The sequence below is a fragment of the Pelodiscus sinensis genome, chromosome 15, assembly GCF_052426305.1.
Source record: "Pelodiscus sinensis isolate ZL-2025 chromosome 15, ASM5242630v1, whole genome shotgun sequence".
NCBI classification, from domain to species: Eukaryota; Metazoa; Chordata; order Testudines; family Trionychidae; genus Pelodiscus; species Pelodiscus sinensis.
In genome coordinates this window covers 6,503,260-6,628,223 of record NC_143066.1, presented here as the reverse complement: position 1 = coordinate 6,628,223, position 124,964 = coordinate 6,503,260, and the positions used below count along the sequence as shown (strand labels likewise).

At 44.3% G+C, this 124,964-nt stretch overlaps 2 protein-coding genes across 14 annotated transcripts; one reads left to right on the top strand and one right to left on the bottom strand.

Moving 5' to 3' along the window:
* The first annotated feature begins 5,011 nt into the window (after positions 1-5,011).
* MPG (N-methylpurine DNA glycosylase) lies at positions 5,012-36,885 on the top strand. 4 transcript variants are annotated; one of them, XM_089782241.1, is made up of 5 exons: positions 5,039-5,161; positions 10,322-10,460; positions 12,038-12,271; positions 15,714-15,918; positions 36,382-36,885. In XM_089782241.1, the coding sequence occupies exons 2-5, from the start codon at positions 10,395-10,397 to the stop codon at positions 36,756-36,758; spliced, it is 882 nt and encodes a 293-aa protein (XP_089638367.1). In that variant the 5' UTR covers positions 5,039-5,161; positions 10,322-10,394; the 3' UTR covers positions 36,759-36,885. The 4 variants fall into 4 exon arrangements, with proteins under 4 accessions (XP_075755309.1, XP_089638367.1, XP_014429784.2 ...); XM_089782242.1 differs by lacking the exon at positions 5,039-5,161 and adding an exon at positions 5,643-6,072; XM_075899194.2 differs by lacking the exon at positions 10,322-10,460 and having other exon boundaries at positions 5,012-5,161.
* Positions 21,710-118,058, bottom strand: NPRL3 (NPR3 like, GATOR1 complex subunit). Of its 10 annotated transcripts, none has more exons than XM_089782233.1 (16): positions 117,475-118,056; positions 113,840-113,909; positions 106,457-106,495; positions 101,922-102,051; positions 99,318-99,392; positions 94,522-94,675; positions 91,916-91,994; positions 83,106-83,243; positions 81,993-82,149; positions 71,668-71,774; positions 70,272-70,401; positions 53,537-53,726; positions 49,706-49,898; positions 38,056-38,217; positions 28,152-28,339; positions 21,710-21,971 (listed from the first exon to the last, which is right to left on the bottom strand). In XM_089782233.1, exons 1-15 carry the CDS (start codon positions 117,590-117,592, stop codon positions 28,177-28,179), a joined length of 1,905 nt encoding a protein of 634 aa, XP_089638359.1. In that variant the 5' UTR covers positions 117,593-118,056; the 3' UTR covers positions 21,710-21,971; positions 28,152-28,176. The 10 variants fall into 10 exon arrangements, with proteins under 10 accessions (XP_089638359.1, XP_089638358.1, XP_089638366.1 ...); XM_089782232.1 differs by having other exon boundaries at positions 91,916-91,997; positions 117,475-118,054; XM_089782240.1 differs by lacking the exon at positions 117,475-118,056 and adding an exon at positions 114,776-114,876 and having other exon boundaries at positions 91,916-91,997.
* Between the last annotated feature and the right edge of the window lie 6,906 nt (positions 118,059-124,964).

Here is a 124,964-nt window from a genome sequence, read left to right as displayed (position 1 = left end):
GCAATCAATTAGAAAATTTCAGAGTTAAGGTTGCCTGTATAATTGTAGTCCTGCCCAATCTCTCTCTCTCTCTCTCACTCTCTCTCTCTCTCTCTCTCATGGAGCTGTATACAAGGATCAGGCCTGTCAAGCCATATTGAACTAGTTCATGTTCAGATAACACTGGTCTCTCAAGATCTACATACTGTTTCTAGTACATATGGAAAACAACTGAATGACAGCAAGGAGAGTGTGTTACTAAAAGACAGCTATTCAAAAGGCGCTTGTTTTAATCAGGTTTTCCATTTCTTCATGTCACTTGATGGATTCACCTCTTCATTCCAAGTAGCATCCTAAAATGCTTATTTTTATGGCAAAATCCTTATTCCATTGATGTCCTTACATTTCCTCAGGTTCTTATATGGCTTCCATTTCTGTAGTGTTTAGCACCCAGTGGAATTTTGCCATTTACTTCAAGGATTACGGGATTTGGTCCAGTGTATGAATTAAATCCATCTGTGAATTATTACATACAGATTCAGAAAGTGGCTACATGAATCTGTGTGGTTAGAAGAAACCATTAGACTATCTAGATTTGAAACACTTACAACATTCACTATTCTGGCATATAATAGTCCCTTTCATGGATACAAGGTAAGAGAAGAAGTCTTTGATTCCTGACCATGATTCCTGATTGCTTGTCAGAGATTCTTGCGTCCAAGGAAGCCAGCCCTTTTGAGATCCTGGCTTCTAACTAGCTCCATCACAAGATGGGCCTCATCTTCCAGGCCATCCAAGAATTCCAGTCAACTCAGAAAAATGAAAAATCACTAGCAAAAGCTGACTAGCTGTAGATTTTTACAGAAGAGGACTCTGGCTCAGATTAATTGAAAAGCCTATAACAGTCTGTATAGAAAATAAGATAGGTTTTTACTACTAAACAAACTTCTTTTCACAACTACTAGGCTGGAGAAATACAGCTACATGTAGTCCTAGCACACATACTTCCTTCCAACACCCAGACCATCTCTTTCCCTGGATTCTGTTAGTCCCTCTCAATTTTGGCCCTGTAGCCAGATGAATACAGTTTTCCTCTTCTGGGGTATCAAAGTACAAATGTGTCAGGCAGTCTTCTGTTACACCACCTAGACTGTGCCACTTTTCTGGTAGCTGGTAGAAGCATCCAGGCTTACCTTTCACTCCAAGTTCCAGCCCCAAAACCACATGCTATCCAATATTAGACCCTGTTGTTTTTTCCCCATCTACTGTGTCCCTCTGCTGGCCCAATAGTTACCAATAGAACATCCTCTGTTCCATTTGGCTGTGATGTTACACCCCATGTTTTTATGCAAAATATGCTTTTGAATATGAATATGCATAACTAAAATATGCTTTATGCAGAATGGGGCAAGTAACCTATCCTTCAAGAACGTGTGATTCCCTGCATGTGTAGATTCTGTTTGTGTGCATATATCTTTCTTGCATGTGAAGTTATAAATAAGAAGTGTAAACCTCCTTATTAAACTAAGTCTTCTAGTAAAAGCCAATAGTGGTAATTAAGGAACTTAATGGCCCAGTGCTTGAGGCAACAATCTGTAATTTGTTTTGTTTTTCCTGTAAGCCTAAACTGTAGGGCTATGTCTAGACTGGCATGATTTTCCGGAAATGCTTTTAACGGAAAAGTTTTCCGTTAAAAGCATTTTCGGAAAAGAGCGTCTAGATTGGCACGGACACTTTTCCGCAAAAGCACTTTTTGCGGAAAAGCGTCCATACCAATCTAGACGCACTTTTCCGCAAAAAAGCCCCGATCGCCATTTTCGCGATTGGGGCTTTTTTGCAGAAAACAAATCTGAGCTGTCTACACTGGCCCTTTTACGCAAAAGTTTTGCGCAAAAGGACTTTTGCCTGAACGGAAGCAGCATAGTATTTCCGCAAGAACACTGACAATCTTACATGAGTTCGTCAGTGCTTTTGCGGAAATTCAAGCGGCCAGTGTAGACAGCTGGCAAGTTTTTCCAGAAAAGCGGCTGATTTTCCGGAAAAACTGGCCAGTCTAGACACAGCCTAGTTGTTCCTACAAAGACCGGTGACCATGCTGCCTGAATCTGTTTTTTTTCCTTTGGGATGGGGAGGATGAAACAAAGACTTCCCACACTGGGAAAATTGTATTTAAGGGAACAGAATCAATATATGATTGTCTTTAACTAGCTTCACAAACTGCTCCCCTCCACAAGAGGACACATGAAGGCTATGTCTACACTGGTGGCTTCTTGCACAAGAACATCTTGTGCAAGGGTTCTTGTGCAAGAAGTCTTGCGCAAGAAAACGTCCACACTGCCATGTGCAACCTGTGCTTTTGCACAAGAGCGCCCATGGCAGTGTGGATGCTCTCTTGCGCAAGAAAGCTCTGATGGCCATTTTAGCCATAGGGCTTTCTTGCGCAAAAAATCCCTGCCGAGCGTCCACACTGCCCTCTTGCACAAGAGAGCCTGCGAAGAGGGCTTACACCTGTTAAAAAAGAGCATAGCTCTTGCGCAAGAAGCCCTCTCTTACCACACCGTACTGTAAATCTTCTTGCGCAAGAGCGGGCGGGCCGTGTGGACGCTCTGCGGATTCTTGTGCAAGAACAGCCATACTTGCACAAGAAGTCGCGAGTGTAGACATAGCCGAAGAGACCGAGAAACAACCCTAACAACGGGAGCAGCTGTTAGGCCCAGGTCAGAGAAAAGATGAACTCTGACTTGAAGAATTTTACCTGAAGTAAGAACTACGGGGAGGAATTATGTTATGTAACAATTTCTCTCAGGCTACGTCTACACTGGCCCCTTTTCCGGAAGGGGCATGTAAATTTCACGAGTCGTCGTAGGGAAATCCCCGGGGGATTTAAATATCCCCCGCGGCATTTAAATAAAAATGTCCGCCGCTTTTTTCCGGCTTTTAAAAAAGCCGGAAAAGAGCGTCTAGACTGGCCCCGATCCTCCGGAAAAAGTGCCCTTTTCCGGAGGCTCTTATTCTTACTTCAAAGAATAAGAAGTAAGAATAAGAAGTAAGAATAAGAGCCTCCGGAAAAGGGCACTTTTTCCGGAGGATCGGGGCCAGTCTAGACGCTCTTTTCCGGCTTTTTTAAAAGCCGGAAAAAAGCGGCGGACATTTTTATTTAAATGCCGCGGGGGATATTTAAATCCCCCGCGGATTTCCCTACGATGACTCGTGAAATTTACATGCCCCTTCCGGAAAAGGGGCCAGTGTAGACGTAGCCTCAGTGTATTAGGCTTAGCTGGCATATTTTGTTTATTTTAGCTTATTAACTTACTTTGCTCTGTCACCACTTGCAATCATTATAATCCTACCTTTTATACTTAATAAAATCACTTTTGTTTATTATCAACCCAGTGTAAATAACTGTTACTTGGGGGACAGGGACAACAGATGTGTACATCTATTTCATTGATAAAGAGAACAAATTTTATGAGCTTTCTCTGTGTAAAACTTTTATTCAGAGTAAGACAGATTTACTGGGGGGACTGGTCCCTATTTGAGGCTGTACTCCTAAGTGTTGTCAAGTCCCTGTTATTGAGCCCTCAGAGAGATGAGCTATTATCAGTGTCTGTGTTACTGTGCTGAGGGTCTGTTATCCCAACTCTGTGCCTTTGCTGGGGGAGACCAGAGCTTCTGGCCCAGCAGGACAGGGTAGGCGAGCTCAGTGGTATGATCAGCACATCAGTGACATTCTGAAGGGGATGTCTGTGATCCAACCCATCACAGTGGTTACTTCATCCTCCCTCTAGTTCTGGCCAGCATCTCTATTCCCAGGTAAGACTCCCAAGGATTATTTTTGTCTCTTACTTAACACCCCCTTTTTTCCCCATAGCCCCTATCTTGCACCATCCTCCTTCTTGCGTTTTATATAAGCTCTGCATGCCTCTGCCCCACTGTGATTAATCACTTAAGAGGTTAGCAGCTCTGACTATATTCCAGGGATAGCCTGTTATAGGGTTAATAGGCCCTTTCTATCTATTCAGGACTGTGATGAGATATATACCCCATCATGGTCCTCTCCTGCAGATTAGAAACAGGGGTTAAAAATAGCAATGAGATTCAGCTGGGAAAACTGCAGCTAACACATCTGGTGGAAAATGATCTGTGGTGTGGGAGGCTGGTCCCAAGAGCAAGGGATACAAGAATTGCTTTGCCTGGGGATGGTGTAGGGGTGGGCAAGCACCTTGGATTTTATATAATAAGGTAATTAACGTGCCTGAGATGTGGAGGTAGGTAGGTTAGATATCGTGTAATTGAATCGTCATGTAATCACATGACACTTTAGTGGTTACACCACTATTTGATAGTCCCAGGGGAGCCCCCCTGCACTGTTACCTCTGTATCAGGGACAGCAGCATGGAATGGCAGGCGGAGCTGGTCCGTTTAGGGAGCCAGTTAAAAAACCATCTCCCCAGGCCGACTGGTTGCCTGCTGCCCCACTATGACACATTAATACAACCTGAGCAGTTGGTGGATACTGACACGCTCCCTCTCAGGAGTGTCCTCTTTTTCGAAAGTTCAAAAATGGTAACCCTAGGGAACCAGCATTTAAGCTGGCTCCCCCAGCACCCTCCGCGCTGCCTCTGGGGAGGGAGGGGGCCCACAGAGCTGCTCCTGGTGCATATTGGCTCCAGCCTACTCCCTCTCTCCATCAGTGGCAGCAGCATGGGGGGAGGTGGAGCTGGTGCTTGGGGGGGGGGGGGGAGAAGTGTGTGTGGGAGACCAGCTCACCCCCATGAGCCCAGGTTAACCCTGTGGGTACAGGATCGCTTCCCCAGGCGGCGGCGGGCACGCGGGGGCAGTGGAAGCGGATCACAGGATTTCACAGAAGGCTCCTGACGGGCGAACCATGGCAGGGTCTGAGTGCGCTCTGCCAGCTCCCCCTTACCTGCGCTCTCCGGGCAGCCCCGCAGCCAGGCCCATAGTAACAAGGGGGGGCGGAGGAGGGTCTCCTCTGAGGAGAGCGCGGGGCCGTGGGCTTTGACCGCAGGTGCGGGGGGGGGGGGAGTTTCGCGCCGGGGCGGGGCTGCGGAGCCGGCAGCGCGCGGTCCTTCCGGTGGAGCTCGGCGCGCCTCCTCCCGAGCTTGGCCTCGCCGCCCCCCCCCCCCCGCTCGCAGCGCCGGCTGGAGGCGCGCGGGGCCAGGTGAGCCGCCCGCACTGACTCCCCCCTCCTCCGCCTCCGGGGTCTCTGGCAGTTGGGAGGGGCATTGGGCGCAGCCCTCCCCCCGGCCTCTTCGGCAATTGAGGGGCACTGGCTGCAGCCCCACCCCCTCCGCGGCGGCAGTTGGGGGAGGCGGGGCACGGGGTACAGCCCCACCCCCTCCGCGGCGGCAGTTGGGGGAGGCGGGGCACGGGGTACAGGCCCACCCCCTCCCCGGCGGCAGTTGGGGGAGGCGGGGCACGGGGTACAGGCCCACCCCCTCCCCGGCGGCAGTTGGGGGAGGCGGGGCACGGGGTACAGGCCCACCCCCTCCCCGGCGGCAGTTGGGGGAGGCGGGGCACGGGGTACAGGCCCACCCCCTCCCCGGCGGCAGTTGGGGGAGGCGGGGTACAGGCCCACCCCCTCCCTGGCGGCAGTTGGGGCAGGCGGGGCACGGGGTACAGGCCCACCCCCTCCGCGGCGGCAGTTGGGGGAGGCGGGGCACGGGGTACAGGCCCACCCCCTCCCCGGCGGCAGTTGGGGGAGGCGGGGCACGGGGTACAGGCCAACTGTAGCTTCCCTCCAGCTTGGTTTGGTTGTGGCCCTGAGACAGGCCCTGGTGTGTACATGGGCTGTATGTGCCACGCCAGGAGTCGCCTGTCCCTGTGTGCACAGCCCGAAGTCAGGGGCAGGGCTGCCGTCCTCTGAAGGCAGCTGAGGTCTCAGCCTGGGAAGTGTGCACTGGGCATTGCAAAGTTCTGTCTGTGCTCCGGGAAAGGGCTGCTCTCCCAGCAGCTTAGGGTGCAGATGCTCCAGCAAGAACTTAAAGCCGGGTTTCCATTTTTCACTGCTGTGGAGTGTGTGCTGTGCACATGGAATGCGGCTACTGCCCAACAGCAGCCTTGCACAAACAGGTTAGGACTGTAAGGGAAGATTAGCTGTATTAGTCTGAAACCACCTGAGAAGTTCCATCCCAAGTCCTGCAAAAACAGACATGTTGATTCCTTGGGACTATTTGAGTGTTTACACTATTCATGTAGTATGACTTAGTTCCACTTTGCCCCCTAGTGTAGACCTGGCCTAAATTTTCACAAGTTTCAGGTCTATGTCAGGGCTGAGTTTAATAGTGCTTGAAGACACGGAGGTAAACATAGGTAAATAGCATTGTGTGTTAGTGTCTTCAGTGGTTACCACAGTGATACTCAGACTATGGTTCACAAGCTGTATGTATATGGTTCACAATCACTGTCGTGATTTAATTGTTCACTAATCAGGATGCTTTTACTATGTCAGTTAATTGTTATCCAGTTGCATCAAGTTATTGACTTTTTTGTTGTGAGAATTATATATGTAAAAACAAAATATTTCCTGTCATGTTGCTTAAATATGAACAGTACCATGTAGGGATGTAATAGTGTAGTTGATTAACCGATAAGCAAACGTTTATAGGCTACATACATTCCCTCCACCCCCAGTACATTTTTTAGCAGACTGGCCAGCAGCCTGGCTCAGTCCTAGCTCATGCCAGACCCAGCACCTACCCCCACTGCAGCTCTGCATTTAAAGCTTGTTAGGAGCCAGGTGGACAGGCAGCCTTGGCTTAGTTCTGGCTTGAACTCGGTCTGGGAACTCAGACCCACCCCCTATATAGGGTCTGTTGCCACCGGGCACTTTTGCCTCTATCAGAGGCAGCAGTGTGGGGTGCATCCGGTCTGTAAGGGGAGCTGGTTTTTAAACTGGCACCTGGTGCTTCCACCTGGCACCCGAGAAGGGGGCTCCTCAGGAGTGGGGCCCAGAGCGCACTGGCTGCTGGCCCCCACCCCCGGGGACTATAGAATAGTCAAGTAACCAATAAGAATTCATGAGGTTAACCGACTATTCAATTAACCGTTACTTAATATTCCTAGTACCATGGGGAATGAAACCATGAATTCACACTACTGTGGGTCTTCTGGGTAATGCTGATTAGTAATTTGGTTCTTGAACCACAGAGGTCTGAGTATCATTTGGTTCTAAGTAATCAGTGCCTCCCTTTTATGTCTCATGTAAAAGAAGGGGTCCCCATCAGCAAAATGCCTCATAACACCTTGCTGGGGCATTGAGTTAGAATTGTGTCATAGAGCATAGTGACAGAACCACTGGCTGCTTTCTTAGGGAAACTTATTAATGCAATGTCCACTTGGCCTGGGGCTGCTAACTTGTGAATGAATTTTGACATCCAGACTTTAAAGAATCTGCAAAAGTAATAAAAGGGTTGCTGTTTTGTTCAGTTCTTTATGTAAAGGTGTGCTGGCAAAAAAAACTTAAAAGTATATTAGAAATTCAGGTATTGTCTACTTTAAAGACTATGTGGATGACTGAAGAACTAGTAGGAAAATGACATTGTAGGCACCAAGGAAATGGAACTTGTGTGAAGAAGTGTTTATTCTGTTTATAATCGTGGTGGTTTGTTTATTTGTTAATGCCTACCTAACTCAAATGCTTGACAGTTTTGGAGGAAAAAATCAGTAAGGAAGAGTAACAATCCCATTCCTTCAGTTAAGCATTGCCATAGTTACCACTGGTGTTCTTGGCTCCTCCAAAGAATCCTCAGCAAAAACAGGAAATTCAATACTTATAAAGTCATAAATGTTAAAAATAGAAGAGACCATTATGATCACTAGTCTCATCTTCTGTGTCACGCAGGCCAGATAATTTCACCCTGCACATTCCTCATCAAGCCCAATAAATAACTAGAGCAGAGAGATAGTATTTCAGTAATGATCTCACCTGTGTCAAATACAGAGGTATTACAACCCAATCTCTTGTCATCTGCGACATTTAAATAATTGGATTTTATATTGTCTTCCAGATGATTGCAAATATATTGAACATCTTTATCAATGAGAACTGATTCTTGTGGCTCCCCACCAGAAGCCCAGCATCTTGAGGATGAGTCTCTTTTAGCACTGACATTTTGAAATCTGACAAGTTTCTAATCCATTGAATATGTGCTATGTGGATTTCTGAATGATACCGCTTTACTCAGCATGTCATGAGATACAGAATCTTGCAGAAGTCAAAACATTTTGCTTCTTGTTGGGAATTAATTCTACCATCCTTTAATTCTGTATTAGTTGGGTCTTGTATTAGCCATTCCATTATTTTACCCAGGATCACTGTCAGTCTGTTTGGCCTATAATTATCCCAATGATCCCAACTTTTCCTTCCAGTCCCCTGGAATTTCCCAAGTATTATGAGATTTATTAACTACTAGCAGACTTACATGGCATTGCCCAAGTCTTTCAGGGCAGGGCCTTCAGGATGTGGGTGTGTGCTGGGCCAGGAGTGTGTTCTCTCCCCCCAGCCCACCCGGGGCCTGTTCTCTCACTCTCGCCTCCTTGATGCTGCAGCCAAGGGCTGGGAAGGGGGAAAGGGTTTGGAGCGGGGGGGGCTACTTACTCAGTGTGGTCTGTACTGGCAGGCAAGATGGCATAGCCTCAGCCCTGCTGCCCCTGGGGAACAGTCTTTAATATAGCTCTTTAATATCGCTGCCTGTAGAGGCTACTCTCCTTTTGCGAGCTTCGGAACAGCAGCCCCTCCCTTTGCATGTTATGGAAAGCTGTCCTTTGCCCGGGCTTCTGTTGTCTTGCCACAACCAAACCCTGACCTTGCTTTAAGTTAGGAGAGGAGGAAGCTGCATACCGAATTTGAAGGCCCTAGCTTTTACCATTTAGGAGGCGTTCTTGAACAAACAGGCTTGCAGACAGGCACACAGACAAACTCTAATCTCTCTCTCTGTGTATATATTGAGTAATATCAGTGCTCCAGATATGTTCTTGGCCTACTCTTTTAAAATAGATAGGTGCCAATGAATGTTCCCTGTAAGCTGAGCGCTTGGGTGGCCACACGAGAGATTCATGTGCTGCCCAGGTGATTAGCAGAGCACCAATATGCAGCAGCATGTGTTTCTACTGATGGTGCATGTCTGTACATGGCTTACTGCACACAACAAAATTTTCCAAACATTGGAAAAATTAGAGGGAATACTGGTACCAATTATTCTGACCTGCCATTCTAAAAATATCTTTTGTTGAGTCTGATTAATGCCCTTCTTAGTTACTGTTGGCACAGAAAGGATTTCACTATCATGTGATACCAATATACCATCCAGCTTCTTTCCAAATTAAGAAATGTTGATGAACACACTTGTCAAGTCTGCATCAATTACCATCATGCATTGTGGATCCATAGATTGTTAGGATTTCTTTTGTTCCTAATACTTTTATTAAAAATATTTTTGATTGGTCTTAACATTATTGGTGATAGATGGTGTGAAATAAATATGGGAGACCATATATTAAATGTTCAGGATAGAAATAAATCCTCATTCCCAGAGCACCGTCCAGCCCATGCATTGAGTATGGCTGTCTAGTGAGGAAAATAGTGTGTGACTATGTAAATAAAGAACATAGAATGCATATGTACAACAGGGGCACATTAAGATTGCAAAGATACTTGCATTCTGCCATTTCCTAATGTTTGAATTGACTTTTAAATCGAAATAACCTTCATGAAATGGTTATTTCTGAATATAATAACATAAATAGATTAGCCAGGGATTCAGTTATTTAGATAGGATATTGAAAGCCATACAGTCTCTGGGGTAGACAATGTAACTATACAGCTAATGCCTGGAGAAGCAACTGCTGCAGAGAAATGCAGTTTACGTGAGCTCTCCTAGAAATAGTACATGCTCTGTCTATGGGGAGAGAAAGGAAGAAGCCTGGTCCAAGGTCTATCAGAAACATTCTGCAAATTTGTTTTGGAAAATAGAGGCTTCTCGCAAGGAGAGACTAGTGGAAACTAAGCCACCCTGCTATAGAAGAGACTATCTTTTGATGGAATGTCAGCAGTGCCTCACACACAGTGAAACTTTCTATGTGCCCACATGGGTCAGAATCCCAGGATGTTTAGCTGGCTGACATTTGCTGTCAGTATTAATCTTAACTCCTGTTTGTTTTTCACATTTAATATATAATTTTGGCATTTCAGGTTTATGCTATGTTGTTGAATGTTGAAAAGAGCCTGAAATGGCTTCAGCAGAAAAAAAGTGTAGATTCTGAAGCTGTAAATTTTCATAATTTCTCTTCTTTCCTTTTAAACTTCCCATGTTCTTCACAGCACGATAAATGATTTATTCCAAAACAATTAAGATATCTAGTCAGATGTTACATCACATGTGGCAGCCAGATGGATGAGATTGGGAATGTACTTGGAGTTCTTTCTTACAGAAAACAAATATCCCTCGCAGTCACTAAGGGTGGGTGTAACCTTCATTCATTTTGCCAGACTTTTACATATTGTTAGGAATAAACCCACAATCAAGGTCTTTATTTACAAAAAAAGTTTAAATAGTTCACTTAGGGCACAGCTACACAGCAGAGCAAAAGTGGAATTAAGCTATGTAACTTGAGCTATGTCAATTTACGTAGCTCAAGTCAAAATAGCTTAATTTGGCTTCTGGTGCTTTCCGCACAACAGGAAGTTGAAAGAAGAGCACTCTTCCTTCGACTTCCCTTACTCCTCATAAAATGAGTGAGAAGCCCATTATTTCAAAATTATTTCAAAATAATGGAGTTGCTGTGTAGACACGCTCTTTGTTATTTCGGAATAACATCAGTTATTCCAAAATAATGCTGCTGTGTAGATATACCCTTACTGATTACAGTTAACTAGCCCGTTTCCACTCCCTACTTGGGAGCTGGGGTTAAGTTAATCTCTGAGGATAGGAGAGAGCAGACAGTATCCCAATTGCTATGCTGGAATTCTGTACAAGGTTGGGATGTCACAGGGTGTGGTGAGGGCTGGGTGCTACACTTCACCAAAATTCTGGGCTATGACTCATCTGAGAGGAAGGACATGATAGCTGACAGGCCTGGCATCTAATTGTGGAGAGCCACACAAAAAGGATAGATCTGCCTTACTTTCCTATTTCTGCAGCACTCAAGTGCCCCTTTGCTTGAATGATTCATCTGTCTGTTTCACCTTCTTATGGTGGAGCAGAGATTGGTTGAGACAGGGGAGGAAGATGAGGAGAATTTATCTTTATCTGATGCAACGTTCCAGCTTAGCAATTGTCACTCTGTTCTGTCCTGTCCAGATGTCATTACAGTTCAATTCAGCCAGCCAGCCTCCTGCTACATCCAGCTTTCTGTGTGCCTACTAGCTAGAATTGTTGCTTTAAATTTTCTGTACCTCCTGGCTGCTATAGCATTGGCAAAAGTACTAATGGAAACTAGGGCTGTAAAATCCTGTTTAATTGGATTAACCAATTAAAGCCAGGGCCACAGATGTTGCCAGACCAGAAAGTTCCAGATTTGTGAGGTTGAACCTGTACTTCAAAGGTGCTCTCCGTCATTAATGACACGAACAGCATTTCGGGACAGTCCAAGTACCTTCAAAAGCCTGTTTCTATTGAGTGTGTCTGTGGATCCCCACTCAGGCCGGCAGCAGAGGGGCCAGCGGCTGGGGATCCCCAGCAGGGCAACCCCCTCTGCTGCTGGCCTGGTCAGGGATCCCCAGGGCCAGAGTCTTCCTTGACTGATCTATACTCTGTGTATGTTCAGAGCCTTTCTGCTCACTTTGCTCTCTGAACTGTTTGTTTCTCTTTGGTGCTGAGAGTCCTGCTGAACCAGTACAGGAGAGGCCAATTTTGCATTGCCTGTCTTAGCTGCCTATAAGTGTGTAACCTAGTTGTAGACTATATCTAGTTTGTCCTGTAAATTAGTACTTTTATATTTGTTTGAACAGAAGAGTCTATGTAAAAGCTCACCATCATGGAAATTAGTTCCTGTAAATACATGGAAAGAGTTTACTTTGTTTTTTTTTAAATGACAGTTTTCCAGAATGATGCCAAGAAAAAGAAGGCAGTTAATTCCATTACATGCTGTCCAGAGTAAACCTGACTTCTCTCCAGCTGACACCTCTGGGAGCCTGACAGTTGTTCTTGATGGGAATTCCTCTCCAATAAGCAGCAAATACTTCTGTGAAGAGAAGAGGACATCTTCTCGGCTAGGAACAGACTTTTTCAACCAACCCTGCATCAGCCTGGCTAAGTCATTTCTAGGACAGGTAATTGACACCAGGAGTCATGTCCATGCCAACAGGCTTATTTTGTGGTACAGCACACACCAACCAACAACATCAATTGTTGGACCATAATTGCATCCTTTCGCTAGGTTTTAATTCCAAAGCTGTCTGATGTTCCAGGAAATTTGGGTTCACACCTGCTCTTTGTGAACTCATTGAGACTTTTGGGAATAGAGTCGGCCCCATTTTGGTTGCATAAACAGAATCAGTTTCTTATCAGATCAATTTTCTGTTGCATTTTGCATTAAGCTTATTCTGAAACTTATTATTTTTAATCTGGTTTATTCACTGAAATGGAATTTGTGACTGGTCCAGGACTATTCTTCTTGTAACGGGTATTCATATAGGTTGGCTTTATATTTTTTTTTGCTAGGTAGCATAATGGACAGTCACTGGCCTGGGACTCAGTCCTGGGTTATATTTCTAGCTCTGGCCTGCTGTGTCATCTTGGGCTGGAAATAGCACTATGTAAGGGTTAAGGATTATTATTATTCTATAATATGTAAGAATAGTTACTTCTCTCTGGAAACCCACTCTAAACTCTATGCCTTCTTTCCTGCTGCCTTGTATGCTAAGAACAGCCTCTCACTTAATATAATCAAGCTCTATCCTCTTAAGAGGCAAATATTGCCTCTTTCTTTGCAGACGTGAAGGGTCTTGACTGCAGCTAAATCAGCATGGGTTGATCCTACTAAAAAGACAAGGTACATGATTTTACCCTTCCTTGTGTACCACTTAATTGTGTCCATTGGGGGTCCCTTTACATTAGTACACAGTGTGTTTTGCCGTGCAGGCCATGGGTGTCACAGGAGAGGGGCTGTGGGATATTTAACTATGCACATCCATTAGATATTCTCCACCTGTAGGCAGTGGGGGGAGCACATGAGCACAGAGACTGTGATCGCATCTGCATAGTATTTTCATGGCCTTCCCCTGAGGGACAAGAAATCCCTGTCACATGGCTCAATTAAATTAGTTGTATTCTTTAGCTAGGAATTAGCCCTTAAATTTCTAAAACTCCACACACACATCTTAAAGCATTCCAAAGGTCTCAGCTTGTGTGTGCTCTGTATTGCGCCTGCTGTTCCTCTTGAATTTTTTTTAAAGTCATAGAAACATTTCTGTCAATCTTAGATTTGGTAAACATTTTGAAGTTTGTCTTACCAAATCTAAACTTTAGGCCATACTTTGCCTGACAGTAATTCTTTAAAGTGCATTTGGACATACTAGTATGTCCTGTCAATAGGACACACAAATCTAAACAGAACAGAATACACCCAGGGATATTTTTCATATACACCATAGGTTGAATCTCCCTGGTCCAGAATTCTCAGAACCTGACCGGTCCTGAATGATGGATTTTGCCAGACCATTGGAGGTCAATTCCAGTACCTCTGCTGATGGAATCCAGGCTCCACACCCCCATTTGGCTCCTCTGCTGGCCAATCTGGCTCCTGTCCTGGCCACTGGCCTGGCTGCTGGGCTTCCTGCTCGTGCCCTCAGCTGGGCTGCGATGCTGGCTCTGACTCCCCCCCGGGTGGGCTCTGCTACTAGGTCTGGACCTGGCCATCAGGCTCCCCTCTGCTGGCTCTCTGCCTCGGGGCTGACTCTGCTGCCAGCCCCAGTGCTAGGCTCCAGGCTCCTCTTCTCATGGTTCTCTGGTCCTACAAAGCCCTGGTCCACAGAGGGTCAACCTGCAGTGAATGAGGAAATTTCAGGAGGCTAGTTAAGGGCATTTGCTTATTTTTCCACCAGGAGAATCTCTTGTCTTGATTCCAGTTCAGTGAATTGTTTTTGGTGTCATGGAGGACAAAATGCAGACTGTGTTTAACAATCACCGGTGGAAAAGGGATGTGTGTCTTGAGTGACTTTCTTTGTGCACATTTGGGGTTGCTGAGCAATCAAGGAAATGACTGTGTGAATCTTAAAACCACAACTCAATTCTCAGCATTTAATTTGTTTAAAAGAGAAAGTCAGCCATGTGTGCCTCATGCGTCTGGAGGTTTTAAAGCTGTCCCTATTCTGTATGACTGTGTTCACAGATCATGACTTCAGATTGGCCAAACAATTCTGAAGCCTTCCTGTGCATATTTCATGATTGAAAAATGGTAATCTCACTAATTGATAACGTGGGAGTTGTTAAAAACAGATTCCAAAATGCAATAGTTGTGATGTTTGATGCAGATTTCTGGCAAATCTATTCTTGGATCAGGCCAACAATTGCTTTAAAAATTCAGCAGAAACATCTGGCAGGAATTAAGCTTTCTGCTTCATGAGAATCATTCCAAAATAACTTGTTTTTAAATATGGGAGTGCAGAATGTAGTATAATTAAACAGAGTTTGTGTCCAAACGAGGCTACACTGAAGTATTTCATAAACACACTAAATAAAACAAGATGTCTGGAAACAACATTAGCTCAAAGCACAAAAAACAGTGTGTGTATAGATTTTGCTTATGTTCTTCTGTCATTTTACAATTATTTTCACCATTCTCTACTTCTTCACCTACATTGTGTTATTTCCTAAGTGCCAGCAGCAGGGAGCCTATTTCAATAGTGAAGTTTTGTCAGGTTGTTGCCCAGCATCTCCTTGCTGTATGTTGTGTACTGTGGAAACTGTACAAATATCATTCATACCCTGATTGATTGTGTCCAGCTGGGGACCAGGCCTTGGTACTAGTCTTGGTAAGACTGTGTCTAATGAGGAAGTTATTTAATCATATTTGTTGTCATATTTTCCTCTGAATTCAATAGTTCACATGTAACGATGTGCTGAAGTTGTGAGTTAGTCAGTGTCAGTGACTTGACAGGTGGCACTCTTTGCTTCAGCCAATAAACATGTTGGATGGAACAAAAACAAGTGGGCAGCCTGGAAAGAATGACCTTATTTTATGACTATTTATTTACGATAAATGTGTACTGCATGATACAGTCACATTGAGAAAAATGGAACATTTGTTCCCTCCAGCATTTTGATAGGTAAATGACCAAGTGACTCGATCCTTGGACTAAAGTGTGATGCAGAATGAGAACTGGAAGAGCTCACCTTGGTTTTTAGAGCGAATACAAAGCACCCATTATGTCATGACTCTGTATTTCTTACTTCTCATGCTTTTTCCAGTGACCCAGGCTGTGTCTACACTACAGGGAGTATTTTGGCATAGTTATATTGGTGTAGTTGTGCCAGAAAAGCCTTGTAATGTAAGTTTAGCCCACCCCAATGGAGGGGATTTTTCAGTGCTTGTAGGAACACCAGCTCCCAAAATAAAGTTAACTTCTGTCAGTATAGCTGCACCTACATTGAGGCATAGCTTTGTCGGTCAGGGAGGTGTGTTTTCTTCAGACCCCTAATGTAGCTATGTTGACCTAATGAAAAGGTTCCTTACTTAGGGACTCTCTAACACACTTTTGACCTGTCTTTCAGATTTTAGTTCATAAACTTCCAGATGGCAGAGAACTCCGGGGAAGGATTGTGGAAACAGAGGCGTATCTGGGTGGGGAAGATGAAGCTTCCCATTCAAAGGGAGGGAAGCAAACTGCAAGAAATGCAGCCATGTTCATGAAGCCTGGAACCCTGTATGTGTACCAGATCTATGGGATTTATTTCTGCATGAATGTTTCCAGCCAGGGTAAGTGAGGACTTAACAGTTACAATGATTATGGCATAAGGTGCTTCCATAGTGCGGATATTCATTCTTGCCCTGACTCAGCTAGTTCTGAGCTTCATATAGACGCTTAGTTTGCAAAGCCAGTTTCTATTGCCACCTTTGACTTGATGCTTCTGTCCATGCCGTAAAGTTAAAAACAACCCTGGAAGACAAGGCCTCTTTAAAGTTAGTGTTGCCATCAGCAACTAGTTATTACACAGATTGTGCACAATGCCTGTCTCTTATTACACTGTATGGATAGGATCTAGCACAATGGGGACCCAATCTCAGTTGAGGCCTCTAGGCAGCACTGCTATAAATACAACAACATTTGAGTCTCTAAGATAGAAGTGTGTTTGCCGAACTTTTACTTGGATGAATTTAGAAAACTCTTAGTGTAAATATCCTGAGATGCTACTTCATATTTGCAACCTTAGTGCTAGACAACACTGAAGGTGATTTTTGGTAAATCTGTTTACACACTATGAGGCTACAATGTAGCGTGTAGGTTCCTTGCAGTTACTGCTGAAAATATAAAAAAGCAGAATATAATGAAGGCATGGCAGTGATTATAATAAAGGCAAGCTATCCCTATGGGCTATAACAAGATCTCATGTCTGGTGAAATGATGGGAAATTTGTGCCCAAATCATGAGGAGTTTCTGCTGTAGGGAAAAGACTGAAATGTCTGAGTCCGTGCCTTGATTTTTCTTAAAAGAAAACTCCATTATTTTTTTTTAAAAACTTCAAACTTGTTTCATTGTTTTAAAGATAATTAAACTCTTGGTCTTATAAACAATGTATGTATACCCAACAAAATTAATCAGCCATCTGAAAGCTGCTCATTTAGGAAGAATCACTGCAGAGTGACTGAAATTAAGGCCTTACACTGTGGTGATATTAGGAAGCTCGGAGCTCAAACTGCAGTTGGTGTGAAGGACTTCAAATTATATTGACGCTTATCTGAAAATATCCTCCAAGGCTCCCACTGTCTTATTTGTTGATGTGTAGAAAGATTTTCCTTCAGTCCTACTTTCTCACTTCCTGCCAGAATGGTAATTTGCTTGAAATAAAGTTATGGGTTACTAAAGACATCCTAAAATTGTAATAGGCAATTCTTAGAGGAACTGTTTATTTTCTTTTGAAACTTTCAGATGATATTTTTAAATGTTTTTACTTCTGTGCAAAGGAGCTTTAAAAAAATTGCTTGGCATTTTCCAAAGTAGGAAGCAAATGTTCATAGTACAAGTGACCATGAATCTCCAAATGTCAGTCTTTGGAGCCCAGCCAGACAGAAAGACAGTGTCAGATTAAAACCATAGGGAAGAACTAGTGTATCTCCCATGACTGTTCCAGGAGGAATCTTGTGTTTCTGAATGGAGGAGTTTTGGATTGAGTAGGACCAGCACATGTGAATTTCATTAAGATGTCTCTGTCGAGTCTGTCCAGATAATAAAAGGCAGAGCTCTTCCTCAGCCAGAAGGGGATTTATACAACTTGCGATATTGTAAATCATCTTCTGTTTAAAAAAAACAACAATCTTTGGTGCTTAAATTGATTCTCTGAAATGGAAAAAAAAAAGGGGGGGGGGGGCGGGGGTTCTGTCCGCAGCTTTTCCTCCATACCTGTATTCAGGCTCATTAGAAGGGCTGATCTCTGTGTGTGTGGTCTGTTTTTAAATATTCACTGACTTGTTTTTGTTTTAAGATTAAAAACTTGTCCTTGTCAGTAGCCTTATGGGGGATTTGCAAAAACAAATTTTCCCCTTGTGAGCTGCTCTTCCATTGGAGCTGAGAGCATCAGGAGATGGGTGTGCGAAGCATCTGATAGTTACCTGTCAGGGCATGTAAAGAACAGGTAATAGTCTGTAGATACAGGTTGCCTTACCTATGTAGCAGCTTCCATGAACCTATCTACATGTAGGAACTCTGTCCCCGTGAAACTGCGCACACATCAGTGTGCTGCAGCAGACATCTAGCATGAGTGCAGAAGCTGCTGTGAATCTATCTTGGCATGCCTAGAATCGTGAGTCACTGTTAACCCCCATCAGTGTGAGAAACTTGCTTGTGCAAATATGGTGTCAGCTTTCTGACACCCTCAGTCTGTTAGCCACCCAAAAAAATTCCTCAGGGCTCTGCTAGCCCCTGCTTTGCCTTGCATGTTAACACTGGGTATACCCCAGTCCCTGAGCTGCTCTGAGTGTTCCCTGGTAGTGCCCAGCCTGTCACTGGATGCTCTTAGTAATTACCAGAGTTGCTATTCCCAACGGTATATACACACACGGCTTCATTGCAACAGCTCAGGATCAGGTTTTGTATGACACCATAGCCCAGAGATGAATTTATAGTGAAGCAGTTGTAAGTTTATCATCAAAGATCAAGATTTAAGAGTAATCAAGAAAAGAGAATGAAAACAAATGGTTACATGGTCCTTAGAACCCTGTTTACCTTTGACAGGCTAAAATCCTTGTCTAAAGCATTGTCTCATCTGAGCTTTCTACCTAGTGTCCCCAACCTACGTGACTGGGATCCACCATTTATGAATGTAAAAGGCACTGTCCTTTTTGCTCTGTTGGTGAGGGGACAACCAAAATATTTGTCTTGTCTCCTAGTTATAGGCCAGTAAAGGTTTGAAATGCTGTCTGTCTGTTCTTCAGCATGCTGCCCCTCAAGGTGATTTCTCAGCTGCATGTTGAATTGGAATGCAACTTAGCTCCTATGTGTTTGGCTTGCCATACGTAGTTTACATCAGAGGCAGGGATAGGTGAATGAATATAGCTTTGCAGAAAACCTGTTTGCTAACTTTGCCTTTTTACATAATTTAAAACATTTTAATAAGTACGCATAACTACTTATACCCCATCTGTACGTAGAGCTTTCATCACTTACAGTCAGTGTGTCACCAGCTTTCATTTGATATCTTACAGGTCAATATTTATGGATTAATAGTAAAGATATTAACATGCATTTTGGGGGTAAACGTGTAACTGCTGAAATTTTCAGCAGTTACACATTTATATGGGGGGGAAGGAGGAGGAAGGCAGCTCTATTGGAGCCAGTGTGTGCGGGGAGCTGTCTGCCCCCTTCTGTGCTACTGCTTTACTAGACCCACTAAATCAAATGCTAGAAGATAGATTTCTGGCATGGCAAGTGGAGATGTGGCTCAGGTTGTTTTCAGGAGCCCTTTTGTGTCAGGAGTGAAGAACAACAGATGATGTCACCTCTTCCCTTATATAGCTTTAACATGTTGCAGGAACCCTTTGTCCCAAACTCAGTTTGTGGAGAAACACTCTGACATTCCAAGATGGAGTTCAGAATCATGTGGCCTGGTCACATGTCCTTGTGTACTTTGTTGAGTCATAGCAGCCATTATTTACAGACTGTGTGGGACATTCACAAGAAGATTAAGGTCTTCTAGAGTCCATTATCTTTGTTGATGGTCTGTCAGCGCTGTTTGACTCCTTCATTGTTGTGCTAGAAAGTCTAGTTATGCATATCTCAAAGAATAAGCATGACTGAAATACAGATGGTCAATATTCGTAACTTGAAATACAAAAATGATACATACAAAGAGGATGCACAAGATCTGTCTCTCTAGTTGCATACTGTGGACTCTAGGACAAACTGAAATTTGCACCTTGCCAGAAAGTATTTTCATCTTAGTCTCCTCTTCTTTTTTGTCTGACCAGAGACATTGTGACATTGAAAAAGAAACTACCTAGAAAAAAGGGAAAAGTTCCTTTCTTCATTCCATATGCTGAAACTTTCAGCTATTGGTACTGATGGAACCAGCTGGAACCAACTTTCCCTATGGAGCATTCAAGGTTTCCCCCAAAAGTTCCCCCCCTACGTAGGTGGTGACTCCAGAGAGGGATGCAAGAATATCAGGAATCTGTCTTCCACCTACAAATGACTGTTCGAGGTAGGGATGTTAAATATCATTTAATTGAATAGTTGATTAACCTCATGAATTCCTATTGGTTAGTCAACCATTCTGTAGTCCCCAGGGGATGAAGCTGGCAGATATTGCACTCTGGTCTCACTCCCAAGGAGCCCTCTGCCACTCCACACTACTGTCTCTGTATCAGAGGAAGCAGTGCAGGGTGCTAGGCGGGAGCTGGTCCGCAAGGGGAGTTGGTTTAAAAAACAGCTTCTCTTGCAGACTGGCTGCCTGTCGCCTGGCTTGTGCTGCTGCCTCTGATATAGAAGCAGCAGTGCAGAGTGGTAATAGCCCCTGTCTAGAGAGTATCTGAGCTCCTGGACTTGGTGTGAGACAGCTGAGCTGGGCTGCCTACCCATCTGGCTCCTAATAAACTTTAAATGCAGAGCTGCAGCAAGGGTAGGTCCCAGACCCGTCACAAGCCAGGACTGAGACAGTCTGCTGGCCAGCCTGCTAAAAAAATTGACTGGTGGGGTCAGGGCAGGGAAATGCATGTAGTCTGTAGCTTATAGGTTAATGTTTTTGCTTATTGGTTAATCAGTTAGTCGGCTACACTATTACATCCCTAATTCAAGGGATTGAAGGTTCCCCTCAACCATTTGACCCTTCAAATTGGCCCTAATAGGATGGTTGGGCTCCATATGGCAGACATCCGAGTTCCATCTATCAGTCCCATCTAACCTCGCCAATGCAACACCTGTTAGCACCATAAAAGTATGAGGGAGAAAATACTGAAGGTACTGTAGACAGAGATGGGTGTTTCTTCGTTCTCAGCAGATGGGGCAATTGCCCCATCTTTGCTTCTGTATAGGGGCAAATGTCCTTTAGATTCCACTAGAAGAGGTGCCTTGTACCCCACGCTGAGAAGTGCCATTTTGCACCAGCCAAAAGAGCAGAGTTCTTCACACACTGAGCACAAACTCCCTGGTAGAACAAGCAAGGTCTAGACTACAGCATCCCAAGGCAGACAAGGGCTCTAAACAACTTACCTTCCTTCCTAGGAGGGCATTTTCTTCTTCAGGTCCATATTAACTACCAAGCCTTTTTAGCAAAATATGAGTTCAACAATTATTTGAAGAGCTTGGACTTCAAGGACAAAAGCCTTAAAGGGACAGGGCCCAATTCCAGGCCATGATTGATTAAAGCAAATTGGTGGCTAAAACATTCCATCAAGCAGCAATGGATGCAGCTGACACTGCATGGAATGGGGGTAGCCACGGTCATAATCAAGAGGTGTGAGTCTTCGCTGCACACTTTGGGGTTCCCCAGGAAGGTTCAGAGACTTCTGACTTAATCTGATTTATTTAACAAGAAAACTGACTAGTCTCTATGCTCATTGAAAGAGTCTAGAACAGTTCTCTGCTGCCTGCATTTACATCCTAGCCCTGAACAGCAAATACCATAAACAAGCATACAAGTCAAGATTGCTCCTTCTACTATTCTGCCCTCATGCTCACTCAGCACACACAACAAATATCAGAGGGTGCAGAGGCCTAGATCCACAGCTCCTTCTATCAGAACTGCAACTACTCAACCCCATCCACCATCTAGAGTTATTTTTGATGAGATGAGCAAGCACTGCCTATGCCTATTGGTGTAATGCACTATTGTCCCCCCATCTTTGGTAACTACCTCACAATCTTCAGACGCAACTGGAGGGCAGTTACAACAGACAAGTAGTACTAGAAATCATCCACTGTAGACACCCTTTGCTCCTCTTCACAAGAAGATTCTCCAGCAGGAGACAGATTCCTTCTCTACCGAGGGGCCACAGCACTAGGGGAAGCTTTTTTCCCTATGCTTCCTAGTCCCCACAAAAAACAGAAGCTGGAAACTTTGGCATTTAAACATTTTTATTTGCAAACCCAGATTCTGAATGGTTACTATGGTCCGGGAGTGAACTGAGAGCACTCATGGCTGATTGTCTTACGCTTTTTATAGGGAGGTTTCTTTTCACCTGAAATTCATGCTAAACATAACTTCTGTCTTGCACATAAATTAGTCTGTTAACTTGCCTGTATTTATCCAACACGTCCTGCTTTCAGTGAGGAGAGGAGACTTCACTATCTGGATGTCAAATGAGCTCTGACATTCTACCTGCAAAAGACAAAATGGATAGAAAATCAATGGAGTTAATTGTTGCTATAGTGGAGTGGTTGCAATGACCAGGTCTCTGCTGTGCTCTGAGATTCTCTATGTAGATCTCCAGCTGCATCGTTTTGTGTTACCAGTTAGTGCATATTCTTCCCCTGGCTAAAGTGAAAGCCCATTCCTGTAGAGCACAAGCCACTTCAACAGCATTTCTCTGAGATATTATGAACACAGGCACCAACTTTCTTCTGTCTGGATGGGTGCTCAACCCCATAGCCCTTCCCCCATTCTGCTCTTCCCCCCACGGAATCACATCCCTGCTTCTTCACATCTCCACCCCATCCTCACCTTTTCTGGGACTGTAGCACCCCTAGTCTTGGTGCCTATAATAGAGAATGTCTGGAGAGTGGCTACCTGAAGCTCCATCCCTACATTCATGAAAACATTTGTTTCAATTCCAGCCTTCTCTGCAGATGCAGCTGCTGGGACTGCAGTACTATAAGCATCTAAACCAGCTGCATCCTCACCACCTCCACCACTGCTTATGAATTGTCCACATGTGGAACACCTACCAGGATTGGCACTCCAAGAGGAAATGGAGGTTGCTGATCTGTAACTAGAAGCTCTTTTGAGATGTATGGTCCCTATGTATGTTCCGCTACTTGCTGTCCATCCCTTCTGATTTTGAATTCTTCTGATTTGTGGTAAGAGAGGAACTGGAGAGCCTGCACTGCTCCTTATGCCCTTGGTTCATTGCACAATGAGAACAGTGGACACTACTTATTAGAAATCTCTAATCTCAGGTATATGGTCTGTATGGTTACTCAACTATGGAATACAACTAGAGACCACACATCCCAATGAATCTCCAGTTACAGGAACCTCCATTTTGGATTGGCATGTGCATCTACGCCAGTAGGGGCTTGCACGAGGTGTTACTACATCAATGTGCTAAGCTGGTTGCTGATTTGCTTATGTAGATAGGACCTGAATTTCAGCAAGGATCCAGTCTCTCTCACATTCTGGCCTTTCCTCCTTCAGCCAGCCATAGCATGGCAGAGGAAATCCCCTTTTACTTACCTGCTAAGGTCTTACTTGCCTCCTAAGACACAGGGAACATGTACAGGCAATCCCCGAGTTACGCGGATCCGCACTTACGAACGGGGCTTTCTCGCCCCGGAGCTTGCAGGCAGCGGGACCGCCCAGAGCGCAGCAGTCCAGTCACCTCGACCTCCGGGGCGAGAAAAGCTGCTCCGGGTGCCCCTGGTCTGCTGGGGACCATCTCCAGAGCAAAGCCTCAGAGGCGCGGCACCCCGCCGCCGCTGCGGCTTTGCTCCCGGTGCCTCTGGTCTGCTGGGGACCGTCTCCAGCAGACCAGGGACACCTGGAGCAAAGCCGGGGAGGAGGAGGGGTCCCACGCCTCCTGAGGCTTTGCTAGAGCAAAGCCTCAGAGGTGCGGCACCCCGCCGCTGCTGCGGCTTTGCTCCCGGTGCCTCTGGTCTGCTGGGGACCGTCTCCCCGTGTCCCTGGTCTGCTGGGGGGGAGGGCGCAGCTAGTGTGCCCTCCCCCCCCAGCAGACCAGGCTTTTGTTGTGGACCCTGGAGTAGAGCAGCTGGGGTGCTGCCGGGTTGGTCCTGCAGGGACCTACCTGGCAGCCCAGCTGTTCTGTCCCAGGCTCGAGATTCAGCCGCTGTTGAAACTGATCAGTGGCTGATTCCAGGAAGCTGGGGGCAGAGCAATTCTGCCTCCAGCTTCCTGTAGTCAGCCTCTGGTCAGTTTCAGCAGCAGCGGCTGAATCTGGAGCCAGTTCCGACTTACATACAAATTCAACTTAAGAACAAACCTATAGTCCCTATCTTGTACGTAACCCGGGGACTGCCTGTATTGGATTTCTTGGCTAGATGCCAGGACTTGGTACTGTTTTTCCTGTGACCTTCACTGTGGCCATGCGCTAAAGAAAAAGCAGCGGGTCAATAATTCATCACTGAGCAGTAGATGAAGTATGATCTTTCTACACTGCCAACTCCTACCGCGTGGGAGAATCATGCTACAACTTGATAATGTTTCAGTTGCTGACTCCTAGGTTGGTCTTGCCTGGGAAGATGGAACCAAACTATATTTGACATGATCCCCATATGAGGTAGATCTGGCTCTGCAAGCAGGCTCTAAATCAGCTGTGCAGAAAGCTGAATTCACATGAGTTCACAGTTTGGCACTCCAGACGCCAAGTCCCATTAAAGCAGGTTCGTGAGATGAGCCCGTTACAGAGCACATTTCCAGGGAATTCAGCCCTTTACTTCTTCAAAGGCAAGCAGGGCTTATAGAAGCTGATATCTGAATGCATACAGCAGAGGTCCCCAACCTGTGGGGATGTCCCCCTAGGAGGGCACATAGGACATGGGTGAGACCCCCAGCAAGTGGAAGGCATTGCCACCAAGCCCCTTCCTCCAGCTCTGCTGTGTTCCCAGCTTCTAGCCCTGTGCCCAGCCTTGGTGCAGCTCTGTGCTTGGCTGCTGGCACAGCTGCTGCTTTGCACCCAGCCCTATCCCCAGCCTCAACTGCTGGCCATGGCTCCATTCCTGGCCTCACTTCCAGCCACGGCCTCACTTCCAGCCACAGCATCACCTCCAGCTGTGGCCCCAGCTACAGACCCAGCCTTGGCCTCTTTACCCCATCCAAGCTCCCCTCACCCCCGAGCCACAGCTCTATTCCTGGCCCCAAGGAGCTCTTCAAAATGTTGGGGACCACTGGCATGGAATGACTAGGGGACTGTAGCAATAGAGCATGACATTGGATGATACTAATAATTCCCATAATAGCAAGAACTCTTGTTATGCTTTGAATTCTAGTAGCAACCAGAGTGCCGTGACCAGCAGGACCCCACTGTGCTGGGCACAGAGATTCTCCCCGCTCCAGAGACACATGAGACAGATAAAGTGTGACTGGGAAACAGGTGCAGAGAGGAGATGGAACTTGCCCAGGTTGCACAGTAGATTAGTGGCCGAGTTGGGAATAGAACAGTGAGCTAGCCTGCTTTATGCTGAAGTGAGTCTTTTTGAAAGAACAGCTGTTCAGTCCAACTCCCCATTTCATCTTTGTGATTTCTGGAGGTGGTGTCTCTGTGACTATCCTAACGCATCTTCTGATGTCACATCCTCATGCAGGGTGCGTATGTGTGCCTTGATTAGAGTCCTTTGGGTGGTCAGCCGTAGCATCTTAACAGTTTCCAGCAAAGTTGTTAGGCATTTTGGTTTAGCTAATTTTCATACAAAAAGATTGCCCTGAAGTCTGCACTTGCCCACCAGGGCTCAAGGTTTTCCCATCCCTGAACAATTCAGAACTGTAAGCTCTTGATATTGACACAGTAGGCAATTTTTGAATTGACCAATTCAGGGATGTCTATGTAGACAGCAAATCAGACTTCTGCTTCCATGTAAAACTACATATAAGTATAGTCTCTGGAGACAGAGAGAGAGCTGAAATAATACAAATGAAACTAAGATCATTCAGGGCTGTCACAATCAGCTCTAGTGGGATTGCAGCATTGCTAAGAGAGTTCTAAAAACGTCAGGAACCTTAAATCCACTCAGCTGTTTCAACATCATGTCTTTGTTAGTGTTATGCCAAAGCTCGTTTGGGAGCCAAGCAGCTGCTAAGAGGCATGACTAGGAAAGCAGGCAGTAGGTCAGTGGAAGACCAGAATAAACAATATAGTTACATTATTTCTTTGGTGAGCTTTGTGCGGCTTTTTCATGATCATGTTCAATGTTTGTCTTGTGTTCCCAGAGAGGATTGACAACCCAATCTGCAAAATATGATCTGTGGAATAATTGCAGTGTTTGTTTTAAAATATTAAATGAAACAATACCAACTCAGCAAATTACATAACATGATTCCTGGGATCTAAAGTAAAACACATTTTTCCTTTGGCAAAAACCAGCTGTGAAATGTCACATCAGACATGGTCTTTTTACTGACCACTTCAATGCTGTTTGTAGAGAAATCTCACCTCTGGTATGCAAGAGTCTCAGTGGGCTATTTTCCCTCCACTGTCCATAGCTGAATTATTTCTGATGCATCATGTCTCCTGTTAAGTTTGTACATCTTCAAAACTATGCACTTAGAAAGGAAGCATTAGGGGGATCACAGCTGGGAGCACTAGATGAGGAGCCCAGCAGCTGGCCTCACAGCCTGAGCAGGACACTAAGGGCATGTCTACACAGCAGAGCAATAGTTGAATTGAGCTACACAACTTGAGCTATGTCAGTTGCATAGCTTAAGTCGAAATAGCGTAATTCAGCTTTTGGTGGTGTACACAGCAGGAAGTCGAAGAAAGAGCACTCTTCCTTTGACTTCTCTTACTCCTCGTGAAATGAGGGTTACAGGAGTAGGAATAAGAAGTCCTCCAGCTCACCATTAAGTCAAAATAACAGCTGACAGTGTAGACACACTCTTTGCTATTTCAGACTAATGTCAATTATTCCAAAATAAAGCTGCTGTGTAGACATACCCTCAGGGAGTGAGCTTCCTTCCTGTTAGTCCCTTGTGCAGTGGAAAAAGGGCTGGAATATTTTCAACCAAAGTGATTTGTGACTGGGACCATCCCATACGTATTTACAGAGCTGGGTTTGGATGGATGTGCGAATCAGGTGGGGTGAGAAGGGAAGGGGGATTTCAGGAGATGAGTGACATTGTACTACATGGCTTTTTCTCTGGATCCATTCACCTGAAGAAGTGGGTTGTGCCTATGAAAGCTCATGATACTATCTGTTTTTTTTGTTAGTCTCTACGGTGCTATGGAACCATTTGTTGTTTTTTTAGTTACAGACTAACCTGGCTACCCTTCTGAGACTTTGTCCCTTAAGTAGTCTGGTCACTGAGTTATCATAAATCACTAGCTATCTGTCACCATCCTTCCCCTGTGCTCAACAGTCTTGCTTATGGTTCTCTGTTGATTTCTGCAGCTGCCACTAACTAGCACTTAACATATTTAATGCAGAAATCTGACTTAAACACTGTCCTTTGATCATGATATTGATCCTGCTTGGTTTCAAGTGAGCCACCCACATGACTGCAATTTTTTTTCTTTTACCTGTTTTTAAGGCATAGTTTGTTAGTTCTTTGTTTCAGGCATCAGTTGTCTGGACCAAATCTTCCTCACTATCAGCCAGCAACACAATATCACCTGTGGATATTATCAACTCCTTACCAGCTTCCATTTGGATGTGCTTACCTATAAAATCCATCACAATTATGAATAGTAGAGAACTAAGTGAGATCCCTGGTGGAGCCCAACCTTCACCTGAAAATTCTCTGCTACACTGAAAGATGGCTGCATTTTTGTCATGGAACTGTCACACCAGCCCATCACCATTTAGAGAGGGCTCTCCAGTACTCCATAGAGTACCATAGATCCCTGTAATATCCTAGGTACTTTGTTTTCTCCAAATTAAGGAAAACCCACCCATGCTCAGCATTTCCCTTTAACTACTTTTCAGTCCACTGCATAGAGGTAAACATACCATTTGTCCTCCCGCTTCCTATTCTAAAACCAAACCATTCCCTTCTTCAAATGGACTCTGCTATTCAGTGAATGTGACTAACACTCTCATGCAATGGGACAGAAGATTAATTCCTTGGTACTTTGCACAGTTGTGCAGGTCACCTTTTTGTTTATATATCAGCACCAGTATGGATTGTCTCTGTTTTCTTGGGGTTTTCTTCTCTTTCCAAAATGCATGCAGGATTCTCAAACACTGAAGACATGAGAGAAGAACCTGTCTTCGTCATACGGAATGGGAGCAACTGGGGGAAAAGAGGCAAGTTTTCTGCCTGCAGTTTCCAAGATGGAGAGTGCTCAAACCAGTTTGTGGTGTTGGAATTACAGTGCAGAATCACAGTGCAGATTTTCTCATCGCTGCATGTACTTGTTCCAAAACTAAGTATAACAGAGTGTATCTATTGGAGTGTTTTTCAGCAGTGTCTGTGGCACTGGAGGATTTTGTGGGTCAATTTTTGAATTAGGAGAGGAATGACCCTGCTTGGATTTTCCTTCCCCTTTTGGTTCCTCTGCTCTTTCTGGCAAGGATTTACACCTTCTGCTCCTCTTGGAGATTTTTAATATTTCAGGCCTCTATAACCAACTGCAGTGAACTCAAGACTCTTAAAGAGTTGGGGCTTTCCTACCTACACTGTGCAGAGAGGATGGCTGTCATAGTTTCTTCAGAAAACTCCTCTGGAATCTCTCAGCCAACTCTGTGGTTACTGCTGATGAGAATGCAGTATCTCCATTTGAAATGAAACAATCACAAAGCAAGCCCACTTGCGCTGTATGGGAGTTTTTGAAAGTTGAAGTCTCTGACTTAATCAAGACTCTGTAAGGGAAGTGAAACAGAGAGCAAACTTTTCAGTGCAACTTATTGACCTCATGAAATGATCATACAGTGATTTTGTTGTGTCTGACATGGCGTGACTCACTACCATTGGAATGACCTAATCTCTAACTGCAGAGAGTCATGGGAAGCTGAACTGATAGGGAAGTGGGGCAGGGAGCTGGGCAATACAGAAACAAATTTTTTCTCTAACTGGAAACACAATATGGAACTTGCTTGCAAAGAAACGTAAGGTGCAGTTAAGACTTGCAGCATACCAGTCCTGCCTGTTCTATTCCCATTCTCCTGTGCACAGAAGCCAGGAGGGAAACAGCCAGTCAAGTTGCTGCTTCACACACAACCTGAACTCATCTGCCTTAGGGATGTCACCATTTCACAGCCTCTCAGGCCTGATCTGCCCTTGAACACTGCACTTACGCTATACTGTGTGTATTTTGGTTATTCTCTAAGATGCCACAGGACTGCTCATTGTTTTTAAAGTTACAGACTAACACAGCTGCCCCTCTGAGACAACTATTTCTTTTTGGGGTGATTTATTTAACCAAATAGTGAGAATGGGGTGAAGCTTTGTTGGGCAAGGTGCTGCGGCGATCCTTTGTTACCTGTTTCCTCAAAGCCCCATCCGTATAGGACACACAGAGGTGGGGAAAACTCTAACACACAGCATGAAAATAGGGAAAAAGCAGTGAGGTGACAGTACTGCTGAAGAGGATGTGGGGGGACAAATTGGATATGACCCAGCAATTTGATGCAGTTGCAAATAAGGCTAATACCAGCATGGAACATATGAGCAAGAAGGAATACCACGTGTAAGACATGGGAGGTAATAGTCCCACTCTATTCAGCAGTGCTGTGAGGCCTCCTCTGCTGGAGTACTGTGTCCAAATCTGGGCGCCGCACTTTAGGAAGGATGTGAACAAACTGGAGAGTCTGAAGAAGAGCCACTAATGCGGAAAAGTTAAAAAAAACTGGTCATGTTTAGTTATGGGGGGGAGCTGATAAGTCTTCAAATATGTTAAATGCTGTCCACCTAGGAAGGAAAAGAAGTAATTGTCTTTATCGGCAGTAAGGGAGATTCAAGTTAGATAGGAGGAAAACCTTTCTAGTTCTAAGGACTATTAAGCACAATGGGTTGCCAAGTGGAGGCTGAGGAATCCCCGTCCTTAGAGGTTTTGAAGAACAGATTGGATGAACACCTGTCAGAGATGGTCTAGGTCCACTGGGTCTTGATTCAGCACAGAAGGATCTCTTGAGAATCCTTCCCTCTATTTCTATGGTTCTGTGAAAATTAGGTATCCTTGTAGAAGTCACTGTAATGGTTTTTAATGTCAGGACTACTGCTGGTGCAGTTCTGTTGGCCAGGGATCACCTCCCCAGCCAACAAAGCTGTGCCTGCAAATCCCTGGTGTGGACAATTATACCAGCAAAATGGCTCTTTTACTGGTCTAGCTTGTTTTGCTCGGGCAGTTGGGATGAGGCTGTACTGAGCTGCACTTGCAGAAGCACTGCATGTTGGAGCATTTTGCTGGTGTAGTTTACCATTATGCCTATAATATTTTATAGCAGTACAGTTGAACCAACAAAGTTCTCTTCCAGCACTTAGTTGCAGTAACTTCAGAAATGGACGAAGACAGGAGAGCATTGAACACAATCGCTTTCTGAATGATCCAGGAAGGTCCCAAGTTTCCAATGGGATCTGATTTGTTTTTTCCTGGTCTAACAGAATTATATAAAATTTGTGTGGAGAGTTATGGAGCTTAAATGCCTTCAGTGGAAGTGTCTCATCCCTTTCCTCTGAGGTACAGTAGTCACTCAAATGGCGGTTGTGCATTCATCCCCATAACTCATGAGTTTGCACAGTACCTCCAGCTTGCTGGTGTTTTGATGGTCTCAGTGTTCTCTGTGCACTCAGAAGCAGCATGCTGGTGATGGCTGCTCGGGCTAGTGAGAGGCTGGAGACAAGCTTTGTAAGCGTGTGAGTGGCAGCCTTGGATTCTTTGATGCTTTGCCAGTTTGTCCCTTGGAACAAGAATCACAATATAGGATGCTGGAACTGCCAAAGGCTTTGTTCGGATGAGTTCAAATTTCATTGCTTTTGTATATCTTGATTATATCTTTAGATTCATAAAACATAATGAGCCATCAGGGATTTGCAGATTCTCTGTCACTCTGATGAGAGAATAAAAGCCACTGTAGACTTAACCAACCTAACTTTGCTCCATATGGAGCTTTACCAGTTTTATGGTTTGCACATTGCTGGGCTGGATTCCAGCAACTGATGGAGCCCCCAGGAACCAGTTAGTGTTTGTAATGATACAGAGGGGACACAACTGCTGCTGGGGAAATTGTAGGCAGGGAGTGGGAGGAAGTTTATTGAAAAATCTGACAGATGTCTGTTGACATACATGAGTCTACAATATACCCTGGCAACAGCAAAATAATCCTAACACAAACAGCCTTCCCTGTGCCCAGAAGAGTTACGCTGAGCTCTTGTCTGCTCTGCATTATCTAGATGCTGCATTCAGCTTTCCTTGGTTCCTCCATCTAGTTTTTCCTGAATTTGCCTGTGTAGCTGCCCTGCTGCCAGATCTGGATGAATATGCTGATAAAATCCAGGGCACCGATATTTTCCCTTCCCAGCGGTTGTATGTCGCTATGCATGCATTCCCCTGCAGCTTTTGTATCACAGACAGTACATAGAAAAAGACGGTTTGGGAGCGGTGAGTCAGGGTATCATTAGGGAAAGTGCGTATTATTCTCTCCAGCAGCCAAAAGCTGTTTCCACAAATGGGAACTGGAGCTGTTCCCAGGAAAGAGCAGTTAGATGGGTGTGTTGGCCTGCGCTACAGCTTCCTGGTGTCCTGCTATTCAGAAAGAGAATTGGCATCTTCAGTGCTCTGGGCTTCCAGGTGTGTGACTCTACTCCAGGGCCAGGGAACCTTTCTTGGGTCGGGGGCCACTGACTCTCAGAAAAATCAGTTAGGGCCACACACAAGTGAGAAGCAAAAAAACCCAAAAAACCAAAACACCTCACTGACATGGCCCCGAACTGAGAGAGACACTCCTCACATTGCCTCCCACACTAGAGCCTAGGGCAGCCCAGGCCAGATTTTGTGTGCTCCAGCCCTGCAGTGGGATGGTGGGGGCTGGAATGCCACTGTGGCCTCCCCAATGCTGAGCCTTGGGTGCTGGATCCAGACAAGCTGGGGACTGCATCTGGTCCCCAGGCCTTAGGTTCCCCACCTCTACTTCTACTCCATGTTGAGGGTTGAGCTTTTTGTTTAGGCATGTGATGTAACTAACTAGTAGGGTTGTAAAATCCTGTTTGTTTAGTTAACCAGTTAAACATTATGGAGCATCTCTGCCGCAGGCGTGCCCTGAAACCATGGCAGACCCTGTGAGGTGGCAGGCTGCTTCAGCCCCCTCTAGTTAACTGTAACCAGTAAGCAGCACCTGTTAAAGGTGATGCTGACTGGTTAGCCTTTCACATCCCTGATAGCTATCATCTCTGTACTGGAGGGAGCTCCACTGGCCTGCACCACTGATGAGCATACGACGCAGACGGCCTGCTTTCATTCTGTGGAAATCCATGGTGCGCCCATCCCTTGAACAATGCAGTTCTGGTTGCCCTTGCTCAAAACAGACATATTAGACTTGCACAAAGTACAGAGAAGGGCAACACAAGTAATTAGGGGTCAGGAACAGTTTCCATATAAAGCAAGATTAAAAAATCTGAGATTGTTCAGCTTGGGAAGGGGGGGGGGGAAGATATGATAGAGATCTGTAAAACCATGAATGGTGTGGACAAAGTACATAGGAAATATTATCTACACCTTCATGTAATATAAGTACCAGGGATCACCCAATGAAATTAATAGGCAGCAGATTTAAAATAAACATGAGGAAGTTCTTCATACAACACACAGGCAACTTGTGGAACTCATTGCCAGAGATGCTCTGGAGGCTAAAAGCATAAATGGGCTAAAAAAGAATTAGATAAGTTCATGTCCATCAATAGCTACTGACCAAGATGGTCAGAGATGCAAACCATGCTCTAGATGTCCTTAGCCCGCTGACGGCCAGAAGCTGGGACTGGATGAATCACTCCATAATTGCTCTGTTCTGTTCATTCCTCTGACGATCTGGCACCAGCCACTGTCAGAAGACAGGATACAGGGCTTGAGGGACCATTGGTCTGACCCGCAACGGTCATTCTTATTCTACAAATGGATACCAAGGGAATACCAGAATCAGCTGCTGAGCCAGGGCTCTAGGATGCTATGGCCTGAGGTGGCCATGGGGCTAAAGAGGGGAGGTCCAGCTCTCTGGCAGGCACAGCATCAGGCTGAAATGAGCCTCAAAGAGTTTATTTGTTGAGGGGAAGTAAATGCGCTTGGGGTGAGAGCTTGCTGCATGACCAGGAAAGCAGCCCCTGGTGTAGTGAAGACTGGGATACAGTTCTCATTTGCCCAGGACCTGGAGATCCGCAAGAAGGGTGGAGGTGGCCTGTTGCCATTTGACCCCTTCTGCAGGAGTTTGCCTGCCATTGGCTGAGCCTTCGGTGTTTGATGCAAAGGGCCCAGAATGTCCTGCGAATGAACTAAGACTCCAAAGGATTAGTGGTCATGTTCCCCAGATAACTTGAGTTTTGAAGCACTCTCTCCTGACATCTATATGTTGAAGGGGGGTTGTGTGCTGCTGTGAGGCTCCTCTGGCCACGTAGGCTGGCTTTTCTGCCAAAGCCTGCTTGTGGTGCAGGGCTAGGGTGCCATTCTCCATGCCAGGACTCTGCCCTAAACATGCATCTTTCTCCTGGGCCGTGACATTTATTTCCTTTGGCTCTGTTTTCTGCAGAGGCTGGTGCAGGAGTCAGCCTGTAACCTGCCCTGCAGGGCATCAGATGCAATCCCCAAGTACAGAAGCTACTCTATACACAGCACCGAGCCCATCTTTTGCTTTGCACCGTGTATGATACACACTAGTGCATAGTGCCGTGGTGTTCAACATGCTTACCACCAGCCACGTGGCTATTTGGCCATTTGAGTGCGGCTAGTTCGCTAGAGCACTGATTGGACACCACAGGATAGTGGGTTCACTCTTATTCTGTGCAGTGTGCAGGGCAACAGGGAACCTGGCCCAATGGCTTCTCATGTCACACTTGTGCTCTATGAAGGAGACGAGCCAGTGCAACTGAGTCTGAATGGAAACAAGGAAGAGTGTGAAAAATTCCTGCTGTAGGTGCCATAGGGTTAGAAGGGATTGCAAGGGTCTAGTCTAACCCTTGCAAGATGCAGGTTTTGCTGTCTCAGCCCTCCAAGACATATGAAAACCTCCAGTGAATGACTCCACAACCTCCCTTGGGAATCTTTTCCATCGTCCCACTGTTAGTTAGGAAGTTTGTTCCAAGTTTGAATCAAAACTGTAGTTTGAACCCATTGCCTCTTATCATGGCCTCTGACAAGAGAATGGCTTTTCTCCATCCTTTTTATGGCAGCCTTTCAAGTATTTGCAAGTATAAACTCTCCCATTCCCTCCCTTATCTCTTCCAAACTAAACATCCCCAGTTCCTTCAGCTTTGGCTCATGTGGCTTGCATTCCATCCCTCTGATCATCTTTGCTGCTTGCCTCTTTCTAGACCCTTTCCAGTTTCTCTACATCCTTTTTATACATTGGTGACCAAAACTGGACACAGTAGTTTAGCTGTGGCCTATCCAGTGCCAAGTGGAGCAGTACTGTCCTCTCCCATGACTTACATATGCCTTTGCTAATGCAATTTAACATTTTCTTTTCTTTCTTTCTTTCCTTAACTACATCATATTATTGATTCGTTTAGTGCAGAGTGACTCATCAGGCCAAAGCCATGAATCTGACCGGTCTTCTGGCTGTTCATCTGTTCTGTAGTAGTAGCAATAACAGGTCAAAGGGGAGGGCATGCAGGTTCGGAAGAGAGGGGTATAAATGGACTGTGAGCAATTAATCTTGTTTGAGAGAAATTGCTTTTTGACAACTGGATCCAGGCTCCATAGCTTTGATCTGTGCCTGGGTGGAAGAGAACCACTCATAACTGTTGTTAGTAGTGAGAGGGACATTATTCCTGTAACAGTTACACCAGTGTTGCTGTATGAGGGATCAGAGTGGTGTGTTATATTTGTGGCTGTTCTGGGCCTTGGGAGGGGGCTGGTGTTGCTGAGACTGAGGACTAGGCCCTGTCTAGCTCCAGACACGTCAGGCTGGTGGGTGGGGGGGTGTGTGTGGATAGAGGATTCTTGTGGAGCTGGCATTACTGGCTTTGGAGATGGAGTCCTTGAATAGCCAGTAGTACAAGGGGTGTTACGGGTTTACTAGCAAAGGGCAGAGGATCAGACAATTCTCTGCACCTTCCTTTTGCAGAGCACAGGCTGGAGGGCAGCACCCAAATAGGGGCTGCAGAAGTCATGTGGAGAATTAGAGCCTTCATCATGACAACCTACAGAGCTATAACAGGCCCAATCACCATGTAAAACTTTGAAATCTTAGCTGCTTGGCATGCCAGAGAAGCCATGTGGAACATCCTTGTCTCCTACCATTCAGTGCTCCGTGAGTAGAGAGTGGGTATGTGTCAGGGATGGTGTTGGAAGCTAGGTTTTACATTATGGCTACTTTCTCATCTGGGTCAGAACATTGGTGCTTTTACTAATTGAGCTAGTAGCCGTATTTAAAGCTTTGCTTTGCCCTCAGTATGTTGCTGTTGTGCACAGAGGTTCTCAGCCAGATGCTGAACTTAACCTGAACTCTCTTGTGCCTGGTTCTGGGCCTAGAACCTTTCAATGCTCAGAGTTCATCAGTGACTAACTGGAAGTTCTCAACAGTCAATAACTAGCCAACAAATTAGGCAACTGGAACCCCAAGGTAGAATCAGTAAATGCAGCCTACCCAAAATGGAGCAGATATTCACATAAAGGCCAAGCCTACTTGGTTCATAACTGATTTCCTAACCCTAGTGTCATCAGGGGTCCTTATTCTGTAGCTTCATATATTAATGATCTCAATTTTAATGTCAATTTGTTGCTAAGACAAGTTTGTGGTTGTGCATTTGCAGATGACCTGTCCTAAAATATGCACAGTACTTGAGAGTGATTTCCTGTTGTTTCATCTTATACACAGATCCCCTAAATCATTGTCACTGTGGAGTAGTTCACTTATGCAAAGGTTTGTAGTCCTCAAAGCCTTTTGCTAACTGCTAGGGTGTAGACCTGTATGCATCTTGCATTGCTGCTCACTAAAATATCGTTAAGCTAGCATGGTGGACTACAGCCCACGGTCCAGGGTTAGAGTGCAGGTTCCCCAGTGCACTTTGCTGGGCTGGTCAGACAGAGGTGGGGTAGTCAGCCATGGTGTGTGAGCCACAGTTGCCCTTAAACTGCACAGTTTCCCATTGAGCCCTGCTGAGGGCTTGCAGCAGGGAGAGATCACTCCCCAGGCCCTAAAGCTGCAAGGGCTGGTGGGGAGGAGTTCCTACCTGCTAGCCTCAGCACAAAGTCATCACTAAGCCTGAGCCCCACCTCACTGGGTTACCTTGAGTCCCCTCCAGCCTTGAGCGCACTCTGCAACTGAAAGCCTATACCTCCTCCTGCACCCCACACTGTCTCATGCAGAGCCTGAGCCCCCTCCCACACTTAGCCCTTGCCCCCACTCCTGCCTTGTGAATTTTGTGTACACCAATGTGAAAGTGGCATATTGCCCATCACCTCTGTGTCTCATCTCAACACTGATGCACATAAGAAAAAAATAAGGTGCAGTGGGGATGAGTACACTAGTACGTGAGCCATGCAATAATGGAGAGCAGGACCCTAGACAGACTGACTCAAAGGACAAGTGGCTGCAGGCCTATGTGTACCAATTAATCGGGGGGGGGGGGAGAGTGAGTTGTGGAGATTTTCTGAGGGTTGGAATTCTATGTTGCTGTCAGCTCCCTGAACAGAGTAATATGGCCCACCCAGTGGTGCAAGGACCTTAGACTAACCCATGTTCTTGTTGTTCCACAGGGGCGGGAGCTGCAGTCCTGCTCCGTTCCTTGGAACCGCTGCAGGGCCTGGACACAATGAGGCAGCTGCGAAGTGCTCACAGGAAAGGATCAGCCAAACCCCTGAAGGACTGGCAGCTGTGCAATGGACCATCCAAGCTCTGTCAAGCACTTGATATTAACAAGAGCTTTGACCAAAAGGACCTGATTCACGACCCAGCAATCTGGATGGAGCCTGGCTCAGAGGCATCAGAACAGGCTGTGGTGACTGCGGCCAGAATTGGGGTCAACTATGGTGGAGAGTGGGCACAGAAACCACTGAGGTTTTATATACAAGGGAACAAATGTGTGAGTGTTATAGACAAGAAGGTGGAGAGAGAGCATGGTGTTGTGCTGTAGAGGGTGAGAGGGATGAGGATAAACAAGACTGGAGTGCTGGTAAGGTCTGTGCTTTCATTAACTGTCAGGCCCAGTGAAATGCTGGTTTGGATTTGGTTTTAATAATAAAGGTGCTTTGTTACAATGAGATGAGTAAGTGCCAGGCCCACTCCTAGCAGTGGCAAGTTCCTCGGGGGTTTCTGAATGACACTGGACTTGCTTTGGGGGCATTTGGGGCAGGGTTTGTGCCCCCTAGATGAAAGTGGTGAGATTCCACAGGTCTAGGTCCCTTCAAGTATGGGGGTTAGGTTCCTAAATACATTGACACTGCCAGTGCCTGCACAGCCTGACTCAGTCTCCATTGTCCCCAGCTGCACCACCCAGGAATGCTCTGGTCTGATTTCTGCAGCTGCTAAACCAGCAGCCACCCAGGATCCTTAGTGGAAAGAAAGTCCACAGTTGGTGAAAGTGGGGAGGGATATCCCCCTTGAAGACAAGGACACTCACCCAGCTGTGGCACCACAGGTGCCCATATCATTGCATTCCACATTGAGTGAGCTGAAGGACAGACAGCCTAGAGGTATCAACATTGCTGTGAAGCAGTCACAGGAAAGCATGAAATAGCTAAAGGACAGATTCACAGATGTACTTAAGTACAAGAAGGAGGGCTTGTAAACACTAGCACTTAAATTATAATGAAGTTATGCAGGGTGTAGGGAAAAACACTCCTCTGAATGATGTAAGTTACACAGGCTTAAGTGCTGATGTGGACATAGTTACTGTTGCTTGGGGGCTCTCCCCCTGCAATACAGAGTATCTGCCCCAGCAGCACTACAGTTGCACAGCTACTTGAATAGAGGCAACATGCTTCTGCTGCACCAGTGTCCCATCAAAGCCTGCTGTTAACTCAGCAACATCACTGTAAACCCCTTCTTCAAACTCCTCACACCAGCTGCACAGGAGGCAAGGAAGTGGGTCTGGCCCACGAAAGCTCATCATCTAATAAACCATCTTGTTAGTCTTTAAAGTGCTACATTGTCCTGCATTTTGCTCCAGCTCAGGGGGTGAGCTTTGGATGGTAGTGACTGAACAGAGCAGCTTCATTTATGTGCACCTCTATCCATGCTGACATGCTTCCGCTAGGTGCAGCGCTCCTTCCACAAGCAGATCAGGGTTACCTCTCTAAGGAGGACAATGCCAGGAATAGAACTTCCAACTGCTGCTGTCCTGCTTCTTTATTAAAATGTATAGAAACAATACTAAGACTGAGGGAGCTGAAAACAGTGGCAGTTCCCCCCTCCATACTCCACCCAGTCACTTCAAAAGGGACTGAAAGACTGAAATCACTGGGTCCTCATGGTTGGTCACTACCAGCACACTGCGAAACTTGTCAAAGAGCATGAGCAGCTGGGAGCGGCGCATGTTCTCATTGTACATGATCTCCTCCAAATGGTGCCGCCCTCGGAAATAATGCAGCAGCCTGCAAGGGAAGGAGAGAAGGTGAGCTCGTACTTGCACCAGGCAGATCTTTTCAAGCAGCAGATTAACCACCCCCACTGAGTGATGCTGAAAACTGGCCATCAGGGCATTTTGCTGAACATGAGCCCAAGAGAAAGAGGTTTCACAAACTATAAAATGGAGTTGCCCAAATTATAAACAGCTCTCATTCTGCAGTATTATTTCAGCAGTGCCTAAGAGTAGGGACTGTGCACAGTGACTTTTGGGGTATGCAGCTAGCAGAGCTTGTGTTTCCTTGCCTTTAAAACACAGTTTTAAAGAAGGGAGGCACCAAGCCTGACCACTTCTCCCAAACCACCATTCCAGATGGGCTGCTTCTCAGCCCAACCGTGCTGCAGAAACCTCAAAAGTAAATCTTTGGACAGAGTACAGGTACTTTGCTGCTTTGATTTCACTTGTGGGGAGAAGACCACAGCCCCCTCCTCCCACCCTGTATATGTGACGCAATCCTGGGATAAAAACAGAAAAGGACAGAATACAGCAATTACACCAAAAAGCTACAAATGGTGGTTCCTGTCAAATTCCTTCCCCAGTCTGCTTCTCCTGTTGTGCCAGTTTCATTCAGCCTCCGGGACATCAGCCAGAACTCCTCACCTTTTCTCCTCCTGACACTTGCATGACTTACTTTCCAAACCTGCTAGTAACAGAACAGACATCCACAGCCCAGAGAGCAGCCAGGTCTTCCCTGTGGATTGCTGACTGCTCTCTAGCTCTCAAGTTGCCAACTCAAACTAGCAAAGGAGATCAGAAATGCAAGGGAAGAAGATTTAGTTAAGTCCTTCATTTTGCATAAAATGCCAAGTAACTGAAGTCTGTCCTTAGCAGGGAAATTCTGGCTGGAAGGTTCTAGGGCAATCCTCTGGTAGCTTTAATGTCCACAGAAAGCAGGCAGGCCTTGGTTTGTGAGGTCAATCCAGAAGAGACAGATTGTAGCAAATCCTACTTATCTTCCGTAGAAGGATAAAACCAGTAAGCCTACCCTGGTGGGTTTTGACCCGTGCGATTAGCACCAACAGGATCACTCTTCCTCCAAAGCACTGCACAAGTATTAGCAATTTCTGCCTCACTGCCCTGTGTGCACAAAGAGGTGTTATTCCCACTTAGAAATGGTGACTAGAGAAAGTCTGTTTAGATAACATTTTCCATGCTTACAGCCTTGGGAAGACAGACTGAATTGGAGCTTTACAGATTTGGCCACACAATGAATTAGCAGCAGAGGCAAGATGCTAGCACTGGAGTCCCTCTTGCTGCATCAGATTCGGGAGAGCCAGCAAACACTGGTGCAAGGTTACTTTCTAGAGCAGAAGTGCCCAGCTAGCCCTCCAAATGATCCTTTATATTCTCTGTTTTTAAGCTATCCAATATCTTCCCTATGCTTTGGGAACCATCTTGCATAGGCTATTGGAAAATGGTCCAACTTGTCAGTGTGTACATGTGTGTACACACCGAGTTAAAAACTATCATACCCTAGGTTCTAAATCTACCTACTGCTTCTTGTCCATTGATATTAAAACACTGGAAATGGAAAATACCTTTCAATACTCCTGTTTCGGAACAGGACTGGCCCAGTGGAGACACTTGGTCTCACCTGCGATTTTCTAATCACCACCACTTCTCATAGGAGACTGTTTCACAATCAACACTTCTCCAGCTATTCCCCCTAACTGCCATTCTCATCCTCTTGTCCCTAGTGAACTATGGGGGAGGAACAGCTGGAATGGATAACAATACACCCTCCTGCACATTCCAAATACTCGGCTGTCCCTTATGAATCATCCCCTCCAGCCCTCAGTCAGTTGTGCTTCTCTGAATGAAATTCTTTACAATTTGTTGTCTTTGTTCTATCGCCCTCTTCAGGTGCCCACGGCTGAATGCTGCAGTCTCACCAGGCACAAAGAGGAACCAACCACCTCCCTTGTCCCTAACATGAATTCTCTTTGTAGGCACAATTAAACTGGCTTCTCTTCCAGCATATCACATTGCAAACTCATCTCTACTTTGATGTTTATCTTCATCTCTTAAGCAGGCACCATTCTATAAAACAATTAAAAACAAGTGTCCTTATATCCACTACAAACAGAGATTGCCAAAAGAAAATATCAATCTGATTTACTTTCCCACTCTTTAGGTTCTGCAATCACTTTTTGCACTGTTTCTGATCAGGTGATGAACTCGATTAGTCAATTTCACTTTCAGGGTCTGAGGTGCTGGCTAATGCTGCTAGGTGCATTCGGGTGCTAGCACAGCAGGTGAAAATTGTAAAATATTGTTCCCATTGAACTTTTTTAAAAACCATGGTAACGTTTATATTGATCTTGGGGTTTAAGGATCAATTTAAACAAGTCCCGACCATAGAGGCAACTTGCTCAGGTAGTGTGGGTCCACAAGCTTTATTTCAGTATTGCTGCTCCAATAGGTCTCCTTCCCACTGCCTGCATGAGCTTCCAATTATTCTCTCCCTCCCAACAGCTAACTACATTCTTCTACCCTATGTTTAATAACAGCAGCACCCTTTGTATTATCTTTCTGCACTGCGGTTTGGAATCATTCCTAACTGGCATCAAAGCAGGAAAAAAAAATAGATACAACTTTTATATATTTCATTTCCTCCCTGTCCTCTGCCAGTGAGGAACTGCTTACTGCAATAGGAAGTATTCCCATCGGTCTATTTAAAATAGCCGCTTAGGCACAAGTGATTATGACAATTGTCAATGATACAGCCAAAAAGCAGGAATGTTTGATACACATATTCATTCTGCATTTGAAAACAATCATGGAAAGGCAAGACTAGTAGGCCTCTAGAAGCCATCTTGTCCATTTCTCTCACCCCCTGCTACCCCTGGAGATTAGATTAAGCAAACCTAGATCATCCCTGACAGGTATTTGTCTAACTTGCTCTTTAAAACTTCCAATGATGAGGATTCCATATCCCCTCTATGTAGCTTAACTCCTTCAAAAACAATGAAGAGTCCTGTAGCACCTTGGAAATTAACGGATTTATTAGGGCATAAGCTTTCATGGGTAATCTGTTAGTTTCGAAGATGCCAGAGGACTCCTTGTTGATTTTGCATTTATAGACTAACATGGTTCTCTCTCTGAGACTTAACTCCTTAGAGTTAGCAAGTTTTTCCTACTGTCCAGCCTAAATTTCCCTTGCTGCAAATTAAGTTGAGAATTTCTTGTCCAACCATCAGTGGATATGGAGAACTACTGATCTCCATGCTCTTAACAACTTTCTACATATTTGAAGATTTGTGTGCCACCTTGAGTCTTCTCTTCTCTAGACTTGAATCTTTCCTCATATTTTCTAAACTATTTATTTTTGTTGCTCTCCTTTGGATTCTAATTCATTCACATCTTTCTGAAAGTGTGGCATCCAAAACTGAACATAGTACTCCAGCTAAAGTCTTACCAGTGCCAAGGAGAATAAAATAATTACTTCCTGTGTCTTACATATGCCATTCCTGTTAATACATTCCAGAATGACATTTGCCTTTTTTGCCATTGGATTAGGTTTTCACATCATCAGTAATGAAGAAATACTTTCTATTTCAACAGTAATTAAGGAGCATGTTAAATGGTATTAACTGAAGTTAATTAAAACAAAAAAAACAGCGAGTTCAAACAAGTCACATTAAAAAGAGTTTTAAAAATTAGCCAACGACCTTTCTGGTCGTTAATATTTCATACATTTTGGAATAATGGGGAAGTTCCAGAAGGCTGAAAAGAAGCTGATGTTATTTTAGTATTGAAAAAAAGAAGAAGAAAACAGGATAACTCAGGTAATTATAGACTTGTTAGCCTGATGTTATTCCTAGGGAAAGAAAGAGAAATCAAAGAATAGCTAATATGAAACATAATATTAAGCAATATGGTTTTATGGGAAAAAGTGCCAAACCTAATGTTCTTTGATGAAATCACACGTTTGGTTGATAAAGGTAATTATGGACATCATATATTTGGAGTTCTGTAAGGAGTCTGAATACTTCCCAATATTCTTATTAAAACATTAATATGATATAAAATCAATTTAAGTCAGCAGGAATCAGCTCTTAGCCCAACACTATTCATGATTTTTATGAATGAATTGAAATAAGATACAAAACCATTGCTAATGAAGTTTGCAGATGATGAAGAGACTGGTAGGGTGATAAATAAGGAGTACAACAGGTCACAAATAGAAAGCAGGGTTGTACATTTTCAAACAAAGAATGAGGACAAGATAGAGTAATGTATCCTGGAAAGCAGCATCTCTAGAAAGGATTAAGGAGTTATGGTGGAAAGCAAACTCCACAGAGCGTAATGTGATGCTTCTAAGACAGCAAATGTGAAGTTTGGATATAAAAACAGGAATGTCAAGTAAAGGTAGAGAGATAGCATTACTACTATAAACAGTGTTGGTGAGACCTATCGGATACAGCACCCAGTTGTGTGTTCGCATTCTAAAAAGAATGTGGAGACATGGGAAAAAATTTAAAGAGAAAAGCCACAAGAATGATTTGAAGTCTAGAAACGTACCTGAGAGTGAAAGATTTAAGCAGCTCCATTTGTTTAGCTTTCCAAAGGGAAGGAAAAAAGTGACCAGATCAGTGTGCAAGTGCTTACATAGCAAGATTTCTGATACTAGAGAATCACTTGTTGACGTTCTTTGGGTTGTTACATGAGAAGTGAGACAAGATTATGATAATGGTTCTGACTCAAATTCTAACAAAAGCACTGTTGCACTGATTTTAAGTCAGTCATTCTCCTTTTAGCTGCCCTCATCTGATAGTTTGTCTATATTTCCTCACTGTTCTTCCAGACAGCTCACGCCTACTAGAGCATGTTTCAGCCTCTCCCAGAGAAGAGGAAAAGTGATTTAACAGGGAGTAGCTGAAACCCTTCCAGTAAACGCATTCAGCAATGTGGCTACACATTTGTCATAGGTTTGTCTCCCACACACTCCCCACTGGGAGAGCATTATGCAACAGTGTGTCTTGTTTTGGTAGGGTGGGGATTTTTAACGGATACAAATATAGCTGTAGCTGCGTGTTTATATCAGAGATGACCAGATCAAAGAAACTGAACAGAAAATGATACGAGTGTGATTGTCCTTAATCTTGGACCATTCCCAGAGAATTACATCGTGCCAGAGGAACTGAACTGATGACATGGTCTTCATCCCAGAGGCTAGAGATGGTCTTTTAGACTAGTGGTTCTCAACCAGGGGCTCAGGGGCCCCTAGTGGGCCATGAGCAGATTTCAGGAGGGCTGCTGCAGGGTCAGTGTTAAGACTTGCCAGGGCCCAGGGCAGAAAGCAGAGTCTGAAGCCCAGGGTTCCCAGCCATGCCACCTGGGGCTGAAGCCAAAGCCTGACAATTTAGCTATGAGGGGACCCCTGTGACTTGGGGCCCCAGACAGCTGTATTGCTTGCAACCTGCTAATGCTGGCCCTGGTGCTTATATACAGAAAAACCATTGTTGTGACACTGGTGGGCCATGAAGTTTTCATAGCATGATTGGGGAGCTCAGAAAGAAAAAGGTTCAGACCCTTGTTTTAGACACACTGGACTGAGGCCAAAGAAAGCTTTGAAGACAAGGACCAAGACACTGAACTTGACAAATTCTATGGGAAGCAGTACAGGGAATGGAGGACAGGTTAGACACATTCACGTTAGCCTGTGTTGCTGAGGAGATGTCTGCAGCATTCTAAATCAGTTAGTATTCTAAGCGCTGAAGGCTTTGTGCACAGCTATACTGCAGCGTTGTAGTCAAGCAGAGATGTGATGAACACATGAATAATTGAGGCCAGGTGTTTGCCAGGGTGGGAGAGAGTTGCTGGTCAAGCAGAGATGGTAGAAAGCATTACAAGTGGATGCTCTTATGCATGAGATCTTGCATGATCTAAAAATAAAAAAGGAGTCATAAAAAATGGAAAGTAGGACAAATTACAAAGGATGAACAAAACAGGTATGCAGGGGCAAGATTAGAAAGGCAAAGTCACAAAATGAGCTCAAACTAGCTACGGGAATAAAGGGAAACAAGAAGACTTTTTATAAATACATTAGAAGCAAGAGGAAGACTAAGGACAGGGTAGGCCCACTGGTCAGTGAGGAGGGAGAAACAGGAACAGGAAACTTGGAAATGGCAGAGATGCTTAATGACTTTGTTTTGGTCTTCACCTAGAAGTTTGAAGGAATGACTAACAGTGAATGATAGTGGGAAGGGGGTAGGTTTAGAAGATTAAAATAAAAAAAGAACAAGTTAAAAACCACCTAGAAAAGTTAGATGCCTGCAAGTCACCAGGGCCTGATGAAATGCATCCTAGAATACTCAAGGAGCTGATAGAGGAGGTATCTGAGCCTCTAGCTAGCATCTTTGGAAAATCATGGGACACAGGAGAGATTCCAGAAGACTGGAAAAGGGCAAATATAGTGCCCATTTATAAAAAGGGAAATAAGAACAACCCAGGAAACTACAGACCAGTTAGTTTAACTTCTGTGCCAGGGAAGTTAATGGAGCAAGTAATTAAGGAAATCATCTGTAAACACTTGGAAGGTGGCAAGGTGACAGGGAACAGCCAGCATGGATTTGTAAAGAATAAATCATGTCAAACCAATCTGATAGCTTTTTTGATAGGATAACGAGTCTTGTGGATAAGGGAGAAGCGGTGGATGTGGTATACCTAGACTTTAGTAAGGCGTTTGATACGGTCTCACATGATATTCTTATCAGTTAACTAGGCACATACAGCTTAGATGGGGCTACTATAAGGTGGGTGCATAATTGGCTGGATAACCATACTTAGAGAGCAGTTATTAATGGTTCACAATCCTTCTGGAAAGGTGTAACAAGTGGGGTTCCGCAGGGGTCTGTTTTGGGATCGGCTCTGATCCCATCTTCATCAATGATTTAGATATTGGCATAGAAAGTACGCTTATTAAGTTTGCAGATGATACCACGCTGGGAGGGTTTGCAACTGCTCTATAGGATAGGGTCATAATTCAAAATGATCTGGACAAATTGGAGAAATGGTCTGAGGTAAACAGGATGAAGTTTAATAAAGACAAATGCAAAGTGCTCCACTTAGGAAGGAACAATCAGTTTCACACACACAGAATGGGAAGCGACTGTCTAGGAAGGAGTACGGCAGAAAGGGATCTAGGGGTTATAGAGGATCACAAGCTGAATATGAGTCAGCAGTGTGATACTGTTGCAAAAAAAGCAAACATGATTCTGGGATGCATTAACAGGTGTGTTGTGAGCCAGGCATGAGAAGTCATTCTTCTGCTCTACTCTCTGCTGGTTAGGCCTCAGTTGGAGTATTGTGTCCAGTTCTGGGCACTGCACTTCAAGAAAGACGTGGAGAAATTGGAGAGGGTCCAGAGAAGAGCAACAAGAATGATTAAAGATCTAGAGAACATGACATATGAAGGATGGCTGAAAGAATTGGGTTTGTTTAGTTTAGAAAAGAGAAGAATGAGGGGGGACATGATAGCCTTTTTCAGGTATCTAAAAGGGTGTCATAAGGAGGAGGGAGAAAACTTGTTCATCTTGGCCTCTGAGGATAGAACAAGAAGCAATGGGCTTAAACTGCAGCACGGGAGGTTTAGGTTGGACATTAGGAAAAGTTCCTAACTGTCAGGGTACTGAAAGACTAGAATAAATTGCCCAGGGAGGTTGTGGAATCCCCATCTCTGGAGATATTTAAGAGTAGGTTAGATAAATGTCTGTCAGGGATGGTCTAGACAGTATTTGGTCCTGCCATGGGTGCAGGGGACTGGACTCGATGAGCTCTCGAGGTCCCTTCCAGTGCTAGTATTCTATGATCACTGAGGACTCCAAGCGTATTCCTAGACAGTGTACTGAACTGACCAGCAGTGAGAGTTTATCTTCAACCAATGGCGACGGCTAGCATCATGGCTGCATACTCTTCAAAGTACTTCCCTCTGCCCACCAGCATCAGCGTTGCCTTGCTCGGGTGCAAACCCTTACTGCAGTCAATGCATCACAGTAAGCAGCCATTTGCACCAGCGCAGCATACCCCAGTTTGAAAAGCAGGCTAGGCTGTACCAGTCCATACAACAGGTTTCACAAGTCAGCACATACAACTGTGTACCAGAGCAGACACAGACAAGACCATCCTGTACTTACTTTGTAAAGCACTGTAATCTTGTCTTTTGTCTCTGAACCACTGTACATTTCTAGTGGTATATAATTAATAGAACAGGACTATAGCATAGCAAAACGGCTTTCACCTCCTTACCCCATTTTAGGGAGCAGAACTGTTGGAAGTGACTCCGCCAAGAGGCTTGCTAGAGGCAATGAACTGACAGTAAAGCATTAGTCTGGCTTAGAAAGCACTACTTGATGTTCAAGGAAAGAACGCTTGTGCCTAATATATTACAGACCTAGCTCAAGAAAAGCTCCTCCATATCTGAAATATACTCTTGGAATAACCTTCCATCCCTCACCCACTCAACTCTTGGGAAAAGAATTTGGATCTGAATCCTCATCCAATGCGCATGTGGTTAACCTCTGTCAAGCTATGTCATTCCACATTCCGTTTAAAGTATCTGCACTACAGAAACCCAAGTACTGGCTGTGAATAGTCACTGACAGGCACGAGTTCTGTTACATATTAAGCAAAGAGCAGTAAGTAGGTCAGAGACAATTGTCATAGGAAAATTCGTAAGGGCCAATTTATTGTGTTTCTAAAAACAGGCACTCCCTTTGTATGCACACTGCCCTCCTGAGACTAGTCCAGTTACAGTATATTTAGTAGGCTCCTAACTAGGCTGTTACAGTAGGAGCTCATGTTGAGATACTGACACATAGAACAGAGTTCTGTTTTCCACAGCATGAGACTCATCATCATGCATCATAGCAGCTAAAAGTTACGTGAAAAGCAGAAGCTCATCTCAGATCCCTGAAAAAGGAAGAGAGTGTATGGAACAACTGGAAGGATCGCATTGCTCACTACAGCAGCTTTTCCCTATTATCCTCTATTTATATATACACTCAGTGGTGGGTACAGAATTGCGCACAGAGACTCACAATCATTTTGAATTCCTGATTTGCGATTGGAAGAGGGGAGCTGAACAAAGAACTCTGTAAATGACACTACTCAGACACACAGATTGTCTCTCATCAGTAAATCACATGATCGTTGTGATCATTCTGCAGGACAAGTCATATTTTTAATACTTCAGCATCCAGACAGTCTAAAGAATGGCAGCTGTACCTTCTAATCTCCTCAGCAATGCTTCAGGAGTGGTTATTCTGGGACATAAAACAGTCAGTTTCTGCCCACACTAAGACTGCACGGAGGGGTTCTGCAGGAAACTACATTTACTGCTTCAGTTTTTTTCTTAGGTAATCTGATGTATAAGCAAACTGCCAAATATAACCAAATCTCTTCCTCAACAGACAGTTATGTGACCTATCAGTCACACTATCTGACCTCCTGAAGAAACCAAAGTCACTTTTGGCATTTGCAAATTATGAGTTTTTGAAGAGCTGCTTCCCCCCAGCTCAACTTGTTCAGCAGGCCAAAAGTATTCTAGAGGCCAAACTGAAAGATAAGGGTGTCATTATAAGAATGATGGTCATAAGAAGCTTTATGTAATGGGAGCAGAACAATAATAGTTCAGACCCAATTTCACAGAATTTTCAAGTATTTTATCAGAAGATGCTGTAGATTTTTTTTTAAGGACTTGCAGACACCTAGCCATTGATAAGGACAAAGTTCTCCAATGACCAATTCATCTCCATCTGAGCCAACATCTCAGACTCCACATCTTCTGAATCAGTGGAATACTGCCATCTCCAAGTTACACAAAGGGAGCAGCAGAGGCATGTTTTAGTGCAGGACAGTCACTACATCTGCAGGCTTTCGGAATTATCTACAAAACATCCATGGTCTCAACTGGTCCAGTTGCAAGGAACTCTGCAACATACAAGGCAACTATTTTATTCCCACAGCCGTCTGAGTGCTGCAGTCCTAGCCACATATGCCAGGGGCGATCTAGTCAGGGAATATCTGGGTGATCTGGAATGCAGGAGATGAGCTGTAACACTTCCGCAAGTATGAATCCCAGAAAACCCTAAATTCCTGTGATGCCTCTGTATTTGCAATGCTTTTAATACAGGCAGTCCCCGAGTTACGCGGATCCGACTTATGTCAGATCCGCACTTACGAACGGGGCTCTCTCGCCCCGGAGCTCGCAGGCAGCGGGACCACCCAGAGCGCAGCGGTCCCACCACCTCAACCTCTGGGGCGAGAAAAGCTGCTCCGGGTGCCCCTGGTCTGCTGGGGACCGTCTCCAGCAGACCAGGGACATCCGGAGCAAAGCCAGGGAGAGGCGCGGGACTCCGCTGCCGCTTTGCTCCCGGTGCCTCTGGTCTGCTGGGGACCGTCTCCAGCAGACCAGGGACACCTGGAGCTAAGCCGGGAGGCGGAGGGGTCCCAAGCCTCTGAGGCTTTGCCAGAGCTGGGGTGCTGCTGGGTTGGTCCAGTAGCGCCGCCGCTCCTCAGTGCTACTGGACCAACCTGGCAGCACCCCAGCTGTTCTGCCCCAGGAGTCCTGATTCAGCCGCTGCTGATCAGTTTCAGCAGCGGCTGAATCAGGACACCTGGGGCAGAGCAGCTGGGGTGCTGCTGGGTTGGTCCAGTAGCGCCGAGGAGCGGCGGCGCTACTGGACCAACCCAGCAGCACCCCAGCTGCTCTGCCCCAGGCGTCCCCAAGTCAGCCGCTGCTGAAACTGCCCAGTGGCTGACTACAGGAAGCCTCTGCCCCGGGCTTCCTGGAATCAGCCGCTGATCAGTTTCAGCAGCAGCTGACTTGGGGATGCCTGGGGCTCTTAAGTTGAATCTGTATGTAAGTCAGAACTGGCGTCCAGATTCAGCCGCAGTTGAAACTGATCAGTTTCAGCAGCGGCTGAATCTGGACGCCAATTCCGACTTACATACAGATTCAACTTAAGAACAAACCTACAGTCCCTATCTTGTACGTAACCCGGGGACTGCCTGTAATGCTTTCTTACAGATCTCAGGGAATGTTAACAGGCCTTTAACTACACCACGCATATGCACACACTGGGGCCTCTGCTTTAAGGCTCTCTTGCACTTGTTTTCAGGCTATGCAACTTCCATTTTGTGCCCTCAAGAGCGAGACACTCTCACTACCAGACAACAAGACAATTGGTAGGCAGTGAGACTTTAGACTACAATGTCCATCAGAAGGTCTCGAAGTCTTTCCCTAGATCCAGAATTTATTAACAAAACATTCTTGGGGAACTAATTAAAAATCTGGCCATTAGCTAGTGTTAAATACCAAAAACCACTGATGAAAAGGTCCCACAGGAATAAGCCAAAAATTTAATCTTCCAAGGTGAACTTCCTTCCAAGGTGAACTAATGCAGAAATTAATTGAAAAGGGGGATGAGAAAAGGAGGTTACGTTCTCTCTACCTTGCAAACATGCGGAGATCCTCTGGATTCTGTGCAGCAGGAACATTGAGAATAGCTTCCCGCTCATGTTCAGACAAGCTTGCTAGCAGGTTCTCAGTCATACGTTTATTCAATGGGGAGTCACCACCAGGTATCAGCTCAGCACTGGAATTATCCATACTAGGGCTTGTGAGAGTCATATCATCACTACTGGCTGTAAATCAGAAATAAAATGATGCTGTCAAGAGTACAAACTAGCAAGCTCTTTCTGCCCCTCCCTTCCAATCAAACTCGTCAGCTTAGTACAGCAAAGAGAGGTGGACTGGAAACATGACATGAGAACTGTCTGAAAACAAACGAGGACAGGGAATTTGGTTCTTTTGGCCAGTGTGCTGGGTTTGCAGACAAGTGATGAGTAATTTGGGACAACATACAAAATATTATTGGGACATCCCATTTTCAGGAAAATCTTGAATTGAATAGCTATCAAGCTAGGAAATCTGTGGATGGGGTATTCCTTGCAAGTACATCCACGTCACACTGCCGAGGAGGTAGGATTCAGTTTCTGGGAATAATGGTATGATCTTAAAAGAAGATATTATAGAATTAACAAACAACGCATTTAAAACATACATAAGGAAACACTTCACAGAAATATACAGTCAACCTATGGAACTTGTTGCCTGAGGATGTTTGAGGGCCAAAAATGTAACTGGGTTAAAAAAGGGGGAGAGGGAAAGGGATATGAGAAATTCATGGAGGAATGGCTATTAGCCAGGATAGTCAGGGATGCAACCCCAAGCTGTGGCACCTCTGGCTGACAAAAGCTGGGACCATACGACAAGATGAAACAATCTATAATCTCCCTGTTCTGTTTGTTCCTCTGAAGTACCTGGCACTTGCCACTGTAAGAAGACAGGATACTGGGCTAGACAGATCACTGGCCTGACCCAGTATAGCGATTCCTAGTATCGGATATGACTGTCAGAGTAATTAAAGACAGAGCTAGAAATATCTAACAATTTTATAAACTGGTGATATATAGCAAACAGAGAGCCCAGCCCATTAAAAGGTGTATGTGAACTCCGACTCTCATGGGGCACTGTGAGGGCTTAGGCAGACACAGAGATTACATACAGAGCTGAAATATTTCCCACCACAGAAAAATCAAAATAAAATTGAAACATTTCAACAAAATTAACATTCCTCCAGTGGAAAATTTTAATCCTGGAGAAGCCACATTTTCCCTGAAAGACTTGGACAGAAAATTCCCAGACTGCTCTAGTTTAAACATGAAAGGATAATGAGAAAAGTAGAGCAGTTGGGAGGGTGGGCACTGGCAGAAGAGAAGGCCAAGGAAGCTACACTGCAATTCAGAACTACCTACTGGGAGGGTAGTGTTCTTAAAGATGCCTAGCAAAGGAAAAAGAAAAACTGAGTGTTTATCCATCACTGTTAAAGGAGGAAAAGGGGCAAGGAGCCCTGAAAACTTCCTCCCGTCTCACATTAAAAATTCATTTGTTGCCTCTTGTTTTTCCCAGATGACTATTGACAACTGGATAGCCAGGATTATGGCATTAAACAAGCACGCAAAGGAAACCTAAGAAACTATATTTATTCAGGCTGTTTAAATCTCTGCTTTGTGTTAAGTTTAATATTGATTTAACTCCAACACTTGGGGAAAGTCCTTTTTGATAAGATCCGGTATCCCAATCCTGAGAAAGCGATAACATAACCCAACGGATGTAAGTTGAAGCTAGACAAATTCAGACTGGAAATAAACAAATTTTTAACAGTCAGAATAATTAACCACTAGAATGTTTTACCCAGTATTGTGGTAAATTCTCCACTGCTGAATTTAAAAATCAATATTGGGTTTTTAGTTAAAAGATCTGCTCTAGAAATTAGTTTAGGGAAACTCTGAACAGTGTAATACAGGAGGTCAGACTAGATGATCATAAATGGTCCCATCTGACCATAGAACGTATGGAACCCCTTCAACTGAGAGCTAAAGATACTAGTCCACACTAAATGCCAACGAAAACAAAGACCAGGCATTCCTGGCATTTAAAAGGTTAAAAAACTCAAACCTTTTAAAACTTCCTTCAATCTAAATCTTTATGCAAACACCCATTCTTTTTATATGCAAGTTACCTTTAAACAGGTAAATAAGCAATTATAAAAGATTTACAAACTGATGTACACAATTTTTATCAAACCCCAAAGCATCCAGTTAAAGGAGTTATTCAGTAACTTTAAATGAGACAAGGAATTGCTAAACTAAACCCTGCTGCCCCCTTTAGCACTGGCTAAGCATATGATAGTAACCCACATAATGCATTGCACAGAGACCTTGTAATGCTGAGACCCCAATATGGGGCATGAAAATCTGAGTTCATCCTTCAAGTGGCCGGCAGCTATTTGGTCTTAATTTAACTAACTTTTGTGGTTTAATTCACAAACCCTTTCGCCCATGCTGAGTTTTCAACTGACGAGTGGAGACACTAGCAGGAGAAGGCATGGCTTATTTGGAGCAAACACATGCAAGATTCTACAAACTGGTACATTAGATGCTAGCAATAAATATGTGGAAGTTCCAGGACAAAGAGTAACATAATACAACCCTAAGTAACCCAACCCCCACCAAAACCGTACCACTAACATTCGCTCTCCCAAGGAAACAGAACAAAAACATGTGCACATACACACTCCTTGGTAATTTACTCAGTGCAATGTAGCCTGACAAGCTAATTTTGAGAATATGAGCTATTTCTTGTGGGTCTAATCACGCATCCCTGTTGGAACTGGATGTTCTGCCACAGCATTTACTCTCCTACAAACAAACAAATTTCAGGCTTATCTTATCCACAGGAAAGAATTCCTGGATAGGGTTAGTCTCATAAGCCAAGAATAATTTTTAAGCTCCCAAGACCTTTCCTCAAAGAAATAATGTCTCGCAGAATGTTCTATAATTTAACAACCAGGTTTCTGGGAATACAGTAGGACACAGTCAGCTGAAGAGACATATTTCAGTTTCCTTGAAAAGGTTTTTGAGCAATTTGGGACTTCAGTACCACATTCTGGCTTTAGTTAGAGCACTTTCCCAGATCTGACCTTGAAGCATGGCAATGGGAGCAGCTGGGGGATTCAAGTGAGAAGAAAGGGAGTTGTTGGCAGTTGTAAACATTTGTCAGCCACAGTCTCTGTGCATGTTTCCTTAACGCCATGGTGTCCAATGCCCTAGCCACAAGTGGCTATTTGGCTGTTTGAGTGTGGCTGGTTCACTATAACAGTAGCCACCACAATGGCTATTGCTTCAAAACTGGTTGGACACCACGGCCTTAAAGACATCAACTATAACCCAAAAATTCCGCTTGTTTGGAGTATGTGTTCTTGCAAGCACTTTGTGTACAACTCTCCCTATTCTGTTTCGAATTATGGACATTGATGGAGATACCAGTTGTACATTTGGAAGAGCGCCTTGGTCACTCTGTAGTATGGCATGAGAAATGTAAAGTTCACTTGGGAAGGATGCATAAAAGGACTTCACAGAATGAATGGAAAGAGATGGACACAGCTAAGTAGATGGCTGACTAGAACGGCTTGAAGATTTTAGTGCCTTCCCCCCCAAGATGTTTGCCAATTCCTCTTCCTCTGACACAGAGCTGACCTTGATCAGCTAGCACACTTAAATATGACTTGCCCTACCTTGACAATGCAAAACCCATTTAAAATCCTGTTAGCTAAAGCACATAATAAAACACTACCTACTCTCCTACTCTAGAGATGGCCTATGCTAGTCTCTAAAGCAAATACAGACTTGTTTACAGTACAAAAAGGAAACATTCATACTTGGGGAGCCGAAGCTGAGAGCATTGGGAGTGCTTAGACTTCTGCCTCCAACTCTAGCAGTGAAGGGCATGTCCTCATCTTGAGCTCGGAAATCCTCCTCATTCGGGGGCACCATCAGACAGACATACGTGTGCAGCTGTATGAGAAGGCGATGTTGGAGCATCCATATCACCATTTGTATGAGCTGAGTCTGCAAAGCAAAAGCCAGCATTTTAAATGACCACTCAGAGCACAGTGCCATTCAAAGTAAGTGGGAGACTATGCACAAGACACTAAGGCCCCATGGGGATGTGCACTACAGAAACTCAAATAAAGGCAGGTTCTTTCCTTAGTACTTCGTTCGCCTACTCCAATGCATTTTGCTGCACATCTCAAACACCACCAAGGGGCTAGGCCTCTGAGCTAGGGAGAAACTCTCAGCAGTGTTACTCAACTGTAATTGACTCAGACTCTGACAGATTTGTCTACACATGTTTAGTTCATGGCAAGCTGGGGTTTAAGCGTGTGCTGCACTAACCCACCGTGCAGTAAGGGCTTGACTAGATGCTACATTAGTCTGTAATGGAGGGGTGTAAATTCTAATGCACATTAACATGTTGCTCACTAAGTGTCCTATGTGCACCCGGCTATTGCATGTTAAAGTTTGCTAGTGTGCATTAGTGTAGTCCCATCTCAAACAGTACTACATTAACACGCAAGAGGGAAAGACAAGCCATTTACCAGCACAATGAGTTCAAGTGGTTTTAGTCTAATGGGAGCTCCACTATATGACATGCACATGCCTATGCACTCTTGAGCAAAGATTTTAGTGCCCATGGGTTTGTGTCTATGTATCCTACATCCTCATGCTCCAGTTTGAGAGTATACAGGGAGATGCAGACCTGGGGCTGCTCCAGTTCCTTCTCAAGATGTAGCCCAGATGACACTGCAGCAGAGTGGAAGGAAGGTGAGTGGCAAAGCACCCACAGGGATAAAGTACTCAAGCTACTGTACGGGTAAGTAACTTTCCCTTTTCAAGTTATATCGACTCTAGGTGCTCCACTCCCAAGCAACGAAGAAGCAGGAGCTGAGGAGATGGATCCAGCACAATTCTGAAGACAGCACCAAAGGCCATGTCTGGAAGCAATTAGGATAGCATTCTGTCTGGAGAATGTGCGGTTGTAGGCAAAAGAGATACCCTTTGAAAGGTTTTATTATTTTGAGGTGGAAGGCAAGGGCCCTTTCTCAGATCCAGAGAATGGAGGATAGCCTCTTCCCTTGAGGAATGAACACCTGGGTAAGATATTGGTAGACTTAATAGCTTGATTGATACAGAATTCGGAAGAGACCTGAGGCAAGGAATGAGGATGGAGGCATAAGCCAAATGTTACCTTGTCACAGTAAAAGGTAGCAAAAGGAGGGTTCGCCATGCTCTCCTACCTTCTTTGCTGAGGTTATGGCTAACTAGAATAAAAGTCTTGAAGGACAGACACGGGAGGTTACCTATGAGTTTAAACAGATGGCTCTTTAAAGCACAGAGAACCAGACTGTCAGGGCTGTTCCTCATTCTGGCACTCCCAAGTGCAGAAGGTGGAGGCCCACAAAGACTTTAAATATACCTTGCCTCTACAGGTTCTGCTTACAGAAACTCCACAGAGTCACAGATTTAATGACTTTGGGGGGTAGCTGCCACCCTCAAGTGATTTACCCTAAAAACAGGGGAATACCTGAATTCTCTCCAGAGGGGTACCTCAAGCTCTTTTACCAACAAGAGAAGAGAAAATTAAACTGCAGTCTCTGGTAGCTGACAGCTCAGTCTAGGCAGGCAGGCACGCACACACAGACCCCGTTCCTTCCCAAGACACAAGAATCAAATAATCGCCTTCAAAAAGGTGATTTTTATTAAATAAACAAAAGCTGTACTTGATAAAGCATACTCGACTGCTCGGTGTTACAGAGCAACTAAGTAAAACAAATTAAAACACAGAGGAAATCTCTGGGAACAACTCTTAGGTGGTGAATGGGGGAGAGGAAGCAGATTCACACAGAGCAGTTCAAACCAAACCACAAAAATAAAGGAAAATACCCTGATTGTGACTAGATACACTTTTCCCCTTTATTTACTCATAATCCCTTCCAGGTTCAGTCCGCCTCTATGCCCCAAATTCCTCGGAGGCATGGTAATTCTGCCTGCGTTTAGATCATTCTGCATCTCTCTCAACTCCTGTTTTAACTCTCCCCCACAAAGAAAACAGGCAAGGTATCTTATACAATTCAAATGTCAGTACTCTATCCCCATGGGTTCTTCTGGCTCCTTGCCAACAACTTTGCTAGCTACCTGAGTTTAACCCCTTAGTCACCAGCTGCTGGCCAGCACTCCTCTATCCATCACACAGATGAAAATCCTATGGTGGCATGAAGTCCTTGACATGAGGAAACAGATACAACAAACCCTTAAGGAACCTGAAATGGTAGAGTAAACAAATACCATAAATCTTTCCACTGGTGGAAGAAAGGCTGCAACTGCTGCCTACTGAACCCTGAGTTCAGTGACAACCCTGTATTTTTAAATCTAAATTAATCCACAACATCCATGAGAACCAATTCAGAGGCAGATACAGATCAATGGGTACACCAGACTTGGAAACTCCTTCACTTCTGCAGGCATGCTTTTCTTGTGGCAGCTTTCCTGCTGTTTAGGGGTACAGACAAATTCTGGAGAGCTGCCCAATTCTTTGTGCAAGAACCACCAAGAAGCCAGGCCTTGACGTGCAAAGATGAGTGATTGGGATGGTTTATGGTGCCCAAGTCTGGTGGCAGGAGAACCACGGTAAGAGGAAAACGATGCGAGTTAGTAAGAAGCTGCAAAGCAGAGGCAGGAACCACACTTGTTTCAACCACAATGGTGCTATCAGAATAGCCACAGCCTGCTCTTGCTTCAATTTGTTCAGAGCCGTAAGGATCAAGGGAGAGTAGGCATACACAAAGGTGTGAGACTAAGAGATTAGGAGATACACTTCCAGAAGGCTCCAGGACTGGTAAATATTTTGAAAGATTTGAGTTCCCACTCATGGTCCTGTTGGAAGTGCCTACTCAAGGAATTGGCTGCAGTGCTTTGCAGGCCTGGCAAGTACGCTGCAGAGGTGTGTATGAGATGGGATATGCCCCAGCTCCACAGTTTTAGTTATTCTGTAAATAAGGACTGGGATCTTGCCCAAAAGCAATCATCTACCCTATGCAGCTGCTCTGTGAATGACATAAGCAAAAGAAGTTACTGCTGTCCATATCACCCAACATGTTGGACACCTGCAAGTCTTCCTCTGTCAGTAACTTCACTATTAATGAGTGTTTAAATATGTGAAAGCAGAGTTTGGCATATATTTTAGGATGGGAAGGGGTATAAAAACCTGAACAGAGGGCTAGGGCATTTGTCATTAAGAGTCCATTGTACAGAACAGAGAACCGGATTTTTAAAGGAATTTAAGATACACAGTAGGTACCTAGTGGGATCTACCAAGGTTCCCAATCCATACTGAAGTCAACAGGAGACAAGACCCTAGGAGCGTGTCTGAAAAGCCAACTAGGCACTAAACTTTAAAAATCTGTCCTCGAGGGTTTTAGGCTAGCTGCTTCTCAGGCAATGGGGGAGGGTTAGTCTGAGCCATCTCCCATCTGGCAGGTTCTGCTGACTAGACAGTGAATTCTGCTTTTCTAGCTCCCTAAATTATCTTGATTTTGTTCAAGATCTTTTGCCTTGAGCTATTTTAACCTTACCTGAGCTTTAATTATTGAAATGTTGTTCACTAGCATGTGGTGGTGCACTTAGAGCTTTAGGTTGCCCTAATCCAGCCCCACATCCTAATGCAAACACATCCTTTGTGTTACAGCATCCAAAAAAAGCAGCACAGCACACACACCCTAGCTCAGGGGTGGGCAAAAGGGCCTCTGCAGGTCGGATCCAGTCTGCCAAGTGGGTTGATCCAGCCCACAGAGGCCCTGTCACTCCGGCGCCCACAAGCCAATTAGGACCTGGGGGCGGGGGAGCATGCGAAGCTTCCTCCCACCCTGTGAGGAGCAGCACAGTGCTTTGAAGCTCTGCACGCTGCTCGCAAGGCAGAGGAGACATCACGTGCTCCCCGCCCCTAACCCGATTGGCCTGGGGGCTGGAGGAGAGTGTGAAGTTTCCTCCGCCCTTCCCTCGGCCCTGCGAGCAGCACACAGCACTTCAAAGGACGGGAGCAGGACTAGGGAAGCTTTGCACAAATTTCAGTTGTGTTGATGTACCCCCAGACTTCTCTTGAGTACCCCTAAGGGTTGAGGGGTACTGCCCTGGGCCACTCCAGAGTCCACCCCCCCCTCCGCCTTTGGGGGGGGGTCCCTTATCCTGCCTTCCTAATGCAGGAGCCTGCTCCATCCCTGGGGCAGCTTGTGTTGGCTGTCCAGCTGCTCCCGGGACTTGAACCCACCACCCTGTGCTCTCCAGGTGAACGCAATATCCCCTGGGGGCCACTCCAGAGCTGAGCCCTTTGAAGTGCTGTGTGCTCCTTGCAGGGTGGGGGGAGGCTTTGCACGCTTCCCCTCACCTCCAGCCACAGGCCAATCAGGGCCTGGGGATAAGGGAGCTGCGCAAAGCTTCCTTCAACCTGTCCCGACCCTGCGAGGAGTACGCAGCACTTCAAAGTGCCACACGCTCCTCACAGGATGGGAGGCTTCCCCCGCCAATCAGAGCCTGGGGGCAGGGGATGTGTGAAGCCTCTTCCCACCCTGCCAGGAACACGGGTGCCTAGTGGGAAGGAATGGCAAAGGGGCTCTCCCACCCCCAGACCAATTATGGTCAGGGGGTGGGGAAGCCTAGAAGCATTCTGGATCCACCCCCTTCTGGATTAGGCCCCGCTCTTCCAATTTTTGAAGTGGCCCCGCCAAAAATTATTGCCCACCCCTGCCCTCGCTGATGCCAAAAGCAGCAGACACAGAATGTGCAAGAGCTGTTTGTAGGCTTGGGGCAGACCTGTTTTCAGAGCGAGAATGGAGAATGCATCATCTTCCTGGTTGAATTTCACATGAACAGTCTTTTTATTTCACAAAATTCACAAAACACTGCAGGTCCCCAAGTATTAACCAGTAGGTTTTGAAAACATTGATATACTGACAAAAGCTGCTCATGGACTTCATAGCAACCAGCAGTGTTTTGGTGAGAGAAACACAGGCAGAATGAGCTCAGATCCTCTGAAGGAAACAAAATCACCTGCATTAATCATTATAGTAAATGGGCCAAACCCTAGTAAAAGCCTTTATATGACATTTTTCGGCCCACACAATTCTCATTTTTCTAAAAGCTGAGCAAACTTCAGTCTAGCTCTACCTTCCTGGCCTTATCTTCTACCAGACTTCAAAGCACGTATGTGTCTCTTTGGGAATTCCCTGCCTCTTGGGGCTTCTGGATATATAATTTGGGAAACTCCCTCAAACACTTCTTTGTAAGAAAATCTGTTTTGTTTGTATTATATAATAATCTACTCAGAGAACAGTGAGACAGAGCTGAAAGGTATACAAACATGCATTGTGGATTTATAGATCAATTTTGCCAACTGAAACAAACCTAATAAAATTTAAAAAATCACTTAATTATGCTAAGATGCTAGTGAGCTCTTCAGAGTTGTGCAGAATAAAGAGGTACAATTATAAAACTGTAATCATAAATTTAGATTATCACCCTAAATTCCAACCAGTTTGTGAATATGCTAAAGTTCACCAGTCAGCTAATTTCATAACCTTCCTAGAGCTTTAATTGCCCCTTCATCTCAAGAGAAGTCCTCCCCTGCAGAATGCTGAATTCAACGGAAAACAATCTAGCCCAAAGAACTTGTGCAGGTACAGGATGGTTCAAACCCGCCCCATTGCCTGTAAAGCTGTGAGCACACCGGGCTCCACAACCAATTTGAAAAACCATTCCCCAGAATTAAGGGGCCCCTTCATAAAACCACTGGATAACAGACATGGACATTAACAGCAATGCCATTATAAAGGTAGTTTCTCACTTACAGTTGCATTAATAAGTGCATTTAACACATCTATTTAAAAAAAATTGCCAAAACGTAGCCAGCTTATCTTATTTTATTAATAAAGCTGCCACCCCAAATGCATTTTAGTTGCAGGAAGTGTTATGCAGCTAGATGGTCCATAGACATGGACAGACCCACAAATACTTCTGTTTTCCAGATTCCATGCACCTATCACCTATGCATCTAGGTGCATTTGACACTTTTGCACAGGCAGGATCAATCTTGGCAAGAACACACCAGCATACATTTCCAAACCACGAGACAAATTCTGCACACAAATCCAGACACAACTCCCAATCACCATTAATGTTTAAATATCTGAAAGCAGAGTTTGGCACATATTCACAATGTTCCAAACTAATGAAGTGAAAGTTATTTCCTATTCCTTTTACGCCATCCAAACCATCTGAAACACGACTGCTAAACTCATCTTCCCTCTGCCCCTCCTATCAGGCACTTACGGTGGGAATTACTAAGCTGTGTGGGTACTTTCAGACATCAGCAAGACTTCTCAGACTCTTGAGCATCACAGGTCAGTGCCTGCACCCTCTCATCACAACACAGTTCACCTGACTTTGGACAGAAAAAGCAACCTTGTTTCAGACCTGCCCAAAGCAGCCCCTTTTGGTATCTCTACACTGCAATGTAGGCCTTGTGGTAGGTCTGCTCCAGCTGACCTGGGCTCAGGCCAAAGGGGATGTTCAACTATGGTTTAGACCAGGCATGTCCAAAGTCCGGCCCGGGGGCCAAATGCGGCCCGCGGTCGGATTTAATATGGCCCCCCGCTTCTCCCGGCTCCCCGGTGCTTTTTTTAACTGGCGCGCTCAGCGTGCCGCTTCGGGCCGCCGCCGCCGCCGCCCCAAACCCTGCCCCTGCACTCCGCTTTGGGGCTGAGAGTGCAGGGACAGCCCCCGCTTCCTCCCCCTCTCCTGGCTCCCCGGCGCTCCTCTGACTGGCGCCGCCGTCCATGGCGGCCACTGCGGTCCTAAAGTCCTCCATGTAGGGCACGTCCGCAGCCCCGCTCCCCGCTTGGCTACGGGTTCGCCCTGCCCTCGGGCCGCCGTGAGGCCAGTGTGCCCTGCGCTCTCCGCCCACCTCTGACCCTGCAAGCCCTCTACCTTGGGGCTGAGAGTACAGGGACGGACTCCGCAGCTGCTGAGATCAGGGACGGACTCCGCAGCTGCTCAAGCTCAGTATCTGTGATTGGCCCTGCTCACTGTCAGCTTCCTGGCGGGCTCAGGCACGTGGAGCTGCGAACATTAGAGACTTCGCCACAAACGGGCTCAGGCACGTGGAGCTCATCATTAGAGACTTCGCCACAAGGCACAAAGGCAAGAGAATTCTTGTTGGGCAGTGTATTAGTGCAGTGTATTACTTGGGCAGTGTATTAAACCTCTGGCACTGCGCTCACATGATCCCTTCCCCTTCTGGTCAATTTAAAAAAATGGCGACTGTAAATAAGAGAAGGAAAGTTGACAGTGAGGGCCGCCGCTTCCAGGACAGGTGGAAAGTGGAATATTTCTTCACTGAAATAGAGAATCACTGTGTTTGTCTGATATGCCAAGAGACTGTGGCTGTTTATAAGGAATTTAATGTCAAGAGACACTACCAGTCGAGACATAGCACATACGACAAGCTTACAGGGCACAACCGCAGTGAAAAGTTGAAGCAACTTGAAGCTGTTTTAATGTCACAACAGAAATTTTTCATAAGAGCCCGTTAGTCAAATGAAAATGCCACAAGGGCGAGCTATGAGGTGGCAACGTTAATTGCTAAAAATTGCAAATCTTTTGCTGAGGGTGACTTTATCAAAGAATGCGTTATGAAAATGGTTGAGAATATCTGTCCCGAGAAGAAGCAAGAGTTTGCCAACATTTGCCTGGCTCGTAACACTATAGCACGGAGAATTGAAGAGATTTCATCAGATATTAAGAGACAGTTGACATCCAAAGGAGTGGATTTTGACTTCTTTTCAATAGCCTGTGACGAAAGCACGAACCTATCTGACACAACTCAGTTGCTGATTTTTATGAGAGGGGTGGACGATGAAATGAATGTGACTGAAGAGCTACTTGACCTCCAGAGCCTTACGGACCAAACAAGAGGAAAAGATTTATTTGTGTCTTTTAGTTCCGCCATAGATGACATGAAACTGCCTTGGAACAAAGTTACTGGGATTATTACTGATGGGGCACCTGCCATGGTTGGTGAACGAAGTGGATTATCAACCCTAATCTGTAACAAGGTGATCGAAGAAGGAGGCAAAGCTATTAAACTCCATTGTATCATTCATCAACAAGTTCTCTGTGCTAAATATCTCAAATATGATCATGTTATGAAACCGGTGCTAAAGACTATTAATTTTATTCGCTCTAAAGCCCTGTGCCACCGCCAGTTTAAACAGTTTCTACTGGACATCCAGGCTGAATACGAAGATGGTTTATATTACAACTATGTAAGATGGCTCAGTCGGGGGTCTGCACTGCAGCATTTCTACTCTCTCAGAAAGGAAATCGGAGAATTCTTGGAAACAAAGGGACAACCAATGCGAGAACTATCTGATCCTATTTGGCTGGCTGATTTGGGGTTTCTCGTTGACATAACAAAGCATCTGAATGTACTGAACACGAGTCTTCAGGGGAAAGATGCAGCAGTGAACCAGCTTTATTCACACCTCAAAGCCTTTGGGACAAAGCTGAAACTTTTCATAAGGCAGTTGTCACAAACACAGCCCAATACCATACATTTTTCAGTGTTGCAGGAAATAATGAACAGTTTTCCACAGGACAATATCAGTGCGCAAACGAGCAGGTATGCAGCAGACATTGCATCTCTGGCTGGGGAGTTTAAACGGCGCTTTCAGGACTTTGCAGCTATTGAAAAGGAGATCAGCCTTTTCTCCTCTCCATTCTCTGTTGACCCCGAGGATGCTCCAGATCAGCTGCAGCTCGAGCTCATTGAGCTGCATTGCGACAGCGAGTTACGCAGTCATCACCAACAGCTCTCTCTTGTGAACTTTTACCGCCAACTGGATAAGAGCCGGTTTCAAGAGATTCAAACATTGGCTAAGAAAATGCTGAGCTTGTTTGGCTCAACATATATGTGTGAGAAGACATTCTCTGCTATGAACTTTAACAAGAACCGCGTGAGGACAAGACTAAGTGACTCTCACCTGCGTGACATTTTGCGCATCAAAACCACTGCCTTTGAACCAGACCTAGCCTATGTACTGCAGTCCAGATCTCAGTTTCACCCTTCACATTAGTGTAGGCAAGTTTTTTTTTCAATTGAGATGAATACATTGTAAAATCTCAGTTAATGTCAGTTGGTCTAAATCAGTTATAAATATATTTGGACACAACATGTATAGTTGGTGTTATGTCGTTTGCCATTTGCAATAAACTTTGCATAAAATAGTTAATTTGCATTTAATTTTAATGGTTCAAAGAATGTCAGGCAAAATGGTCGGCCCTCACGCATGTTCACTTCATCAAATCTGGCCCTCTTTGAAAAAAGTTTGGACACCCCTGGTTTAGACGTTCAGGATTGGACTGGATCCCAGGCTGTAGGACCCTGCAAGGAGGATCTCTGAACCCAGGCTGTAGCTCAAACCCAAACATCTACGCCACAATTAAACAGTCCCTTAGCCCCAGCCCTCCAAGTGGAGTCAGCTGGTGCAGGCCAGCCATGAGTGTCTAATGGCAGTACAGAGACATATCTTTTGCCTCTAGGTATGCTATGTAGCTCCTTGTCCTCTGGGGGATCAGTGGGGGGCCCTTATTTTCAAAGGGGAATATGAACCTTTTCCAGGCAGGTGTCACAAACCGGATCCTCTTCCTGGCAGAGTGGAGGGAGGTTTTGTGCTGCCCCAATGGCAGATTTAGCCTTCACCTAACATGTTATTTCTATTCCTCCATAAACTCCTAATGCAGGACCAGGATTGACAGCTCAAGCAGTTTCATGGGGCAGGACTGTTTCTCTCCATGCAGGCTTTTGGAGTCATTCTTGCCAGGCTGGTTGTGGGGAGGTATGTAACCCCAAACACACACCTGTCCTGGAAACCTTTTATTCTGGTCTTGGAAGTATTCTGGGGAATTCTGTTTAAAGAGAACAAAACCTCTAAACCTCAATTGCCCATGTGTCACATCACAGCCAGGCACGTATCCACTCTCTGCCTCATTTAGTAATGGGATACCAACCAATATTTTACAAGAGCCAACATTAAAGTACTACTGGACCGGAGCAATTGTTGTGGCATCTTTAATGATCTTGCCTAACCGCCAACAGTGCCACCAAAAGTGCCTCCTCTTTTTGTTGAAGGTGGAGGATATTGCTCACAGAAAGTTGTTGTATTTCAGCAGGCAGGGACCAGATGTTCTTAGGTTTGGACATCATCCAGCCCACTGTGGACATAACTACAACATAAATAAGCAGCCACTTGAGACAATGAATCTAAACATTCTATAGCCAATGCCTTCCCCCCTCCTGGGTAACAATTTGTTGGCTCTACTGACTCTAAAAGTAGTAGCTTCCTTAGGGGATCTTAATGCAAACTTAATGCATTTCTTTTTCTGAGATATTGGACACATTTCAGGTCACTCTTTCAGGAGGGATATCATCGGTCAATCATTAAACAGCTCTAAGAAGTTGCATTTCAGTGGGGAATACAGAAGCTACCATGACATTTGGCCACCTTTCAAGTCATATCTGAAGGAGACTTCAGCCTCCCTTTCAAGACAGGAAAACAGGATTATTGAACTTATAGGAATCAGCATTACAGACTAAATACAAACACTCTTCAGTGTGTGATCTGAACCCTGATGCATCATGCCATCCCTGCAGCCTTGTTACGTTTCTCCTGCATTATCCGCCATACAGAGTTACGCTCAGATTTACACCAATACTTACACAGCAGAGCAAATGTGACCCGGCTAAGATATGCCAACTATGAAGCGAGGCAGAGGAAAACCAAGACGAAAGGATTAAGTTTAATAATGTTTAGAACCAATGAAAAACGCCAAAATTGTACCAGGAGCATAAATACAGAACATTATGAAAGGCTTACTGTGTATACTAATAAACTAAAGCTACCAACTCAATCTTAGTGAGCATCTAGTACCAAATGTGTTAAGAAAAAAAAGAGACTGTTCCACAATATACTAAAAAAAAAAATTTTTTTTAAAATCCATAATGGTCCTGTACACTTCAGAGAATAATCAATTTTTGCTTTCTTTGGCTCTAAGTCCAGTTCCACTCTTGCTGCCCTCTTTCCTCCAGTCTGAAGTGTTCCTCGGATTTGATGTTCCTGTGGCTGTACTGCTTTTCATTGTGTATATCCACGAGTGGGGCTTCCTTACTCATCCATTAGACAATTTTGAACTTTATTCCGTCAACAGATGTTCCAACAATCATGCTCACCATTCATACATTTTAGGTCCTACATGCTTCTCATTTACTACTTCCAGGATCCATTTTCATCTTATGCAGCTTTTTGATCATTTCCCTTTTTTCACCAATTATATTTCCTTTCAGTTCTTTTCCTTGATACTCACTCTCTGGAAAGTTCGTACATTCCTTCTCTCCTCCCCCCTCCCCGCCAATACATACACTCCCCTTCTCTAACAGCATCTGGTCACAAACCCAGATCTAAATTTTGTGCTTGTCCTCACCTGAAACCTTTCCTATTTTCTTTTCCCTCCTCCTTTTCTTTTCTCACTCCCCTACTTTTATTCTCCTGCTCTTTTATCACTTCACTTCCTACCCAGCCTCCAATTTAGCCTCTACCTCAGCATCTCAATCTTTCTCCTCTAACAGTATTTTTTTTCCAGCTGCCCCATTGGGTGGATTCCAAGTCCCCTACCTTTTCCCTTCTTTGGCCATCTCTCTCTCTCCCAGGACAGCATTCTTTGCAGCTGCATCACATCTGCAGCGGATACCAGTGCCAGGGAGAAGATTACCACAGAAGCAGTTTCAGAAATTAGGACTGGTTGGAATTCTGGTACTGGGCAGACGGTTCATTTGAACATGGCCACTGTGAACTTCCTGCTTCAGTCTCCATCACATGAACATCATCTTGCTTTCAAGAGGAAATGGACACTCCAGAAAGAGTGGTCTCAGAGGTGCATTCCTCCCTACTATTTTTCCTGATTTAGAAACTCATTGCTTTGTTCTACCATGGGAGTTTCTTCCTCTTCGCATCTGGTCTCAAAATCTTCCTAACTAGATGGCCTCTTCCCTGATGCCAGAAAGGGCTTGGATAGCTGAGAGGCAATGGCATGCTTAGCAATGGGGGACTGCTCATAAACATTAGCTCTCTACAGCACCAGCTGTTGACTATGTGACACTCCTTGCCAGAAGACATGAAGGCCAAGAATATAACATGGTTCAAAAAAACCCATGCCCCCTAAATAAGTTCATGGAGAACAGTTCCATCAACGGCTATTAACCAGGATGGACAGGGATAGTGTCCCTAACCTCTGTTTGCCAAAACCTGGGAACAGGCAATATGGGATGGATCACTTGGTGATCACTTCTGCTCATTTCTCCTGGGGCTCCTGGTATTGGCCACTGTCAGAAGACAAGATACTGGGCTAGATGGGCCTCTGGTCTGACCCAGTATGACCACTCATGTCCAACCTTCTTTGGCTAAAAAACTGGTGCCCACAGCAAATATGTGAAGGAAACATTTTGCTTGTTTAACCTAGAATTAAATCTAAATGTTAAGTCCATTTTCACGGCCCCTTCATTTCACTCTTCTCCTCCCTCCCCCCCCAATCCCACTGTGCCCCTTCATTTCCACACCCATTCTGCCTTTTTCCAGTCTGTTATGAGAGCTGCAACATTTACATTGTTTCCACTAATACATTTCAACATCCCATTCCCTCTCACCATCCCTACAATGCCATGTCCCATTGCTACTGTAATTCCAGATCCACTCGTGTAGTGTAGTGCTATGTGACACTGTGTATGAAAGAAGCTGACAATACAAGACACCGTGTTCTCACTTGTCAACAAACACAAAAGACATTTTGGTTCTGAAAAACAAAGACTTTATGCATCACCCCATCTGGAGACGCAATACAGAATGCTGCCCACTGAACTCCACAAGGGCAAGACCAACTCCTTCAATGTTATTTGCCTTCCTGAAAACAGAGAACATTTGTAAAATTTATTCTTTACCACACTGATATTTAAAACCCTGTTCCCTGAGATCAGATCCCCAGAGCTGAGAATAGTTAGGGGCTGGGGAAAAGTATATCCAATCCTGGTTTAGCCATGAGTTTTCCGGTTTCAATTAAACTATAGCTACTGGAGCTCATTTTCTCTCCTTACTCCAGTCTGGGATTAGCCTAAAATTTAACCTGACAAACGCTCTTGAGGATTACATTTGAAAAAAAATAGAATAGCTACTGGGAAACTTCAGGTTCAAAAGTGAAGGAAAGAGGATAGCACATAGTACACCCTTGCTATAAACTCCCTTCATTAAACCTTTGGCTACTATAAACCCAGTTCTTGTATCTCAATTACAGTACAGTACTAGAACATTTAAAAAAAAGGAATGTTGCACATGCATGCACAATTTTTATCCAGCTCCTGTGCTCCACCACATGGGGTTGGCAGCTCTCTTGAGTTTCATTGTCCTTTCAATATAATCCCTGGCTATAGTGAACAAAAGACTTGGATCCCAACAGGTTCATTAGAGTGAGGGAGTACTGCATTTATACTGGCAAATATAAATGGTTGTTGTCCAATTATGAGAGTCACTATACTAGGTCAAAAAATAAAACTACCATTAAAACACTTCCGTATTTTAACCCATCAGATACTTCAGATCTCTGTAAATCATTGTAAGTCAAATCAATGCTTTACTCTAGAATGGATCAATATTCCAATTATCAGGTGACAGGCTACATTTTGGACCTTTACTTCCAGTTGACTGAACAGCACTCATCCAATTTTCTTTTTAAAGTCTTGCAAGCACTATTTTTAAATCCAGCACACATCAAACATGCATTTTGTATCTGCTACAACTGACTACATCCACATCTAAATGGAACTTCCACTCCCTCTCAACAAAAGCTGCCCTTGATTCATCACATAATGGCTTCCAGATGCATTGTAGATCTGACTGAAGCCTATTTGTGCTTTGCTCTCAAACACATCCAGCCCCCTCCAATTCCTATTCCCTCACATGCACATTTTCCACTGCAGCATTGTACAATATATAATTAATTCAGTTCATCTGCAAAATGGAGGCTTCACCTAGCAACCACTTTATTTAAAAAACACAATAAAAATTAAAAGCATCTTTTGTTCAGTGAGAAACAACTAACCACCCCCAGTTACACTCAGCTCCTTCACAGCCAAGCTAGTCTCTTAGAAAAACCAAGTAACTAAGAAGAATGGAAATGTGATTTATTAAAAATACATATACAGTGGAGGCGGCCAATGACAACATGTTCCATACGGAAGGCTTTTCCGCAGGCAGTTGGTGAAAATACACTCCCGCCTGCCTGGAAATGGGGAGGAGTCTCACCCAAAGATTTGTTATTCTAGGGGTTTCTATTTTTGGAGGGGGTACACCTCACTCTGAAACAGCTGGTTCAGACACTGAAGCAGAGCCACTGATGGGGGGACAAAGCGGATGAGTGCCCCAGGACCCAGCAGTTTAAAAGGGCTGGGGGTTCCAGGTTGCCAGCAATAACAGCCAGGACCCCACATGATCTAAACAGCACTTAAGGCTGTCTAGGGGAGGCTAGTCCCTAACACTGCCCCTTCTTTCCAAGGCCCCGCGCCCCTTCCAGCACCCCAGAGATAAGCCCCTATCCAAGCACTGCTGTGAAGTTTGGGGACCCCACACTACACTTCCTTCAGTTTGGAAACAGCCAGATATAGGGAGTAAAGATATTAGAGAGCAATAGCCCCCATTGAGAAGCACATTTAAGTACTGATTGCAGCAAGAGCCAGTTTTCATATGATTGGAACATAAATACTGTGTGTGAATACACGGATGAAATGGTGGTGGAGGGAGGAGGGATTTAAGTTTATTAGGAACTGGGGAACATTTTGGGAAAGAAGGAGTTTATACAGAAAGGGTAAGTTTAACCGAAACCAAAACAGAACCAGATTACTGGCATGTAAAATTAAAATCCTAGATTGAGGTACAGGTTAAACCTCCTAAATCCGGACCAGAGAGCTCTGGCACTAGGAGTGAGCGCCAGTTGGGAGCCCAATGATGGGGGGAGCCCACCAGCAGGCTCAGTAGTGGCCAGGGACTCCATTCCTGGGGAGCCCCAGCCACACGGGGCATCAGCGAGGCTGCCGTCAGCTGGCGACCACCATCCCCGGGAGGCCCAGCAACTGGCAAGCACCAATCTCTGGGAACACCGGCCAGGTGGGGCAGAAGCAGGGTCATGGTGGCTGGGGAGCTCCGTCCCCAAGCCCAGCAGCAGCAGGCTACATTCCAGTGGCTGTGGGGCTGGAGTGGAGCCAGCCACAGGAAGGAACAGCAGGCTGGGAGATTGCCGGATACAGGGAGGTCCTCTGTTATCAAATTGCCTCATTCGTGAGAGGTTAGGTCCCAAGGATGTCAGACCAGGGAAGTCCAACTGGTATTAGCAGAGGCAGTTCTGGAAAAAATTGATACATTAACCAGTAATAAGTCACCAGGGTGAGATGGTCCTGAGCCAAGTGTTCTGAAGGAACTCAAATATGAAACTGCAGAACTGCTAACTGTGGTATTTAACTATTGTACACACAGTAAGACACAAATCTGAAGACCCAGATACTGTTACAAGAGCACTTATGTTGAATACATGCTGAAGTTTCTTGGATTAGCCTTTAAACTCTTTTAGCATCATTCAAAGACCCGTAAATAAATACACAGGACAGTTTGCTTTTCAATTCAAATTGCAAGTCTAAAGCAGCTGGAATACATAAAAATAGCTCTGCCTTTTTGTTTGAGAGGTACATTCTATGTATATGTGTTAGATGACAAATTCATGAATATCAAGACAGTTTTCTATAGAGCAAACAGAAATTTTCATAGTCTCCAAAGCCAGAAGGAATCAGTATGATCAGCTAGAGGCCCAATGGTTCTTAAACAGTGGGTCAGGACCCTGAAGTGAGTTGTGAATGACCCTGTTTTAATGGGGTCACCAGGGCTGGCATTAGACTTGTTGAGGCCTTGCTTTAGCCTCCTCCTGCCCCAGCCAAGTCAGAGGAGCTTGAGCATGCTTAGACTTTGGTGCCCCTTCCTGGGGACAAGCATTAATTTTTGTTATCAGAAGGAGGTTGTGGTGCAATGAAGTTTGAGAACCCCCGACTAGTCTATCTTTCTGTATAACAGGTCACAGGTGTTCCCCTACATTACATCTGTTTGAACTAGAAGACTTTTTTTATATCCAAGTGTGATTTTCAATTTTCCCCTGCTATCCGACTCAAGGCATTGTATGATATGCAAAGGAGTATACTCAGAGATTTTATTTAGCAACACATTTTTCAATACAGACCACTTCTGTCTAAGGACTTTTATCATGTGCATACAAAATAATTCGAATGGGTGACTAGGAAGCCCAGTAACAAAGATTTTTGAACCTACAAAAGCTCTGAAAGCTCATAGTTGGACATTCTTATCCTCATGCTCACATTAAACAGGTCAATCACAAGCTTTCACATGCTGCCCTGTAACTTACCTCCTGCACTGGCGGAGCTAGTGGATTCTTGAACTCCGATAAGGAAACTGGCAATGAGAACTTTGAAAGCACAGATGGCAAATCATGGCCAGGAAACTGACAGGAAAAATCGTCTGCCAAAGGAGAGTAGCTATGGAAAAGAGAAACAAGAAGAAATTAGTCTTGCACTGATGTCTAACTAGAATTTACATAGACTTACTAGTATTCAATCACTGGATAAGATGTGCAAGTTCACAATAAAAATGTTCTTTTTGTACTAAGTAAATAATAAAGAATTCCATTGTAGTTAAGGACATCTAATATCCTGGTTAAAATAAAAAATTGCTTTGGCAAAAGCTGATACTACGATGAATAAGTTCATTATTTTTTTCAATCAGACTCTTATTAATTGGCTCTATTTTCCCATAACCCATTATTACAAAATTAAAAAAACATTAAAACAGATGCAATTTCTTTTTCTCCTTATCCCTAGCTCTTCTGTAAGGGCAAAACAACATCTAAAGGTTTGTCTACATGGTGGAGTAATGCACACTTCCAGGAGTGTGAATGCTAAAGCACAGTGGCATGTTGGACATTAAATTACTCCATTAGCTGAGACGTATAGATATGCTCTAAAGGATCCCTGCTGCACTCTAAAGTAATTCTGTCTCAAACGGCATTCTGTTTGGCCTCGGAGGATAGGACAAGAAGCAATGGGCTTAAACTGCAGCAAGAGAGATTAAGTTTGGACATTAGGAAAAACTTCCTAACAGTCAGGGTGGTGAAACACTGGAATAAGTTGCCTAGGGAGGTTGTGGAATCCCCGTCACTGGAGATATTTAAGAGCAGGTTAGATAGACATCTATCAGGGATGGTCTAGACTCTAGACCAGCCGTGGCCAACCCGGGGCTCGCGAGCCGCATGCGGCTCCCACCCGCCCCGTTCCTCCGGGTGCAGATCACAAAGACACGCCTCCCGTGGCTCAAAGCCGCGCCTCCAAAAACGTCCCTCTCCTCCTGGCTCCCTGTACTGATCTGGGAAGGGGAGCTGCCTGGCACGGCCATGAAAGCTGCAGAAATAAAGATGGCAGCAGGAGCCTGCTGTGGCCAAAAAGCCTCAAAATGAGTTTAAATTACTTTTCTTAAAGGGGCAGAGCTCTCCCTCCCCCGCCCCGGACCTAGGGCTTCTTTTAAAGGGGCAGTCATTTTTGGGGGGGAAGGAGGGGGGGTTGGCTTAATGGCTTAACAACTTTTCCCTGGCTCTTTGCACTAGATCCATTGCTATCTTGGCGCTCTGCCCAGGATGGGTTGGCCACCCCTGGTATAGACAGTCCTGGGTCCTGCCATGAGGGCAGGGGACTGGACTCGATGACCTCTCGAGGTCCCTTCCAGTTCTAGTGTTCTATGATTCTACTTACAGACAAACACTAGCATTGGGTGACAGCATATAGACATTGTTTTCACATAGTGGATAGACAATAATTGCTTTTCCCCAGTAAACCAGATGTGCAGCAAGCTGGAAAACCTGCAAACAAAACAAAAAAAATGAACAACAAGATCAAAGGTCATAATTAGAAAAGCAAAACAGCAACATTCAAACTCCCAGCAAGAGTCCTATATACTGAGAGGAAAGCTTTGTCTGAGCCGAAGAAAGCTAGCACTGTATCATCACATCACTTAAATGGCAATAACTGGTTCTATTCTCTTAGCAGAAAATGATGCAACATGTGGAACATCAGAAAGTCTGACAAAGCTTCAACAGAAGTGATGCATTTCCAGGGCTTGGCTTCACATATCTAAGCAAATTTTACATTTCCTGCTTCAAAGGAATTTCTTTAAATAATTGTAAAATCCTTTACTGGAACAGAGTACAGTTTCTTTTCTGCTTCGCCTATCAATGGTTTTCACATGCACGGTACACTGTGCTCAAAATACATTTAATGCATGACATTTCATTCACATACATTACAAATAAAATATAATTGACCAATAACTGGCTCACATGATATGAATGCATTCGTTAAAAAGCACTCAACGTAGCACAGAAATACTCACCAGTTCAACAACTTTGCAATTGTTGTGAAAGTGACCATCAATAATCCATTCTTTGGTTAAACACATTCCAATGTGTGTAACCACTCACCATAAAATACCACAGGAAAATCTTTCTAAGCATTAATGAAGGGTTTTATAGGAACAGCAATCAAGATTTCAAAGAACTTTGGTTTACCCTAAAGCCAGTGCTCAATTTAGTTCACAGCCTAATGCAATGGCTGGAAGACTAAAGACGTCCTAATGCTTCTCACAGCAGATGCACACTTTTCATTCTTTGATCATTTTTGCAAAGACAAAATACCAAATGAATCACTGAATCAGAACCAAACTTAGGAAAGCAACATCCATTAGACTGCTGAATACTCGCCTTCATTATATTAACATACAGCCAATGAACTAAATGGTTGAAATAGAGCAAGCACTGAGAAAGTTAACAGAGGTAGGGCCACGTTTTCACAGGTGCCTAGAACCCAGGAGCAGCCACTATTTACAGTGACAGCTGTTGGGTACTGAGCACTTTTGAGAAAAAAGTCCTCAGAGGATACAACTTGTTTCTCTTTTCTTCCCTAACAGTCACGTCTAACTTCACAGGCCATTTCCGCTGCACTCACAAAAGAGTACTTAGCATCGATTTCCTTCACTATCATTCTAGTTTACTGATGCAGTATTGTCATTAATGCTTTTAATGCTACACTCACCAAGACAGAAACAAGATTCTCTCCATCACTTATATAGTCTCCAGTCATGACTATTTTAAGAAGTTCTGAGATCACTGACATTTTTAATGCAAATTTGAAAAAGCAAAGAAATACGTGAGCACCACATGTGGGCCCTTGCTGATTAGCTAAATACTTACTCCGGTCCACAGGCCATCATTTAAAGACTGGTAAGGCTGATCATAGAATTGTGTGTGACTACTCTGCAAATCTCCAGAGACGAAACAGATCAGAAGTTTACTGCTTTAAACTTAAAGGGTGTACGGAATCGACTGATGAAAGATGCAACACACAACCAAATAAGTATGGCCGTATTCAAGACAACAGACTCTCAACCAGACAAAGAAGAGCAGAAAGTTTTCTTAGGCTTCATGGAGTTGTGCTATACAAATCTAACGTGGGAGGTGCTCCAACAATACAACAGGCATCACGACAAAGTCATAAGGTAAGTAGCACTCTGTTAGTGTTGAATAAAAGTCCAACTAGCCTTATGGCTTTAGTCAGCTCCAGATAGTCATGGAGATTTTTTTTGCCTTTGGTAATGTGTGGAGAAGGGCATCACTGCAATGGAAAGACAGGCCTGAGGGAAGCATTACCAGGATTCTTGAAGTGGAAATTTGACAACTTCAGGAGAGCACACTTGTAGCATTTGATGAATCTGGAGTAAAGTAGCAATCACTAGAGCCTGAAGATTGTATGCTCTAAGCCAGGAATGGGCAATAATTTTCTATGGAGGGTCCACTCCATGAATTGTTAAGTGGTCCAGGCCTTGTTTTTCTACAATGTTAATAGAAGGATTGTGGGGTCTAGGATGGAGTCTAGGTACAGGAGAGAGCTCTGGGTAGTGTACTGGGGTGCAGGAGTAGATGTGGGTTCTGGGGGAAAGTTTGGATTCAGGGAAGGGTTCTGACTTGGGCAGGGAGGGAGTGTTGAAGTAGGAAGGGGTGTAGAGAGTTGGGGTACAGGAGAGGGTAGTGACAGACAGGTGGACGGAATGCGGGAGGGGGCAGGTTGCCAGGTGCAGGTTCTGGCCAGGAGGCACCTACAGTAGGCAACTCCCAGCTGTGGCCCAGTGGGATCCTCAGGAAGGCTTCCTTCCCACTGTGGCCCTACATGCTGCTTAAAGCATCCAGATGCTGTGGCCAGCATGCACATCTTTGTGCGTGTGACCCTTCGAGGGAATGGAGGACAGTGGGTCTCAAGCAGCTGCATGCACTCACAAGCAATGCCTTTGCAGCTCCCATTGACCATTTACAGCCAATAAGAGGCTGTGAGGATGGTGCTGAACCAAGCAAACAGACATGCTGGTCCCAGCTGATGGCCACTGAGTAGCATGTGGGGCCACTACAGGCAGGGAACTGCCCAAGGGTCCCACTGGGCGGTAGCAGCCAGATACAAATGTTTACTGGGTCGGAGCCAGCCTGTGCGCAGTATTTTGCACATCACTACCAGGAAAGTGGCTTATGGAATAAGCCTGAGCTCACATTTATCCAACAGCTCAATAAAGGAGCTATCATCAGCTAAGCAATGGCCATATCAATTTCCCACAACAAAAAAAGAGGTTTTTTGGGGGAAGTTTTTTAAAACAAGCACCACATGAAGTTGATTATATGAAACTGAAAGATAACTGACCAATCATCAAAATGCCATTATTTCTATACTAAAACTATAAGGAGAAGTTAAGGCAGCACTAACAAAAAACAACTAGAAGGTGGAGAGGACAGTCACATGGTATTAATGTGCCATAGAGGGACACAGTTGTGCTCTGAATCTGGATTACCATTTAAGAATTCTGATGAAGTGCTGGATAACTAGGAAATTCAATAGTTCAATTGTCAATAGTTTGGGTTCCTTGGAAATCTAGATGCTCACAGAGAAAGTAACTTGAAACTAGAGCTTCACCCCAAATGTGATTTTTCTTAGGTTTCTTAATAGTCCCAAAGGACAGGAGAACAAAGGAGGTTTGTTGGTTGGAAACATTTTCCCTTTTCTGCACTCCTCCCCTGCCCTTTTTAAATATCTAAAGGACGGGAGATGCCCAAAGGCATGCCTCCTAACATCTTGGAGGTGAGCTTATCTTCTGCCAATGTTGGAAGATACAAGGGTAGGGCTATGAAAGGGTAACTCTGCATCCACCCAAGACAAAGGGTTAGGCCTATCAGGATAGCACAGCTTGCCAGCACGTATCCATGCTCGCTGGCAGCTGTTCTTTGCTCAAGTAGTGAAGTCCACAGATCCAGTATGGGGGGGTCTCCAGCCAGTTTGCATCTTAGGGCCAGAATCAGGCCTATCTAACCGACAGGAAGGTAGTGCCCAGCCTTTGATGAGCTCACCAAGACGACAGCTACCATCACCAGGATCACTGCACATAATTTCCCTAAAATAAATTTACAATATACCTCAAACAGTTTCTCTAACTTCAGAACATCCTTACCCCACTATACTGGGTAAAAGGACTGGAGTGGCACAAATGGAGTGAGAGAGGGGGTGAGAGAGAGAGAGAATGAACGAGAGAACCCCAGATCTGAGAAGAGCCGCTTGTGTGGGAAGGAGGGCACCGTTCACCTAGTGCAGGGACTGAGGAAGACAGTCACAAGCTGCTTTCTAAAGGCTACCCTGTGAGCTTTGACAGGGGGTCAGAGCTACAGCATGCAGTGTCGGGGACAGCGCCTGCATAGCTTCCTAGGCTGGAACTAAGATCAGATCAACACTGTGAATTTAGATTGAACTTAACTGCATTAGGTTGATTTTCTAAACAATGAGTCCACACCACCAAGTTCACTGTCTTGACTTTATGGGCCCTTAAAGTAGATTTCGGTACTGTTTTTCACAAGGATTAACAGTAGATTCAGACCTTGCATGATATAATAGAATCCCACTGAAGAGCTCTCAGGAGGTCATTAAGTCCAGCCCCCTGCCCAAAGCAGGACATCCCAACTAAATCATCCCAGCCAGGGCTTAAAAACGTCTAGGGATGGTGATTCCACCCCCTCTCTAGGTAACCCATCCCAGGGCTTCCCCACCCTCCTAGTGAAATTGTTTTTCTTAATATCCAACCTAGACCTCCCCGACTGTAAATGGAGACCATTGCTCCTTGTTCTGCCATCTGTCACTACTGAGAACAGCCTTGCTCCATCCTCTTCGGAACCTCCCTTCAAGAAGTTGAAAGCTGCTATCAAATCGCTCCCTCTCCCCTCTCTTTTCTTCTGCAGACTAAATAAGCCCAAATCCCTCACCCTCATAGATCATGTGCTCCAGCCCCCTAATCATTTTGGTTGCCCTCCACTGGACCCTCTCCAATGCATCCACATCCTTTCGATACTGGGGACCCCACAACTGGACACAATACTCCAAATGTGGCCTCACTTAAAAGTGCCAAATAAAGAGGAATAATAACCTCTCTAGATATGCTGGAAATGCTCCTCCTAATGCACCTTAGTATGCCATTAGCCTTCTCACCTACTAGAGCACACTGTTGACTCATATCCATCTTCTCATCCACTGTAATCCTCAGGTCCTTTTCTGCTGAACTGCTACTTAGCCAGTCAGTCCCCAGCCTATAACAATGCTTGGATTCTTCCATGTTGTCCTTGTTGAACCTTATCAGAGTTCTTCTGGCCCAATCCTCCAATTTGTCTATGTCACCCTGACCCTACCCTCCAACATATCTACTTCTCCCCCTAAGTGGTACAGATGCAGCACTTGGAAAGTCAAAGTTCTTGGCCTCTGGGACATGTCCCACAGTGCCCTGCTGTGACTACTCTGGCCAGCACTTCCAACTCTGCTGCTCTCTAGATGCACAGGAAAAGCCCTGGGAAATTTTGAATTTTATTTCCTGTGTGGCCAGCATGGAGAGCAGACCTCAGAGCAGGCAGCACACCTGACCATGAATGCTAGGATCACAAACAAGCACCACCTGAAGCGTGCATGAGATCCTGCACTTCATTGCTGTGTGGGGAGAGGAATCAGTTCAGGCCAAAGTACAAAGCAACAAAAGAAATGCTGCTATCTATGCTAAGACTGCACAGGGCATGATGGAAAAAGGATACAACAGCTACTGCACCCAACCTCCAGGCCAAGCCCTCAGCACACTCCTTCAACCATTTTGTCATCATGGGTGGCTGGCTGGCTAGTGGTCCACGAAAAGGTTTGCATTGAGCGGGGTTGGCTGCAGGCACCATGATCAGAGTGTTTGAAGGTGGGAGCTGGGGGGAAAGGAAGGTTGGGCATGATGGCACAAAAACGTATATGCTATGCTTGAGCAACAGGTGGACCCAGAAACAATTTGTAATAATCCTACACTTGTCCACAGGCCAGGTGGAGAAATGGCAGCCCTGCCACGGAATCTCCATAAGAAAGTTAGTAAGTACGTCAGGAAAAGCATTGATACCATCTCCTTGCAAGATTCTATTGATAGCTCGGTGTGCATCATTGTCCTGTTTGGCCATAATGCTGGCCCAGGCCACCCCCCTCATCCTCCTCTCGCTGCAACAGAGCAAGTACCCTGCATCTCTTCATGCTCTATGTCCAGCTGCTGAGACTCACTAGGTAACCCTGTAGTTAGCCCCTCCTTCTCATCCGCTACCACCTCTTCATCAGGAGCTTCTTTCTCTAGCTTAATTCCCGTTTTTGCTGTCCCTGTGCCACAAGAAGTCTCCACAGGGTCCTTGCCTGAAGATGTGGGGTCCCTACCCAGGATTGCATCCCATTCTTTATAAAGATGGCACATCTTGGATGAAGCACCCAATTGGTGGTTTGCCTACTTCACCTTCTGGTAGAGTTTCTCACTCAAGATCCCTTCTCACACAGGGCTTGAGAAATGTGTCCGTACGTATCCCAGTTTCTACGGGTCACTCGCAGTAGTGATTGCAGCGATTCTTCACCCCACACACCGATAAGATCCAAAAGCTCTGGGGGGCTCCAAGTAGGATCTTGCACAATAGCCAACCCTATTTCCCTGAGAAGATGCCCTATTTCCCTGAGAAGATGCCATGAGGAGCACTCCATGCTGAGCCAACCAGCAGGAAATGGATTTTAAAGTACCCATGGCTTGCAAGGGGAGGGGCGCATTTCTGTTTACCTATTTATGTGGCTGCAGAGCAGTAAAGTTCAAAGAACTGGCCAGAGAGGCTAAATGGGTATTGTGGGAAATATCCTGGAGTTTAATAAATTCGGAAAAAAGCCTCCTGTAGTACACACTGTATGACTGTGGACAGTAAAGGGAGGGGGACGGACAAAAGTCCCTCACGAAGGTGGAAGCTTTTTGTCCCCAAAACCGGTATTTTTTGCGACTTTTGTTGTAGACGTATAGTGTAGACATATCCTACAATTTATTTTGGTCACTTCCTTAACCAGGAGATAAGAATTCATGTCACTTCTTCAGTCTCTGCTAATATTAGAAAAGCCAATATTACTTGCTAAATCAGTGCATTATTTCACTGATGAGCTACTGAAAGTATTCCTAGCACTTGAAGAAAGTCAATGGTTTCCCTCTAGTGGTTGTGAAACAGCCACCTAAAACAACTAGGAGCCAGCCTACCTTAATATGTACATTTCACATTTCTGCAGCGAAGAGAATGAGAACAAAGACAGTAGGGGATTTTCAGAAGCTTAGAGAGGTTTCAAACAATCCATACTTTCAGCATTTCTGATGTTAACCATCATGTACAGTAATAACTGTGGAATTCTAAAAGGCAGCACATTCCTTTCAATAAAGGATGGCTAAGAAGCCTAGTTAGAATATAGTTTAGTGGCATGCATGGACAGTCAGAAAATCTCAGTACACTCTCTGCTGAACCAAAGTTGTTCTCAAGGCAGCTTGTATTCAACTGACCCTGGGTACCATGCAGGGGATAATTCCACTTTCATCAGTGGAAACATACAAGACCTTTGTGGTTCCAAGGCACCAGCCCAAAGATTTGCTTTATCTCCCTCTACGGCAGAAGTTATAATACACTGTTGGGCTATACACGGAACGAATGGCAATTGTTTCTCCAGGGAGCAGTTTGACAAGCTCTCCTGCTGACACAGCACAGTCTGCATGGGTGCTTAGGTCAGTATAATTTAGGTCACTAGGGGCGTGGATTAGTCATATTCCAGAGTACTGTAAATTATACTAAAGTAACCTGCAGTGTAGACAAGGTCAAAGACAGCACTCAGTGAAGCAGCCACACAACTTACACTGGTTTAGTTAGTGAACTTGAAGTCAGCAGAGTCAGAACCAAAAAGTTGGAGGTGGCTAAAAATCGAGAAAGACTAAGAACCCCAGAGGTGCAAAGCTGACCTAAGAGTCAAGGACAGGAAAGCAGAAAAGCAACAACAAGAGTAAGCACAACAATGAACCATGAAATTGTTTTAAAGCTCATGAAAAGATGGAAAGGCTGCATAATCTGAGGTTATGTCTAGACTGCAGAATATCCAGGTATCCCGGAAAAACCGTGCCATGTCCAAAGAACGTGTCTGCTTTTTTGGAACAGTTTCCGAAAAGTGGGCATATTCTTTTGGCATCCCTGTATTCCTCATTTTAAGAGGAATAAAGGATCTTCCGAAAGAGGAGGTTTTTTCCACATTTGGACCCGTGTAGATGAGCCAAATGTTGGAAAAGCCTCTTCAGAAAAAACAAGCAGAAAAAGGTATGCAAATTGCAGTTCGCAATTTGCGTATCTTTTTCCGGAAAAAAGCCCCCAAAAACAAAAACAAAAAATGCAGTGTAGACATAGCCTGAGCTAATAGGGAAACAAAGGACAAACCCCCAGCTTCCAGAATTCTCTCTCTCTAAAATAGACCCAGATGAGACAAATTATGTCCTGCATACAAAAGAATCAGACTGTATACTACTTCTGAAAGAAAGACTTTCAGTTGCACAACATTCAGAAGACAAGTCCTCATAGTGACCGCAAAGCTCTTGGGCAAAGCATTACGTGCATTTAACTAAATGGAAATTGAACAAGCTTTAATATATGGTGAATGGACTATTTCGCAAGTTTCAAAGTACCTCAGTCTGTATAGGGTAAAGTTTAGAATCCCCAAAAAAAGGTGATTAAAGCATCAGAGAAGATGTGTGATTTTATGAGAAAAATGGTCAAAGGGCTGATCAGAGAAGCTGTTTGGGATTAAAAAACTGCGCGCGCGCGCGCGCACACACACACACACACACACTTCTGCTGCTTTCTGTGCAGACCCTAATCTGTCCAATTCCCTAGGTATTCCCTATACAAGCCAGAATATCTACTGAACATAAGATATAGAAAGAGGTTCAGAAGCCCAATGAAAAAAGAGGAGCCTGGGAAGAAGGCGGCTTGTTAAGAGCCCACCTAGGCTCTCCTCTCTCCAGAATCCACCCCTTCCTGGTAATTGCATTCAGACTCCTTTCACAGGAACACAGTTCAAAATCAGGTTTCATATGCAACTCCACTGAGCACCCAAGGAACAAGAGAAAAACAGTTTCCAAGAAGCCTTACAAGAAACTTTTACCGGTTACACATAATGGGGAGTTAATGGTGTTGGTCCATCATTGTCTTTTCACTGGTCACTGAGGGACTTAGAAGACTTCAATAAAAATTCCTTTTTTTTTTTTTTTTTTGGTCAGATACTCAGAATGAGATGAGAGACTATTGCAGGTCTTGTGACAGAACCAAAAGAGGTCAGTATGGTCTCAAAAAGCTCTCCTGCGACTCTTCCTTATAATCAAGGATCCATTTCTTAGGGTGCCATTAAATCTGAGACCCCTATGCTCCAGCCAACTCAAGGGGGAAAACATTTTGATGGAAATTGATTAGACCACTATATATCCAGAAGCAGTTGCTTTAACGTAGAGCCTGACATAGTGGCAAAAGCCCGCTTCACTATTTTCAGCTGAGTAGGTTCTCTTAGGAGACTGTCAGATTGTTGGCAAAATTTCACATCCCAACCCCACTATTCAGAGCACTGTGGAGGATATGTGATTTAAAACAGATGAAGGCTGCCCCAATTCACGGTTTTGTTAAAAAGTTCATGGGGACACTGCAGTCTATGCAGGAAATGTATGCAAACAAAAGAGAAAGAGTTTGGGATGAAAAATTAGGGAAGTATCTCAAGAGTCCATAGACTTTGTTCTATTTGAGAAAAAGGTGAGGGTCACCTAGATCTTATTAGGCTCTCCCAGAATGGGTGCACTGAATCAGAAGGGGAAACCAGTGCCAGAATACGTTTCACAATTGAGAAAGGAACTTGAAGACATGCTAGAGATGGTTCAAAATAACTTCATGGATAGCCAGAGAATACAAGCAACAATAAGCATGCTTACAATACCTTGGCCTTTTGTCGACAAAACCATACCTGAATCTATACTACTGCCGAGTTCTGTCGACATAACGTCGACAGAACTTGGCAGTTTTGTCAACGGCAGTAAACCTCATTCTATGAGGAATAATGTCTTTTGTCAACAGAGTTCTGTCGATAGAAGGTGTTATTGCATCTACACTGTCCTTTGTGTCTACACTGTCGTGTCGACAAAGCAAGCTGCTTTGTCGACAGAACTGGATGTAGTCTAGACACTCTTTGTCGACAGTATATGTCGACAAAGCCTCTGTTGACAAAAGCCTGTAGTCTAGACGTACCCTAAGTGCCCTCACCACAACCTCCCCTGCAGCCAATGGGAGCCGGGAGATAGTGCCTGCAGGCAGCAGAGCACAGAGACCCCACTGACATGCCCCATTTAAGAGCTGCTGCAAGAGGGGGGTGCCACACATTTCTCCTATCAAGCCCCTCTCAGTGTAGACTCTGCAGTAACTTGACTCTAGATATATAGTTCATGTAACTGGAGTTGCATACCTTAGGTCGACTTTCTGTGGTAGTGTAGACATAGATTCTATGCATATGTAAAGGAACAATATACCTGCATTGACGAATACTACAGTAATACCACAGACATTAAGAATGAAAACACATAATGAACTGAAACAGTTTCAACTGAAAGTGTCAATTCCTCATACCTGTAGTAATGCCAGGTCAGCATCCTGAGCCAGCTGCTGCAGATTCTTCACAGCAGAGGTAGTTTTAATCACTCTCACAAGAGCAGGAGAACAGTCTATTGGGAGCTCATTAAGCAATGATTTCTCATCATTCAGTAGTAATAAGGCATGGTAAGGCCTGTAAAAAGAACATTGTCATCTGTAATTTCTTCCTTCAAGGATGAGGTGCCTCTCACTATCGCACAGAGCTGGAGCATGTGGCCAAGCTACTTGCAAAATAGAGCATCTGATACTGTGATAGCTATAGCGAAGGACTGCGTTACCAGTCAGTTCATTCTTGTTCATGCCACAAGATTAGCTGCCTTCTGTCAAAAGGCATCTTAATCCTCATCACAATTTGGAAAGCCTAAAAGCTGGAAATAAAGATGGTTCTCTATTGGCATACAGGCTAGCCAGACAGGTGGACAGACTGTGCTCCCAAAGATGCAGGGACAGAGCTCATTATGCTCTAATCATCAGAAATGAGCACTAAAATGAAAGTAACACAGCAGGTGACTTTCATGGCTAAATCTCCATAGAATAGCGGGAAACAAAAATGGTACAACACTCACAGGAAATACCAACCCTTCTGTAATTTAGTTACTTCATAAAACTGTGATATTGACAAGAGAACACTTCAGCATAAATATGGTTAAAATGAAGCATTTTGAAGAATGGCGTTTTGAATGGGGGAAAATTTTGCAATAACCTCTCAGACAAGATCTTAAACTGTAAACAATGCAGACACTAGCTTAAAACCTCAGAGTGTGTTTAGTCAATAATAATGCCACAAATACCTGGAAAATAGATCTAGGCACAAGAGAACAGGCTGGGGGCACAGAGATTGGTTTCAGCTCACTATCATCACTTAAAGAACCAAAATGGGCTCTAATTTTCACACCACATCACTAAGACCCACAGTCCATTCTCAGATTTGGGAGCACAAAAAAAGTCCACCTTCATTAATTTCTGTAACATCTGTCAGCAAGAAAAGCTGTAGAATGTTTGGGACAATCAAAAAACAAAGGGCAAGAAGTTAAATGTTAAAGAGGCACAAAAACATACAAGTGCTGAAGAACATAGGGAGCTATTTACCTAATAGCTTTCAGGCTTCTTTCAATTGCTTCAGGAGGTATAAAGCTTGTTGCAACATAATGGATTTTATGAGGCAGACAGAAACTCACTTCAAGCCAGTTGTTGATGTGCAATCGTACCACCCCTGTAGTACACAGACTTCAATAAAAAAAAAAAAAAGAATAAATAATAATATACAGCATTTGTTACCTTTCTCTTGGGTAAAAGCAATGGGGCCGGATTCATCCATGCTGGTGCCAGCACAGCGAGAGAGAAGAGAGACTGCATCTCCCTCCTTTCAGTGGCTGCCAGGGATTAATATGACGCTAGTTCATAAAGTCTGTTTTAATTTGCCTCTTCTAGGCTATTGCAGGGTCACAGAATCATAAGAATGCCCCAACCCTCTCCTTCTCCACCTCCAGTTAGTCCTCACCAATGCACTAGTGAGGGAGGAGGATCTCCTGTAAATGCAATGCAAAGGCCCTGTGCCTCTGGGAGAGATGGGGTGGGGATGGCATACAGGGCAAGGATGAATTAGGCTCAATTTTTCCATTATTGTTTTACTACATGATAAAGTTCCCACACCCCATGGTGGGCATCACAGAGTAACATGTTACCACAACATTGACTCCATAGGTTCTATCTAGTTGGTTTGTTTCCCATTGACCTGCTCATGTTTGTTACATGAAATCATGAAAGTTGCTGTTAAATGGTCCTTCATTCTAGGAAACCACAACTTGCCCAAAAGAACAGGATTAAAGTGGAGAGAATATGCACTTTAGGAATGATAATGAAGTCTGATCCCAGGGTTTGTCTGGATAGCAGCTTTACGTAAAGTACCTTTTATTTAATACCTTTGGGAAGCAGGTAGTTTGGGGCAGCTAACTTCACTCATGCAGATCTTTGTTCTTGTTTTTAGACAGTGACATATTTACTCTAGGTCTTTAGGAAATTCACTAATTTCTTCACCGCCATCTAAGTATAAGCAACCTATGTAAGACATCCCACATCCTCTCTGAATTATAAACATGTCAGCTTAAAAAGCTATTTCTTGTGACACTAATGTAATGGCTCATGCCATAAGGAAAAAAATCCAAACTTATGACCCATCCCAGCCATTTGACATCAGAATTTACATTAAACAGTTTCTAAAACATAACCTGAAAATCATTGTCTTTATCTGGATTCAGAATCACTGAAATCACCCAACAAAACTCAGTTCTCCTTGGATTACATTTTTGGGGTTTTTTTTTAAACTACATTACACAATATTTTTTAAAAAATTCTAACTAAAAGTTATTTTTCCGACAAGCTGTATTCCAAACATGCTCACCAACAAAGTTCTTAAAACTGACCAAACTAAACAGTACATGCCAAAAAAGAGGGAGCTAATCAACCTCAAGAGGTTTGGATCAGGGTAGTCAGTATCCCACTTCCCCTGGATTTTCAAAACCACAAAACACTAGGAATAAAGAAGTCTTTGCCTAAATCTCACTTCCACAAAACCCAACAGAAAATGGCATTTTATGGAGCATCACTTCTGCAAATCCACAGCTATCCTTTGGGAACTGACCGTTTGCAACTTAAATACAGTGAAAGAAGGGGTCACACCAATCTCCTGACTGCTGGCTGACTGCCATATTTTTGACCAATGGAAACTGGTTGTTTGAAAGCTGCTTTGCTGAGGATGCTAGTGCAGAGCAGAGGGTGCTCAAAACAGGCACCTAAAATTAGCTACTTAACAACATTCAGAGCCCTAAGTGGCCAGGCTTTCAGTCAATACAGAAAACTTATGGCTTCCATTATATATTTTTGAAATTTTTTGCTAATTTTTTTTAAAGTTTAAAAATTTTAAATCAAAGGGTTGTACACCAGTACAGCAGAGAGATCTGCAGTGGTAAGTGTACAAACAGGAACACAAGAACATTAATATTAATTTTAGGAGCCAGAAACCAAAGTTCAATAACTGTTAGTTTTTAGAGCTATGCTTTTTCTTTGTATCAGACACTAGATTTCAGCAGAAGCAAATCTAGCAACAAAAGTTTCACACAAAAGGACCAAACATTTCCCTTTATCTCTGTGCAGAACACATTACACGCTGCACTTAAAGCCTTGGGGATGCACTTCAACGCTTGGCAGCAGCCAAGCTGGGAAGGGGAAGAAAGAGAACATATGTTGTTTTTTTCCCCTCTGATACCTTCATTTTATGTCAAACTTCAAAGCAAACAAACATTTTTTTTAAAAACCACACATCTTCATTGTAAATATAACTTTAAAGATTAAACATTGCAGTTTCATTTAAATAGATTTTCTAATTATTCTCTGAACGGGGTATATGGGATTTTTCCTGCCAATGTGACACAGCCTGGAGCTAGCAAGCCCAATTCTGAGATTAGATGGTAGTTCAGTATAAAGCCTTCTCAAATTGCAGTCTCTACTGAGACAGCCACCAAAAGGAGCTAATTACGTCATGAATGTGCTCCCATGATCCTTATGGACACACGAGTCCCATTAATAGCACCACTGCAGTTAGGAAACCAGGTGGAGAGAAGAGTTTCCATGTTTTTAAGGTTGCTCAGCATGGGGTGGAGAAGGAGGATGCTAGATACTTTAGGACAGATTTACTTTGACCCGGGTCTGTGCATTGCAATGTGGAAGCCAGAGCTCAAGGTCTGAGCATGGGTCAAATTTACACCAAATATTGCAACCCATGGTATGAATTAACATAATGTTCAAGTTTATCTGATTGTTTGTAGTGTTTGGAGAAGTCTGAAGTGTCAGCTTTCAAATGAAGCCATATTGCAGATTTAGCTGAGGTGCAGGTACTTGCCACCCCATAACACAGCAGTAGTGGAGCAAACAAGATTCTGTTCTGTGTGGTGCACCAAAATCATTAGACAAGATCTTAATACAGAATCATTATTACTAACAATGATTTGAGCTGCAGAAAGACTATAGCTTCACTCTCAGATCCTAGGCTGAACTTGAAGAGCTGGTAGTTCGAAAAATCCATTATTTGTAAATTGAGAATTTTATATGGAAGCCACTAAGAGTTGGATGCCAGTCACACACACTCCTCAATCCCACATCCAGTCAGCAGCCAGAAACCTTCAAAGAGTATCCAAGGTTACACCACAGTACTCAAAAACTCCCTGGGTTTTCTTGGACTTAAAGAATGAAATTTAACACACACTTGTTTACCCTGTATCAGAGGGGTAGCCGTGTTAGTCTGAATCTGCAAAAGCGACGAAGAGTCCTGTGGCACCTGACCAGGACGAAGAGTCCTGTGGCACCTGACCTGGAACAACGCTTCCTCAGCTCTCGTCCACTTACACCCCTTGTCTACCTACGCTACATCGATGACATCTTCATCATCTGGACCCATGGGAAGGAGACTCTGGAAGAATTTCACCATGATTTCAACAGCTTCCACCCCACCATCAACCTCAGCATGGACCAATCTACACGGGAGGTCCATTTCCTGGACACCACGATACAAATAAGTGACGGTCATATCAATACCACCCTATACAGAAAACCTACCGACCGCTATACTTACCTGCATGCCTCCAGTTTCCATCCCGGACACACCACACGATCCATTGTTTACAGCCAAGCACTGAGGTACAACCGCATATGCTCCAACCCCTCAGACAGAGACCTACACCTACAAGACCTTCAACAAGCATTCTGTAAACTGCGATACCCACACGAGGAAGTGAGGAGACAGATTGACAGAGCCAGACGTGTACCCAGAAGCCTCCTGCTACGGGACAAGCCCAAGAAAGAAACCAACAGAACACCACTGGCCATCACCTATAGTCCCCAGCTAAAACCTCTCCAACGCATCATTAGTGATCTTCAGCCCATCCTGGACAATGATCCCTCGCTCTCACAGGCCTTGGGAGGTAGGCCGGTCCTTGCCCACAGACAACCCGCCAACCTGAAGCATATTCTCACCAGCAACTACACACCGCACCATAATAACTCGAACTCAGGAACCAATCCTTGCAACAAACCTCGGTGCCAACTCTGCCCACATATATACACCAGCAACACCATCACAGGACCTAACCAGATCAGCCATACTGTCACTGGTACATTCTCCTGCACATCCACCAACGTAATATATGCCATCATGTGCCAACAATGCCCCACTGCTATATACATCGGCCAAACAGGACAGTCCCTACGTAAAAGAATCAATGGACACAAATCTGATATTAGGAATGGCAACATACAAAAACCTGTAGGGGAACACTTCAATCTTCCTGGACACACAATTGCAGATCTAAAAGTAGCCATCCTGCAGCAAAAAAACTTCAGGACCAGACTTCAAAGAGAAACTGCTGAGCTACAGTTCATCTTTAAGTTTGACACAATCAACTCTGGATTAAACAAAGACTGTGAATGGCTTGCTAACTACAAAAGCAGCTTCTATTCTCTTGGAATTCACACCTCCAGATCAGCTGCTAGAAGTGGGCCTCATCCTCCTTGATTGGATCCACCTGGTCATCTCCAGCCTGATCCTGGCCTGCATATTTATTCCTGCCTCTGGAAATTTCCACTACATGCATCTGACGAAGTGGGTCTTTGCCCACGAAAGCTTATGCTCCTACACTTCAGTTAGTCTATAAGGTGCCACAGGACTCTTCGTCGCTTTTGTTTACCCTGGTTAAGGAAGGCCTAGCAGATTTACCTGTAATTGACATACTGTTGGGAAGATGCCATCAAGAGTGAACTCTTAAAAATAACAAATGGTATTCTGGATAGAATATTCCCTCACACTATTTACAATCCTGAAAGGACACATTAAAAGAAAAGCATACCGCGCAAAACAAATTATTCGGAGTAGGATCCACAAAGGAACTTAGGATACTGGAACAGCATCTAATTTTTAGGTGCCTAGAAAAACCTGTGATCTACAAAAATGAGTTAGGTGCCTTAGCTCCCTGAACAATGAACAGGGAAAGACTGATACCTAAAAACGCAATCCACAAAAGACAGCATCCTAGTCACGGAGTTACTTAAGCTAGCCAACAGGGGATGCTAACAAGAGGAGAGTGTGCTAAGCAGAAACAGGCTCCTAAATCTGGGCTAGTGGGAGGTTGCCCACAATAATGCCTTGAACATGATTTTCAGAGGTGACGAGCACCAGAGCTCCAATTTAATTCTCCACATGTACTGAGTGCCTGTGTTAAGCCAGGTCCAATATATCCAAAACTGGGCATCGAAAATTAATAGCTACTTATGGAAATTATGGTCTTAACTTCTGCATCTGTTTCTCCATTTGCAAGTTATACATAATTATATCTACTCACCTTTTTACAGCACTTCATGTCTATAGGACGCTCTACGTGTAGATGCTTATTTGATGCTATTCAAAATGTTCTAGGAAGAGGATTATAGAATTGTGCTGGTAGTCTTCTCTTTGCAATATAAAGCAGTAGCCATCTGGAGCATTGAATAAGATATACCTCTCTTTGCATGTACACTATTTTGTTATCCGTTATTTACAGCTTTTGTACCAAGCACTGCCATGCAGCCTAGCTGTTATTGTGTCAGTACATCAGCCTAATTCATGTGGTAATAGAATTCTGTTGATCTTGTAATAGCTTCTTTTACTGATCCAGAGAGACCAGTTTGTGCCTTAAGTAGTCTCTGGGCTCAACTAGATGATTAGTCAGTACTACTGCAAGGTAGGGTGTAAATCTACTGCATACTAGCAAGTCACACACTAACTGGTCATGTGGACCCTGTTACTGTGCACTGAAGGGTTCACACCAGGGAACTTTCAATCTGCCACACACTGACCTAGTCTTCTAGAAAAGCTTGCTGTCTCAAAACCCATTTGTGGGGTCTCTAATAGCTATTACATTTAATCGGTTTTCCAGCTTTAAATTTCTACAAAGTCTGCCTGTCTTGTGGGGACATCTGACATTTTGAGAGTCAAAGCTGAAACAAAATGTTAATAGAAAAGAGACACCACCCTCATGAAGATGTCCTCTTTTTGTTCATTCTTGCTTTGGTTGTCACCCCCCTAAAAGAAATCAGTCCGTCTGAAAGCGTGTGGCTGCTTTTGATGTATGAAAAAACATCTGGAGAGGGATGGAAACAGAAGAGCGCTGCTAAATAAAGACAGAGGTTTTGAAGAAGAAAATATTAAGTGGTGGCTGGTGTAATCCAAGCAAACGTTCTCTGCAGCTGCAGTTTAAACTATGGCAAACCAACAGTCTGTTGAGTTCCCTAAATTTGGAGTAGGTATGTAAAATCCCATTTAGTTAAATTAATTAACCTTTTAAATTTAATGTTTAACCAGTTAACCGATTAAACAGGGGCAGGCTGAGAGTCTGTTCCAGCCTGCTGGGCTGGCCCCCCTGCCCATCACAGACAGGCTGGAGCAAGCCTTGTGCCACAGGCAGGGGTGCTCCATCTCTCTGAGCTGTTGGCTTCCAGCTTGCGGGAGGAAGGAGGGGAAAGGGAGAAGATAAAGGGAAAACTCCTGGCTCCCAAACCCCCGCCCCCCCCGGACTGGGAGTCAGCAGGCTCAAGTGGGCTGGGAGCTGACAACCCTCCCCTCCCCAACGCACAAGCCTGCACCCTTCCCGCAAATCCGCATAGGCTGGGAGCCAGCAGCCCCCACCTCCCACTGTGTAAGGTTGCTGACTCCCAGCCTATAGGTGGAGAGCTGCTCTCCGGTAACAGCCATTACCTGGAAAGCATTACCCCTAATTTGAAGTAATGGGAGGATTTAGGTTTTCATGAGGGATGCTGCTTTGTAAAATTTGAGAAACATCCAAGAAATAAGCTGGAACTGAGGTATCTTGGCCTTCAAGCCATTGTTTTTGGCCACATTATAAGCAGAGTTGTATGAAAAGGGTATAAGAATCTCAATACCAAATTCTGTGTTTAAAACAGCATTTTGAGCTGTGACAAAAGTTCAGATTTTTATACATCTCATGACACAGATGCACCAGGGATAGGTTAGATCTGGCTTGAAGTACTTCAGTGCCATCTAGTGGGAAGTACCTTTTAGAAAAATACTTTGAAACAATTGCATCCCCCTCAGATAGCACCAGAGCTTCAAATTAATCACACTCAGAGATTTGGCACCAATGAAAATCAGGTCCAAGATGTTTCCAACAGGGCATCCAAAAATCAGTGGATCTTTCTGACTCACTTGAGAGACTCGCCCAAGTGAGTCACTAGCAGAACCAGAACCAGAACCTGCCTTGCAACTCCATGTGCCCTATCTAGTGCATCATGGTGCTTTGCTGAGGAGGAAAATGACAAACTCATGCAATTGGCTACCACTGTATCAAGATTTATAACTATTTAATTCCTTTGCCCGCCTCAGACTAATTACACAGATAAAAAGCATATCATTTTGTAAACAACTGTAATTTTACAGTGATGCTGACACACTGCCACAAAAGCATACTCTAAAGATATATAGCAAACAGCAACTGGTGAGGAAAACAAACAAGTTCATTCCAGCTTTAGCTGGAACAGTCTGGTAACACCTTAAAATGATAAATAAGCCAGGTAAAATAATCAAAGAGGAGTCCATTGGACAATGCTCTAGGTCAAGATGAGAATGTGGGAGAAGTTTACACCACAACATGGATGAGGGCTGGGAGGTGGTCTACTGCCCCAGTCCAAGTCTCTCTCACTGGATGGCAGCTGCTAGTACGCTGGAGAAATCAGATGGGCAGTAGGGATGTAAAATCCTGTTTAATCAGTTAAGCACTATGTTTAATCAGTTAACAGATTAAAGGGGGCATGGCCAGGGAAGCCACTCCAGTCCCAGTGGCCTGGAGCAGTCCCTTCACCCGCCAAGGCCAGGCTAGAGTGACCCCCCCACCACCACAAGCAGGGGTTGATCCAGCCTGGCCCACTCAGCGGCAGGCCCAGATGCATCGCAAAGAAGACACTGCTCCAGCCCGGCCCTGTCCACAACGAGCCCAGGCATGTTGCAGGCAGGGGCTATTCCAAATGCCAGAGAAGTCCCTGCCTGCAGTGGGCCTCATCCAACGTGGCAGGTGGGGAGCTGCTCCAGTCCCCACTGGTTGACACTTAACCGATGATGCTAATGGGCACCACTAAGGATTTTCTGTCCTCACATGAGTTTTGGTCCTAGAGTAAAAATTCTCAGTTACTATTCTCAGCCATTAGGTGTCACTGTATTACTGGGCAGACACCATAGTCTAAATGAAGTGGCAACCTGAGGGAGTCAAATAAATAATCCAGAAGTTTTTTTTTTTTTAAAAAGGAAGAAACTGGGTGAAATGTTATTCAAATCCAGGTCAGGAAAAGTGTTTTGAAATTAACTCAGAGATGCTTACGAGATTCACATAATTCCTGAAGTTTCTTTCAAAGGGGCCCAAATTTCTTCCAGAAGTTTAAGATCACAAGCAATTTAAATAACGTAGAAAAAACTGGACAATCATTCCTATCCAAAATGCTTCTCTGGCCCCCACTGCAGTAGTATCTAAGTATACGTCTAATGTATTTATCCTCACAACCACCCAGTGAGGTAGAAAAGTGCTATTACCCTTGTTCTGTAGCTGGGGAATTTAAGGTCCAGACAGAATATGTGACTTAACCAAAGTTACTCAGTGAGTCTGTGGCAGAACAAGGACCTGAAGCCTGGCCTGTAGAATCCCACGCAAGAATCTTAAATACTGAGTTAACCTTCCTGCTCTATTTATCTGACAACGCCCCCAGTTCAGAGATCCCTTTTCCCCACATGGAGCTAGTGATTACACACAGGTCAAAGACATTTAATCAACAAGCAGAGGACCACTGGTTACCAGGAGGATTCTTCTTACCTGTCATAAGCTTCCTTGAGGTCTCTGGCCAGCTTGCACTTGGGTAGAATATGATGGAAAGGTGATTGTGGACCTTCTGCTGCTATGGAAGTATTAAAACAAGAAAGCACTCAACTGTTTTCAAATCAGAAAAGCCTTGCTTTCAGACAGTCACCTGAATTCTGCACAATAGACTCTGCAGAGATATTAGACAATGATATTCAAGTCTGTTTACTCCACATTGTTTTAAGTAAAAAACTGTAAAAAGTCACCACTCTTTTTTAATACCAACTTTATGCAGCCTTAGGCCTTTTCATTTATCTGATGAGAAACTACTATGTTTTTACATCTACGTTTTAGTTTTTCATGCTTGTAGCAAGACAAAACATGTTGTGTCCCTGTGTAAGTAAAGTTTGGCATATACAGACCTAAGAGATTAATGCTGGTTTGTTAGCAGAAATTGACTCCATGCTTTAAGCCTGTTGCATGAGCTATTACAGCTACTCTCAGCAGAATTGGGATTCTTACGTTACAACAGAGCAAATAAGATTTTCAGAAGTGCCTAAATCCCATTGACTTTCAACAAGACCACAGGCTCCAAAGTGCTTTTGAAAATGAGAGACGGGTGCTTTTGAAAATTTTACCGAGTAACCTTAAAAGGGGGCATATCTTCATAACAGGACAAAACAGTGACACGTAATCATATACACTAGCATGGAGCTTCCACAACAAAACATCCTCTTGAGGATGACCAGAAAACTTGGGATTCAGGGTCACAAAATTGAGAAACTGGATTTGAAGTTTCGGGGGGGGGGGGCTTTACCACATCTGGATAGCAAATGCAATAGAGTGCAAAACTCTATCCCTTGTAATCTCTAGTGAATGACAAGAGCAAAGCTAATCACAAAAGAAACTGACTACTTCACTTGTGGAGCTGGCATCTCTATGCAACACAGGTGACATCAGAGAGGATAAGGTAAAGTGTTGTCAAAGGCAGTCAGAACAATAAAAGTAACAGAACCAAATTCAAACTGGCCCCATTCACAGAGTGCCCTTTGTTTATACCCAAAAGCATGAGAAGAGGGGGAGGGGGAAATCAAATTACACCGAGATTTCAGGGACACCAGAAGAGCTGTATCTGGGGAGTACTTTATTCTTCTGCAAACTGCAGTTTTCATTGTTCTGTGTTTTAAAAATATCACACTAAAATATAAATATCCTTTGCAAACATCAAAGATGGGCTCTGACAGACTGGTAAGCTATGTCAACTATGAGATGTTTACTTCAGCTGCAGTTCATGCAACCACTGCAAGATTTTATGCACAGGAATCCTGACAAAGGATCACGAGCAAACTCTGACCGTAGGCAAAGCCACATAGTGCAAACATGTTCCAATGCTAAGATCTTGCTGCATTATGATTGGTCTTTCAGCATCAGCATTTTCAGTGACACTGTATGCTGAATGTATAACTATAGACCACAAATCAACAACAATAAACCCACCCAGAAAAGAGTGACAAACCTCTTCTCAGCTCTGCAAGGAAATATTTTTTTTCTCTCTCTCTCTCACTCACTCACTCACTCACTCACTCACTCACTCACTCACTCACTCACTCACTCAGTTTTCTTAAACAAATGAACAAAATAAAATGACAAGCACAAAAAGTTCTGCAGTAACAGAGCTCTTTGAAAGATTGCATACACCTTGAAGTCTTTAGCAGGAATCAGCGTTTTAAGAGCTTGAGAGGAGTCATCTCAGGGGCTACAAGGGGAAGGGAAAAGCAGACACAAGGCCAGAGAAGGCCTGTTTGTTCAACTGAATCATACACAGCACGCAGCATTGTTATAGCCATGTGTGTCCCAGGATATTAGCGAGACAATACCTTTAAAGAGCTCTATATAAACTCGAAAGCTTGTGTCTAACCAACAGAAGTAATTAAAGATATTACCTCTCCTACCTTGTCTGAAAATCATAGTGAAAATCAGGAAATCGATTATAGCAAAGTCTCCGTGTGTTTTCCTGTACAACCCCTACTTTGTGGGAAAACATATCTGGGCACAAACTCCCACACCTTAGGAGCAGGGATTCTTAGGGTTACTAACTGGCACACAATATCATAGCTGATTTCAAGCATACCACCACTCTCCACATAGCTTTAACAATGGGGATCTATTGTAATTAAGCTTATAGAGAAGAACATTTTACACTGTGGCAGTATTCCTTTTTAAACAACTCCGTTCCAAAACGAACAAGTCTCATTCTTTTTTTGCTCACTTGTTTAAATGCACCATAATCTGGCAATTACATTCTAGGTAATTTCTCTCCAGCAGAACATGGAAGAGATGGCTTTTAGTCCTCTTTTGCACATAACATAAGATTCTGATCTTACACATGATCCCCAAGCAGGCTGGGAATACAAGGCTCTAAACATAAAAGGTTTGCTCAATAAGTCACTTTGTAACCCAGTTTTGATTCCTGCTACTGACTCACTCTCATTATAAACATAAAATATTAATATTCTTGGACCATGGTAATCTGCATTTAAGTGAATTAGTCAATTATTGTCCAATTTAATGAGTATCTTACATTAAGATAAGCTCCCCATGAGCCTGAGCTCAGAACTCACTTTCCGACATGGCAGATACTTCATCCTGAATGGCTAAGATCAGCTTGGCCTCTCTGGTCAGGTACTGGCAACGACGCTCCTCATGCTGTAGAACTATGGCAATTCGACGAGAGAGATTATGTAAACAGTTTATCACCGATGGATCTGCATTGGCCTACAGGCAATAAGGAATAGACCTGGTCAATAATTCAATAGTTGCCAAATACATGAAATTAAGCTGAATAGCGCAGCACTGCTGGACAAATTATTTTTAATAATTTACATTAAAGATAATGAATTATCTTTAATAGTTAGGCTGCAGATCAACTTTCCTGGTGATTGTCAAGAGAAATGAGATTTCTCACACAGTTATAAGACAGAAGGACAGAGATCCAGAACTACAGCAAGTCCATCACACGTGACTAAGGCCTAGAAACAGTCATGAAAACAATGAGGTGGGATCGCCAGAGAAACTGATGAGAAGGAAATTTTAAATGACTGAAAAATTAATATCAATACATTCCAATACAAAAGTACTGGAAATATAAAGGATGACAGTCTTTAAAGTGCTACATAGTCCTGTTTTTTGTTTCAGCCTGTCCTTTCCACATTGTAGCAGCAGTGTTTGTTTTATTAATTTTAGTGTAACTTTAGGCAGCAGCTTCTTACTCAGACAACAAGTCACACAGCCACCATTATTTTAATTCTCTTCACCTGAATCAAAGCCTGGTAACCCACAGAAATAGGGACTAATCATGCAAAGATCTGGCTCCAGAGCAGAGCTATATAGTGAAAATACATGTCCCAACATTCAGATCTTGCATATCAATGGACTTTTGGCATTTTCAACCTTTTATACTAATCACTGAAGAACTAACAAGGCACTACCATATTTTTAATCCCAGAGAAAATGGAATTGGATTTATGTTTCCATACATCTCAAAAATATTAATTATTTAAAACATTTAATTTGTATGTGAAGGGCTGGAAAGCCTATCTGTCAGAGACAGCTGATAAGGTGGGGCTCGCTGTTCCTAAGCCAGGAAGGGTGCAGTAAGCAGCTGCTGTACGTTTGTTAAGACATTTTAAAGGAATTTAAGGTTCAGGCAGCAGATAACTTGGCATCTAAACTAGAAAACCATGAATCGACATTTTTACAGGCCAACATTTTTGCTGAGTCATGACACATTGGTAGGGCTGAAATTTAGCACAAGCAGGATCACTACTGATTATAACATTTGGGTCTTAGCCTGTTGTCTGTCTGCAGCAGATGGACTCTCACCTTTATCTTAAAATACCTCCACCCACAATTTGGTGAAGTTGTCTGCAGCAGTAACCCTATGTTAGACAAATTCTGCTTGCTTTACATGTTGTGTGCTCCAGTCTCAGTTTTCTATGAAGGGAATGTTATTTTTTTAAATGGCAAAATAAATGGCTGTATTTCAAAGCCAGAGTTTCTGCTTTTACTCACTGTAACAAGGCCATTAGAAATTAGATCCTACAGAAATTCAAACTACACCAAAGTCAATGGCTTCACTGCAAAAATCATCAAGATGGCAACATGTGAATAAATGAGCAATGTTTTCAACATAGCCAGCTTCAGAATGATGTTTATATATTTTAGATTTTCTTAATTCAATTCTGGGACCATTCTCTCTCTATTTTAACTCTCTGAAGAGAGAAAGCAGAAACCCCTGTTGTCTTCATCAGGGAGAACTCAGTCATGACAAAAAAAAGCCAACAGCAAAAAACATATTAATGTAACTGAAAAATCTGTTTCACTGACAGTGCTCTATCAACTGGGGAAAGTAGGGAGTTAAAAGGCTCTTTTCCATTTCTGGACATGAATTCAAGAGTCCCACACAGAGGCTGTATCACAACAAATTGCTTTACAAAAGGCCTAGTTTTCTTGGGTATAACTCCCTTAATCCTTCATATAAGTCTTCTTAGCTCATATTCATGCATTTCTCTCTCTCTCTCACACACACACACACACACACACACACACACACACACACACACACACACACACACACACACACACACACACACACACACACACACACACACACACACACACACACACACACACACACACACACACACACACACACACACACACACACACACACACACACACACACACACACACACACACACACACACACACACACAATGTGCTACCTCTACAACACTCAGGCTTACGGATTGGGAAGGGAAAGCCAGAGCTGGGAAATCAAATGCTAGTTTCACACATGGCAGCTTTTATGCAATGAAAGAGGATGAATTAGGCTTCTCTAAAGACTATAGCAATTGTACTACAAAGTTAGAATCAGAATGAGTGTTTGAGCAAACCCCCTCCCAGAATGTATGGGCTAAATACGAGCCTCACTATGTGACTAAGTAAAATACAGCAGGCTTGACCAGAAGAGAGAAAAACGGTTTTGTGACTTAGGCTATTGACCTGTAATAAGTCGCTCCTGATAATATTACACAGTATCTGCCACTCTGAACTTAAGACTCAACCATTGCCTGATGCCTTCTTTACCTTGGCTCACACTAATAGAAAAAGATCCCACATTTAAAATGTTATCAAATTCAAATAAATACTCCTAAATATGTCCATCAGGGACTCTCTCAAAAACACTACAGTATGACTTGGGGCAACAAAGAAAGCTCTTCTGAAATGTCACTACAGAAGGGTTTATAAGAGAGCTAGTAATTTCACTGTAGAAATCCGAGGCCAGATACAGATGAAACCATGAACCTCTTGATGCAAGACACACACAACCCAACTCATTCCAGAAAGCTGTGTTACGGACAGAAAGGGACTCCCAAGTCCCTTCATATCTAAAAACATAGCCTAAACTTGGTGCCTTGATTCTTGTGATATATGCATTAATTATCCCTTAACTTCTGAGTGTATTTGCTAATTAGTCACTGTGACAGAACCCAGGAAATGTTACTTTGCTTTTACTTCAGAATTTGAATTGCTCAGTACATGCTATACTTAAGATGGCCAAACTGTTTTCATATATCAATTTTCACTCCTAAATTTTGAAAAATTAGCCTCTTGCGCTGAAATTTTCCATACTTGAATTGTGCCTGTTTATGGTTTCTACTCTGAGGACAGCCTCTTCAGCTGCTTTTTGATTTGTGTGTGCATGGGGGAAATTTTCACTGCAAAATATAACAGCTACACTTCCTGCTGTTCATTATTTCTTATAAACAGATTGCCTGCTAAGCTTAAAAAAAGACTTGATTATTCAAAAATGCTGAGTTTTGGGATCTGACCTTTCAGATGCTTGATAAAGAGTATATTCACAGGTGTTTGAGAAAAGTCAGCTGGAAATTCATTAAGGATGTTTGACAATTGCATCCAGAATGCCAAGGAGGGATACTGTTAAATGTGAACACACATTCCTGGAGAGCACGTCTACTTACACATGCAGGCTGTTCATTCGTATTCTATACGCCTAGACCTTGAACTGAAGGTTAGCACACCTCTGGCCTGGTCAGGCCTCCTTTATTCCCTCAAGTCTCTGACAAAGTATGCTTTTTATTGAGAGAGCACCAATTCTCATGTATATTCAAATTTCCAAGCATACCAAGCGTGCAGAGAACTTCACACACACAAGCAGAGTTTAAGCCACTATGCACCCGTTAAGATCACTATCCTCTAGATTGAAAACAACATCCAACCCTTTATTGCCCTCCTAACAAGTGGAACAACAAGTGGATCTCCAGTGTACACATGTGCTGCCAGCATAAAGAAACCAGCGTGGCTCATTAAGTGCACATGTACGTGACGCATCTTTAATGCCATGAAGCACTCTGACACCATGGTAATGAGGACTACAGAAATGCCTATCAATTAACAGCAAATACATTAACAACTCCACATTTCAGAGGCAGTAACACTGTGCTTGGAAGCAACATACCTGTGCCTCTAGCACTGGGATCTATGAATAGTCTTATAAATAATACAAGGGTTCATTTGAGGCAGGAAATGTCTCTCTCATCTGTATATCAATAGGCAAACAATAATTTAAGATTACAATTTAACATCTTAAAAGTCAGGATATGTACAAATTGAGGTTTTCACAGCAATATTGCATTGGCCTTGCTGCACCTAGTCTTTTCTATTCTTGTTCAAGGGATACTTGAACATTCCTGCCTATTATCAATATATACCACTAAACATACAGAATATGCAGCAATACTAATCTCAACTATGAAGCAGAACCTCAACTTTTACATTTATCTGCAAAAGAAAAGACTGGAGGTGAAGACCCATAAAATAATCAGTGGCTGTAGTGACTATTAAAAGCCTAAGTACATTGACAACTGGAGTGGATCGGTATAGGGAAGAGGGATTATACTCGTTGGAACACATGAAATAACTCAGAGTAATGATGCAATTAACATTTGTTCTATGAGGAAAAAAGTTTCCCATCAATGAAAACGCATTCACCTATGAAATCACATCTCCAATGAACAAATACGTTCCAATTACTTGGTGTATTTAAAAGAAGACTAGATAAAGTTCCGTCAATGGCCTATTTGAAACAATCATTCCCTGACCCATATGAGAGAGGCTGAAAGAGGTGACAGGACTCTTCATCTTATGACTTCTATGATCACTAACTATACATCTTCAGTGTCATGTTTAGTACTGTTTTTACATATTTCAAATGAAGAACTCTGGTTTATAGTGAAAGAAGGCAGAGAACATGTGCTACTGAAATGTTACTGTCATTTGAACTAATAGTCCTTATAAAATACAGAATCTATTTCTGGGTAAAAACAGTCCTTACCCTTAAGGCAAATACAACATTAAAGAGAATCATGGTGGGCATCTCTCTCTTTGGTGATGGATCAGTTTTGGATACCTGCAAAATACACACATTATATATAAAGGCAGTACCTTTAAGACAGTTTTAAAGTAGCACAGATTCAATTACTACAAAACTGGATTCCTGAGAATTTCTTAAGATAATTCAGCTGTACTTGGACATGGTCTTCATTTAACAGATCCAGTCTTATTAGGTTAACTCTTGTTGCATTTCACCACTAGCTATTTATTCCTTCAAAAGGGACTCACTATAGTTCTACATAGTGTTCAAATGCAGTTCTAAAATAGTAGATTTTCTCCAACATTAGGCGTTTTGGAAGCCTCTTCCCCAAAACCACTTCTCATCACAACAAAAGACTTTAGAGATTTAATTTAAAAATATAGATGTTTGAAAAAAATAAAACCAAGCAAGACAAAACAGGTAGAATTCCTTCATTAGGAATGATTACATTTTTTATTATTCCACTGACCAAATGTCTCCACAAGATGGAGTAGGAGATCAAATGACATGTCTGAACTCCCGGGGAGCTCCATAATGCTTATGCCTAATCTTCACAAGTGTGAAAAGCCCTCACAGCCTACGGGTTTTGAGACCCATGTAACACACAGTTCAGGAAAACAAATGAGACCATTTATCAGTATTCTTTAAAAAAATAGATAAAACAATAAGGAAAGAGAAGATCTGTTTTCTAAAGGTTCAAATGAGAGTCAAGTTAACAGGAGAAAGGGGCCACTTTGTCCTGCAGTTTTGATATCAAGCCTCATTCCTATTATAGTTTAAGGGAGTGTCATCACGGACAATATTTGGATCAGGTCTCACAATTTAGTAACAGATTTTTTGGGGGGAAGGGTGGTAAAATTTCACAGGGTCTGCAAGGCCATATCGTCACTTCTGAGTTATTAGTTAAGGTCACAAGTGCTGCCTACTGAAATGGAATAGTTCAGACACATGAGCCATGGAAAGTGCTTCTGCACGAATCTTTGGAAGGATTTGAGCTTTTCGTGTTCCATGTTATGATTTCACTAATAGTGTGTAAAAGAGAATTGAGCTCTGGAAATTTCTGTGATCAGCAATCGTTTGTCCATTTCTCAGTGTCTGTCTCGGTTTGGCCTCGCTTACATTAGATCTACTAAATTAATGTGACTTTCAAAAGTTTCCTACTGTCACTAATCTTTACAGTACCAACATTAGTAATGGTGGGGGAACTAGTATAAGACATGCAGGCAGTCTGTGGCTATGGTGTTGGTTTAAACACCACACTGAAGATTTGCCTTGAGTAAAGTAAGATACCATGGGGTAAACCTTTTAAAAGTGAATAAGTGACTTGGGAGCCTAATTTCCATTTTCAAAAGTGATGTCAGCCTCAGGCACCTACCTATCACTGATAGCGATAGAAACTTACAAGTCAATGAGACCGTATGTTCTTAAATGCTGACATCACTTTTGAAAATGGAATTTAGGATCTAAAAGCATGTAGGTGCTTTTTTAAAAAATTACCCACTGTCTTCAGAATGCCAGCAGCATGTGTGCTAAGGTTTCCAACATTGCCATTGGTGGTAGAGTTGAACCTGTATTTATAGCAGTGACAGGTTTTAAACAAAGTTCCTTAAAGCAGACAAGGCCTCATCACTTGAGTTTTGAGGAGTAAGAGCTGTGATGTAGGAAAAGGGAGATAGGAAAATCCAGGTGTAGTTTGCATTTGTTTTTTCCAGAATCCCTTTTAACTCTTCCTATCCATTCCATTAAAAACTGTAAGCTGTAACTGCTAATACTGGTGGCAGTTTTACTCAGATAATCCTTGGATGAATAGTCAGTGGAGACACTGTCATGTATTACAATGAATGGCATATGTTGTATAATTACATCTGATTTGTGCATTTTCCATGCCTGATCCTAAAGAGTTTTCAGTTGCCCAAAGTGTTTATAAGTGTAATGGATGAAAATTAAATTGAAAAGCTACCAGATTTGCAATTGCCTAATTGTGGTGGAATGCTGCCCAAATTCTATTTGCTCTGGTTCTAGTTACATAAAGAATATCTTAGTTTTCTGTTTTTCTGAATAGAATCGTAGGTGGGAGGGTGGTCAAGTTAGAGACCTGTAAAAACAAATGTTCTAAACCATATCCTGAAAAACCAGCCTTAGCGCTGTTAGGAGCAATAGTATTGACAAGGCTAAGGTGGCTTCTAGAATGTTTATCATTTTTATCATTGTTTAGTTAAACCTGCCAAAAATGCAATTTAACAAGAAGAGCGATAAACACAGATGTGGTCCACTGCAGCCCTATCTGCATTAGGGTTTCTATTTAATATTAAGTTCAGGTGCAACTGAACCAGTATTGAGCCACTAAGAAGTTTTTTTTGTGAAATATTCCCAGTATAGACAAAATTCATTTGGCATTAACATCAGAAAATAAACAAAGGCAAAAGCTTCCAAAACCACAGGCTTAAAACAGAGTTTCAAAGCAATGCTGTACATTTTGAATTCCAAATCTCATAAAATCGTGTCCATATAACATTTGTCAGGAGAAAAATGTTTCCCAATGCCCCAGATGCGCTCTTACCATACCTGCCCAAGGGCATGCTGCAGCAAGGTAGGATGGCCAACAAAACGGACATTATCAATCTTCAGCTCAAATTTTTTGCCACACATATCTGATTTGGTAGCCAAAATTGTTGCCAGGATGATATCTGAAAACCTTCAAAAGTGGAAACAAGTTACTATAGTTACTAAAAAGCACACCCTAAAAATATTCCCCAAACTGAAATAGATTTTATTTGTGTAAACTTTAAGAGTGCTTTAAATTGCATATTTAAACCAGAACACCTTCAATGCATTCAATTATGAAAATTAATAATTCCATACAATTACATCTCTCAGATCACCAGAATGATAAAATGAAAAGCATCAAAGGCAAAGAATGAAGATTCATGCTTATTTAATGACATGCTTTGAGAAAGATTAGATGCCATTTGCTTGCAAAAATATAAAACCCGCTCAAGTTAGCCATTGCCTGGATTTAGCTGCAGGTTAATGAACTGACTAAGCAGGTAGGTATCAAAATAACATTCACTCAAATAAACAATGATCTTTAACTTCCCAAATGTGTGGGTGGGTGGATTATTATTGGATTATAATAAAAAAAATCCACTACCTATTCCATCTCTTCTAAACACAGTGGTCAGATTCAAATGTACTGCCATGAGAGATACACGGGGGTCAGACCAATAGTGGCCTGCCACACAGCTGACTGGTCACATAGTACTCTCTCCCCTTATCCCCAACTACTCAGTGACATTCAAAGTAGTAACAATACAATACATTCTTTCCTATGTTGACCCAGGAATGTAATGGTACTATGAGTGGGCAAGAATGTGATCCATGAACATGTAGGCAAGCGTCCACAAGAGAATCCCACCGTAAAGATATAATGCTCAAAAGTCTGCAAATCCCCACCATAAAAAGCTATTAGAAGGAACTTTGCAACTCTACTGACAGGGCTGTGGGAGACTTTACATCATTCTAATCTAATTAGGGTTTTATATCACATCCATTACTACATTGTCTGAGGAGCTCAGAACAAAGTACAATGGATTTCATTTTGCAACCATATGAATCTTTTTTCCCCCCATTTAGGGATTGTATAAACTTTTGTTTTATTACTGCATGGTCTTTCCTCAACTGCCCTCTTCAAAGCAGCCAAGCTGCAACCAAAGGGAAGACATTTAAGCTAACACTCTGGTGAGAGTTTAACAAAATCAACGGATATATTTAAATTCCTGTACTTACAGCTTCTACTATGTGTGCACGCATATTCCCCCATCCCCCTTCCCAATGCAAGTATCCCAGATAACACTGTATCACCTAAAGAAAAGGGCGGACCATGGGTGTGCACAGCATTTCTTTTATCTCTCCTCGGCAAATGAGCCCTTACTGCTCAAGAAAGCTACTCATTTAAGAAAGATTTCTGGTCTAGCTCTGATGAGCTATCAAGGAATTAAGAAAAAAATATTAACCCTGCACAGGCAGCTGTATTTCCTTTCATTTAGCATTCTGGCCATTTCCGTTATGAGTACAGAGAATATTCCTCGTTCTACTGAAGGTCTATGCTGACCCAATGGCTTTGGCAGCTGCCATAGAGGCTATGAGATCTGAGTTTACCCCTGAGCTATTAAATATCAGGTATCTAGGGTCATGACGGCCCTCACACTTTTGGAGGGAGTACGTGTGCACTGCATTTTCAAACCCCATAACTGCTCATAAGAGAGCAGTACTGAAGCCTATAGGAGACAGTTCCATGGAATGAAGCTGGGATATGGACATAAGTAGAGACCTACCAAATTCACAGTCCATTTTAGTCAATTTCATGGTCATAGAATTTTAAAAACAGTATTTCAACTATTTAAATCTGAAATTTCACGATGTTGTAACTGTAGGGGTCCTGATGCGAAAGAGTTGACACACAGACATGAGGTTATTGTAGAGAGGGATTATGGGACACCTAACCTTACTTCTGTGCAACTGCTGGCAGCAGCACTACTTTTAAAGCTGAGCACCTAGAGAGTGGTGAATGCTAGCCAGGAGTGCAACTCTGAAGGTAGAACCAGCAGCAGCAGCAACTCAGGAGTAAGAATGGCACGATACGGTTTTGCCACCCTGATTTTGGCACTGCTGCCTTCAGAGCTGGGGGCTCAGTCAGCAACTGTCTCTCTCCAGCCATCCAGGTCTGAAGGCAGTAGCACATGAGAGTATGTTATGGTATGGTACTGGCATCCTTACCTCTGCGCTGTTGTTAGCAAGACATTGCCATCATGCTGGATACCTGGCCAACAACTGTTGCTCTCCAGCCACCCAGCTCTGAAAGGAGAAGTGAGGGTGGCACTAGCTCAACCCCCTTAGAATATCCTCGTGACCCCCTGAAGCTCCCTTTTGGCTCAGGACCCCAATTTGAAAAATGCTAACCTCCCCTATAAAATCTGTATAGTATAGGGTAAGAGCACACCAGAGATCAGTTTTCACTGTCTGTGACATGTTTTTTTATGGCTGTGAATTTGTTAGGGCCCTAGGCATAAGTGGAGATGAACTAATCCCAGAGCCTCAAAGCCAACTGAATCATCATTTCATGAACAGCATATCTATGTTCAACTACATATATGAATTCAGAAAGGAAAAAATTGTAGTTTCTATAAACCAGGCGTGGGGAACCTTTTTTGGGTTGGGGGCCACTCCCCACATTCCCCTCTCTCACCAGAGCCTGGGGCCCCCAGGCTAGTATATTTTGTGTGCTCCAGCCCCATGGTGAGATAGCAGGGGGCTGAAGTACCAGCACATGCTCCCCAATACTGGGAAGGAGCCCTGAGCCTCAGGAGCCAGATGCAGGCAAGCTGGGAGCCACATCCTGGCCCCCGGGCCTTAGATTCCCTACCCCTGCTTTGAACTGGCTAGAACAAGCTTCCCTGAAAACAGTTGCTGCTATAAAAAACACTCCAAGTGGCCGTTTGTGAAAAATCCCCTGCATCACTAGTTTGTGTTAATTAGGGGGCTCTCAGTGGAATGGGGGGGAAATCTTAAAGCGGGCTGGGACACAATGGATGACAAACTGGAGAGTAGAAAGGGCTAAGTGCTGATAAGTGGGCATTTTTTTCTGTCCTTGGAAAGAAAAGTCTTGACTGTGGGACCTAGACCAATTATGCTGGCTTTTGTAACTTTAAGATTAGGCTACTGAAACACACTCAACATGGGGCTGCACAGTCAGGCCATTCAGAAGGTGAAGCTGGTCTTGAATACGCTGTAATACACTGCACTGGTTTCTGGTTGGCTTCAAGGTAGAGGTCAAGGGTTTGGTTTCAACTATAAAGCCCTCAATGATTTGTAATAGTCTACCTGAAGCCATGTCTACACTAGGGGGTAAGTTCAAACTAAGATAGGCAACTCCAGCTATGTTAATTGCTTGACTGGAGTCAACTAACCTTAATTCAAAATTTGACTTTGTCACCATAGCAGAAGGATGATGAGAGAAATGCAGCTTCCCCTATTTCTCACGAGGAGGAAGAGTACTGGCATTGATGGGGCACTTCTCAGCATTCAATTTAGTGTGTCCTGCTCCCCCACCTCAACCTTGCATGTAAGCACTGAATTTCAGCAGTTACACGTTTACTTGATTAAACACATTTTAACATCCCTAGTTTCCATTAGCATTTGGGATTTTTTTAAACCAGAAATCTCTCACCACTACTACGCCATCAGAGGTATTATCAGCAGACAATAGAGCAGCTAACATTGGAAGCAAAGCAATGGCTTACTGCCTCTATTGCTATCACCAGTGGAACTGCTACAACTGACTAAACAATAGTTTTATGTTTATTTTCATTTTGCGGGGGAAGGGGGGGGGAACGACACCCTCAAATAGACACAACCATCTTTGCCCAATAAGAGATTCCAGGCCATAACTGACAGGTGGAATTTGTGCCAGGAGTTTCAAGGAGTAGGGAGAAAGCAGGGAAAAACTAACAAACAATCTATTATTTGGCCTAGGGAGAAGACAACTACATAAAATACAGATGCAGCTTGAGAGCAATTTCATCTCTCTGTGCTTGTATCTGCACAGCTAAGACAGTGCAAAGCTACTGTGCATCGCTCCTGCTCTGACTACTTGCTGCTGTCCACTAAAGTGATCAATTGCTAGTTAGAAGGAAGCTGATTTAGTGCTTGGCAATTAAATACTAAGATGAAATATGTGTTTGGTGATACATGACCCCAGACCCAATTCCATGGAGTTTTCTGAGGGCTTTTCAGCACCTCCATTGACACAGGCATGGATTCTTGTGGGTTTGCCTACTTTTCTATAACCCAACAGAAAGGGCAGTATGGGCCCACTCATTGAATACTAACATTTTTGAGCTTCCTGCAGTGTATGACCTTTCAAATCACCTAGCAAGAAATCTTGGCAATACATTTCCTATGTACATTGTAATTTAATATATAGTTCAAATTAACTCAATGTTCATTATAAAATGGAAATCAGAAAGAAAGCACAATTAAAGGTTGGTGAGGAAAGAAAGCCATTCTAGACAGAGGTGATTGTTTAGAATGTTTGGTCTTACCCTGAAACCAATTGCTCATCAGTTAGAGGATATTGTTCTCTGAAATGGGAACATGGGCATAAACACAAAACAAAAACAAAACAAAAAATACAACAAAAGAATAAACCAAGCAAAGTAATACAAGATACATAAGTGACTATTAAAAATGAAGATGGACTATTAAGGGTTAAACTCATGTACAGCAGAGATTACTCTTGCTTGTCATTAACTCTACCCAATGGTAAGGGCATTGCTGGCGCATATATAATTAATGCTTACCTAACATATGCTTACCTAGAATTTGCAGAAAAACTAACAATGATTTTAGAGGAGCCGATTCCTTAACTTCATTTCCAAAAGCAGATTGTTACTGGTGTTCACAAGAAACCATCTGTGTTGTTTAAAGTTACACACAGCACCATGTGGCACAAAGTCTCCTCACTGTCAACTTGCGAGGTACTGGCAGCATAGCTCAGGAGTCAGAGAAATTATGCTGAGGTTATTTATTTTAATGCACATTTGTGGCTCTTTGGATGTTTTGCACATGGAACTGCTGTTCTTCCTGAATAAGCACACCTCCTCCTATGAAATGGTCCAGATTCACAGCTCTGGCAAGGAAAGTTCCATCCTCAGCTTATTTCATATCCATGCCCAGTCAGCAAGCTAAGCCTTAAGGTGAGTAAGCTGAAAAAGATTTTGTGGCAAAGGACGTGAAGACCTCTAAGATAGGGATGCAGAGAACCGAGGAGACACTTACTGACTTGGCTCTTGATTACCGCTCTTCCTACACTATGGCAGCAGATGCTCCTGCACTGGCTTCCAGATACCAGTGGACAGAGCATACAGAAATGTTTCTCTCAAGAACAATAAAGGACATGCTTCCAAAGGTGGGATAATGAAATTGAAAGTTTGGCCAGCTGCCTGATACCATACATGTTAAAAGCCGAAATATCTGAAAATCAAAATGTCAACTCTGAGTCTATTGGAAAGGTAATAGCCTCCTGCTGGCCACTTTCCAGCAAAGTAAACCACCAGTACTCTACAAATGGAAAAAGTAGTGTCACAAATGGAGGGAGAAGTGGAATCATGGGATGGGTTTCTAAAAAATTGGATAGAAAGTCAGGTGCTTTACTGATGAAAGGGGTACCAGGTAGATGCTTGGCAAAAGGACAGAGAGAGGAGGTGTATACAGAGAGGCTATCAGAAGGGAGCAGGTGCCTGTCAGGAAGTGGAAAGGGATAGACATCCACTTGTGAAGATGAGGCGTTCATTCCTACAATCAGGAAGTGAGGGCCTGCCTCACTGCTTCACCAGAACACACAGTTATAGAATAATCCCACAGTACACTCTTCAGCAACATCCTGCTTTATTGAGTCTGAGCTATTAAAATAGTTGTATTAGCAAAAGATACATACATGAGACCAACAACAGAAAAACCTCTGATATAGTGAGACTGTGTCTCATGGGTTTTTATAGCTCCCACAACTGAACCAAAGACTGAAGCAGCAGGTATAAGGCAAGAGGACTGTGTTCCATGTGGTAGAGGGTGAAGGAGTAAGAAGAGCTGAGAGAGAGAGAGAGTTGTTTTCCTGGTGCTACAAAACTAGCATTGCCTTATCTATATCGGACTCCTCAGCTCAGCAGACAGCTGCAGAATGCTCTCTGGAAGAAACACGCTGCAGTAGTTGTTTAACAGTACATGGGTTTAAGAATCAATTTGTGCAAAAGCCTGGAGCTAACATGGCTGTCTCAGCTGAATCAGCCTGGGAACAGAGAATTCCTGGCTCCCAGTCCGGTGCCCAGAATTCTATTATGCCACAAACTTAGGTCTTGTATGTATTTAACTTAGCCAGTTTACCTATAATGGTATGGTTAAATTCTCCTAGTGCAGATCACTTTTATATACAATATAACTGTCTTACACTGGTTTATGCCAGATGGGATAAACAGAGTTCTTGTTTTCCAGCTTTTATTCATTTCATTTGGGGGGAGGGGGTTATTTTTTAACCATTCAAATTGTATGTAGTTGCCCCAAAATTATACTGTAATAAGATGCAAGGAGGACATCCCAAAGTACTTGTATAAATAGGATCTACTCTAATTTTTTTTATAAATCTAAAAAAGACTTACATGTTAGTTTCAGGTTTGTATCTCTATAGCTGAACACCTGATTTAGCATGTAGTGTGTTTGTACCTTTAGTACAACATAGTATTGCTTCAACCTATATGTTAAAGCACATTAGGGAAATTTTGGTATGTACCCAAAGAGTCTATACAGATCAATTAATGCACAAAATTTAAGCAGTTATATGGGGCGTGCATTGGCTCCTGCCTGGCACCTCTGACACAGAGGCAAGCAGCGCAGAGTGGCAGTCAGCTCTCCAGTAACCGGTGCGTGCCAGTAGTCAGCTTTGAAGCCTGATACTCGCATGTACCGGCTCCCACTTGCCACCCCATGAGATGGACTGGAAGCCATGTGCAACCATTTGGGGTAAACCAGTAAACTCATGCCTGTCAGTTGTCCATTAAAACAGCTATACTCTTACATGCTTACCTTAAAGGATATCACATTTACTTAGACATAAGCTTTTGTGGGCTGGAACCCACTTCATCAGATGCATGAAAATTTTTAGTACAAGTGTTTTTGTTATTCCAGTTGCTTCCAAAAAGGGGGTGAATACTAGAACTGAATGATCTCTTGAGGTCCCTCCAAATGCAGACCCCTGCCCTCATGGCAGGACCAAGCACTGTCTAGATGATCCCTGATAGATGTCTATCAAACCTGCTTTTAAATATCACCATTGATGGAGATTCCACAATCTCCCAAGTAGGGATGTGAAAGACTAGTCGACTATCCAATAAGCAAATGCTTATTGGATAGTCAACAAGCTTGTCAACTAGTCACACCCCTCTTCCCCCATTTTGCTGCCTCTATCAGAAAGAGGCAGCAAGGGGAGCAGTGAAGAAGGGGGTACTTCAAAGAAGCAGCGCTACATGGAGCCTGGGGCCAATCTTCCCTTATAACTCATGGCTTCTAGGCCTTTAATCATTTTTGTTGCTCTTCTTCTCTGGACTAGGGATGTTAAATTTCGATTAATCCGCTAATCAGATTGTCCATGGAATTTCCATCAACTACTCGATTAGTCGATGGGGGGGGGGCACTCGCTATCCCACAGCGCCTCTGCCTTTGAAATGTACAAAAGCTGCCAGTGACTCCTGTACATTTCAAAGGGAAAGGCGCAGTGGGGAACCCACGCGAGCAGGGACTACTTTGGTTCCTGTTAGCGCCATTTCCCCCGCTGCTTCCCATGGAGCCAGGGATGCGGGGGAACTGGCTTTTACGCTGGCTCCCCCCAGCACCGGCTCCTGTTCCCCCCATGTGGTGCCTCTTTATCCGAGGCAGCAAGGGGGGGAAAAGCAACTAATCAAGTAGTGACTCAACTACCCAATAAGCCTAGGCTTATTAGAATCATAGAATAATAGGACTGGAAGGGACCTCAAGAGGTCATCGAGTCCAGCCCCCCGCCCTCAAGGCAGGACCAAGCTCCGTCTACACCATCCCTGACAGATGTCTATCTAACCTGTTCTTAAATATCTCCAGAGAGGGAGATTCCACCACCTCCCTTGGCAATTTATTCCAATATTTGACCACCCTGACAGTTAGGAATTTTTTCCTAATGTCCAATCTAAACCTCCCCTGCTGCACTTTAAGCCCATTACTCCTTGTCCTGTCCTCAGAAACCAAGAGGAACAAATTTTCTCCCTCCTCCTTGTGACACCCTTTTAGATATTTGACACCCTTTTAGATATTTGAAAACCGCTATCATGTCCCCCCTTAATCGTCTTTTTTCCAAACTAAACAAGCCCAGTTCATGAAGCCTGGCTTCATAGGTCATGTTCTCTAAACCTTTAATCATTCTTGTCGCTCTTCTCTGTACCCTTTCCAATTTCTCCACATCTTTCTTGAAACACCCAAACCACACTAACTATCCCTGCAGTAATACCATCAGTAAGAAGAAAAGCTAATCTTCAAAAGCAAGTTATTCTAATCAGGGACCACAAATACAAATAAATACTCTAATAAATTTGATAGCCTTTAAAGTGCCACCAGACTCCTTGTAATTATTTCATAGCTTTGCCAAATCTCTCACTAAAAACTAATTCTAATATCGGGGACTGCTATTGCTAAAGTCTAATGCATATTATCTTCTTTCCACCTTAGGAGTAATTGTATTATGTACAGATCTATAAAACTATTGGCAACTTGTCTCATGTGCCAATTAAAAGTTGTATTTGATTTTTTTATTTAATTTTTCTTCCCACCCAGGGCTTGCTTATAACTAAGTTATGTTTACTGGTGTGCAATTAAATGTTTCACACTGGTTTCTCACTTAAACCACATCAAAAGTACTGTGTGCAACACGCATATGCCACTGTGACTGAAAGCCCAACTTCATAGAATAATAGCACACCCGGCAATGCTGTATGGTGCAGAAACATGGGTGATGAAAAGCAAGTTCAATGCCTACAGCTGTCCAAGATAAGAGGTCTTTGCATTATAAAAGGAGTTAAACAATGTGACAGATTTCAAATGAAAGCATTAGGATTGCAGTGAACATCTGATGTTGCTGACAAAAATCCAGGAAGTGTGACTTCCCTGTCCCAGACATATACAGAGGATGAATGAAAACCAGGCGAAGACAGAATGGTAGCAAACAGAACCGGAAGAAAGCCAATGAAGTTATGGATGGATTTCAAAGATGGGGGACCTAAGCAGATGGATCTTAGTGCTGCCATACAAAGACACAAAGATGATGCAATCTTCCTTGATGACTTGATCCCAGATGATGGCATAAAGAAAAAAGAAGACTCAGAGTCACAATCTACTGAAAGATACAGATCTGAAAACTGAAGCTGTCCAGCCATCTATTTCAAGATAAAAAAGCAAAACAGAAGGCATTGGTATGACTTCGTATTTGAAGAATGTTCAAGTTAGCACATTTTAGGAAGCAATTTGAAAACGTAACAGCACATACAGTAATCTGAAGGAAGAAGTCACTTGCTGCTATCAACTATTATTTCTGAAGACAGGGATCAGATTAGCTGTTACATCAGTTCTTCAGCTGCAAACAAGAGCTTATCACTTTTCTTCCATTAACATGTGGAAGAAAAGTAGTGAAAAATACTGATTATCCTGGGAACTAGAGAACAACTTATGTAAGAGAAGAATTAGACAAGTGTAATTTCAGAAAAGGACTGTCACAGCTATTAGGTTTAAAATGGAGCCACCTCTGCACTTTTGAATGCAAATGTATAAGCTCATAAAAAGCACTTTCATCTGACCTGGTAAATTAGAGAACTATCTACTATCCAAAATGTTCTCCATATGTAGATCCTTCTATGCCATGACCAATCAACTATGTACACTAAGCTCCTTAAGTAACTCACTGAAAGGTATGTTTTCCAGACTTCCCATCATTCTGGTGGCTCTTCTTGGGACAGTCTCCAATTTTTCAATATCCTTTTGAAATGGACTCCAGAACAGAATGCAATATTCCAGTAACTCCAGTTGTTTGAATATTCATGTTGTTTTTCCTTACAATGATCAGTAATGTACAAGGTCACAATGCAATGAATATTGGGATTTAGGAGATTTTGGTAACTGAGATCTTTAAAAGCATGACAAAGTTCTCTGAGCTCTGGTTTTGGATCTCATGCTGGTCATTATCTGTAGGACTAACAGCTTCCCTTTTTTTCCTGGCATTTTGATACATATTTGAAATGACAAAAGCAGCACAGCATTCCCTTGCTTTACAAATATAGACTACAAAATACTAGGGCCAAACTTTAACAGTGACTTCAAAGCAACCTGAGTTAACCAAAGAAACACATGCTGAATAGCTCCACTAATTTGGCTTTGTGGCAGATTTAGCACAGAACTAATTTTTAAAATACTAGGGTTTTAAAGTTTTTAGTTCCCATGGAAACTGCTGCCTTGTACTGAATTCACTGAGGACATCTCTGATTGCAGCATTCTAAGACACCAAAGATTTAAAAAAAACCACACACACACAGAGCAAGCAATTTGTTTTCTCTCATCGGTAGAACTGTTTCCTAAAGCCCTGATGCCATTAAGACTTATGTACTAGCTTAACTTTCCTACCGTGAGCTGTTCTACTGGTTTCAATTGGACTACTCATGGTAGTAAAAGTAAGCACATGCTTAAATCTTTGTAGGACTAGGACACAAATTTCCCCTTTTGTGGTCCAATTCTGCCAACTTCTCTCACATTAGGTAGTATCTTTCATGTAACTAGTCTTACTGATTTCAAACAACACTTTTCTCCGCAGGATTCAGGGTGACAGAATCTGGCCCTTTATTATTTTGCAACATTTAAAAAACATGCCACAAAGAACCCCAACTTAGCTAAGTCTAAGGGTACCTACTGAATTTGCCAATAGCTGTGACAACCCAGTGATAAAGTTTGCAATATGCACAAACCAGAACAATGTAGCAGACTTTGCAGGAAGAAGAATGTTTAAACTGAATAATATACAGGAACACACAGCACTTCCAGAGTACTTTTCATCCAGGGATCCCGAGCACTTTAAAAAGATTGTATAAATGTCAGTATCCTTCTGAGACATCTCTTCATCCAACAAAGAACTGCAGCTACCTCTGGGGAAAAACACCAGTTTATTTGTGCACAACTCTACATGAATAATACAGAACATAAGAATGGCCGTACTGGGTCAGACCAAAAGTCCATCTAGCCCAGTAGCCTGTCTGCCGACAGTGGCCAGCACCAAGTGCCCGACAGGGGGTGGACCGAAGCAATGATCAAGCAATTTGTCTCGTGCTATCCACCTCCAGCCTCTGACAAACAGAGGCCAGGGACACCATTTCTATCCCCTGGCTAATAGCTTTTATGGACCTAACCTAAATGAAATTATCTAGCTTCTCTTTAAACTCTGTTATAGTCCTAGCCTTCACAGCCTCCTCTGGCAAGGAGTTCCAAGAATGTTAAGGCAGTAAGGAAGAACACTGCATCCAACTAACTCCCAACTGTAGATGCAGGTAGGCAGAATTAAAATCTGCCTAAGGCCACAGCATGAACATTCCCATTTTGAAAGCATGACATGGGCTCTTTAATGACCACAAGGGATTAGAACGTCTGATTTGCATCTTGCCTCAAAACAGTACCTTCAGCATCACCCTGACACTCATGAGAAGCACCTGCTTAGAAGGGGCATCCAGCATGTGTCTGAGATTAACTCAGTTTTTATTTGCACATCTCCTTTCATACAGAACAAGAGGATTTGCCTACTCAACAAGTGTGCAAGAAAGAATGGCCCAGTCTCCTCTTTTATTTTGAATCTTTTGGTCGAGGGGAAATTCTCTTACCTAGAGTCTCCATCTTGGTCTTCCGTGTTGTCATTAGTGCTATTCACAGCATATCGGCTCCGTGGCTTACCTGAAACAAATGGAAAAGATAGTTACAAATCACTAAATAGTACCTGCAAAAAGAAAAGCATTTGTGCCTTTTTCTAAAGGATATAGTAGGAAAGCCCAAATGTGTTCTCAAAAAAAACCCACACACACACCACGAACAACAAAAGACCTTTCTCCCTGCTTTTTTATATTAGAAACATCCAGCCTTGACTTCCCTGTTATTGCTCCAGGACAGAAACATGACCAGAAGAGTCCTCAGTCTTAAAGCAAAGGTGAAGGGTTCCTGAACCTTTAAAAAAAAAAAAAACCCTCATCTCCCAAGTATCTGGCAGAAGTATGAATTAAATAGGTATTAAGTAAATAACTTTTAAAACTCCCTTACTATCACTCAAGTATCATTATCTTAGCTTCCAATGTCACAAGCCAATATATTGACTAGATGTATTTCTCAGTATAGATGGACCATCTAATGGGCTAAAGATCTAATGCCTTCAACAAGAAGGGAAAAAATAAACAGCTTTGAAACAACTTCCAGCTGATCTTTATAATTAAAGCAAAATAGGTTTTAAATATCATCTCTTGGAAAGTCACCCTTCAGCACCTACAATAGGGTGTTAAATGCCCTTTGATGACATTGGGAGGCTTGCACAAAGATCATGGGTAAATTATATGACCATTAGACAGCAAATAAGCCTAATATCTCTTATTTCATGGTTCAGTAACCTATTCAAACCAAAGAACCAAACTACATCAAAATTAAGAACAAGTGGTCATCAAACAGCCAGTATAAGAATGCCGATTGCATAACTGAAAATACACAACTTAATAACGCAGTACTGACAATTGATATGATGATTAATAATAGCATAAATGAATCATTGTACTCACAGACTTTATTTAATGGGACTTTTGCTGCTGCACCTTTTTGCACATTTCTTTGAAGTTTACATCATAACTGGTCAAATTCAGATTCATGCAACGCATTCAAGCTACATGAGTAATTACACATTTTTTAAAATTATGAATTTTAATTTTAAAAGTTGCATGTATTTTGGGAACGACAAAAGAGCCATATTTGGTTCCATACTGAGCCATATTTGGCTCAAGAGCCATAGATTGCAGACCCCTGTGATATTCGTTAGGTGATTTGCTGTTTGATATGCTGTCCATCACTGACTGTCACCACCACCACCCAGCACCTTCATACTAAACCCAAAACTGAAATTTGACCAAGATATCATAGCCCTCAGAAAACTGAAGTACAGGCAGGCCATCCTTGCTATAAGTCCAAGATACGTTCCAAAAAACTTGGACTCATAGCGAAACAACTTAAAGTGGGGAATTGTTTTCCCACCGCTAACTTCCATTTAAGCAGATATGAGGGAGTGTTTCATACGACTTATAGCAGGGAATGGGAGGACTTTAACGTATCACTTCTACAAATGTCAACGACTTTAGTGTGGAAAGGATGTATACTGGAGCGACTTAGAGCCCTGTATTCTCAGTAGGGATGTAGCCCCTACCCGTTGCAGGCCCCCTACAGGGCTGGAGCAGTACCCTGCCCACAGCCGGCAGGGAGCTGCTCCAGTCACCTCAAATTAACTGGTTAATTCTTCCCATTAGGGATGTGACAGTGTATTTGTTTTAATGGTTAACAAATGAGCCTAGGCTCATTAGGTAACCTTCATGGTTACACACAAGTGCACCCCCTCCTCCTCTACCCCTGGCTCTGTATGAGAGGCAGCAGATGGGGGGTGGCAGGGAAAGGGCTCCCCTGCATGCAAATGCATAACCGCTGAAAGATTTCAGCAGTTATATGTTTACAAAAAAAAACCACTTTTTAACATCCTTACTTCCCATCCCTCCTTAACACACATTTCCAAGAACTATTTAATACACTGGGACCCACATGGCCACATCTCCATTGCTTACTGCACTTCTGTACTCCTCAGAAATTTGTCCCTGCTGCCACTATCTGTACAAGCCCTTTTTGATTTTCAGGTCATTGATGGAGCCATGTTGGCCTCGTTCTCCTCCTGGCTTCCCATAGCATCAAGATAGTTTGCTGTGGTTGATTCAGTATCCCTTCCCTGAAAAACCCCCGCTTCCCCTGACGGAGACCCCCCCCTTACACTGTTCTAACCCACCATATCTCCAAATGTGCCTGCTTTAACGAGGGTCATCGTCCTTCTCCCACCTCACTCCCTTCGCCTCGGAACCGTCCGCCCCCCAAGCTGCCCCTCCCCCAAGCGGCCGGACACTGGCCCCCCCAAGCTGCCCCTCCCCCCCCCCCCCCTCCCCCAAGCGGCCGGACACTGGCCCCCCAAGCTGCCCCTCCCCCAAGCGGCCGGACACTGCCCTCCCCCCCCCACCCCCAAGCTGCCCCCCCCCCCCTCCCCCAAGCGGCCGGACACTGCCCTCCCCCCCCACCCCCAAGCTGCCCCCCCCTCAAGCGGCCAGACACTGCCCCCCCCAGCTGCCCCCCCCCAAGCGGCCAGACACTGCCCAACCCCAAGCTGCCCCCCCCCCCCCCCCTCAAGCGGCCAGACACTGCCCCCCCAAGCTGCCCCCCCTCAAGCGGCCGGACACTGGCCCCCCCCCCCCAAGCTGCCCCCCCCCTCAAGCGGCCGGACACTGGCCCCCCCCTGCCCCCCCCAGCAGACCCCCCCCCCCCCCCCCCCAAGCGGCCGGACACTGGCCCCCCCCCAAGCTGCCCCCCCCCCAGCCCCCCCCCTCACAGCCCCCCCCGGCCGGACAGCTGCCCCCCCCCCTGCCCCCCCAAGCTGGCCCCCCCCCCCCCCCCAAGCGGCCGGACACTGCCCCCCCCCCAGCTGCCCCCCCCCCCCCCCTCCCCCAAGCGGCCGGACACTGGCCCCCCCCAAGCTGCCCCCCCTGCCCCCCCCCCCCCCCAAGCGGCCGGACACTGGCCCCCCCACCCCCCTCAAGCGGCCGGACACTGGCCCCCCCAAGCTGCCCCCCCCCTCCCCCACTGGCCCCCCCCCTCCCCCCTCAAGCGGCCGGACACTGGCCCCCCCGGCCCCCCAGCTGCCCCCCCCCCCCATGCTGCCCCCCCCCCAAGCGGCCGGACACTGGCCCCCCCAGCTGCCCCCCCCCACGGCCCCCCACTGCCCCCCCCCTCAAGCGGCCGGACTGCCCCCCCCACTGCCCCCCCCCTCAAGCGGCCGGACACTGCCCCCCCCCAGCTGCCCCCCCCCCCCTCAAGCGGCCGGACACTGGCCCCCCCAGCTGCCCCCCCCCAAGCGGCCGGACACTGGCCCCCCCCCTGCCCCCCCCAAGCGGCCGGACACTGCCCCCCCCCCAGCTGCCCCCCCCTCAAGCGGCCGGACACTGGCCCCCCCAGCTGCAAGCGGCCGGACACTGGCCCCCCCCAAGCTGCCCCCCCCCAAGCGGCCGGACACTGGCCCCCCAAGCGCCCAGGAAGAGCCCAGCCCCCGCCTCGCTCTTCCCCCGGGAGGGGCTCCAAGCCCGCGTGCCCCGCCCACGCAGCGACAGGCCCGTTGGACGAAGCCCCGCCCCCGCCTCGTGCGCCCGGCCCGCCCGGCACGTGGCCCCGCGCTGTCACTTACCGGCCTGGGCCGCCGGGTGCTCCGGGCCCCGCTGGAAGGGGAAGCGGAAGAGCAGCTTGTTGCCGCGGCTGCCCGAGCTCACCAGGATCACGCTGATGGGGCTGGTGCTCTCGCCCATCCCCCCCTCCGCGGGGCAGGCGAAGGCGCCGCCGTCACCACCGCTCCCCCCCTTGCTTCACAGCTTCCCGCGCGAGCGGCAGCCGCTGGCCATAGAGACGCCTCAGCGTCGGGGCCTAGAAGGGCCCCGTAAGAAGGAAAGACTGGCGGACTTCCGGTTCCGCGCATGCGCTCTACGGCTGGCTAGCGCTGCTGTTCCGGTTCTCGTGGAGCGGCGCCTTCCCCGGGGACCGGCCTGTTCCTGGGAGGCACGAGACACCCACCAGCACGGACCCGTGCCCGGCCGCCGGGGCTGCGCGTGGCCGCCGGGCGCACCACGTGTCCCCGGGGATGAACTCCCCCACCCCCCGACGTGCACGCGCCTCTCGTGGCTCTAACGCCCCCGTGACCCTCCGCGGCTCCATTCAGCCGCCCCGGCCCCGCACCAGCCGGCAGCGCCGAGCGGGGAGCGCGGGAGGAACAAACCCCGGGGGGGGGGGGGGGGGGGGGGGGGTCGCGTTAACCCCAGCCAGCCAGCCACCCACCAACACCCCTTCGCGCACCGGCCCTGGGCACGCGGAGCCTGCCCCATTGTGCGACTCGATAGACCTGCCCCGGGGGCGGCGCTGGGAGACGCTGTCTGCGAAAGCACCTTAGAGACGAGAGTCATGTGGGCATCAGTTTTCATGAGTAAAGAAAAACCCTCCGATGAAGTGGTGGTGACCCAGTTGGAAATAGGTCAATGGAGGGATGATAGGAGTTGCTATAGGGAACTTTCTGGGTGTCTGGCTGGTGAGTCTTGCCCACATGCTCAGGGTTTAGCTGATCGCCATATTTGGGGTCAGGAAGGAATTTTCCTCCAGGGGAGATTGGCAGAGGCCCTGGAGGTTTTTCGCCTTCCTCTGTAGCATTGGGCACAGATCACAGCTGAAGGACTTTCTGCATGTTGGGGCCTTCAAAGTATTTGAAGGCTTCAATATCTGAGACATAGGTGAGAGGATTATTCTAAGAGGGGTGGGCGAGATTCTGTGGCCTGCACTGTGCAGGGGGTCAGACTAGATGATCATAATGGTCCCTTCTGACCTTAAAGTCTATGAGTCTATGAGCTTATGCCCAAATAGATCGGAGCCTTTAAAGCGCCACAGAACTCCTCGTTGTAATAGGATGGTGCGATTTCCCAAAGAACACAAGCCCGTGAGGCCAGCATTTCAGGACACCTCTGACCCTTGTGTAGCAGAAGCATCACCCATTCTCTCTCCATGTTTCAGCTCCCTTCCCCCAGTCCTGTGTCGTGAGTGACTTCTTGCCAACATAACATGCAAGTCCTCGTGTCCCCTGCCCTAGCCCAAGGCTCGTAAACAATGATGGTGGGACTCTATACTCCAGTCTGAAATCTGGGGGAGAATCTCCAGTCAGAATGTGACAAATGCGTGCTGTTTCCTCCTTTCCTTGGGTATATCAATTATTAGAACAGATCTTGTTACCCAAACTCCACTGCTATGCTCTCTCTGAGTCACTGTGCAGTGTAAGTCTAACCTGTTTTAGCTTTTCTTACTAAATGAAATCTCTGTTGAATTTGTCCCTTTCTGTAGATCATTAATGAAAATGTTATTGCCTGTTGTAGGTCACTTGATAGTACTCTTACCATAAATGTTTATTTTCAGTTCTCTTGTTTGCCAAACAATTTCCAGTTCATATTCAGGAATTTTAATCAGGCTTGGGACAATGCCAATTATCAGTCATTACCATAGAAAAGGACCAGCATTTTCATCTGGATACCTTGCATAAAAATTCATCGGTATCAATTTGCTATAGAGTTACTTTAATAAAGACTAAGGCTTTAAGCAACAAAGTGATTCATAATTAATATGGATTTAGTTTTGCAAGATTCCCTCTCAGAGGTTGTATACACAGAGAAATGGATGACCGGGGTGGACGGACACACATTGCTGAGTACTTTATCTGCCATGCCATTCTCTGTGAGGCGGATGATAAAGATTGTAGCAGGAGTAGATGTTGCCCAAATGAGATATTTGTTTGAGAGTGATTAAAGAGCAGGCGTATTATCTCCAAAGAGCATTCTTTGTGCCCCAGAACAGTGTTAACTGTGCTAACATTTCCAGTTTGTCTTCTGTACAGCAAAATAATAATTTTAAAAGATAAATTACGGAGATGCTTGTCATGTTAGATCCGGGAGAGGCCGTAGTTAAAGCAAAAAGTCTAATAAGTCTATCACAGGGTAGCTGATATCAAAGGGTGAACACCTAACCTACCTGGGATAGGCTTGTCTAAGGAGAATAGGCCAGCTCAGATCCTCCTGAGAGTAGTTAATTGCCTAAAAGCTGGATGACTGGCAGTTATTTAGTTAAGGAATACCTGGGCCTAATAGAGGCTCATGAAAGCTCAGTAAGGGGCCATCAGACCAGAGAAACAGCTCCTGATAATAGTAAATTTGTATGGGAACTAGTGAGAGAAAGTTTACCAACAAAGAGGATCTAGAAGAGATGCTCCTGGGGAGAGTAGGTCCTGAAAGGGCTAGAACAGGCAAAGTCCACTCCTCCCAGATAGTGGCAAGGAGTCTAGATCGTTAGAGAGCTATGTGCTCTTTTACAGAAGAGCTGTAGTGGTCCTGAATCTAGAGAACCTTCCCCCAACGGATAGCAGAAGGCTTGAGTTCAGAAGATGATTCTGGGTCGAGGGGGCCTTGGTGACGAAGAAGCTGTATAGAGGGAATTGGGAGGAGCATGCAGACTAATTTGCTTTCCCATCCCGCAGCTATGATACAGGAGTGAAAGCTTGTTTGTACACCGTGTCTGGCCTTTGATTAAATAAACTAGATCCTGAAGAGGTACTGTTCATTATATAGAAACCTCATTGATTGTCAATAAGGGGAAATGGGCAGTTCTGTAGTGGGCTGGGAGGAGGAGCAAGTGTTTAGCATCATTAAACATACCAGCAATTTGAGGATAACCACAAAACCATGCCACAAGCCTCATTACCTGCTTTTATCTGAAAAAGTGAGACAATCCACTTCTATTAGTCAGCCTGCCTGCAGAATGACAGTGCAGTGGTTTTTTAACTAGGGGTTTGTTGGTATTAAAGGTCTGCTGGGGAGGTATATCAGCTCATCTACATATTTGCCTATGTTTTACAACAGGCTAAAAAAAAGCCTTAGCAAAGTCAGTACAAACTAACATTTCATACAATGACTTATTTATATTGCTCTATATATTATGCAATCAAATTTAAGTACATTTATATTCCAGTTGATTTATAATTATAGAGTAAAAATGAGACAATATGCAATTTTTCAGCAATAGTGTATCGTGACACTTTTGTATTTTATGTCTGATTTTGTAACCACGTAGTTTTTAAGTGAGGTGAAATTTGGGGGCACACAAGACAAATCAGACTCCTGAAAGAGTACAGTAATCTGGAAAGGTTGAGAACCACTGATATCCTTCCTGAACATTGACATCCAGGAGTTCTTTATGTACACTTTGTTCAATTCATTTCTCAGGTCCTCCAGCCACTGTGATTGGCTGAAAAAAATGCTTTCTGAATCTTGCACCCACTGTTAAACTAGAGAATTGGCTGCAAATTAATGCTGGCTTCTTCCAGCCTACCCAGGTTACGGAGTAGTTAGTTGTAAATAGCAAGGGGAACCCTGTTATTTATTTTATTAACAAAGAAGGGCATGACTGACAGAGGCCCGCTGGAACCAACTGCCATTTACATCATGCAATGCCCAGAGCAATCTAAGACTAACACTACTTCACTAAAATAAGGTTCATTCTGAGTAGGTTACACTATACTAATACGCTTTAAAAAATCCTGTTTATGTATAACCATACCTTTGGTGCCGTTCCATTCACCTATGTCACAAATATATCGCACCATAGCTGTGTTGTGTTCTTGCATACATATTAAGGCTAGTAATGGCTGTATAATGGGGTTACACAAATAGCTCACAAGTACAAAATTCACAAATACAGGAATTATAAAAACTTGAACCTACAAAGAATTTGTTAACTTAGATGTAAAATATATAGCTCATGAACAGGTTTTTTTTCTGTTGATACGTGTATTCGCACACAAATTACTCTTAGGGGTCATCTACATAGTGCCCTAAACTCGAAATAAGATACGCAAATTGCATATCTTATTTCAAATCTATTTCGAAATAGCTTATTTTTAAATTTGGCATTTCAAAATTTGAAATAGCACCAAATTTTGAAATAATGCACTGTTTCAAGACATCCCATAACCCTCATGAAAGGGGGGTTACAGGGATGCCAAAATAGCCCACCCGTTATTTTGAAAAATATTTTGAAATAACGGGCAGCTTGTTAAGATGCGGAGTAGTTATTTCGGGATACTTCCGGTATCCCGAAATAGCCGTTCAGTGTAGATGTATCCTTAGTGTTTAAAGATACCTAGTTTGACTATTGAAGTTTCTATATATAAAGATTTCTATACAAGTCATTAAGGTAGGCCTATGGAGAGACAATACATGTATACTGTGCTTAGAAGACCTAGCACACTGTGTAAGTGGTATGCATTATCTCTACAACTCAGCTGCAGTCTTTTCTTCCATGGGATCTTTGGCAAAACTGGGTTCTAGGTCCTCACAGAGGGAAATCCCTAAATTTATTCACACATATATTAGATGAGATGTGAGCAAATGAGGCATTTCCATTGCTTTTCTGCTGCCTGGAAGTCTGGCCTCATTGCAGTTCTATTGGTTAGAAGTTAATTGGAACAGTCCTGGCTTTCTGTGTTTTGTTTTAATGTAACTCTGCGTCATACATATTTCCTTCTAAAAATTCCCATTATGTAAAGCAGGAGTGGGCAATAATTTTTCCCTGGGGGGCCACTTCAAATTTTTTGAAGTAGCCCTGGGCCACCCTGGAAGGGGCGGGGCCTAAATGGGAATGAGCAGGGCTACCCCTCCCCCAGACCATGATTGGTCTGGGAGTGGGGGACCCCCTTGGCCCCCCCTTACCACTAGGCACCCATGCCCTGGAAGAGGCTTGGCACGCTCCCCCACCCCCAGACCAATTAGGGCTGGGGGCGGGGGAGCATGGGAAGCCTCCTTCCACCTTGCCAGGAGCACGTGGTGCTTTGAAGTGCTGCGGGCTCCTTGCAGGGCTGGGGCAGGGCGAAGGAAGCTTCATGCAACTCACTCTCCCTTATTGGCCTGGTGGTGGGGGTAGGATTGCCAGGTTTCCAGCATTGACCCGGACAGTCCGGTATTTTCGTCTCCTGTCCAGTAAAAAAAATTCAGACAATATTTAAAATGTCCGGTATTTTCTGATTTTTTTCCCTGCCAGGAGGCAAAAATACCAGACACCTGGCAACCCCACGACACACTCAGCAACTGGGTTCAGCCCCAGAGGCACCCCTCCAGGCCCTCCGAGCACCCCTCAGGCCCTTGAGCCCCCCGGACCTCCCCACTTACCTGGTCCCGCAGGGAAGCTGTCTTCTGGTTCAATCAGGAAAACAAGATGACAGCCAGCAAAAAGGTTCAAAGGCTTTTCTTAAAGGGGCAACACTATTGTTTTTGCTTAATAACTCTCGAGGTCCTTTTTTTTTTTTCTTTCAACGACTTTGGTCTCCCTTTTTTTTCCCAACAATTTTTCCCCTGTTTTTTTTTGGGGGGGGTAGGGGGATTCGGTATTTTTAGTTAAACCATCTGGCAACCCTAGGCAGGGGAGCATGCAAAGCCTTCTCCTCTCTGCCCCCATTGGCTGTGTCTAGACTGCATCCCTTTTCCATAAAAGGGATGCAAATTAGACACATCGCAATTGCAAATGAAGCGGGGATTTAAATCCCCCACTTCATTTGCATAAACATGGCTGCCACTTTTTTCCGGCTCGGAGCTTTGCCGGAAAAAAGCGCCAGTCTAGACGGGGATCTTTTGGAAAATAAAGCCTTTTCCGAAAGATCCCTTATTCCTTTTTTAGAAGTAGCCCTGGGCCACCCTGGAAGGATGAGTGCACACAAGCTAGCATGGGTCTGTAGTCCAGTGGTTAGAGCATCCAGTTGGATCTCTCTGACCCAGAGAAAAATGCCTTCCGAGCCCCAAATATGGCCATCATAAAGGGCACAGACTTACTGCAAAATCCCAAAGACAGAGACCAGTTGGAGGAAATGTCCATTCCAATAGGCAAGGGAGTCAAGAGTCAACTGCAGCCTCATCAAAATGGAAACACTCAAGCCACCAGCCTTCACTGCACTAGTCCCAGTTGGTGGGGCTCCCAGAGAGAAACCTCCTACTGGGCAGCCTGCCTCACCATTATCTGGAGACACCTGCTAATCTATTACTGCTGTCCGGGAGTAGCAGAGCCTCCCATGCTCCTACAGAGGCCTGAGGACCAATGCTTGCCACAGCATAGGCACAGGGCTTACTGCTTCGCCAGTGGCAGGAGTCCATGAATTAGTGGTGCATGGAAGCTAGCAGGGCCATCCTTACCCATGCGCAAAATACGCAGCAGATCAGGGCATCTGAAAATGTGGGGCACCACTGGGTCTTAATATCTACCCACCTCGTCCTATCTCCGTTCTGTGGCTTTGCTTCCTTCTTAGAGGATCCAGTTAACTTAAAAGCGAGAAGGCCTGCCAGACTTATTAGCAGAACCTGGAACCTGGGAAAGAGTCATTCAAGTGGTAATAAATCCATTTAACAGGCAACCCCAAGTACACTCAACTAAGAACACTCCTCTTCCTCCCCTCCTCCCCGGAGTCCTTAAAGGGGTAGACTCTGGCCACAGTGCCTGTGCCAGCTCCAAGCCTGCCAGCCCAGAGCCAGCAGTCACTGCCCCGACCCAGTGGCCCCAAAACATGAACCAGCAAGCCACAGGCAGCCAGCTCTCCACCACTCCCCAGGAGCAGTCTGCCAGCTCCCAGGGGCCTGCCAGGGCCCAGAGAAGGCGGGCGCCTTCCTGGTCCAGGGTAGAGATCATGGACCTTCTTCAAGTTTGGGGGGGATGCCCCCAACATCCATGATCTCCACACTAGATGGAGGAATGCGGCCGTCTATGGCAGGATAGCTGCCAGCCTGGCCACCAAAGGCCACATGAAAACCCAGGAGCAGGTTCGCATGAAAATCAAGTTGGTCCGGCGAGACCCCCAACCCTGAGCCCTGAGCTTCTCCTCCCCCTTCTTCCCCTTGCTTCCCCCTTCCAGCTCCCTCCTCCCTGGTTTCCCCTTCCCCTCTCCCACCCTCTCTTCTCACCTCTCCAGCCTCCTTTCCCCAGTCTTGTTAAATAAAGAAAGTTTGTGTTCATGAAAATACATGTATTTTATTGGACATCAGGAAGGGGGGTTAGGGAGGGGTAAGTGGAAGGACGTGAGGGAGGAACGAGGCACAAACCCCCAGTGGGGCAGACCAG

Coding starts and splice junctions, on each gene's coding strand:
- MPG (XM_089782241.1), top strand. CDS start 10,395: ATGAGATTGGGAATGTACTTGGAGTTCTTTCTTACAGAAAACAAATAT. Junction 10,461..12,037: donor ATCCCTCGCAGTCACTAAGG/GTGGGTGTAACC, acceptor TTTAAATGACAG/TTTTCCAGAATGATGCCAAG. Junction 15,919..36,381: donor CATGAATGTTTCCAGCCAGG/GTAAGTGAGGAC, acceptor GTTGTTCCACAG/GGGCGGGAGCTGCAGTCCTG.
- NPRL3 (XM_089782232.1), bottom strand. CDS start 117,592: ATGGGCGAGAGCACCAGCCCCATCAGCGTGATCCTGGTGAGCTCGGGC. Junction 99,393..101,921: donor TGCAGCATGCCCTTGGGCAG/GTATGGTAAGAG, acceptor TGTATTTTGCAG/GTATCCAAAACTGATCCATC. Junction 38,218..49,705: donor GATCTCCGCATGTTTGCAAG/GTAGAGAGAACG, acceptor CTTCCCTTGCAG/GCTGCTGCATTATTTCCGAG.